This window comes from Pelophylax lessonae, assembly GCF_965119305.1.
Source record: "Pelophylax lessonae genome assembly, chromosome: 2".
Lineage (NCBI taxonomy): Eukaryota > Metazoa > Chordata > Amphibia > Anura > Ranidae > Pelophylax > Pelophylax lessonae.
Window position 1 is genome coordinate 6,519,464 of NC_138769.1, and position 144,179 is coordinate 6,663,642.

The 144,179-nt window shown below is 46.1% G+C and overlaps 2 protein-coding genes across 4 annotated transcripts; both read right to left on the minus strand.

Moving 5' to 3' along the window:
- Positions 1–5,421: 5,421 nt before the first annotated feature.
- AARS2 (alanyl-tRNA synthetase 2, mitochondrial) lies at positions 5,422–48,834 on the minus strand. Of its 3 annotated transcripts, XM_082247761.1 has the most exons (22): positions 48,604–48,834; positions 40,372–40,560; positions 38,346–38,491; positions 36,384–36,575; positions 33,270–33,414; positions 31,584–31,729; positions 29,660–29,768; positions 23,591–23,629; positions 20,984–21,095; positions 19,458–19,585; positions 18,487–18,634; positions 17,762–17,931; positions 17,107–17,220; positions 16,893–17,033; positions 14,481–14,618; positions 14,018–14,127; positions 12,866–12,974; positions 12,571–12,693; positions 12,236–12,346; positions 6,306–6,389; positions 5,719–5,829; positions 5,422–5,626 (listed from the first exon to the last, which is right to left on the minus strand). In XM_082247761.1, the coding sequence occupies exons 1-22, from the start codon at positions 48,808–48,810 to the stop codon at positions 5,423–5,425; spliced, it is 2,976 nt and encodes a 991-aa protein (XP_082103887.1). In that variant the 5' UTR covers positions 48,811–48,834; the 3' UTR covers position 5,422. The 3 variants fall into 3 exon arrangements, with proteins under 3 accessions (XP_082103887.1, XP_082103888.1, XP_082103889.1); XM_082247762.1 differs by lacking the exon at positions 36,384–36,575; XM_082247763.1 differs by lacking the exons at positions 17,762–17,931; positions 18,487–18,634; positions 19,458–19,585; positions 20,984–21,095.
- Positions 48,835–57,505: 8,671 nt separating this feature from the next.
- Positions 57,506–57,925, minus strand: LOC309547907 (profilin-1-like; the record flags this gene model as incomplete). Its single annotated transcript, XM_082247907.1, has 1 exon — positions 57,506–57,925. One exon carries the CDS (start codon positions 57,923–57,925, stop codon positions 57,506–57,508), a length of 420 nt encoding a protein of 139 aa, XP_082104033.1.
- Between the last annotated feature and the right edge of the window lie 86,254 nt (positions 57,926–144,179).

Below are 144,179 nucleotides of genomic sequence, written 5' to 3' on the forward strand. Positions count from 1 at the left end.
TATGGGGCAAATCAGTCTGGCACCCCCATAAAGCGGTCACACTGCTACCTGCCGGTACTGATGGGCACTAATAGGCTTCACTGATGGGCATTGATATGATGCACTGATGGCTACTAATCGGGCTGTACTGCTGAGGCTGCACTGATGGGCAGTAATGAGGTTGCACTGATGAGGCTGAACTTATTGGAACTGATGAGGCTGGACTGATGGGCACTGATAGACTGGTTGTGGTCTGTGGTTTACAGATGACAGGGCGGGTCATAAACAGGAAGGGGTGTGGTCTTTATAGGAAGAGGTGGTTCATATTTAAATTAGGGGGTGCACAAGTTTAGTCAGGCCTAGGGCAGCACAAAATCTAAATACACCACTGCCTACATTCTGTCCTTTCCTTGCACTCTCTTCTCTACCTGCATTCTGTCCTTGCCTTGCACTCTCTCCCCTTTCTGCACTCTCTTCTCATATTGCTCTCTTTCTTCTCCCTGCATTCTGCCCTTTCCTTGCACTCTCTTCTCTCCCTGCATTCTGTCCTTTCTCTGCACTCCTTCTCCTCTCCCTGCATTCTGTCCTTTCCTTGCACTCTCTCTCCTCTCCCTGCATTCTGTCCTTTCCTTGCACTCTCTCCTCTCTCTCTGCATTCTGTCCTTTCCTTGCACTCTCTCTGCATTCTGTCCTTTCCTTGCACTCTCTCTGCATTCTGTCCTTTCCTTACACTCCATCCTCTCTCTGCATTCTGTCCTTTCCTTGCACTCTCTCCTCTCCCTACATTCTGTCCTTTTCTTGCACTCTCTTCTCTCCCTGCATGCTGTCATTTCCTTGCACTCTCACTCCTCTCTCTTCTCTCCCTGTATTCTGTCCTGTCTTTGCACTTTCCTCTCCCCGCACTCTCTTTTCGCCCTGCATTCTGTCCTTTTCTTGCATTTCCTCTCCTCACTCTACATTCTGTCCTTTCCTTGCACTCTCTCCCCTTTCTGCACTCTCTTCTCATATTGCTTTCTTTCTTCTCCCTGCATTCGGTCCTTTCCTTGCGCTCTCTCCTCTCCCTGCACTCTTTTCTTCCTGCAATCTGTCCTTTCCCTGCACTCTCTCAGCACTCCTTCTCCTCTCCCTGCATTCTGTCCTTTTCTTGCACTCTCTTCTCTCCCTGCATTCTGTCCTTTCCTTGCACTCTCTCTTCACTCCCTGCACTCTCTCTACATTCTGTCCTTTCCTTCCACTTTCTCCTCTCTCTGCATTCTGTCCTTTCCTTGCACTCTCTCCTCTCTCTGCATTCTGTCCTTTCCTCGCACTCTCTCCTCTCTCTGCATTCTGTCCTTTCCTTGCACTCTCTCCTCTCTCTGCATTCTGTCCTTTCCTCGCACTCTCTCCTCTCTCTACATTCTGTCCTTTCCTTGCACTCTCTCCTCTCCCTGCATTCTGTCCTTTCCTTGCACTCTCTCCTCTCTCTGCATTCTGTCCTTTCCTCGCACTCTCTCCTCTCTCTACATTCTGTCCTTTCCTTGCACTCTCTCCTCTCTCTGCATTCTGTCCTTTCCTTGCACTCTCTCCTCTCCCTGCATTCTGTCCTTTCCTTGCACTCTCTCCTCTCCCTGCATTCTGTCCTTTCCTTGCACTCTCTCCTCTCTCTACATTCTGTCCTTTCCCTGCACTCTCTCCTCTCTCTACATTCTGTCCTCTCCCTGCATTCTGTCCTTTCCTTGCACTCTCTCTTCTCTCTGCATTCCGTCCTTTCCTTGCACTCTCTTCTCTCCCTGCACTATTTTCTTCCTGCATTCGGTCCTTTCTCTGCACTCTCTCTGCACTCCTTCTCCTCTCCCTGCATTCTGTCCTTTCCTTGCACTCTCTCCGTTCTCTCTGCACTCTCTTCTCATATCGCTCTCTTTCTTCTCCCTGCTCTCTCCTATATTTCCCACAGAATATGTTCTTACTAAATACTGTATGTATATATGACATAAAATGTATGCATGCTTCCTATATATTAGTTAGATAAAGTTAGATGCACAGAATGCAGAGGTTGCTGGTGGAGAATTGAGGACACTTAGTGGTGAGTGAAGAAATTACAGCCTAATCCAATCACACCCTGCAATGGGTAGTAAGAAGGTAGGTGCAGGCAGGAGTATCAGGAATCTCCTGAGGTCTCTGGTGAAGTACCTTCCCCTTCTATGGAATTAGGAGTCTGTCAGAGTTGCAGCCACAACTACGTCTGCTGTAGTTAGGAACAGGGAAGAGATGTCTGTGCTGTGGACTGTTGGAATAGGAGTTCTCACAACACCAAGTCTGCCAGATATCATAAACAAGGTGGAGGTGATGGTATTGATTGAGGTGGGGTCCCCGCAGGTGGAGGGGACGGTATTGGGTGGGGGTCTCCTCGGGTGGAGGGGACAGCGTTGAGCGAGGTGGGGGGTCTCCTCAGGCAGAGGGGACCGTGTCGGGCGAGGTGGGGTCTCCTCAGGCTGAGGGGGCGGTATTGGGTGAGGTGTAGTCTCCTCAGGTGAAGGGGACAGTATCAGGTGAGGTGGAGTATCCTCAGGTTGAGGGGACGGCATCAGGTGAGGTGAGGTCTGCTCAGGCAGGGAGGACGGTGTCAGATGAGGTAGGGTCTCCTCAGGTGATATTGGGTGAGATGGGGTCTTCTCAGGTGGAGGGGACGGCATTGGGTGAGGTGGGATCTCCTCAGGCTGGGGGGATTGCATCAGGTGAGGTGGGGTCTCCTCAGGCAGGGGGGACAGTATTGGGTGAGGTGGGGGTCTCCTCAGGCAGGGGGGGGGTATTGGGTGAAGGAGATGGTATTGGGTGAGGTGTGGTCTCAGGTGGAGGGGACAGCATTGGGGGAGATGGGGTCTCAGGCGTAAGGGAAAACATCGGGGAAGGTGGGGAATCCTCAGGTGGAAGGGACAATATCGGGGGAGGTGGGGTCTCCTCAGGCAGAACGGACAGCATAGGATGTGGTGGGGTCTCCTCAGGCAGAGGGCATGGCATTGGGTGAGGTGTTTTATCCTCAGGCAGAGAGAATGGTGTTGGGTGAGGTGGGGTCTCCTCAGGTGAAGGGGGCAGTATTGGGTGAAGTGGGGTCTCCTCGGGGGGAGGGGAAGGTGTTGGGTGAGGTCTCAGGCGGAGGGGACAGTGTTTGGTAAACTAAGGTCTCCTCAGGGGACGGTATAGGGTGAGGTAGGGTCTGCTCAGGCAGAGGGGACGGTGTTTGGTGAAGTAGGGTCTGCTAAGGCAGAGGGGACATTATCGGGTGAGGTGAAGTTTCCCTTAAGCAGAGGGGGAAGGCATCGGGTGAGGTGTGGTCTCCTCAGGTGGAGGGGACGGTATCGGGTGAGATGGGGCCTCCTCAGGCAGGGGGGACAGTATTGGGTGAGATGAGGCCTCCTCAGGCAGGGGGGACAGTATTGGGTGAGATTGGGCCTCCTCAGGCAGAGGGGACGGTATCGGGTGAGATGGGGTCTCCTCAGGCAGAGGTGATGGTATCGGGTGAGATGGGGCCTCCTCTGGCAGGGGGGACAGTATCGGGTAAGATGGGGCCTCCTCAGGCAGAGGGGACGGTAATCGGGTGAGATGGGGCCTCCTCAGGCAGAGGGGATGGTATCGGGTGAGATGGAGCCTCCGCAGGCAGAGGGGACGGTATCAGGTGAGATGGGGCCTCCTCAGGCAGAGGGGACGGTATCAGGTGAGATGGGGCCTCCTCAGGCAGAGGGGATGGTATCGGGTAAGATGGGGCCTCCTCAGGCAGGGGGGACAGTATTGGGTGAGATTGGGCCTCCTCAGGCAGAGGGGACGGTATCGGGTGAGATGGGGCCTCCTCAGGCAGAGGGGATGGTATCGGGTAAGATGGGGCCTCCTCAGGCAGGGGGGACAGTATCGGGTAAGATGGGGCCTCCTCAGGCAGAGGGGACGGTAATCGGGTGAGATGGGGCCTCCTCAGGCAGAGGGGATGGTATCGGGTGAGATGGAGCCTCCGCAGGCAGAGGGGACGGTATCAGGTGAGATGGGGCCTCCTCAGGCAGAGGGGATGGTATCGGGTGAGATGGGGCCTCCTCAGGCAGGGGGGACAGTATCAGGTGAGGCGTGGTCTCCTCAGGTGGAGGGGACAGTATCGGGTGAGATGGAGCCTCCTCAGGTGGAGGGAAAGGTATCGGGTGAGATGGAGCCTCCGCAGGCAGAGGGGACGGTGTCGGGTATGGTGGAGCCTCCTCAGGAGGAGGGGAAGGTATTGATTGTGCTGGCGATCTTCTCAGGTAGAGGGGACATTCCTGAGTGAGGTGAGGCTTGCTCAAGAGCAGGGGATGGCACCAGGAGAGGCAGAGTCTCCCACTGTTAAAACTGGTAATACACAGACATTGTAGACAATTGTGCTCCTTGCACCTTATGGTTCGGTAAGGACCCTTTTCTGTTCCCCCATGACAGTCCTCCAGAGATTTCCACCTGTACAGAATGTCAGAACACGGTCAAACTTTATCCCGAAATTCATCTTTTATTATAAAAATACACAGAGAAAAGGCGTCCCTCACCCAGGACACTACCACAAAACTAAGGCATACTGGGAGTAGGAGGGGCTATACGGGGCCCACAGTTTTTGTTTGCCAGTGTCCCATTCTTCCTGTAGGCGGCAGTATAACCTGCCAGTCTATGAATTATTGTGTCCCTCAAAGAAGAAGAAATAAATACAGATTTAGTTTTCCTAGACAGAGAGAATCTGATGGTAACCCACGGCAGCGTCATCAGAACAGTTGGGGCCCCCAGAGAGATACAGCGTACCAGCCGGGGGGGAACCATCTACAGCCAATGATTCCACCTGCTGCTAACGGGACACTGAAAGAAGACACAAAGTCACAAAGGGGCAGCTATGGTGTCAGCTCAATCAATATTACCCAGATGGCATCCTATCAAATCACTGGGATCTAGTCACTGGTGGACAGGAGAGGGGCCCCTAGTGCAGATCAGGGCCCTCCTCTTACACTTCACCCATGGACAGGTTCTCTTAGCTTCACTAATCCTCAGCAGTGCGGTCGGCTGTCCTTGTTATATATACAGAAAATATATATCTGGATAGGAAATACAGCCATGTGAAATATGGAACAGCAAAGCACATTATCAATGTGAAAGTCACACCCAACAGCCATAATGTAAATCTGAAATCCAATGGAGGGCCCAGAGTGGAAGGCCAGCCTCTGTCTTTGTCCACCCACAATGCACTGTGATCACCCCGTGTAAGGCTCCTCGTGTACTGATTGGCTGGATATAAATTGGGCCCCCAATATGGCGGCACTATACCCGGTTGAGGTGTTCAGGGACATGACTCCTCCCTATAACCCCATGTGCAACATCCAGAAACATGTATGATCTCCCCATGTGATGTCCACATCTGTCACATGAGCCTCTTGGATTCCACATAGTTTCACCAGTTGAACACCAGGGGGGGTCAGTGCTCTCCCGCCCACCGGGTGTCATGTCCGGTGTTGCTGAGTTTTGTCTGTGCGAATTTCACTGCCGCCTCCAGAACACCATCCAGGTTCTCACAGCTTCCATTTCCATTGGCAGAACCCTCCGAACCACCAGCCTTACCGCCCATTGCAGAGGAGACCGCCACCGCCCAATCCAGGGCAGACAGAACAGGGGAGGGGCCCTGAGAAGGAGGAGGAGAGAAGTCGCATGAGTGGAATTCTGAAATACACATGAATCAGACATAAAAAATAAAAAAAAAAACCCTCCCCTCACCTTGGGCACCTGACATGCACACAGCACCTTCCCGGAGCTCTGCCTGCTGAACAGCATCACCGCCGAGCCCGGGCACCGCTCACACAGCAGGAAGACCGTCTTCATCAGAACCTGCAGGGGGCACCACACACCACCATTAATAATGGGAATAGACCTTACAGGAGGTTCTCCAGCCTCTGATGACTTCACTCCCAGACCATTCACTGACACTCTATTGTCCTTTCCGTGCTCTTTCACCTCACTATCATCAGACGGCTCTCCTGAGACTGGATGGAAGCGTGCCTGAGGAGCACAGAGGAGGGGTTCCAGGGAAGAGGAGGGAGGAGGAGTTCCAGGGAGGCAGAGGGAGGAGGAGTTCCAGAGAAGAGGAGGGAGGGGGAGTTCCAGAGAAGAGGAGGGAGGAGTTCCAGGGAGGCAGAGGGAGGAGGAGTTCCAGGGAAGCGGAGGGAGGAGGAGTTCCAGGGAGGCAGAGGGAGGAGAGTTCCAGGGAGGCAGAGGGAGGAGAGTTCCAGGGAGGCAGAGGAAGGAGTGAAGTGATCTGAAGGAGGAGATCCTCTATACCAGGAGAGGAAATTGTGATATCTCACCGGAAGAGATTCCTCCTCCACAGAGTCCACGATGACGGGACACTGGCCGTGCCTTTCTAGCAGACTCGGGACTCTCTCTGCAGCCTGGGGGAGGGGAAAAGGAGCATTAGAATCTGATTGGTGGCAGGAGATCTCCCAGGACTGAAGTCTATTCCCCCCAATGAAGAGCTGTGAAGTCATCCAGCCACACAGTAAAAAATATATTTCCCCCTGTGCCTATCCCCAATGTGTAAAATAGCCCCGCCCCTCTTCACCTGTCTCCCTATCCCCATGTGTAAAATAGTCCCACCCCTCTTCACCTGTCTCCCTATCCCCCATGTGTAAGATAGCCCCAACCTATCCCACATGTGTAAGATAGCCCCACCCCTCCTTTACCTGTATCCCTATCCCCCATGTGTAAGATAGCCCCACCCCTCCTTTACCTGTATCCCTATCCCCCATGTGTAAGATAGCCCCACCCCTCCTTAACCTGTCTCCCTATCCCGCATGTGTAAGATAGCCCCAACCTATCCCCCATGTGTAAGATAGCCCCACCCCTCCTTTACCTGTCTCCCTATTCCCGCATGTGTAAGATAGCCCCATCCCTCCTTAACCTGTCTCCCTATTCCCGCAGGTGTAAGATAGTGTTATATTCTCCGTGTTGTGAGAGACACAGGACTCTGGTCTGGAACAACGGTTGTTTATTCAGGACTCACTGTACAGCATTACAGGACAGCTCTGCATATCAATACATCTCTACATGTGTCTAAAGATGGCCACTCTGCCCCTTGACCCTTGTCATCACTCCTGGGTGGAGCCAGCCTTAAAGTGACAGTACATGTGAAACCCTTCAGGTATAACACCTTCCATCCATACCTAAAAAAAAAAACAAAAAACAAAAAAAAAAACAACAAAACGAGAACAGGCATAAAACAGTAACTCATAATTGTCCAATACAGTCCTCCAACTCAGGAGATTTACATGGTTTCTTCCACGTCCGGATGTGAGAACAACTTCCAGGGAAGCTCCGGGGGGAAAATGGCAGCGGATCACTTTCGGCGGGCCCGTCGAAAGTCTCGTAACCGGTCTTGCATTTGAAACCGGTCAGGAGGGCGACAGTGTCGTTGAGGACGGGCACCCAGCGACTCGGGGCTGGAGGAAGCAGGGCTGGCCGGAATGGACACCGGCGGGGCCAAGAGGGGATTCCCTAGCTCAGAGGGTGAGCAGACCTCTGGACCAGGGCTGGAGGGCTCTGTTGGAGCTGAGTTCAAAAGTTCAGAGTCTCCCCAAGCATCAGTCTCAATGCCTCCTGATCCGGTAGGAGCAGATCCTTGAGACACTGGAGGTGCAGCCGATGTCAGGGATTCGGGCAGCTGAGAACGAGAACGCAATTGGTCCGCATGCCTTCTGCAAATGGAACCATCTTCCAGGCAGACCCGATACATTTTGGGTCCCAAAGTCTCTGCGACGATAGCAGGAAGCCAACGAGTGTTGGAAGCGCCATAAGATCGGGCCCATACCTTTTGCTGGGCTGTAAACCGGGGAATCTCGTCGTGTTCGACCCTCTTGTCTTGGGACTGCCGTACATGTTCCTGGACCGTTTGAGGGCGGAGCATATCCAAAACAGTCCATGGCTGCCGACCCAAAAGAAGTTCAGCTGGAGTTTTCCCAGTGGTTGCATGTGGTGTGGTTCTGTAAGCAGAAAGGAAGGAGTCCAGCTGCTGGGGTGACAGGGACTGTTGTTTACTTGTAGCCACAGTAGCTTTGAAATAGCGTTTGAAGGTCTGTACAAACCTTTCTGCTTGACCATTTGTAGCCGGGTGGTAAGGTGCGGTCAACTTGTGTTTGATGTTGTGGGCAGTCAGGAAACCCTGAAACTCCTGGCTTGTGAATTGTGCACCGTTGTCTGTGACAATTTCTCTGGGGTATCCAAACGTAGCAGCGAGATGTAACAGTATGGAAATCGTCGCCTTAGTCGTTGGCTGAGTAACAGGAACGACCTCAGGCCACTTTGAATGGGCATCAATAATGATCAAAAAGGTGTGTCCTCTGATCGGGCCTGCAAAGTCCAAGTGTAGGCGAAACCAGGGAACCGTGGGCCAAGTCCAGGGCTGGACGCACCCTCGAGGAGGGTCTCTCGCAGTTTGTGCACATCCAGCACACGCATTCACATATGTCGTGATATCGGAGTCGAGGTTTGGCCACCACACATAGCCTCGGGCCTTTTGTTTCATACGTGTGCCCCCGGGATGACCAGTATGTAGCAATTCCAGAATGTGTCTCCGGAGGGTCTGTGGAACGATCACTCGGTCTCCCCATAAAACACAGTTGCCAGACACAGTTAATTCCAGACGCCTACGGAAGTAAGGCTCATAATCCTGTGTGACAGTTGCAGGCCAACCGTACCGTACCCAGGAGAGTATTGTCTTAAGGAAGGTATCCTTGGCTGTATGGGCTGCTACTTCCCCGGAAGACAGAAAGGACAGGCTAGTGTAACGACAACTCTTGACAGGTGGAGAAGAGTCTGTTAATGTCCTTGTCAGACGGGACATGGCGTCTGCATTAGCGTTGGCATCATGGCTGCGATACTGGATTTTGTAGCTATATGCTCCCAAGAATAGGGCATAGCGTTGAAGACGGGCTGCAGTCGTCTGGGAGATGCCTTTGTCAGGGCTAAAGATCTGAAGGAGTGGTTTATGATCAGTCAGTATGGTGAATTCCCTACCATACAGGTAAAGATGAAACTTCTTAATTGCCCATATGAGCGCCAGAGCCTCTTTGTCAATGTGAGAGTAATTGCTTTCTGCTTTTGTCAAGGACCTGGAGGCGAATGCCACAGGTTTCTCTGACCCATCTGGTAAAACGTGAGATAGTACAGCCCCTAGACCATAGGGTGAGGCATCACAAGCCAAGGTGAGAGGCCTTTGGAGGTCATAGTGCACGAGCATGCGTGACGCCAACAGCTTTCGCTTAGAAACTTCAAAAGCACGTTGGCATGCAGCCGACCAGTTCCATCTGGAGTGTTTCTCCAAAAGCTTGTTTAATGGAAACAAAGTGTGTGCTAGATCCGGCAGGAATTTGTGGTAATAGTTCAGCAAGCCCAGGTATGATCGCAGCTGCTGGACGTTGGTCGGGGCTGGAGCTTTTACTAAAGCATCAACTTTGGCTTCCGTGGTGTGTATACCCTCTGCATCCACAAGGTGGCCACAAAACTCCAATTTAGGTACCATGAATTGGCATTTCGCTAAGTTCACTTTTAGACCCTGCTCTTGGAGTCTGGCCAACACAAGCTCCACGTTACGCTTGTGTTCCTGGTCCGTCAGGCCCGTGATGAGCATGTCATCTAACAGGCACTGTGTGAAAGGAATGTCCGCCAAAATCTCATCCATTTTGCGTTGCCAAATGGCTGGGGCGGAGGCTACCCCAAACACCATCCGATTGTATTCATACAGTCCCTTGTGAGTGTTGATTGTTAGAAACTTGCGGGACGAAGGGTGGACCTCAAACTGTAAATAAGCTTGCCTGAGATCAAGCTTGGTGAACTTTTGACCTCCTGCAAGAGAGGCAAAAATGTCATCTACTCTGGGTAGGGGATACTGGTCTATCTCCAGTTGAGAATTTAGTGCCATGCGGAAATCGCCACAAATGCGTAAGTCCCCATTCGCTTTCTTTACTGGTACAACTGGTGATGCCCACTCGCTGTGCTCTACCTTTGAGATGACACCTTGTTCCTCCAGCCGGCTTAGTTCAGCTTCCACACCTGCTCGGAGTGCGAAAGGTACCGTCCGAGCTTTGAAGAACCTAGGCTGGGCATTGGGTTTCAGCCTGAGTCTCACACAGTCATGCTTTATTTTTCCCAAATGGTTATCAAAGACTTGCGGGAATCGCTGTTTCAGGGACTTCACCCATCCCTCTTCATCCCCTGATGGGATGGTCACGGTGTTGCAGGGGTTAATGGCGATGTCTGGCATGCCAAAGTGAGCAATCCAGTCTCTCCCAAAAAGAGGGGGTCCCCCATGTTCTAGGATATATAATGGCATTCTCTTTGTCTGACCCTTGTAGGATACCTGTACTTTCACGTACCCCAGTGGGTGGAGTATCTGCTTTGAATATGTCTGCAGTTTGATTGGTGTTGGACGGACAGTTGTTCGGATCAGAAGTTTTCTCCATTGTTTCTGGGTGATAACTGAAACTGCTGCTCCTGTGTCTACATCCATCTTGAGTTTCTTTCCTTCCACGGTTACCTCTACAGTCATTGCTGAGGGTGCTGAATGCATATGATGTATGTCCAATCTGTGGAGCACTTCCTCATCCTCTGATTCAGATGACGATGTATATCTTCCCACCATATATGCCTTTGTCCTGGGGTTCAGAGGTTGTTTATTTCGCACCTTCTTACTACGGCAGACTCGTTTCAGATGGCCTGCCTTTCCACAATTATGACAGAGCTGATCCTTAAACCGGCAGACTTTGTGATCATGGTCTGTATTCCCACAACGGTAGCAAGCTGACGTCCTGGTTGGTGAGGTTCTATATTTACAGTTAGCTGCAGTTTGCTTGACTGCTGTTCTGAAAACTTCCTCTTTAACCTCTTCCCTTCTGCTCTGGGGGTTCAAAGCTTCTGTATCTTTCACAGCCATTTCCATCACTGAAGCTATCTCAATTGCCTTTGTAAGGGTAAGGTCTTTCTCTGTTAACAGTCTCTTTTGGCTAGACTCACTATTCAGTCCCATGACAAACTTATCCCTCAGTGCAGTTGGTAAATACTCCCCAAAAGAACAGGTTGAGGCTAGTCTGCGAAGGGCGAGCACATAAGCCTTAATATCTTCACCCGGCTGCTGCTGCCGCTGATAGAACCGGAATCTCTCTGCAATCTCTAGTGGTTTAGGCTGGAAGTGATTCCCTAACAGTGTCAGGAGCTCTGCCAAAGTCTTAGTTGCTGGTTTTTCAGGGAAAAGGAGATCCCTAAGAGTGTCATATGTCCTAGCACCAACCACTGTCAGAAACACTGCTACTTGCCTGTCGCCTGGGATGGCATTTGCACAGAAATATTGTTCTAATCTTTCAATCCAAGAAATCCACGTTGTCTGTTCGCCATCAAATTCACTTAATGTCCCGATCAATGACATTTTCCTGCTGGGCTCTGTGGGTGTTTGTATTCCTGACAATCCAGAGTTTTTTTTTCTTCCTTTCCTTTCTCACACGGATAGTAACCTTGTAAATCCCATCCTCGTCGCCACTGTTATATTCTCCGTGTTGTGAGAGACACAGGACTCTGGTCTGGAACAACGGTTGTTTATTCAGGACTCACTGTACAGCATTACAGGACAGCTCTGCATATCAATACATCTCTACATGTGTCTAAAGATGGCCACTCTGCCCCTTGACCCTTGTCATCACTCCTGGGTGGAGCCAGCCTTAAAGTGACAGTACATGTGAAACCCTTCAGGTATAACAGATAGCCCCACCTCTTTGTTACCTGTCTCCCTATCCCCCATGTGTAAGATAGCCCCACCCCTCCTTCACTTGGCTCCCTATTTTCCATGTGTAAGATAGCCCCACCCCTCCTTTACCTGTGTCCCTATCCCCTATGTGTAAGATAGCCCCGCCCCGCCTTTACTTGCCTCCCAATCCCCAAAGTGTAAGTTAGCCCCGCCTCACCTTTACCTGTCTCCCTATCCCCCATGTGTAAGATAGCCCCACCCCTCCTTTATTACCTGTCTCCCTATCCCCCATGTGTAAGATAGCCCCACCACTCCTTTACTTGGCTCCCTATTTTCCATGTGTAAGATAGCCCCGCCCCTCCTTTACCTGTGTCCCTATCCCCCATTTGTAAGATAGCCCCGCCCGCCTTTACTTGGCTCCCAATCCCCAAAGTGTAAGTTAGCCCCGCCTCTCCTTTACCTGTCTTTCTACACCCCATGTGTAGAATAGCCCCGCCCCTGCTTTACCTTTCTACCTATAGCCTTCCGAACAGCTGTGTTGGCTGATCGTTGCAAACCCTTGAGAGACGCCTGTAGTTCCTTCCTCTGCCACTGAGGCATGGGGGCGCTGTCCACACTCTGCAATGTAAAATGAACAATGACACGGTTATGCCGGCTTTGTTGGAGCTCCCCCCCCCCCCCACTGATGTAAAATTCCTTATATTTATTTTGGTGTCCATCGTTTTTTTTTCTATCAGTAGCCCTTTTATCTGGTCCACTTCGCACCTCTCTCCTTCTGTAGGAGAGCATCACTCGTTTCCTAATGCCCCCGTGTGAATCCTGACACCCCGATATCCACTCACATCTGTCAAAAGTCCGACCTCCTTGGACAACCTCTGAGCATCGTTCAGAGAATGGGTGGTCATCTTTATCCGCTCGGCGATGGATTCCACTTCCCTGTGCAGAGCCTTTCCCGTCTCCCGGGCCTGGAGAGAAGACCATACCAAAGGATGAAGAGGACCGTGGGAGGTCTTATTTTTATTATACAGGATGGAAGTGATGGTACATTTCATCATCAATAATTAAATGAATTATAAATAAATTGTATCATGCAGAAGATTGGATGAATGTGTGCTGGGGTGGCCTCAGATATCTGACCTCTCTGGCTTCTTCTCCGGTAACAGCAATAAGGCGGACAATCCCTTTCACCAGAGGTTTTTCGGAGATGACCACCAAGTCCTCAATGGCTCCCGTCTTCTGAAGGTGTCTGTATATAAACAGAAAATGTCAGGAGGAACTTCGAGATGGAGGGGGAAACCAGGAGTTCTCAGGAGGTTCAAAGGGGTTTACAGAGGAATATTAGGAGAAATCAGAGGGAATCCAGAACAATTCAGGAAGAATCAGAGGGGGATCCAGGGAAATCTCTGTAGGAATTACAAGGGGGGGGGGGGGGACCAGGAATTCTCAGAAGGAACTAGGAGGTTTAAGGGGTTTACGTAGGGAATCGAGAAAACTTCAGAAGGAATTGGGGAGAACCACAGTAGTAACTGAGAGCTGTGTGAGTGGGGGGGGGGGGGGGGAATCCGGGAATTCTCATGAGGAATCAGGAGGTTCAAGGGATTACAGGGGAATATCCACAAAATCTCAAGAGGAATCATGGGTGGTCATGAGAATTGGAGGGATTGGGGGGGGGGGGGGGGGCAGGAAACCTCCGGAAGAATCGGTGGGATGGGGGGGACAGAAGAGTCTCAGGAGATTGGGGGAATCCAGTGCAGCTCAGGAGGAACCAGGAAAGGGATCCCAGAGAATCTCAGAAGAAATCAAGGGAGGATCCAGGATAATCTAGGGGGGGGGGAATAGAGGGGTTCCAGGAGGGAGAGTTTGGGAGGGAGGGGCTGAAGAATCCAAGAGGATATTAAGGAACTGAGAGGGGGACATATAAAAATCTCAGGAAGAATCAGGATATAAAGAGAGAATCCAGAAAATCTCAGGAGGAATTGGGTGGGAAGGGGGCCAGGACACCTTAGGAGGAATCAGAAAAAAAGGGGGGGTGGAGCATGTTGGGGAATCTAGCAGAATCTTAGAAGGACTTAAAAGGTCATCCAGGAGAATCTCAGGGGAAATCTGGGAGGTAGAGAATCCAGAAAGTCTCAGGAGGAGCCAGGGGCAGGGGTATTCAGAAGAACCTCAGGAGGAACTGGGTAGGGGAAGAGGGTCCAGGAGAATCTCAGAAGGAATTAAAGTGGGATCCAGGAGAACCTCAGGAGGAACCTAAGAGATAAATCAAGCAAGGACAAACTCTTCTCTTACGTGCCGCAGCAAAGTTCCACCGACGTCAGTTGAGCGGCTCCGGAGGTCGGACTCAACATCTCTGGAACCGGAACGCCCACTGAGACCACACGTACCGGATCCGGGTACACCTGGGGGAGGAGAGAAATGAGGAGACCAGGGAAGGAGCAATACCAGGCCATGCCAATGTTATCCTGGGTGGAGGGAGTCATTGCTCTGGAAAGGGAGAAGGCATTTCTCTGAAGGGGTAGGAGACACTGCTATTAAGGGAGGAGTCGTTGTTCTCAAGGGCAAGGAGTTATTGCTCTAGAGAGGGGAGGAGTCACTGCTCTGGAAGCGGGGGTTAATGCTCTGAAGGGGAGGAGTTGCTGCTCTGGAGAAGTGGGAGGAGTTACTGCTCTGACTCTCAGTAGTGAAGGAACTGGTGAGTTCCCTCCTTGGGTGGATTACATGCGTTCAGGGTGTTGTAATATAAGTTACATACCTCGTCCACACTGCGAAGACCCGGGATATTTTTGGCGTCTGTGAGTGGGATCTCTGCAGTATAAACTTTCTGATTCTGCCCAATCAAGTCTTGGAGCTTCTTCTCAACGTCCTGCAGCTGCTGACTCCTCACCGGCCCCTAAAATATACAGACTGCATGAGATAATATAGGAGAGACAAAAAATCGGTCAGCATAAAATTCCTCAGAAGGGTGACATTCCCCGAGACCTCCTAGGAGGGGCTTTCTGAAAAAAATACCAACAGAGAGGCGCTATTTCCAGAGACTTCCTGGGAGGGTCTATCTCAGAATACCAACAGAGAGGGGTCATTCGAGACCTCCTGGGAGGGGCTTTCTGAAAATACCAACAGAGAGGCGTTATTCCCAGAGACCTCCTGGTAGTGGCTCTCTGAGCCTACCACTAATCAGGGAGGGGATAGAGTCCACCAATCCTACAACTACCCAGGGAGTAGTCCACCAATCCTACCACTAACCAAGGAGGATATGGAGTCCAACAATCCTGCCACTAACCAGGGGGGAGATGGAGTCCACCAATCCTACCACTAAATAGGGGGAAGATGGATTCCACCAATCCTACCACTAACCAGGGAGGGGATAGAGTCCACCAATCCTACCACTAACCAGGGAGTAGATAGAGTCCACCAATCCTACCACTAACCAGGGAGGAGATGGAGTCCACCAATCCTACCACTAACCAGGGAGGATATGGAGTCCACCAATCCTACCACTAACCAGGGAGGGGATAGAGTCCACCAATCCTACCACTAACCAGGGAGGAGATGGAGTCCACCAATCCTACCACTAACCAGGGAGTAGATAGAGTCCACCAATCCTACCACTAACCAGGGAGTAGATAGAGTCCACCAATCCTACCACTAACCAGAGAGTAGAGAGTCCACTAATCCTACAACTACCTAGGGAGTAGTCCACCAAGCCTACCACTAACCAGGGAGTAGATAGAGTCCACCAATCCTATCACTAACTAGGGAGTAGAGAGTCCACCAATCCTACCACTAACCAGGGAGTAGATAGATTCCACCAATCCTACCACTAACCAGGGAGTAGATGGAGTCCACCAATCCTACCACTAACCAGGGAGTAGATAGATTCCACCAATCCTACCACTAACCAGGGAGTAGATGGAGTCCACCAATCCTACCACTAACCAGGGAGTAGATAGAGTCCACCAATCCTATCACTAACTAGGGAGTAGAGAGTCCACCAATCCTATCACTAACTAGGGAGTAGAGAGTCCACCAATCCTACAACTACCCAGGGAGTAGTCCACCAATCCTACCACTACCAGGGAGGGGATAGAGTCCATCAATCCTACCACTAACCAGGGAGGAGAGGGAGTCCACCAATCCTACCACTAACCAGGGAGTAGATAGAGTCCACCAATCCTACCACTAACCAGGGAGTAGATAGAGTCCACCAATCCTACCACTAACCAGGGAGTTGATAGAGTCCACCAATCCTACAACTACCTAGGGAGTAGTCCACCAAGCCTACCACTAACCAGGGAGTAGATAGAGTCCACCAATCCTATCACTAACTAGGGAGTAGAGAGTCCACCAATCCTACCACTAACCAGGGAGTAGAGAGTCCACCAATCCTACCACTAACCAGGGAGTAGAGAGTCCACCAATCCTACAACTACCCAGGGAGTAGTCCACCAATCCTACCACTAACCAGGGAGTAGATAGATTCCACCAATCCTACCACTAACCAGGGAGTAGAGAGTCCACCAATCCTACAACTACCCAGGGAGTAGTCCACCAATCCTACAACTACCCAGGGAGTAGTCCACCAATCCTACCACTAACCAGGGAGTAGATGGAGTCCACCAATCCTACCACTAACCAGGGAGTAGATAGAGTCCACCAATCCTATCACTAACTAGGGAGTAGATAGAGTCCACCAATCCTACCACTAACCAGGGAGTAGATAGAGTCCACCAATCCTATCACTAACTAGGGAGTAGAGAGTCCACCAATCCTACAACTACCCAGGGAGTAGTCAACCAATCCTACTACTAACCAGGGAGGAGATGGAGTCCACCAATCCTACCACTAACCAGGGGGGAGATGGAGTCCACCAATCCTACCACTAACCAGGGGGGAGATGGAGTCCACCAATTCTACCACTAACCAGGAAAGAGTCCACTCTAACTGGGAAGTAGTGGGAGAAACACTTAGTAGAGGAGGATCTCTCTAGAATGAGAAGTTGGCCTTCTCTTGCTGCTCGGGGGTGTGAATTGGGGGGAGGAACAACTATTCCTTTAGTGTCCATCCTACTCAGAGCCATGCAATATACCCCAGAGATCTGCTCTCTTCAATTAACATATTTGCAGTTTTTCTACCCCCCCCCCCCCCGTGATATCCTGCTCCTTACCGTGACGTTGACATCAAACCGCAGTCGCTCGGCAGTGACATGTGACCCGCGCTGTGCCGCACTCTCCCCCAGAACCTGGCGCAGGGCAAAGTTTAGCAGATGAGTGGCAGTGTGCTTCTCCATACACGCGGTGCGCTGGGCCTGTGAGGAGACGGGAGGATGGTGAGATCACAGCCCAGCAGCTGAGGACAACCCCAGGACTTCCCACAGATACCTCATCCAGGAACAGCACCACACGATCTCCAACCTTCAGGGGTTCCGTGGCCATGACTTCGTGTAGGACATACCCTCCAGCCAGGTGCAGGGACTCCACTGGAAACAGGACGTCCTGTGTGGAGCACAGAGAAGGTGCATGGTCAGTAGAAGGATTTTTAAGGACTTAACACAGCTATCTAAAGGAGGAGAGGCAATCAGTACCATGAGGGATTCTTTACTGTAAGAGCTATGTATAGAGGAGAGGTGATCAGTACAAGGAGGGATTCTTTACTGTAAGGGCTGTGTATAGAGGAGCAGTGATTAGTAAAGGGAAGACTTATTTTCTGAAAGTGTTTTATATATATATATATGGAGGAGAGGCGATCAGTACAAGGAGGACATCTTTACGGTAAAAGATGTGCTTGGGGGAGTGGCGATCAGTAAAGGGAGAGCTTCTTTACTATAAGAGCTATATATAGAGAAGAGGTGATTAATACAGGGAGGGCTACTTAGCTGTAACCTGCAGCTGCTCTGGGGGAGGGGTTGTTCGCCCTTGAGGAAGGGGCTGTTGCTAGGGAGGGGCTGTTGGTGGCCCTCTGCTATCCCTTTGCATTAGTTCTCCATGTAATATAGACAGGACTGATCCATGTTACCTGTTGTAGGGAAGCCCTTACCTGTTCACCCTCACACACAAAGTATCCCAGATCTGAGCTCTGTCCCCCCTGCTCAGCATAATAACAGGTCCGGTCCAAGATGACCCCACAGCGCTGACCTTTGCTGACCGCACTGTGTAATGACTGGTCCTTGTACAGCATTAGGATGGTGGCCGGGCAGGGACTGAACACTGCAGATAGAGAGCACTGGTCACTTTCTAAATGTATCAAGTCACAGAACATATCAATACCTCTATCAATACCCCAATATCAGTACCTCAGTATCAATACTGTAATATCAGTACCTCAGTATCAATACTGTAATATCAGTACCTAGTATCAATACCCCAATATCAGTACCTAGTATCAATACCCCAATATCAGTACCTAGTATCAATACCCCAATATCAGTACATCAGTATCAATAACCCAATATCAGTACCTCAGTATCAATACTGTAATATCAGTACCTCAGTATCAATACTGCAATATCAGTACCTCAGTATTAATAACCCAATATCAGTACCTCGGTATCCATACCCCAATATCAGTACCCCAGTATCAATAACCCAATATCAGTACCTCCGTATCAATAACCCAATATCAGTACCCCAGTATCAATAACCTAATATCGGTACCATTGTTACTTAGATACACTCTGCCCATCCCAAGAGCCAGCATCCTGACCACAACCCTCCCCCTACAACACTACACTGACCAGGCTGGAGATGTAAGACTGAACTTACCGTATTTCCCATCATCCCCCAGGGTATAGGCATATTTCAGAGAGTCATCAGTGGCCGGGACCCCCCTGCGCTGTAGTTCTGCCAGTGAGTGGACATCCAGCCGCAGACCCCCTACAGCCCCCTCCACCTGCTGATTCCTCAACTTCCTCTGAGAACACAAATCTCAATTAGGATAAAAATACAAAGAGGGTTACAAGGCCTTATTTTACCATACCACCTACCCCTCACACCTAGTACGTCCTTGTCATCCTGCTTCTGTTCACACCAAGCACATCCTGGTAGATCATACCAAGTACCTCCTGGTCACACCAAGCACATCCTGATAGAACATACCAAGTACCTCCTGGTCACACCAAGCACATCCTGATAGAACATACCAAGTACCTCCTGGTCACACCAAGCACATCCTGGTAGAATATACCAGGCACCTTCTGGTCACACCAAGTATGTGCTGGTAGGAAACACCAAGTACATCCTTGCCACACCAAGTATGTGCTGGTAGAAAATACCAAGTACCACCTGGTCACACCAAGTACATCCTGGTCTGAATTTTGGCCTGTCCCCGTATATTTCACAAATCATGTGATATCTATGATCCAATCTGCACATGAATAAGTTGAAGAGAAGGAAGGGGGGGTTTTATCATTCTTTCATTGTGCTGTTTTTTGCACACCAGATCAGATTACAGGCTATACACAACATAACAGTAAAATGGTGGTAAGCTGACTCAACTGCATCCCCTGCTGGCTGTATGTAGTAAACGTGACACGTTCAGAAAAGTTTAATATTTCCCCGACTAAAAAGACATAACATGTAATCTTTAGCCCAGAGCATAATTAAGACAACATAGACAGAACACTATAGATCTATGAGCAGCACACAGAACTTTATCATGTATCTTCTATTATAAAAGAAGCATAGAACGATATATACATTGTATATAGAATGACAGACCCTATACGACCTCTGACCTTTTCCTCCTCCTCAGCGAGCTCCTCCAGGGCAGCCTTGTCCAGGGAAGAGCCCCGCTCCTCCAGTATCAAGCCAATGAGGTCCAGAGGAAAGCCCAGATTACGGAACAGTGACCACGCCACATCCGCTGCAAACAGAGACGAAACGCGTGAATCAGAGAGAATCCTCTGCTGGATGTGGGTGATGTTACATAAGTTTACTCCTCTTGTGGTATCTGTAGACCTGGCTATACTCCCTATAATGAAAACCTTTCCCAGGATCCAGGTTCTTCTTTCAGGTTTATTCACTACACCTAAGCTGAGCCTATGTCTCCATGAAGCCTCTGGTATGCTCTGCTGTTGTCTGGCCTGCTGCACTCCCCCATCGGTACCCTCTGCTGCCTCTCTATCCCATCGGTGCCCTCTGCTGCCTCTCTACCCTGTCGGTGCCCTCTGCTGCCTCTCTCCCCCATCGGTGCCCTCTGCTGCCTCTCTCCCTTATCGGTGCCCTCTGCTGCCTCTCTCCCTTATCGGTGCACTCTGCTGCCTCCCTACCCCGTCGGTGCCCTCTGCTGCCTCCCTTCCCCATCGGTGCCCTCTGCTGCCTCCCCACTCCATCTGTGCCCTCTGCTGCCTCTCTTCCCCATTGGTGCCCTCTGCTGCCTCTCTACTCTGTAGGTGCCCTCTGCTGCCTCTCTCCCCCATCGGTGCCCTCTGCTGCCTCTCTCCCCCATCGGTGCCCTCTGCTGCCTCTCTACCCTGTCGCTGCCCTCTGCTGCCTCTCTCCCCCATCAGTGCCCTCTGCTGCCTCTCTACCCCATCGGTGCCATCTGCTGCCTCTCTACCCTGTCGCTGCCCTCTGCAGCCTCTCTACCGCGTCGGTGCCCTCTGCTGCCTCTCTACCCCTTCGGTACCCTCTGCTGCCTCTCTACCCCATCGGTGCTCTCTGCTGCCTCTATACCCAGTCGGTGCCCTCTGCTGCCTCTCAAATACCTCTTCGTTATCCTCTGCTGCCTCTCCCCCCCATCGGTGCCCTCTGCTGCCTCTCTACCCCTTCGGTATCCTCTGCTGCCTCTCCACCCCGTCGGTGCCCTCTGCTGCCTCTCTAACCCCGTCGGTGCCCTCTGCTGCCTCTCTACCCTGTCCGTGCCCTCTGCTGCCTCTTTACCCCGTCCATGCCCTCTGCTGCCTCTTTACCCCGTCCGTGCCCTCTGCTGCCTCTCTACCCCGTTGGTGCCCTCTGCTGCCTCTCTGCCCCATGGTGCCCTCTGCTGCCTCTCTACCCTGTAGGTGCCCTCTGCTGCCTCTCTACCCTGTAGGTGCCCTCTGCTGCCTCTCTACCCTGTAGGTGCCCTCTGCTGCCTCTCTACCCCATTGGTGCCCTCTGCTGCTTCTCTACCCCATTGGTACCCTGTGCTGCCTCTCTACTCTCAGGTACTCTCCTGCACCCATCAGGACTATCCTTCGCTCCATGGATATAGATTTCCTGATATATATTTCAAATCCGCCTTGTATCATGACATCACAGGGTGGCTGCTGACACTTACCAGGGAATATTGTACCGGCACCTTCCTGCTGCAGAGTGCGCTCTATGATGCGGCGCCCCCGCTGGAGGGAAGTTAAAAATGCCTCCTCGTTTTCATCCAGGATTCTCATAATCTGAAATAAAACAAATCACCCCATTACTTAGCAGCTATCTCAAGTAGTTCAGCACACAGCCTCTGGGTGTCACTGCAGAGAGAGGAGCAGCTCTATGACCCACTCACAAGGATCAGGAAGCTCAGGTACTCCAGCACAAAGCCCCTCATCTATTCCCTCTCCTCCTGATCCATACTGATGTTGACCCACCTTTTACAGTTATTAGATTTCCCTGCCATCAATAATTTTTCTTCTCTTTGTCATGTGTGGTTGTGACCTTTAGGGATGGTGTCAGGCACTGTACTTGTGTTCCCATGAAAGAACACATCCAAAACATCCCTTTAGAAGTGCATGCTGGCCACTGGGTGCTGAAGTTACCTGTGCAATCTGCTGATTACTCTGTTACACTCTGTGTAATCAGGGAACTGAATGCACAGCTAAAACATGTAGCACCCAGTAGCTAGCAGGGGGGAACATGCACATTTAAAGGCATACTGGGGATGTGCTCTTTCATATAACGAGCAGTTGTCAGTCCACCCAGGAAGAGCAGCTACGGCCTCCTCTGATTGGATATAATTGTTGTGCTAACGTTCAGCAGGCATTAACTGCAAAGCAGGATGTAGACAAATAGATCTACCATGTTCAGTCTCTGAGGTTCCCTCTCCCTGTTTAGGAGAAAACAGAACCTAAGAGGGAAGGGGAGCTTTCTCTAGTTTCTGTCCTGTGGAGAATGGGGTGAGTATATAGCCAAGAGCCCCAAGTGATGAAAAATATAAATAAAAGCAAAGTAATCCAAGGAATTGGATTACTGTACTGTAACACATACAATTCTCCATATTTCATTTAACGCATGCAGAGGCTGTGGGGCTGGGTACTGAGGGGCTGGGTACAGAGAGGCTGGGTACCAGGTGGCTGGGTACTGAGAGGCTGGGTACCAGGAGACTGAGTACAGAGGGGCTGGGTACCAGGAGACTGGGTACTGAGGGGCTGGGTACTAGGAAACTGAGTACTAAGGGGCTGGGTACTGAAGGGCTGGGTACCAGGAGGATGGCTGCAGAGGGGCTGGGTACTGAGGGTCTGGGTACCAGGAGGCTGGGTACTGAGGGGCTGGGTACCAGGAGACTGGGTACAGAGGGGCTGTGTACCAGGAGACTGGGTACTGAGGGGCTGGGTACTAGGAGGCTGAGGACAGAGGGGCTGGGTACCAGGAGACTGAGTACTAAGGGGCTGGGTACTGAAGGGCTGGGTACCAGGAGGATGGCTGCAGAGGGGCTGGGTACTAGGAGGCTGGGTACTGAGGGGCTGGGTACCAGGAGACTGGGTACTGAGGGGCTGGGTACCAGGAGGCTGGGTGCAGAGGGGCTGGGTACCAGGAGACTGGGTACTGAGGGGCTGGGTACTAGGAGGCTGGGTGCTGAGGGGCTGGGTACTAGGAGGCTGGGTGCAGAGGGGCTGGGTACCAGGAGACTGGGTACTGAGGGGCTGAGTACCAGGAGGCTGGGTGCAGAGGGGCTGGGTACCAGGACACTGGGTACTGAGGGGCTGGGTACTAGGAGGCTGAGGACAGAAGGGCTGGGTACCAGGAGACTGAGTACTAAGGGGCTGGGTACTGAAGGGTTGGGTACCAGGAGGATGGCTGCAGAGGGGCTGGGTACTGATGGGCTGGGTACTAGGAGGCTGGGTACCAGGAGACTGGGTACTGAGGGGCTGGGTACCAGGAGGCTGGGTACCAGGAGACTGGGTACTGAGGGGCTGGGTACTAGGAGGCTGAGGACAGAGGGGCTGGGTACCAGGAGAATGGGTACAGAGGGGCTGTGTACCAGGAGACTGGGTACTGAGGGGCTGGGTACTAGGAGGCTGAGGACAGAGGGGCTGGGTACCAGGAGACTGAGTACTAAGGGGCTGGGTACTGAAGGGCTGGGTACCAGGAGGATGGCTGCAGAGGGGCTGGGTACTAGGAGGCTGGGTACTGAGGGGCTGGGTACCAGGAGACTGGGTACTGAGGGGCTGGGTACCAGGAGACTGGGTACTGAGGGGCTGGGTACCAGGAGGCTGGGTACGGAAAGGCTGGGTACCAGAAGACTGGGTACTGAAGGAATGGGCAGTTATGAGCTAGGTACTGAAGGCCTTTTTACTGAGGAATTGGGTACTGATGGTCTGGGTATGTAAGGGCTGGGCACTGATGGTCTGGATACTAATTAGTTAGGCACTGATTGGCTGGGTACTGAAGGATGGATATTTAGGGGCTGGGTGCTGAGATGCTGGGCACTGCGGGGCTAGGTAGAGAGGGAATGGGCACAGGGGGGCTGTATATTAAAAGGTTGGGTACTGATGGGCTGTGTTCTGTGGGGCAGAGTAGAGTTGATAACCTGTATACCTCTCCTATTTATACTGGGGGGGGGGGACTGACAGGCTGAACATAAACATTTACAATAAGAACACTGAGCCATGGTGTGCAGAGCATGCTGGGAAGATGGCCAATACCTATTAATTGATATCTCATTCCAGTGACTGACCTGTGACTTCTCTCTGTGCAGTTCAGGATAAGCATCACCCTGCAAAACACACAACACACCCACATTACTACAGAACACACCCACATTACTACAGAACACGCCCACATTACTACAGAACACACCCACATTACTACAGAACACGCCCCACATTACTACAGAACACGCCCCACATTACAATATAAGAGACCCACGTTACAATATCAGACATACAGTATCTCACAGATATAAATGAATCAGTTTTTCGTTCATTTTGTCACATATACGCGGTGCAAACAGTTCGGGCAAGAAACACATTCACCTTTTAATTTATCGTTTGTTCGGCAGAATTCTCCAAACTGTTCCTTAAATTTTTCAGCTCTGAAAAGATAAAACTGATTTTCTATTGGTGCCCATTAACTGGACGAAAAACCAACGAACCGACCAAATGACAGATATCCGAAGGATTTTTCGGCTAGTGTATGGTCTTGGCCACCGTGCTGCAGCTCAGTTTCGAAGTCTTGGCAATCTTCTTATAGCCTAGGCCATCTTTATGTAGAGCAACAATTCTTTTTTTCAGATCCTCAGAGAGTTCTTTGCCATGAGGTGCCATGTTGAACTTCCAGTGACCAGTATGAGAGAGTGAGAGCGATAACACCAAATGTAACACACCTGCCCCCCATTCACACCTGAGACCTTGTAACACTAACGAGTCACATGACACCGGGGAGGGAAAATGGCTAATTGGGCCCAATTTGGACATTGTCACTTAGGGGTGTACTCACTTTTGTTGCCAGCGGTTTAGACATTAATGGCTGTGTGTTGAGTTATTTTGAGGGGACAGTAAATTTACACTGTTATACAAGCTGTACACTCACTACTTTACATTGTAGCAAAGTGTCATTTCTTCAGTGTTGTCACATGAAAAGATAGAATAAAATATTTACAAAAATGCGAGGGGTGTACTTACTTCTGTGAGATACTGTATGTAGTTAGTCAGGTTGAAAAAAGACACAAGTCCATCTAGTTCAACCAAAAAAAAAAAACCCCAACCATACAATCCCCTATACACAATCCTATACCCACCCCAACCATACAATCCCCTATACACAATCCTATACCCACCCCAACCATACAATCCCCTATACACAATCCTATACCCGCCCCAACCATACATTCCCCTATACACAATCCTATACCCACCCCAACCATACAATCCCCTATACACAATCCTATACACGCCCCAACCATACAATCCCCTATACACAATCCTATACCCGCCCCAACCATACAATCCCCTATACACAATCCTATACCCGCCCCAACCATACAATCCCATATACACAATCCTATACTTGCCCCAACCATACAATCCTATATACACAATCTTATACCCACCTCAACCATACAATCCCCTATACACAATCCTATACCCGCCCCAACCATACAATCCCCTATACACAATCCTATACCCGCAGTTGATCCAGAGGAAGGGGAAAACACCAACAAAGCATAATCCAATTTATTACAGCAGGGGAAAATATTCCTTCCTGATCCCCCGAGAGGCAATCGGATATTCCCTGGATCACCTTTACCTATAAATATTATTACCCATTTATATTCTGTACACCCAGGAAACAATCCAGGACTTTCTACTGAGCTGGTCAGAACCACCTCTGGAGGCTTCTCAGGCTTTTGGCTAAGTGTAGTATCTTTTCTTATCAGTTGGTATGGACCGTTGGGTTGTATGGACCTGGAATGTTAGTATCGGCAGGGACTGAAGGAACCGGAGCGCCTGGGCGTAACTGGGGGCTGGGAGTAAGTCCTGTCAGAGAAAGCCATTTACTGTGTCTCTGTATTGTATAAAAGTGGGCCATTAAGCCTGGATTAACCACTTGCCGACCACCGTACGACTATTTACTGCAGCAGTCAGCCGCTCCTGGGCAAACCGGCGTAGTACTACGTCGCTCGCCCAGGAGCCTGCATGGGGCGAGTGCGCACCGCCGGAGGCGCGCTCCCGCCCCCGCTCGTTCGCAGTGATCCCCGCACGTGTGACCGGTGGCTCCGATGTCCGCCGGTCACTCGCGATCTCCCGCTGGAGAGGGAGAAAGGCAGGCGGATGATATAAACAAAGCCGCCTGTCATTCTCCCTGATGTAACTGCAGAGATCATACGATCCTGCTATGTAGGATCGTATGTCTCTGTGGTTACATCACAAGCCACGCCCCCCCCCCCCCCACAGTTAGAATCACGCCCCTAGGGATACATTAAACCCACTGATCACCAAAAGTTAACCCCTTCCCTGCCAGTGTCACTATTACAGTAACAGTGCATATTTATAGCACTGATTACTGTAGTAATGTCACTGGTACCCCCAAAAGTGTAAAAAATGTCAGTTAGGGGTCCGATCTGACCGCTGCAATGTCGCAGTCCCGCAAAAAAAAACGCAGATCGCCGCCATTACTAGTTAAAAAAAAAAACAATAAAAATGACATCAATCTTTCCTGTAGTTAGTAAACGCAATAACTTTTGCGCAAACCAATCTAAAAACACTTATTGGGATTTTTTTTACCAAAAATATGTAGCAAAAAACAAATTGGCCTAAAATGTTAAAAAATTTAGATTTTTACTTTTTTTTTGAGAATTTCATATAAAAAAATGTGAAAAATATAATTTTTTCAAAATTGTCGTTTTTTTTTTGTTTATAGCGTAAAAAATAAAAATCGCAGAGGTGATCAAATACCACCAAAAGAAAGCTCTGTTTGTGGGAAAAAAATGACATCAATTTTATTTGGGTACAGCGTCGCACGACCGCGCAATTGTCTGCTAAATTCACGCAGCGCCGAATCACAAAATAGGACCTGGTCTTTGAGCAGCCAAATCCTCCGGGGCTTAATTGGAAAGAGATTAATTTTACCCTTCATCAAGTCTAGGCTGATGTTTGGGGAACCGGGAGCTATAATCACTACCTCACTTGGGATTTGGGAGACTGATAACGGATATACTCAGCCGGAGTATTGGGGATCCGTTACATTGGTGGCAAGCCGTGGGATTCTTCTCCCGAATAGATCCCGAACCAGGAATGCAGTGAGGAGCCCAGCAGTGTCTCGGTCTAAAGGGGAACTCAGGAGCTGGAGCAAGCTAGCCCCCCGGGCAGTGTCCCCATATGAGGTGGAGTTCCAGTGGAGACTACAAGACATACTGGCACAGGAATAGAGCCTTAGGTCAGCCGAGGATGAGGTGTCCTGGAGGGAGTATGTAATGTGAGAACTCTGGCAGGAGTCCATGGAGGTAGCACAGCTTCGACGGAAAGAGAAGATTCAAAGTACAGCGCATCGCTGGCAGGAACAAGTGAGCCAACAGATGTTGATCCTGGGAGAGCAACCCTTGACGGAGTGGGTAAGGCATATGGAAAAAGTAGATTGGATAGCAGCACTCCGAAATAATCACTTTAATTGAAGTATAAAAAACATAGGATGAATGTACAGCAACGAGGATATCAGGAACAGCTTACTTCACTTGGGAGTGGGTAAGGCACCTTGAGTTCCTGGTCCAGAGAGAGATGATGCTGGACGACTCATACCGGGCACAATGGTGGTACGCAGTTCAGCGAGACACTTGGTTGGCAGATGGCATTCAGCCAGAGGGGGACAGCTATGATGGCCCTGGCTTGTTGTTGAAGGCCATGGAGGAGGATGATGATTTTGGCAGTCCTGTGGAGTCGCAGTTCTGGGCTAAATATTACTACAGGCAAAGGATACTGCTGTTCCCAGGAGCTATTGAGCTGGGACCAGACCGCACCCACCTAGTTGCCCTAGAGTGGGAGTTGGAACAGGACTACAAACACCTATAAGACTTGGTCTGGCAGCAGGCCCTTGATGCAGAGCAAGTTATTAGCTGGGTAACTCTTGGGGAGATTTTAGGTCCCTCATCCCAGCAGCAGCAAGCATCCCTGGGAGAGGAGATGGCCGGTCCCACTACCCAGCACCAGCTGGCGTTACCAGGAGTCGAGACAGTCAGTCTGACTCCCCAGCGGCAGCAGGATCTAAAGGGAGAAGAGACAACCAGTCTCTCTCTTCCCAGCAGCAGCCAGTGTTACTGGGAGAGGAGATTGTAGGTCCCTCACCCCAGCAGCAGCCAACAGTAATGGGAGTGGAGACGGTCGGTCCCACTACCCAGCCAGCCCCAGGAAGCATTCCTGGGAGTCTTAACAGTCGGTCTGACTCCCCAGCGGCAGCCAGCGTTCTAGGGAGAGGAGATTATAGGTCCCTCGTTCCAGCAGCAGCCAACAGTACTGGGAGTGGAGATGATCGGTCCCACTACCCTGCCCCAGGAAGCGTTACCAGAAGTCGAGACAGTCGGTCCGACTCCCCAGCGGCAGAAGGATCTAAAGGGAGAAGAGACAACCAGTCTCTCTCTCCCCAGCAGCAGCCAGCGTTACTGGGAGAGGAGATTGTAGGTCCCTCGTCCCAGCAGCAGCCAACAGTACTGGGAGTGGAGACGGTCGGTCCCACCACCCAGCCCCAGGAAGCGTTACCAGGAGTCGAGACAGTCAGTCCGACTCCCCAGCGGCAGAAGGATCTAAAGGGAGAAGAGACAACCAGTCTCTCTCTCCCCAGCAGCAGCCAGCGTTACTGGGAGAGGAGATTGTAGGTCCCTCATCCCAGAAGCAGCCAACAGTACTGGGAGTGGAGACGGTCGGTCCCACCACCCAGCCCCAGGAAGCGTTACCAGGAGTCGAGACAGTCAGTCCGACTCCCCAGCGGCAGAAGGATCTAAAGGGAGAAGAGACAACCAGTCTCTCTCTCCCCAGCAGCAGCCAGCGTTACTGGGAGAGGAGATTGTAGGTCCCTCGTTCAAGCAGCAGCCAACAGTACTGGGAGTGGAGACAGTCGGTCCCACTACCCAGCCCCAGGAAGCGTTGCCGGGAGTCGAGACAGTTGATCCGACTCCCCATCGGCAGCAGGATCTAAAGGGAGAAGAGAAAACCTGTCTCTCTCCCCAGCGGCAGCCAGCATTACCGGGAGAGGAGATTGTAGGTCCCTCATCCCAACAGCAGCAAGCATCCCTGGGAGAGGAGATGGCCGGTCCCACTACCCAGCACCAGCTGGCATTGCCAGGAGTCGAGACAGTTGGTCCGACTCCCCAGAGGAAGCAGGATCTAAAGGGAGAAGAGACAACCGGTCTCTCTCTCCCCAGCGGCAGCCAGCGTTACCGGGAGAGGAGATTGTAGGTCCTTCGTCCCAGCAGCAGCCAACAGTATTGGGAGTGGAGACTGTCGGTCCCACTACCCAGCCCCAGGAAGCATTACCGGGAGTCGAGACAGTCGGTCCAACTCCCCAGTGGCAGCCATCGTTACCGGGAGAGGAGATTGTAGTAGGTCTCTCATCCCAGCAGCAGCCAACCATACTGGGAATGGAGACAGTCGGTCCCTCTACCCAGCCCCAGGAAGTGTTACCAGAAGTCAAGACAGTCGGTCCGTCTCCCCAGCGGCAGCAGGATCTAAAGGGAGAAGAGACAACCGGTCTCTCTCCCCAGCGGAAGCTAGTGTTACCGGGAGAGAAGATTGTAGGTCCCTCGTCCCAGCAGCAGCCAACCGTACTGGGAGTGGAGACGGTCGGTCCCACCACCCAGCCCCAGGAAGCGTTACCGGGAGTCGAGACAGTTGATCCGACTCCCCAGCGGCAGCAGGACCTAAAGGGAGAAGAGACAATCGGTCTCTCTCCCCAGCAGCAGCCAGCGTTACCGGGAGATTGACAACAGATATACCCAGCCGGAGTATTGGGGATCCGTTACAAGCTCTGCATGGTTTGAGATTACCAGGTCCAGCAGAGCATCATTCCTAGTGGGGGCCTCAATAAACTGCACCATAAAATTGTCCTGTAATAGGTTTATACATTTTTGCCTTTTAACTGTCCCAGCAGTGCCATTACACCAGCCAATATCTGGGTAGTTACCATCCCCCATTATTATCACTGTCCCAGCCCTTGTAGCCCTTTCTGTCTGTGCAAGCTGCTGAGTCTCCACACTATAGACAACACTATTACTAGTAAAGGAATCCCATATATGAGGAATCAATGACACCACACTCACCAGGATCTCCACCACGCTGGGCACCAGGGAGGACAGGAAGCCAGGGGGGGCTCGGAGGATCTCAGAGGAGAAGCGGACGGCTCTGCGCAGGATGTGACGCAGTACCAGCCTGGACGGGGAGACGGAATGTCATCCTACTTATCATCACAGGATCATTACATCACAGGATCATCAAATCACAGGATCATTCCATCACAGGATCATTCCATCACAGGATCATTCCATCACAGGATCATTCCATCACCGGATCATTCCATCACAGGATCATTCCATCACAGGATCATTACATCACAGGATCATTACATCACAGGATCATTCCATCACCGGATCATTCCATCACAGGATCATTACATCACAGGATGATTACATCACAAGATCATTACATCACAGGATCATTCCATCACAGAATCATTCCATCACAGAATCATTACATCACAGAATCATTACATCACAGAATCATTACATCACAGGATCATTCCATCACAGGATCATTCCATCACAGGATCATTACATCACAGGATCATTACATCACAAGATCATTCCATCACAGGATCATTCCATCACAGAATCATTCCATCACAGGATCATTCCATCACAGGATCATTCCATCACAGGATCATTACATCAAAGGATCATTACATCAAAGGATCATTACATCACAAGATCATTCCATCACAGGATCATTACATCAAAGGATCATTCCATCACAGGATCATTCCATCACCCATCACAGGATCATTACATCACAGGATCATTACATCACAGGATCATTCCAGCACAGGATCATTCCAGCACAGGATCATTACATCACAGGATCATTCCAGCACAGGATCATTCCAGCACAGGATCATTCCATCAAAGGATCATTCCATCACAGGATCATTCCAGCACAGGATCATTCCATCACAGGATCATTACATCAAAGGATCATTACATCACAGGATCATTCCAGCACAGGATCATTCCATCACAGGATCATTACATCACAGGATCATTCCAGCACAGGATCATTACATCACAGGATCATTCCATCACAGGATCATTACATCAAAGGATCATTACATCACAGAATCATTACATCACAGAATCATTACATCACAGGATCATTACATCAAAGGATCATTACATCACAGGATCATTCCAGCACAGGATCATTCCATCACAGGATCATTACATCACAGGATCATTACATCACAGGATCATTCCAGCACAGGATCATTACATCACAGGATCATTCCATCACAGGATCATTACATCAAAGGATCATTACATCACCAGATCATTACATCACAGAATCATTACATCACAGGATCATTACATCAAAGGATCATTCCATCACAGAATCATTACATCACAGGATCATTACATCAAAGGATCATTCCATCACAGAATCATTACATCACCAGATCATTACATCACAGGATCATTCCATCACAGAATCATTACTTCACAAGATCATTCCAGCACAGGATCATTCCAGCACAGGATCATTCCAGCACAGGATCATTCCAGCACAGGATCATTCCATCAAAGGATCATTACATCAAAGGATCATTTCATCACAGGATCATTCCAGCACAGGATCATTCCAGCACAGGATCATTCCATCACAGGATCATTACATCACAGGATCATTCCAGCACAGGATCATTAAATCACAGGATCATTACATCACCAGATCATTCCATCACAGGATCATTACATCACAGGATCATTACAGCACAGGATCATTCCATCACAGACACTACTCATCATAGCATCTTATTCACATTATTGTGTTACAATTATCCATTATCATATCCTGATCCAATCACAGAGCTACAAACGAATTGATGTAATACATAAATGTTACAAATAAAAGTATCCATTACTATATCCCGTCCAATCACAGAGATACAAAGTAACAATCATTCGGGGTACTCACTCTGCTCCGGCCATACCCGGGTACACCCCATCAGCGATACACACAGAGAGGGTCCTGATGTGATCCGCCACCACCCGGTAAGCCATGTCCACGTGATTGGTGTCCTCTCTGCCCAGCCGGCCCCCATAGGGAGGAGCCTGCGAGCCCTGCCCAGGAATCACAGACATCAATGTCACCAGCACCCTCTACTACATCACATGTCTGACATTATAAAGAATAGAATGTTTATACAATAAAATCATTTTTTGAGGTCATTGATGGAGGTGGGCGGAGTCACTGGAAGTGTACAGCATTGGAAAAATACCACCAAACCCCCGTCCTCTCATAGAACTCAATGCAAGGGTCACCTCCAGGCCTCCAATCCACTGATAGAGACCGTATAAGGGTTACAGGGGCAAACCCGACACTGGGGTCACTGGAGGTGCTCAGGGTGCATTGGAGTCACAAAATGCTCTGGGGGTCACTAAAGACACTGGGGACATAGGAGCATCCCATCTCACACAGTGACCCCAGATCATCCCATCTCACACAGTGACCCCAGATCATCCCATCTCACACAGTGACCCCAGATCATCCCATCTCACACAGTGACCCCAGATCATCCCATCTCACACAGTGACCCCAGATCATCCCATCTCACACAGTGACCCCAGATCATCCCATCTCACACAGTGACCCCAGATCATCCTATCTCACACAGTGACCCCAGATCATCCTATCTCACACAGTGACCTCCAGATCATCCCATCTCACACAGTGACCCCCAGATCATCCCATCTCACACAGTGACCCCAGATCATCCCATCCCACACAGTGACCCCAGATCATCCCATCTCACACAGTGACCCCCAGATCATCCTATCCCACACAGTGACCCCCAGATCATCCCATCTCACACAGTGACCCCAGATCATCCCATCTCACACAGTGACCCCATATCGTCACACCATCACTAGGGGTATAGTCACCGGGAACACACAATGGTCACCGTCACACCATCACTAGGGGTATAGTCACCGGGAACACACAATGGTCACACCATCACTAGGGGTATAGTCACCGGGAACACACAATGGTCACACCATCACTAGGGGTATAGTCACAGGGAACACACAATGGTCACACCGTCACTAGGGGTATAGTCACAGGGAACACACAATGGTCACACCATCACTAGGGGTATAGTCACCGGGAACACACAATGGTCACACCATCACTAGGGGTATAGTGACCGGGAACACACACAATGGTCCCACCATCACTAGGGGTATAGTCACCGGGAACACACAATGGTCACACCATCACTAGGGGTATAGTCACAGGGAACACACAATGGTCACACCATCACTAGGGGTATAGTCACAGGGAACACACAATGGTCACACCGTCACTAGGGGTATAGTCACAGGGAACACACAATGGTCACACCATCACTAGGGGTATAGTCACCGGGAACACACAATGGTCACACCATCACTAGGGGTATAGTCACAGGGAACACACAATGGTCACACCGTCACTAGGGGTATAGTCACCGGGAACACACAATGGTCACACCATCACTAGGGGTATAGTCACAGGGAACACACAATGGTCACACCATCACTAGGGGTATAGTCACCGGGAACACACAATGGTCACACCATCACTAGGGGTATAGTCACAGGGAACACACACAATGCTCACCCTCTCGATCTCCTCCAGAATGGGGGTGAACAGGTCGGTGGCGTAGTTGGAGCGTTTCCCTTGAAGGATGGTCACTAACCTCTCCAGACCCATCCCCGTGTCCACATGGTGCTGGGGGAGCCGTCTCAGACTCCGGTCCGCCTCTCTGACCGAGGGAAAGAAAGAGTCAGTGTGACCACACCCACCATTACTGACATCAGACAGGAAATACACCGGCCCCGGAAGAATGTCCCCCTAAATCATAAACGTTCTCTATGAGCTCCTCATCCTCCATATGTAATACACCATGTCCCAATGTTCTCCACTATGAGGGCTAGAATGTGTGTAGGTGGAGGAATCTGGGCGGCTCCCGCCCTTTTCTTTCTAGTGAAATCTTTACTGATAGAGTCACCCAACACCAACAGATACTCTATATAGCCGAAGGTTTTGTGGACCTCTGACCATCACACCTATATCAGCTGGTTGGACATTCCACTCCAGAACCATGGCTATTAATGTGGAGTTGCCCCTTTCACATGGGCATTAATATGGAGTTGACACCTCCCCTCATGGCTATTAATATGGAGTTGACCCCTCCCCTCATGGCTAATAATATGGAGTTGACCCCTCCCCTCATGGCTAATAATATGGAGTTGACCCCTCCCCTATGGCCATTAAAATAGAGTTGATCCCCTCCCCTCATGGCTATTAATGTGGAGTTGCCCCTTGCCCCCCATGGCCATTAATATGGAGTTGACCCCTCTCCTCATGGCCATTAATATGGCGTTGACCATTTCCCTCATGGCCATTAATATGGAGTTGACCCCTCCCCTCATGGAAATTAATATGGCGTTGACCATTTCCCTCATGGCCATTAATATGGAGTTGACCCCTTCCATCATGGAAATTAATATGGAGTTGCCCCCTCCCCTCATGGCCATTAATATGGCCTTGACCCCTCCCCTCATGGCCGTTCATATAGAGTTGACCCCTCTCCTCATGGCCATTAAATTGGAGTTGACCCCTCTCCTCATGGTCATTAATATGGCGTTGACCATTTCCCTCATGGCCATTAATATGGAGTTGACCCCTCCCCTCATGGAAATTAATATGGAGTTGCCCCCTCTCCTCATGGCTATTAATATGGCATTGACCCCTCCCCTCATGGCCATTAATATGGCCTTGACCCTTCCCCTCATGGCCGTTCATATGGAGTTGACCCCTCCCCTCATGGCCATTAAATTGGAGTTGACCCCTCACCTCATGGCCATTAATATGGAGTTGACCCCTCTCCTCATGGCCATTAATATGGCATTGACCCCTCTCTTCATGGCCATTAATATGGCATTGACCCCTCCCCTCATGGCCATTAATATGGCCTTGACCCTTCCCTTCATGGCTATTCATATAGAGTTGACCCCTCCCCTCATGGCAATTAATATGGAGTTGCCCCCCTTTGTGAGTATGACCTCCTCCATTCCTGTCAAAGGAAAAAATCCATAAGCCGCACATCATGAAGCAGATCCATGTGCATGAAGTGAGATAAATTGCAGCCTCAGCCCGGACTCCAGCCAGACCAGGTCCACAACGCGTTTCACTTCACCTCCTTGGAGCTAAATCATGGGCATGGGAGTTCTGAGCATAAGGGGGTGTTTATAAGAGCATCATTGGCTGTCTTGTGATAGAAATGGATGACACACATTCTCCATTCCTCTGGAAAGGCTTTACACAATATTTTGGAGGATGTCTGTGGAAATCTGTAGCCATTTGTGAGGTCAGGTACTGATGTTGGACCAGAAGACCTGGCTCACACATCGGGCCTTACACATCGGACCAAAAAAAGGTACTCAGTGGGAAGGAGGTCAGGGCTCGATACAGGACATTAGAGTTCCTTCACACCAAACTGGTCACCACCAGTGTCTTTATAGAGTTGGCTTTGTACACGGGGGGGGGGGGGGGGGGGGGGCACAGTCATGGTGGAACAAAAAAGGGTCTTCACCACACTGTTACCACAAGGTCGGAAGAGCACAATATAGTTGGCCCATATAATGGGTATAATGGTCAGATGACCCCATACTTTGAGCCATATAATGGGTGTGAGGTTCAGGTGACCGCATACTTAAAGCCATATAATGGGTATGATGGTAAGATGACGGCATGCTTTCAGCCCTATAATGGGTGTGATGGTCAGATGACCGTATACTTTAGGCCATATAATAGACCCCCATACTTTCAGGCATATAATGGGAATGATGGTCAGATGACCCCATTTTTTAGGCCATATAATGGGAATGATGGTCAGATGACCCCATACTTTGGGCCATTTAATGGGTATGATGGTCAGATGACCCCATACTTTACATATAAAGGGTGTGATGGTCAGCGGACCCCATACTTTAGGTCATATAATGGGTCTGATGGTCAGATGACCCCATACTTTAGGCCATATAATAGGTATGATGGTCAGATGACTCTATACTTAAGGCCATATAATGGGAATGATGGTCAGATGACCCCATACTTTGGGCCATTGAATGGGTATGATGGTCAGATGACCCCATACTTTACATATAAAGGGTGTGATGGTCAGATGACCCCATACTTTAGGCCATATAATGGGTATGATGGTCAGATGACTGCATACTTTGGGCCATATAACGGATATAATGGTAAGATGACCCCATACTTTGAGTCGTATCATTGGTGTGATAGTCAGGTGACCACATAATTGAAGCCATATAATGGGTGTGATGGTCAGATGACCCCTTACTTTCGGCCATATAATGGGTGTGATGGTCAGGTGACCATATACTTTGGGCCATAAAATAGATATGATACTCAGATGACCCCATACCTTGAGCCATATATAATTGGTATGATAGTCAGATGACCCCATACTTTGAACCATATAATAGGTATGATGGTCAGATGACCCTATACTTTAGGCCATATAATATGTGTGATGGTCAGATGACCGCATGCTTTGGACCATATAGTGGTTGTTATGGTGAGGTAACCACATACTTTGGGGCTATCTAGTTATCGGTGACATCCTCAGTACTGGTCCCCAGTAAGATCAGTCTTTGATCACCCAGTGCTGACCTCCTGCACTGACATCCGGCTGTCACTACTGACCTGTTATACTGCATGAAGACCAGATTCCAGATCTCCACAACATCTGGACTGTCCTGGTTCACCAGAGCCGAGGCGTTCCGGCCACCCACGTGATCATAGTGAATCTCTGTACAGGGGCCACAGGGGCCCGTCTCCCCCATTTCCCAGAAGTTATCCTTCAGACCGAAGGGCAGCAGGCGTGACGGTGGAATACTGCGAGTGACAGAGAACAGATAACAGGTTGTGTGGACAGAGACGGATGTAAGAACACACACACAGAATAAACCAACCTATTCTCTTATCCTGTCTGGGCTCCACCCACAGGGCCAGCATTGCAGCCAATCAGGAGAAAGTTCCCCTAATTGCTGGTGACTTTAAATTGTGGCTCATGGCTTGGAGTGCAATTACCACACCTCTATGATTAATCTGTGCCCCAGTCCCCATTGTGTCACCCCATAACCCCAGAGCACCCCCGTGTCATCCAATGTGACCCCAGAGCATCCATTGTTACCCCTGTGACTCTAGAGTACCCCGAGTATCCTGTATCACCCTATTACCCCAGAGCACCCTGCATCATCTAGTGACCCCGAGATTCCAGAGCACCCCGAGTATCCTGTATCACCCTATTACCCCAGAGCACCCTGCATCATCTAGTGACCCCGAGATTCCAGAGCACCCCAAGTATCCTGTATCACCCTATTACCCCAGAGCACCCTACATCTAGTGACCCCCAGACTCCAGAGTACCCCAAGTATCCTGTATCACCCTATTACCCCAGAACACCCTATATCATCTAGTGACCCTGAGACTCCAGAGTACCCCAAGTATCCTGTATCACCCTATTACCCCAGAGCATCCTACATCATCTAGTGAGATCATGACTCCAGAGCACCCCAGCATCCTGTATCACCCTATTACCCCAGAACACCCTATATCATCTAGTGACCCCGAGACTCCAGAGTACCCCAAGCATCCTGTATCACCCTAATACCCCAGAACACCCTGCATCATCTAGTGACCCCCTGACTCCAGAGCGCCCCAAGTATCCTGTATCACCCTATTACCCCAGAGGACCCTACATCATCTAGTGACCCGAGACTCCACAGCACCCCAAGTATCCTGTATCACCCTATTAACCCAGAGCACCCTACATCTAGTGACCCCCAGACTCCAGAGCACCCTGTATCACCTTATTACCACACTAAACCCAGAGTATCCTGTATTAAACCTATTATCCCAGAGCACCTTGCATCATCTAGTGACCCCCAGACTCCAGAGCACCCAGGAGTATCCTGTATCACCCTATTACCCCAGAGCACCCTGCATCATCTAGTGACCCCCGAGACTCTAGAGCACCCCGAGTATCCTGTATCACCCTATTACCCCAGAGCACTCTGCATCATCTAGTGACCCCGAGACTCCAGTGCACCCTGTATTACCTTATTACCTCACTAACCCCAGAGTACCCCGAGTATCCTGTAATACCCTATTACCCCAGAGCACCCTGCATCATCTAGTGACCCTCTGTGACTGCAGAGCACCCTGAGTATCCTGTATCACCCTATTACCCCACTGATCCTAGAGCACCCTGTGTCATTCAGTGACCCCCCAGAGCACCATGCAACCCCAAAGCATTGTATGTCACCCTATTACCCCAGGATGCCTTCATGACACGTGTCTCTATGCAGTCCCAGGTACACTCAAATATATACATACACCATCAAGGAGAGGGAAGCGATAATTCTGTCAATCACACCACACCTCCAGTCCTCAGTGCACATGTAGGAGTACCGGGGATGCCTAATCTCACAGCTCACTGCCCCAGTCCATGTCCCTGACCGCACAGCTAGAAGCATGCTGGGGTTGCCTAATCTTACAGCTTTGCCCCCCGCTCCTTTCTCTGCTGCAGGAAGACCCAGTGTAGACAGTGTCCCTGTATGTGGCCTGTACTGCACACTGAGCGCCCACATTTTCTGTACTTACCCCAGGCTGAGCCAGATCTCTCTGGTCTCCTCGTCAGCGGAGAGGCCTAACCTCGGATCTCCACCAAAATACGTCACATAGAGGCGATCAGCTGGGATCTGGTACCCTTGAGTCAGCAGCTCCCACGCCATGTGGCACGCTTCCTCCTGAGGATGGAGAGAGGGGTGATGGGACAATAACGGTACTCTCATATGGAGAATGCAAACACACAATAGATAATGATATATTAGGTATGGGCTGCCTGATAAATAACCAGACATCAGATCACATGACTCAATAAAACCCACAGACATGGTAGGGAGGCTCATTTGTTGTCTTCCGGGATTCTCACATTCTCTGGAGATTCCACCTCCAAGCAATGGCGGATCTGAGGGTGTAGTCACCTTGTTATTGGGAGGAGTCAGAGGGAACGGGCCAGACGTCTCAAGGCAGAGGCCTGATAATGGCTCTTTACAGCATTGCTGTGCACAAAGCCATCCCGGACCACCTAGAGAAACCTTGAATGACTACAGCAGGAGACCCGGAGCAAGAGGTTCATCCACAACATGAGGCCAGAGGGGCCCCCTGATCACAGAAATAGAGGATTGGCTGCCCGCTCTGTGTCAGGGCCACTTTGGTGTGGGCTGTGTATTTATCGCTCTACAGCAATGTCTGGTGAGACACTGAAGCTCTTTGAGTGGGCAGGCCTCCTTCTTAAATCTGGGGTGGTCGGAGCTCTACAGCAATATCTGGGTGAGAGACTGAGGCTCTTTGGGTGGTGGGTCTCTGTGATTGTACTAACCGTCACTATGAGTAAAAAACAGATACTTTATGGTTTGGATTGCCTCAAATGGGGTCTGTATTTACAAGTGATGCTAATGTGTATTGTACTTCAATGTCAGCAATATCTTCATATAGAAATATGAAGATTTAATCCTTTTTTACACTGGGAGACTTAGACTGTTATAGACAATTGCCATGAAGACTGACTCCTAGATAATGTGTGTATTCCATGTCCCTGCATGCCAGACAGGCTTCCATATTGTGTATTGAAATGGAATGTGTATTGTGTTAAGGTTTGTCTCATTGTTAAATGACCTTTAATTAAATGTTAATGACCTCTAATGTCAGGGCCTGTTCTCAATAAGGTCCACCTGGGCGGTAACCTTGTGGGGGGAAAACTGTATAAAAGTCTGTTTCTTGTTCAATAAATTTGAGACATAGTTCACCCTCAATCTAGAGTTCTGTCTCTTATTGGGGGAATATGCTACAAGGGATTGCTATGGTCTTCCATACTCCCTTGGATAATCACTAAGCTCTTGTAAGAGCTTGTGTAAGAGCTTGTTCTGCTGCACTCTCTGGGGAAAGAGAGGTTCACCCACGGGAACCTGGGGCCTTGTCGTAGGTCCAGGGTGGGTAGGAGACGTCGAGACCCTAACCAAGCTGCAGCGGTTTGTGGGGTCTGAAGTGGTTACGGTGTCTGGTGGAGTGCTTGGAGCCCTCGGGAAGCACTAGGAGCATCTGTCAACGGAGGTGCCCGGTCGGGCTGCCGGTTGATCCGTTACAGTCTCCTTCCTGAATCTGGCTTGGTTAGTGCTCTACAGCAATGTCTGGTGAGAGACTGAAGCTCTGTGGGTTGGTCTCCTTCCTGAATCCAGGGTATTCGGTGCTCTACAGCAATGTCTGTTGAAAGACTGAAGCTCTCTGGGTGGGCCTCCTTCCTGAATCTGGGGTGGTCGGTGCTCTACAGCAATGTCTGGTGACAGCCTGAAGCTCTGTGGGTGGGTCTCTTTCCTGAATCTGGCTTGGTTAGAACTCTACAGCAATGTCTGGTCAGAGACTGAAGCTCTGTGGGTGGGTCTCCTTCCTGAATCTGGGGGGGGGTCGGTGCTCTACAGCAATGTCTGGGTGAAAGACTGAAGCTCTTTGGGTCGGTGGGTCTTCTTTCTGAATCTGGGGTGGTTGGGTGCTGTTGGAAAGTTGGGACCCCCCCATAGCAGAAACATGGAGGACAAGGCTCCAATGTGACCATAACTTATCTTCATACCTTGAAGTAATCCCCAAACGACCAGTTTCCCAGCATCTCGAAGAAGGTGTGATGGTAGACGTCTCGGCCTACGTCCTCCAGGTCGTTGTGCTTCCCTCCGGCCCGCACACACTTCTGGCTGTTCACCACCCTGCGGTACTGCGCCATCTCACTGCGAGGGTCCACTGTACCCAGGAAGACGGGCTTAAACTGAAAGAATTTAACACATTACAATAGGTGTTACCACCCCTGAGTCATGTAAAGAGACAATATTCAGTATGTATACAGTGCATGCCACCACCTGGACTTGTTCTAGAATGCTGAAGACCATTTGTAGCTTCTCCAAGCTTCTCCATTACCCGCATCTATACCCTGGTCATGGTTCCCTTATTATTTATTCCAAAGATGATCCCATTATGATGGAATCATCATTGAGTGTGTAGATATTAATAGCCCAAGAACAAAAAGGGAGGTGTGGAACCACCCTGTTCCAGTTACATCATCCCATCTTTGGTGTCAGTATGTCTGCATAGGTGTTAATCCTTCAATTCACATGGCTGAAGGTGTATATGGTTGTCAAATCCCTGGGGTAGAGATGGTAATACCGCATTACATATGGGAGACAAATGGTGTAGAAGGCCCCAGCCCCTGCTCAGTGATGGTTGTTCCAGTTTGATGTACAGTATCTCATGAAAGTGAGTACACCCCTCACATTTTTGTAAATATTTTATTCTATCTTTTCATGTGACAACACTGAAGAAATGACACTTTGCTACAATGTAAAGTAGTGAGTGTACAGCTTGTATAACAGTGTAAATTTACTGTCCCCTCAAAATAACTCCACACACAGCCATTAATGTCTAAACCGCTGGCAACAAAAGTGAGTACACCCCTAAGTGACAAAAGTCACCAAGTGTCTCCGAATTGGGCCCAAAGTGTCAATATTTTGTGTGGCCACCATTATTTTCCAGCACTGCCTTAACCCTCTTGGGCATGGAGTTCACCAGAGCTTCACAGGCTGTCACTGGAGTCCTCTTCCCCTCCTCCATGATGACATCACAGAGCTGGTGGATGTTAGAGACCTTGCGCTCCTCCACCTTCTGTTTGAGGATCCCCACAGATGCTCAATAGGGTTTAGGTCTGGAGACATGCTTGGCCAGTCCATCACCTTTACCCTCAGCTTCTTTAGTAAGTAAATGCCTATATCCTTTTAGTTTAATGTGAAGGAAGACCCCTGTACAATTCACCTTCTATGTTGGGGCATTGTTCTCTCTGTCCAAAATGTGCTGCTCATAACATCCTCAAGGTCAAGCAAAACATGGATCCATTGAAAAAAGGGGAGAAGCAGAACATAAGGAGTAATATATACACATCATGTAGCTGGAGTGTCAGAGAAACTCAGAAGGATCTTTAGGAAACATCTCATCCCTGTAACCTTCAAGACCGGAAATACACTGAGATAGAACCTTGGAGATCTAGAAGACCCAACACAAGTATGGAAGACACAGGTTTTCTTTTACCCCCCACCTCTACTCATGGATGGTTGCTCCGGTGTAATATAGATGGCCTCTTCCATGCCTCTTGTGAGACATTTGTCCTTTCTGTCCAAAGTGTGACTCACTGTCCTCAAAAGTACTCTATATCCTTTTTCCTTGAGATGTAGGAAGGCTGACCTGTAGAATTTGCCCTTCTATGTTTAGTCATTGGTTTGTAGAGAGGTTATTTTGTTTCCCCAATGTATAGGCCAATGCATTCCTTACTATACTGTACTCCATATACCAAGATACTTATCTTCTGTTTGGGTGTTGAGTCTTTTGGATATCCAAGGTTCAGTCATGGGCGTCCGCTAGGGATGCACCGAAATTATCGGCCGAAAATGAGCCTATCCCATTTCGGCCGATAATGGGTTAACATTGCCGAAATTAAATATGGCCGCCGTGAGGAAGGAGGAGGGCGCAGCGCAGGTTTTAAAAGTCCCACCTCTGACCGACCGCCCGCCTCTCAATGACGTCCCCACTACGATCTGTGCATGAATGGAGGTACATACCAGGCGGGAGGGTGGGGCGAGCGGCCGCTAATAGATAGAACTATGTGATCCTTCTCATTCACACACAGTTCCGCTGAGCTGACAGGGAAGGATCACATAGTTATATCTATAGCGGCCGCTCGCCCCACCCCCCCCCCCCGCCCGGTGTCAGGTCAGTTCTCATACACACAGTCCCGCTGAGCTGACGGGGAACTGACCTGACACGGGGCGGGGGGGGGGCGGGGCGAGCGGCCGCTGTAGATATAACTATGTGATCCATCCCTGTCAGCTCAGCGGGACTGTGTGACTGTGAATAAGAACTGGTCTTATGAAGTGGAAATACCACGGCAAGAGGGAGGGTCAGGCAGCAACAAAAAAAATCAACAAGAAAAAATCAGTGTCAAATTCTAAACCTAAAGGGCTGCCTTCCCTTCCCCAAATCAGATATCATGTATTTTTGGGGAGGTATGTGTCCTTTTATGTTTTTTTGCTAGAGCCTTTTTTATTTTGGGGCCTCGGTGTGCACTTGTTGCTGACAAGTTTACTGCACAAGTATGTAAAGAATTGCTGCAAAGTAGTGTGCTCAAAAGTACCACAAGTTTATCCCCACTATTGCTTTAGCTGCCAATAAACTTTGTCAATCTACTTTATTTTAAAAAAATGCCAGGCAGGTCCATAGTGGGAGGCAGAACTTCTACGCGCATAGATAGTGCAGGGTCAATTAAAAACCGGATCTTCACAAGGCACTTAGGCAAGGTTTACACATGTCCCCTCAGTATTCACTGCAAATTTCTAAAGCAGCTGTTCAGCTGTGATTTAAATGCGATTCAGATGCAAAATTTTGGAGCCAGCAGCCACCAGCGTCTTAATGGGGGGCTGAGGCAGCTTACCAATGGTATTTGTATTAAGCAGCATGAGGGGGTTAATGTATTGTCACTGCTGGTCACTCATCTATTAGTGACCGACCAGTGGCAGGTAATTAACCCCGTAATTAACACTGACACTGGTTGCACTAATGCAGCACAAAGGGGTTAATTACCTGCCACTGGTCGGTCACTAATAGATGAGTGACCAGCAGTGACAATACATTAACCCCCTCATGCTGCTTAATACAAATACCATTGGTAATTAAATTAACCTCTTACCAACCCAACACAGTACATATACTGTGACAGGGTGGCAGCGACAGGTGTACGTCGCTGCCTGTTTTTGGTGTATGCCCCTCTTCTATCTATTTTACATTTTTTTGGGGGGAAAAAGTCATTTTCGGTTTCGGTTTTCAAACCAAGGGCATCCTGCATTTTCGGTTTCGGCCCAGAATTTTCATTTCGGTGCATCCCTAGCGTCCGCAGAACTTTTTTCAAGGGGGGGGCATTATTTTAAGATCACCCATGCTACGTCCCTTTTCAACAATGTCATGAAGGGGAGGGACTTAGTCATTATACTTATTTTGAGCATTTATTTTTAAAGAGCAAACAGGAGCATTTATTTTTAAAGCATTTGTTAACCTAAAAAAAAAAAAAAAAAAAATTAATCCAGTTCCCTTAAAGCATGTGATACAGCACAGTGCTTTGCTGTGTAATTTGTCCCCTTCTATCACCTAAAATACCTGGCTGATCCTGCCTGGCTATGTCCTTCCCTCTGTAAACTGACCACGGTATATCATGGCCGCTGAGCCCTGACACTGTGGTCAGTTTACATGTCTCCATCATCTGCAGCCGTCCTCCTCTGTCCTCTCTCTGTATTTTTATTTAAAGTTTCATATCCTGTCTACAGTCTGTTTAATAATCTTGTGTGCCCAGGTGTCTGTGATTTATAAAAATAAGCCATTCTTTACAAGTTTTCAGAGCTCCACTCGCCCCTCACGTGACCCGCCACCTCTCTCCTCCTCCCCTCCCGAGTGACATCAGTGAGAAATCCTTTGCCCCACCAGGCAGCTGTCAGACAGGGAAAGGAGAGAGCTGATGGGTCACATGAGCGGCGCTCGGTCCTCTGAAAACTGGTAAAGAACGGCTTAATTTTTTAAAAACACATACACGGGCATGCAGGATTATAAAACAGACCAGACAGAATGGTATAAAGTGGGTTGACCACTTGAAAGGGGAAGTTGAGATTCCGGGGGGGGGGGGGGGGGAGCATTTGCCCCCCCCCCCTTGCCCCTACCTGCAGATGCCCAGGGGTTCAGTCTCAGTGTATTGCTGGGTTTGAAGGACACAGTGATGAGATGTTGGTTAAAGATCCTTCTGAGTTTTTACAACACACCAGCTACATACAGGATGACTATATTACTCTGTGTCTTCTGCTTCTCCCTCTGCTCAATGGGTTTGTTCCTGACCTTCTGGGTGTCGTGAGTTCGCATTTTGGACAAAGAGGACAACCGGATCACAAGAAACATGAAAGAGGCCATCTACATCAAATTATAATAACCATCCCTAAACAGAAGTGGAGGTCAAAGACATCCCATGTCTTCCATACTAGTGTTGGGTCTTCTGAATGTCCATCTTCTGTCTCAGTGTATTTCTGGTCTTGATAGACAGGGGGATGAGATGTTTGTTGAAGAATCTTCCGACACTCCAGCAACATTTGGGATGACTTTATCCTCCTTGTGTTCCGCTTCTCTCCTTTCAATGGTCCAGAGTTCTTTCCTGATCTTGTAGAAATTATGAGATCACACTTTGGACATAGAGGACAACTGGATTCCATTAGACGTGAAAGTGGTAATCTACGTCACACTGGAACACCTGTCCCGAAACTACCATCTGTTTTCAATCTTTACTGCTGTTTTAAAATCTGTACCCCGAGATGTGACAACAAGTCACACCTTCAGCCATGTGATTAGAAAGATCAACCAAGGACGGGACGATGTATGTAGATCACATCTCACATCCTGGTCTTGGGACAATCAGTATCTGCCTGGACACATTTCATTGGGTGATTGGGTGAAGGTCTCGGTGCTATCTGTGTGGATAGGTACACTGCTTCCATAGGTGACCCAGACTAATAAAAATAACATTGATATACAGTAATTTTTATATTATTATTATTATATCATTATAGTAATATTCAATTACAATAAATTATGAATGTATTATTAACAATAAGAACATTTACTAATAATATTATTAGTGTTATTTTTTTTATTATTTAAAAAAGTTATTTTTCATTTTTATTTTAATTTTTATTATTTAAAAAAAAAAAAAAACAATATCACAAATTTTAATTACCCCTTCAATACCGGGCACTTTCACCCCCTTCCTGCCCAGGCCAATTTTCAGCTTACAGCGCTGTCACACTTTGAATGACAATTGCGCCGTCATGCAGCACTGTACCCAGATGACATTCTTATCATTTTCGTTTACACAACTAGAGTTTTCTTTTGGTGGTATTTAATCACCACTGGACTGGAGGTTTTTTTTTTTTTTTTTTTTTGGTGCTACAAAACGAAAAAAGAACGAAAATACGGAAAAATAAAAAGTGTTTTTCTTTGTTTCTATTATAAAATTTTGCAAATAAATAATCTTTCTTCATTCATTTAGGGCCAAAATGTATTCTTACATTTCTTTGGTGAAAATAACTAGAAATGCGCCAAAATATATTGGCTGAAAATGGTTGTATTCACAATTATTTGTTACTTCTGATAAATGTTATTGTTGAAATTGTTAACTTAAAATTCCAATAAAAATTACTTAAAAAAAAAAAAAAAAAAAAATGGTTGTATTCTGCAATTTGTCGAAAATGGCACCAAAAATGCATGCAATTGGGTGAGTCTCCTTCCTGAATCTGAGGTGGTCGGTGCTCTACAGCAATGTCTGGTGAGAGACTGAAGCTCTGTGGGTGGGATTTTATGTGATAGACCGACGCAAACTGGCCATAATTGTGAAGTGGAAGGAAAAAGATAATGAGTGACCTCAGTATATACACTTCCTGGTATGGGGACACCTGGGGGGGGAGGGGAGGATATCACACAGAGAGGTGACCCCGGTATATACACTTCCTGGTATGGGGACACCTGGGGGGGGGGAGGGGAGGATATCACACAGAGAGGTGACCCCGGTATATACACTTCCTGGTATGGGGACACCTGGGGGGGGGGAGGGGAGGATATCACACAGAGAGGTGACCCCAGTATATACACTTCCTGGTATGGGGACACCTGGGGGGGGAGGGGAGGATATCACATAGAGAGGTGACCCCGGTATATACACTTCCTGGTATGGGGACACCTGGGGGGGGGAGGGGAGGATATCACACAGAGAGGTGACCCCGGTATATACACTTCCTGGTATGGGGACACCTGGGGGGGGAGGGGAGGATATCACACAGAGAGGTGACCCCAGTATATACACTTCCTGGTATGGGGACACCTGTGAGGGGAGGGGAGGATATCACACAGAGAGGTGACCCCGGTATATACATTTCCTGGTATGGAGACACCTGTGAGGGGAGGGGAGGATATCACACAGAGAGGTGACCCCAGTATATACACTTCCTGGTATGGGGACACCTGTGAGGGGAGGGGAGGATATCACACAGAGAGGTGACCCCGGTATATACACTTCCTGGTATGGGGACACATCACACAGAGAGGTGACCCCGGTATATACATTTCCTGGTATGGGGACACATCACACAGAGAGGTGACCCCGGTATATACATTTCCTGGTATGGGGACACATCACACAGAGAGGTGACCCCGGTATATACATTTCCTGGCATGGGGACACATCACACAGAGAGGTGACCCCGGTATATACATTTCCTGGTATGGGGACACATCACACAGAGAGGTGACCCCGGTATATACATTTCCTGGTATGGGGACACATCACACAGAGAGGTGACCCCGTTATATACACTTCCGGCTCCTCTACTTCTGAGTGAACGGGGTTTTTATATTATAAACACTGCCTGCAACTAAACTGTTTGATGATAGCAGGGTGGGTGGGGTTATGCCTGCAGGGACAGCCCCCATAGGCGTGGTTAAGTTTTTTCCTGCCTAGTGCCTATTCCTAGAAGGAGGAGCAATAACCCTATGAGTCATGAAGATGAAGAGCTGCGTCTGTCAATGAACTTTAGAGAAAATAATTTTACGGTAAGTTCTTACAAAAATCCAGGTTTTTTTTTAATATTATTATTTATTATTATTATTGATATTATGTATTTTTTATAATGCATTAGATTTTTTTTATATTATTTATTATTACTAATATTATTTATTTTTAATTACAAATTATTTTTTTAATTCTGTTTCGGTGTGTGATATCATCCTCCCAATTGTGCCAAGATAAGCAGATAAGGAGCTGCGTCTGTCGATGAACAATAGAGAAATCTAATTTATAACAAAAAATAGTAATATTATTAGTAATAATATATTTTTTAAAACTCAAATTTAAAATAAAAAAATATTAATAATATTATTAATAAGAAAAAATATATTTTTTTAAATTGAATTTATAATTAAAAAATAAATAATATTAGTAATAATAAATACAATTTTTAAAAAACAAAATGTATATAAAAAAAATAATAATAGCAATAATATCAAAAAATTCAAATTTAAAATGAAAAGTAAATATTAGTAATAATATTAAAAATTAATATAAATAATCTAATTTATAATAAATAATAATAATAATAATATTAGTAATAAAAAAAATCATATTTTGAATTTGATAATTAAAAAATAAATAATATTAGAAATAATAAATAACATTTTTAAAAGTCAAATTTATATAAAAAAATAATAATAGCAATAATATCAAAACATTTTAAGTTAAAATTAAAAGCAAATATTAGTAATAATAATAATAAATAATAATACAAATAGACTAATTTATAATAAAAAAAAATAATAATAATATTAGTAATAAGAAAAAAATCATATTTTCGAATTTGATAATTAAAAATAAATAATATTAGTAATCAGAAAAAAAATTATATATATATAAAGAAAAAAATGAGATTGATATAATAGTAGAAATCAGAGAGCAGTGACCCCGGTGTACACACTTTCCGGATTGGGGACACACAAAGCTCATATATAATTACAAGAATAATCATTATAATAAATAAAACATTACCCCGCCCCTTCTCTAGTTCCGCCCCCTCAGTGACCTCCCGTTTTCTTATTGGCCACTTTAGCTATCCAGCATACACAGCCCCCGCCCATCAGCTTCCCTTCACCATGCCAACCCTCCCGGACACGCCCCCCTGTCATGTGACGTCACCTGGTTCATGCCCGCGTTGACGAAGAGCAAGCTGGGGTCTCCCCGGGGTCGGACGGCGGAGGACGGGACGTGTCGGTGTCCGTGTGTCTCCTCGAAGTATCGGAGGAAGGTGCGGCGGATGGCGGCGGCGGAGCTCGGGGAGGACACACACCGGCGGAAGGACAGCCAGGCGGAGGAGACGCGGAGCAGCCGACAGGGAGCCGCCATCTTGGGATTGGCAAGGACGCCGCTTGAAAGCGCATGCGTAGAACGCTGGGTGGTGATTGGAAGAAGAGGATTTTGTACTTTATAACTTTATTGAAAATGTTGAAAAGTGTCAGGAGAGGATTGTACGGAGCGGGCTGACATGTCCCGTGTGTGTGTTCTACATGTGACTGAGGAGAGCCAATCATATTACAGCTTTCATTTCCAATGGTTAAAGTAAATACCACAGACATGAGAGAAATTCTCCCCCTAGTGGTATATATGGATGTTTTATTCTGATAAATTCTAGTGATGTCAGTGTGTGTCCATTCAGTGTGTGGCTCTTCCTCTGCTCCTCAGGGGAGGACACCATTTCTGTTAGCTTATGCCCCCCTTCATGCCTAGGCTGTTTCCTGACATTTCTTCTTTACAAGATACATTTTTTTTTTTTTTTTTTTCAGAATTGTCGCTCTTTTTTTTTTGTTTATAGCGCAAAAAATAAAAATCGCACAGGGGATCAAATACCACCAAAAGAAAGCTCTGTTTGTGGGACAAAAAGGACGTCAATTTTATTTGGGTACAGCTTTGCACGACCGCGCAATTGTCCGTTAAAGTAACGCAGTGCCGAATCGCAAAATAGGGCCTGGTCATTAACCACTTAAGCCCCAGAAGATTTTACCCCCTTCCTGACCAGGGTTTTTTTTGCGATTTTTTTTTTTTTTTTTTTTTTTTTTACTGTGTGACTTTAACAGACAATTGCGCGGTCGTGCGATGCTGTACCTAAACTAATTTGACGTCCTTTTTTCCCCACAAACAGAGATTTCTCTTGGTTGTATTTGATCACCTCTGCGATTTTTACTTTTTGCGATATTAATAAAAAAAGAGCGGAAATTTTGCAAAAATAACAATATTTTTTATATGAAATTCCCCCAAAAAAATGTAAAAATCAAAATTTTTTAACATTTTTGGCCAATTTGTTTTATGCTACATATGTTTGGTAAAAAAAAAAAATTGCAATAAGCGTATTTTGATTGGTTTGCCCAAAAGTTATCGCGTTTACTAACAAAGGGAAAGATTTTTGTCATTTTTGGTGTTTTTTTTTTTAACTATTAATGGCGGCGATCTGCGATTTTTTTTTTTTTTTTTTTTGCGGTACTATGACATTGCAGCAGACAGATCGGACCCTTGACTGACATTTTTGACACTTTTGGGGTTACCAGTGACATTACTACAGTAATCAGTGCTATATATATATGCACTGTTACTGTAAAAATACACTGGTAGTGAAGGGGTTAACTTTATTTGAGAGGGAGGGGTTAAGTGTGTCCCTAGGGGCGTGATTCTAACTGTGATTGGCTGTGGCTTGAGGTGTAAGAACAGTGATCAACGGTCCTACATAGTAGAACCGTATGATCACTATTCTTACACAGGGGAGAATGACAGGCGGCTGTGTTTACATCTGAGCCATCGATCTCAGAAACTTCTTTGGGTGTTTGCCCTGCCCCCCTAGAGTCGGCCATCACCTGTATTTTCCGCGAGGGAACCCGGAATTGGCCGTTCAGGACCCGCAGCCTACATCATCTGCCCCGCTCCATGGCCTATCCATCTGCAGCCACCCACTGCTTTTACCCGGCCATCAGCCCTCTAATCAGCTCGGGCTGCCTACCCGAACCCTCCTTGGAGGGGGCGTGGCTGGAAGCGGACGGAGCCAGTCGTGTGAGAGAGGAGCTCAGCTGACAATCCACTTAAAGCGGAATTCCGGCCTCAAATACCTTTTTTACCTAAAAATACCCCTATAATACGAATCCATCGCCCTTTACAGAACCGCTATTCTCATACTTACAAGGTGTACAGTATTGGATTTTAGTCAAAATCTTACTTTTAAAAAAATCTCTCTGGGCGCAGCCATCTTGGATGTGGGCATCTGAAGCCGCAGTGTAATCTGCTGTGTCCTTCTTCCTGATTCCAGGGAGTTTTCTGGGAGTTCTTCCTGATTCCAGGGAATGTTCTGGTAGTTTTTCCTGATTCCAGGGAGTGTTCTGGGAGTTCTTCCTGATTCCAGGGAGTGTTCTGGGAGTTCTTCCTGATTCCAGGGAGTGTTCTGGGAGTTCTTCCTGATTCCAGGGAGTGTTCTGGGAGTTCTTTCTGATTCCAGGGAGAGTTCTGGGAGTTCTTCCTGATTCCAGGGAGTGTTCTGGGAGTTCTTCCTGATTCCAGGGAGTGTTCTGGGAGTTCTTCCTGATTCCAGGGAGTATTCTGGGAGTTCTTCCTGATTACAGGGAGTGTTCTGGGAGTTCTTCCTGATTACAGGGAGTGTTCTGGGAGTTTTTCCTGATTCCAGGGAGAGTTCTGGGAGTTCTTCCTGATTCCAGGGAGTGTTCTGGGAGTTCTTCCTGATTCCAGGGAGTGTTCTGGGAGTTTTTCCTGATTCCAGGGAGAGTTCTGGGAGTTCTCCCTGATTCCAGGGAGTGTTCTGGGCATTCTTCCTGATTCCAGGGAGTGTTCTGGGAGTTCTTCCTGATTCCAGGGAGTGTTCTGGGAGTTCTTCCTGATTCCAGGGGGTGTTCTGGGAGTTCTTCCTGATTCCAGGGAGTGTTCTGGGAGTTCTTCCTGATTCCAGGGAGAGTTCTGGGAGTTCTTCCTGATTCCAGGGAATGTTCTGGGAGTTCTTCCTGATTCCAGGGAGTGTTCTGGGAGTTCTTCCTGATTCCAGGGAGTGTTCTGGGAGTTCTTCCTGATTCCAGGGAGTGTTCTGGGAGTTCTTCCTGATTCCAGGGAGTGTTCTGGGAGTTCTTCCTGATTCCAGGGAGTGTTCTGGGAGTTCTTCCTGATTCCAGGGAGTGTTCTGGGAGTTCTTCCTGATTCCAGGGAGTGTTCTGGGAGATCTTCCTGATTCCAGGGAGTGTTCTGGGAGTTCTTCCTGATTCCAGGGAGTGTTCTGGGAGTTCTTCCTGATTCCAGGGAGTGTTCTGGGAGTTCTTCCTGATTCCAGGGAGAGTTCTGGGAGTTCTTCCTGATTCCAGGGAGTGTTCTGGGAGATCTTCCTGATTCCAGGGAGTGTTCTGGGAGTTCTTCCTGATTCCAGGGAGTGTTCTGGGAGTTCTTCCTGATTCCAGGGAGTGTTCTGGGAGTTCTTCCTGATTCCAGGGAGAGTTCTGGGAGTTCTTCCTGATTCCAGGGAGTGTTCTGGGAGATCTTCCTGATTCCAGGGAGTGTTCTGGGAGATCTTCCTGATTCCAGGGAATGTTCTGGGAGTTCTTCCTGATTCCAGGGAGTGTTCTGGGAGTTCTTCCTGATTCCAGGGAGTGTTCTGGGAGTTCTTCCTGATTCCAGGGGGTGTTCTGGGAGTTGTCCCCGATTCTAGGGAGAGTTCTGGGAGTTCTTCCTGATTCCAGGGAGAGTTCTGGGAGTTCTTCCTGATTCCAGGGAGAGTTCTGGGAGTTCTTCCTGATTCCAGGGAGTGTTCTGGGAGTTCTTCCTGATTCCAGGGAGTGTTCTGGGAGTTGTCCCCGATTCTAGGGAGAGTTCTGGGAGTTCTTCCTGATTCCAGGGAGAGTTCTGGGAGTTCTTCCTGATTCCAGGGAGTGTTCTGGGAGCTCTTCCTGATTCCAGGGAGTGTTCTGGGAGTTCTTCCTGATTCCAGGGAGAGTTCTGGGAGTTCTTCCTGATTCCAGGGAGTGTTCTGGGAGTTCTTCCTGATTCCAGGGAGTGTTCTGGGAGTTCTTCCTGATTCCAGGGGGTGTTCTGGGAGTTGTCCCCGATTCTAGGGAGAGTTCTGGGAGTTCTTCCTGATTCCAGGGAGTGTTCTGGGAGTTCTTCCTGATTCCAGGGAGTGTTCTGGGAGTTGGTCCCGATTCTAGGGAGAGTTCTGGGAGTTCTTCCTGATTCCAGGGAGTGTTCTGGGAGTTCTTCTTGATTCCAGGGACTGTTCTGGGAGTTCTTCCTGATTCCAGGGAGTGTTCTGGGAGTTCTTCCTGATTCCAGGGAGAGTTCTGGGAGTTCTTCCTGATTCCAGGGAGAGTTCTGGGAGTTCTTCCTGATTCCAGGGAGAGTTCTGGGAGTTCTTCCTGATTCCAGGGAGAGTTCTGGAAGTTCTTCCTGATTCCAGGGAGTGTTCTGGGAGTTCTTCCTGATTCCAGGGAGTGTTCTGGGAGATCTTCCTGATTCCAGGGAGTGTTCTGGGAGTTCTTCCTGATTCCAGGGAGTGTTCTGGGAGTTCTTCTTGATTCTAGGGACTGTTCTGGGAGTTCTTCCTGATTCCAGGGAGTGTTCTGGGAGTTCTTCCTGATTCCAGGAGGTGTTCTGGGAGTTCTTCCTGATTCCAGGAGGTGTTCTGGGAGTTCTTCCTGATTCCAGGGAGTGTTCTGGGAGTTCTTCCTGATTCCAGGGAGTGTTCTGGGAGTTCTTCCTGATTCCAGGGAGTGTTCTGGGAGTTTTTCCTGATTCCAGGGAGAGTTCTGGGAGTTCTTCCTGATTCCAGGGAGTGTTCTGGGAGTTCTTCCTGATTACAGGGAGTGTTCTGGGAGTTCTTCCTGATTCCAGGGAGTATTCTGGGAGTTCTTCCTGATTCCAGGGAGTATTCTGGGAGTTCTTCCTGATTACAGGGAGTGTTCTGGGAGTTCTTCCTGATTCCAGGGGGTGTTCTGGGAGTTGTCCCCGATTCTAGGGAGAGTTCTGGGAGTTCTTCCTGATTCCAGGGAGAGTTCTGGGAGTTCTTCCTGATTCCAGGGAGAGTTCTGGGAGTTCTTCCTGATTCCAGGGAGTGTTCTGGGAGTTCTTCCTGATTCCAGGGGGTGTTCTGGGAGTTGTCCCCGATTCTAGGGAGAGTTCTGGGAGTTCTTCCTGATTCCAGGGAGAGTTCTGGGAGTTCTTCCTGATTCCAGGGAGTGTTCTGGGAGCTCTTCCTGATTCCAGGGAGTGTTCTGGGAGTTCTTCCTGATTCCAGGGAGAGTTCTGGGAGTTCTTCCTGATTCCAGGGAGTGTTCTGGGAGTTCTTCCTGATTCCAGGGAGTGTTCTGGGAGTTCTTCCTGATTCCAGGGGGTGTTCTGGGAGTTGTCCCCGATTCTAGGGAGAGTTCTGGGAGTTCTTCCTGATTCCAGGGAGTGTTCTGGGAGTTCTTCCTGATTCCAGGGAGTGTTCTGGGAGTTGGTCCCGATTCTAGGGAGAGTTCTGGGAGTTCTTCCTGATTCCAGGGAGTGTTCTGGGAGTTCTTCTTGATTCCAGGGACTGTTCTGGGAGTTCTTCCTGATTCCAGGGAGTGTTCTGGGAGTTCTTCCTGATTCCAGGGAGAGTTCTGGGAGTTCTTCCTGATTCCAGGGAGAGTTCTGGGAGTTCTTCCTGATTCCAGGGAGAGTTCTGGGAGTTCTTCCTGATTCCAGGGAGAGTTCTGGAAGTTCTTCCTGATTCCAGGGAGTGTTCTGGGAGTTCTTCCTGATTCCAGGGAGTGTTCTGGGAGATCTTCCTGATTCCAGGGAGTGTTCTGGGAGTTCTTCCTGATTCCAGGGAGTGTTCTGGGAGTTCTTCTTGATTCTAGGGACTGTTCTGGGAGTTCTTCCTGATTCCAGGGAGTGTTCTGGGAGTTCTTCCTGATTCCAGGAGGTGTTCTGGGAGTTCTTCCTGATTCCAGGAGGTGTTCTGGGAGTTCTTCCTGATTCCAGGGAGTGTTCTGGGAGTTCTTCCTGATTCCAGGGAGTGTTCTGGGAGTTCTTCCTGATTCCAGGGAGTGTTCTGGGAGTATTTCCTGATTCCAGGGAGTGTTCTGGGAGTTCTTCCTGATTCCAGGGAGAGTTCTGGGAGTTCTTCCTGATTCCAGGGAGAGTTCTGGGAGTTCTTCCTGATTCCAGGGAGTGTTCTGGGAGTTCTTCCTGATTCCAGGGAGTGTTCTGGGAGTTCTTCCTGATTCCAGGGAGTGTTCTGGGAGTTCTTCCTGATTCCAGGGAGTGTTCTGGGAGTTCTTCCTGATTCCAGGGAGTGTTCTGGGAGTTCTTCTTGATTCTAGGGACTGTTCTGGGAGTTCTTCCTGATTCCAGGGAGTGTTCTGGGAGTTCTTCCTGATTCCAGGAGGTGTTCTGGGAGTTCTTCCTGATTCCAGGAGGTGTTCTGGGAGTTCTTCCTGATTCCAGGGAGTGTTCTGGGAGTTCTTCCTGATTCCAGGGAGTGTTCTGGGAGTTCTTCCTGATTCCAGGGAGTGTTCTGGGAGTATTTCCTGATTCCAGGGAGTGTTCTGGGAGTTCTTCCTGATTCCAGGGAGAGTTCTGGGAGTTCTTCCTGATTCCAGGGAGAGTTCTGGGAGTTCTTCCTGATTCCAGGGAGTGTTCTGGGAGTTCTTCCTGATTCCAGGGAGTGTTCTGGGAGTTCTTCCTGATTCCAGGGAGTGTTCTGGGAGTTCTTCCTGATTCCAGGGAGTGTTCTGGGAGTTCTTCCTGATTCCAGGGAGTGTTCTGGGAGTTCTTCCTGATTCCAGGGAGTGTTCTGGGAGCTCTTCCTGATTCCACCCTCCTGGGAGTGATGACAAACAGCTCCCAGGATGCAATGCAAAGGCGGAAGTAATGTTGGTGCCCGTGGCCACAGAGGGGGGAGAAGGAGGAAGTACAATCAAAAATGCCCTGAAAATAAAGCCTCGTACACACGCACCGATTGTTGGCCGTGAATTTTCGGCCACCGCCCGATTGTCGGCTTGTTAGTATGATGATTCCGACAACCGACTGCGACTTTTCGGCCGAACAAAATCTGGTGTGCAGGCTATAAAATTTTTGTTGGCCGTTAGCAGAACGGCCGATTGTTCCTCAGTCAGTACAGATTTCAGCAGACAAAAATGTGATGATCAAGACTGGGCATGCTCAGAGAAGAAAAAACACATGGAAAGTAAACCATCACATGACATCACTTCTGCAGTTGGTTGTTGTTGGCCGACAAAATTTGTGTGCAGTCTAGAGCACATTTCAACCAACGCAACAACACTGGACAAAAGACGGCCGAGCGGTCGGCCAACAATCGGTGCGTGTGTACGGGGCTTTAGGTAAGGGACCCCCGAAAAAAATTGAAAATGCCCAATTGTTGATCAGCATAGCGAGCACTCCAGGAATCACTAAAGTTGCAAAATAGGCCGGAACTCCACTTTAAATCGGCTCTCAAATCCTCCCCTGGACGACCAAAAAGGGCAGATACCAGTGGCCTGAGATCCTTGAAACCGATATTCCCATGATTGGGACAAAAGACGCTCCGCGGCGAGGTTCACAAGACTGAGGCCTACTCGGCCAGGAAGCCGCGGCCTTTCCTACGGCAGTAACCCGCTCGCCTTGGAGGATCCGATAAGCGCTGCTTCCCACACTCTGCAAACCATCCGTCATAAGACTGTAATGATTCGCAAACCTCAATCAGGCTCAAAATAGATTTCTGCTGCTGGATCTAATTAAATAATTAGGTAATTGTAGTGCATGCACGAGGAGATCACACTGACACACGTTGTTCAGGTAAATGATACTTCCTGTGTATTTCTAGAGCATATTTTTTTTATTCTTAACCACTTTACCACCGGAGGATTTTGCTGTCTTACGTCTGGGCCACTGTTTGCGATTCGGCGCTGTGCGACTTTAACTAACAATTGCGCGGTCGTGCGATGCCGTACCCAAACAAAATTGACGTTCTTTTTTTCCCACAAACAGAGCTTTCTTTTGGTGGTATTTGATCACCTGTGCGATTTTTACTTTTTGCGCTATAAACAAAAAAAGAGAGTTTATTTTGAAAAAATAAAAATATTTTTAACATTTTTTTAGATGAAATTCCCCCCAAAAAAATGTAAAAATCTAATTTTAAATTTTTGTCCAATTTGTTTTCTGCTACCTATGTTTGGTAAAAAAAATCGCAATAAGCGTATTTTGATTGGTTTGCGCAAAAGTTATTGTGTTTACTAACAAAGGGAAAGATTTTTGTCATTTTTGGTGTTTTTTTTTTTAACGAGTAATGGCGGCGATCTGCGATTTTTTTTTTTTTTTGCGGGACTGCGACATTGCGGCGGACAGATCGGACCCTTGACTGACATTTTTTTACACTTTTGGGGGTACCAGTGACATTACTGCAGTAATCAGTGCTATACATATGCACTGTTACTGTAAAAATTACACTGGCAGGGAAGGGGTTAATTTTATTGGAGAGGGAGGGGTTAATGTATGCCTGGTGCTTACTGACGTGTGGGGGGGGGAGGTGACTGAGTGACACAGGGACAGATCGGATGTTGAGCTATGCTGAACCCTGCAATCTGACCCTGCCTGTCACTTAGGAGATCCGCCCGCTCTGTTTACACAAGCAGGCGGATCTCCACACTCGATTCCCCGACGATCGGGGAAGAGCAGCGGCGATCGCCACCGCTCCTCCCCTGGCCCGACTCCCGCTGTGACTGAAAACAGCGGGAGCGTGCCCCCGGCGGTGCGCGAGCGCCACCTACAGGGGGAGGAGTCCAGCGAGGTAGTACTACGTCGCTGGACGATAACGAGCCACATTGCCGCAGTAGCAGCACAGTGAGCAGACCTAAAGTGGTTAAATCAGATATCAATTTTTTTTTCTTGGAAAAAATTCTGTTCATTCTGGTGTTTTGGGGCAGAAAAAAAACAAAACGATAAAAAAAATTGAGGGGCAGAAGGGGGGGGGGTTGGTGGGTGACGAATCAGGTGGTTGGTCCAAAGTTGGCAGCTGGAACAGGCAACTGAACAGGCAGCAGCATCAATAGCTTACACTCCTCAGGTACTTTATGGTTTCATGACATTTTTGGGTCAACTGTCCACCGTGAATGCCGTTCCCTCCTTTGAGGAGGAGGATTGCTTGACATGTTTTGACAATGTGCATGTTGAATGTTGTTCCTCCGTCTGAGCTTTTTGTCCTTGCATCTAGGCACTGTTGTGATTTGTCAAACCAGAGGTCCCTGAGCACGCTGCATTTCACCCCTCCAATCACTATGCCATTGATAAATAATTGGCTTCGATCTTTGGCAATGATAGCAGCCAATTCTTGTGACGTGACAGAACCAAAGCCCCCTCCGGGGTAGGCGTCCCACGCGCTGTGCGGAAGAGCCAAGGTGTAGATGGCGCAGTCCGTGCACACGGTGCCGTCCACCATGGTGTTGACGTAGTCTATCCAAGACATGGCGGACGGGTGTTCTTCGGGCGGGTGTGAGAGGAGACGGGAGAGACGCCTCGTGCTCTTTGGAGGGGTGCGCGCACAGCTCCTGTTTATTTCTAATGTACAGCAAGGTAAATAGTTAGTAGGCGGAGTCATATGTTAGTACGTCCTAAGCATAATATTAGCATAATACTGATTATTTGCAGCTTTCTGATTAGTCATGTCCATTATAAGGAAGTCCCCTTCCAGTTTATGAATGTTATCTTCTCTTGAAGGCTCAATGCCAAAAGCGCCATCTTTCACATACATTCCATTCTCGGTGGAGGGGGTATCTAGTGATGGCCATTTTGAGAAAGGAAGACAGAGAAATGATATGTACATGTACAGAGACACAGACATAGAAAAATAGACATTTTGCTTAATTCACAAGTGATTATTACATTCCTTCACAACAGTGGCGTAGCGTGGGTTGTCAGCGCCCTGGGCAAGGCAAGTAATTTGCGCCCCCTAACCTGCAGACTTTTAGCACTCCCTGAGTCCCTTCCTACAATAGTACTGACCAGCCTGATTCCTATACTGACCTACCTGTCCACTACGCTAACATACCTGATTCCTGTACTGGCCAATACACTGACCTCTACACTGACCTACCTGTCCACGACACTGCACTGCCCACTACACTACACTGCCCACTACTCTACACTGTCCACTATACTACCCACTAAACGACATTGTCCACTACACTACCCACTACCCTACACTGTCCACTACACTAACCATTACACTACACTACCCACTACACTACACTACCAACTACACTACACTGACCACTACGCTACACTAACCACTACACTGTCCACTACATTACACTGTCCACTACACTACCCACTACACTACATTGTCCACTACACTACCCACTACACATCACTGTCCACTACACTACACTGTCCACTACACTACCCACTACACTACATTGTCCACTACACTACCCACTACACGTCACTGTCCACTACACTACCCACTACACTACACTGTCCACTACATTACACTACACTGTCCACTACACTACGCTGTCCACTACCCACTAAACTACACTACACTGTCCACTACACTACACTACACTGTCCACTACACTACACTGTCCACTACACTACACTACCCACTACACTACACTGTCCACTACACTACACTGTTCACTACACTACACACTACACTACACTGTCCACTACACTGTCCACCACACTACGCTGTCCACTACCCACTAAACTACACTACACTGTCCACTACACTACACTGTCCACTACACTACACTACCCACTACACTACACTGTCCACTACACTGTCCACTACACTACACTGTCCACTACACTACACTGTCCACTACACTACGCTGTCCACTACCCACTAAACTACACTACACTGTCCACTACACTACACTGTCCACTACACTACACTACCCACTACACTACACTGTCCACTACACTACACTACCCACTACACTACACTACCCACTACACTACACTGTCCACTACACTACCCTGTCCACCACACTACACTGTCCACTACACTACACTGTCCACTACACTAAACTACCCACTACACTACACTACACTACCCACTACACTACACTGTCCACTACACTACACTACCCACTACACTACACTGTCCACTACACTACACTACACTACACTACACTGTCCACTACACTACCCACTACACTACCCACTACACTACACTACCCACTACACTACACTGTTAACTATGCCTCATCCCCAGGCTGTGTCTTGTCCTGCAGCCAGCAAAATGACTTACCTGTTTTCATGATCCATCCGCTCTGCCACATGGTGAAGACGAGCCCTTACAGGGGGCGGGTCGGGGAGGATTGTGAGAGCTTAGAGGAGGCAGGATGGAGGCACATGCAGAGCTGACTTAGAAGACAGCGAGGCGGGCTCCAGAAGCAAGGCGGGGCACTGCCACTGGCCAGCCCCACTGCCGCACATGACAATGTTGGCCCAATCACAGGGCGCTGGCCGGCCATCGTTTAGCCTGAAGATGGCGGCGGCTGGAGTGACACGCTAGGAAGAATTTTTATAGTTTGCTAGAGTGACACTGGTGCGGGATGCGCCCCCCCCAAATGTTGCGCCCGGTGCGGCCGGCCCCCCCTGCACCCCCCACGCTACGCCACTGCTTCACAAGACTCCCTCAGGCCATCCTACCTTTATTATCAGCACTCACTCAATCCAGTAAATCGATATAATTTACACTTGATTAAAGCCTCGTACACACGCAACGAATTTCCGCTGACCGGTCGTACGTCTTTTGTCCAGAGTGGTGTCTGTTGGTTGGAATGTGCCTAGACTGCACATGAATTTTCCCGCACGACAGAATTCTACTTCAGAAGTGATGTCATGTGTTGGATTGCTTTGTATGTGTTCTTTCATCTCTAAGCATGCTCATAAGATTTTTCCCCATCGAAATCTGTACTGACTGCACGAAAATCGGACGTGTTTTGACGGAGGACAAAAATTTTATAGCCTGCACACCAGGATTTTTTCGGCCAAAAAGTCGGAGTCGGTTGTCGAGAGCACCATACTAACAAGCCGAAAATCGGCAGATCGGTCGTCGGACGAAAATTCTCGGCCGAATTTCCACTCGTGTGTACGGGCCTTTGCTCACATAATCCACCCATCTTGAGAGCATGCAGTGACATTTTTTTTATTTTTTTACACAGACAAAGAATCCTCCTCATCTCTCCATGGGTTAGCACAAACTCCCCACAGAACTCTCCCTGCTGTTAAGGCCCGTACACACGATAAGAAAATCTGAAGGGAAATTTCGTCCGACGACCGCAGGCTATAAAGTTTTTGTTGTCCATAATACAACGTCCGATTTTCGTCTCATTAGTACAGATTTCGACGGAAAAAAATCTTAAGAGCAAGACTAGGCTTGCTCAGAGAGGAAAGAACACATACAAAGCAATCCAACACATGACATCACTTCTGAAGTAGAATTCTGTCGTACGGGAAAATTCGTATGAAAATAATCTCTTCACTTTCCACATCAGACTAGCATGCCACAAAAAACGGATGACAGATCTTTCGATAATCTGATCGTGTGTACGGGGCTTTACTCTCCTGTGTGTTGCATTCCAGAATTAGTGAACTTGATTAGCCAAGTCGTTTTGGTGCTAAACTCACACAGTATTTCAGGCCACCGTGACTTTGAATCGCATCAACTCTAATAACTTGATTTTATCTGCTCATTTTGGTTTCCACGGAGGATGAACACTTAATCCTAGTGCTTGACCACACGGCACCTCTTTTGCCCTCTCACGGACATCATTATTGCTAGCAAGCATGGGCAAATCGGATCATAACAATTCGGGGACACGTTCCCGATCCCCCTAGGGATCCAGATACATCAACAGAGAGGCACATCCCAGACATGTTTCGGCCACGCTTGAGAGACTCACCAACAGCAGTTGCACGGGCCTCAGGTGATAGCAGGGCTGCCAGTAGAAGCCCACCAAGGGGACAGGAGAAAAGTAACTCAGATTCCCCCTTCAAACAGGCTTCTCCACCTGTATGTTTAGATGATTTAAAAGCTGTTGCTGCTGATATAAAAGCCTCATTCAATGCGGCAATTATGGATTCACGTAGAGACATGCAAAATATCACCACAAGGGTGGAAGATGTTGAAGATACCCCAGACAGACATGACTCTGATATCACAGATGCACAAAGAGCCCTTAACTCACAAACATCACAAAATAAAAGATATGCACAGACACATAGAAGACTTGGAGAATAGAGGAAGGAGACACAATATCAGGATAAGAGGGCTTCCGGGAATCAATTGAACCCCCAAATATCAATCAAGCGGTTTTAGCGATTTTCAACAACTTGCTGGAGAGACCACTTGATAACATTATTGAGTTGCCGGGGGCGTGATGACAGGCTGTTAGTTCTCATTAACAGCCTGTCATCACGCCCCCGGCAACTCTTCGCTACCTTTAACTCTCTACTCCGTCCTCCACTACCCCCTCCCACTGACTCACTCACTGCCCAGGAGATCGCCAACCACTTCAAACAGAAGATTGATACAATTCGTAAGGAGATCGTTGCTGTTCAGATGCCTTATGCTTCATGCCCACAGGTGCGATCTTTACTTCCCTCATTCAACCCTGCCACTACAGATGAGGTTGCTAAACTACTTGCTAACGTCCACTTAACCACCTGCCCTCTGGATCCTGTTCCCTCGCAAATGCTACGTTCACCTTCTGGCCCTATTCTATGCTCTCTAACCCACATCTTCAATCTCTCCCTCTCTTCTGGCATCTTCCCCAACTCTCTAAAACATGCACTAGTCAGCCCCATACTTAAAAAACCCTCACTGGACCCAACCGATCTGAACAACCTACGTCCTATTTTCTTGCTCCCCTTTTCATTCAAACTCCTCGAACGCCTAGTCTACAACCGATTGTGCGACCACCTTGCCGAGAATAGCCTCCTGGATCCCCTTCAGTCTGGATTTCGGCCTTAACACTCCACTGAAAGTGCTCTCCTAAAACTGACAAACGATCTACTAACGGCCAAAACCAATGGACACTATTCTGTACTCCTACTTCTGGACCTTTCTGCTGCCTTTGATAGGGTTGACCATCCCCTCCTCCTCAAAAAACTCCATGCCTTTGGTCTCCGTGACTCTACTCTTCACTGGTTCTCTTCCTACTTATCCAACCGCACCTTTAGCGTTGTGTACAATTCTACTTCCTCCTCTCCTCTTCCCTTCTCTGTTGGGGTCTCCCAAGGCTCTGTTCTTGGACCCCTCCTATTTTCAATCTACACCTCCTCTCTGGGTCAGTTGATAGCCTCCCACGGCTTCCAATACCATCTCTACGCTGACGATACCCAAATCTATCTATCCACCCCTCAGCTCTCTCCCTCAGTCTCCTCACGTATAACTAATTTACTATCAGCTTATAATTTTTCCGCCACCATGTGCCCCTTCCCCTGATTTCTCTGTCAATATCGATGGCATTACTATCAGCCCATCCCCGCATGCCAAGGTCTTAGGTGTTGTCCTGGACTCTGAACTCTCCTTCAAACCCCACATCCAATAGCTGTCCAAATCTTGCCGCCTCAGCCTCCGCAACATCTCCAGAATACGCCCCTTTCTAACCAAAGACACAACAAAGCTCTTAGTTCACTCCCTGGTCATCTCGCGCCTCGACTACTGCAATTCCCTTCTCCTTGGCATACCTCTAAACAGGCTATCCCCCCTTCAATCCATCATGAATGCTGCTGCCAGACTCATCCACCTCACCAATCCCTCAGTGTCCGCTGCTCCTCTCTGTCAAGCCCTCCATTGGCTTCCGCTCACCCAACAAATTAAATTCAAAATACTTACAACATCTTACAAAGCAATCCACAGCTTAGCCCCTAGCTACATCACCAGCCTCGTCTCAAAATACCAACCTAATCACTCTCTTCGTTCCTCTCAAAACCTCCTGCTCTCTAGCCCCCTCGTCACCTCCTCCCATGCTCGCCTCCAGGACTTTTCCAGAGCCTCTCCAATCCTATGGAACTCCTTACCCTTATCTGTGCGATTATCTCCCACTCTATTAGCTTTTAGGCGATCTCTGAAAACCCTCCTTTTCAAAGAAGCCTATCCTACCAGCCCCTAATAAACGTACCTCCATTTTCTCCATCAACCCCTCCCCCACGGTTATTGCCTTTTGTTTCACTTTACCCTCCCTTCTAGATTGTAAGCTCTAACGAGCAGGGCCCTCTAGTTCCTCCTGTTCTGAACTGTATTGTAACTGTATTGACTTCCCTCAAATTGTAAAGCGCTGCGCAAACTGTTGGCGCTATATAAATCCTGTATAATAATAATTATTGAGATGGAAAGACTACATCGGGCGCTCAGAACCAAAGGTAGGGATACTGATCCACCGAGAGATATCATAGGATGTCTAGTTAATTTCCAGCTCAAGGAGGAAATCCTCAACAAAGCCAGACTGAGAGGTAGAATTTTATACCAAGGCACTGAAATCAAATTGTTTCAGGATCTATCTCAAATCACCTTACAAAAAAGAAAGTCACTTCGCCCTCTCCTTGATCTCCTTAGGGAAAGAGATATACCATATAAATGGAAGTTTCCTTTTTGCCTCTCAGCCGGAACCAGAGGTCGCTCAGCCCAACTGAGATTCCCAGAGGATATTATCCCCTTCTGTGAAACCCTAAATATCCCACAGATCCCAATATTACTGATTGGAACTTCTTCTACCCTACGCCACAAAGACCATGGCGAGAAGAAGGCATGGAAATTCCTGATGACGCATCTCCTGGTCCCTCCAGAAGGAGGAGACTCTCTCAACCCAACTCACCACCACCTCCGAATCATCGCGTTCCAGGGGGGAATAGTCTCCCTCCATCACCTGTTCACAGGAAACCCAGAAGAGACTGACGACTACATCCAATTTGTACAATAAGAAGCAAAACCACTGAGTATAATTTTTCTATCCTTCCCTATCTTTCCTCTTTTTGCAGGCTAAGATGGGCAATCCTTTTATTTCGCATCTAAAGGTACATAGCCGTCAGTTGCTTTCACCCTACTCTTGAAACTAATAACATTAATAAGACTGTGTGTCTGATGTTGCAGAAATTTTGCTTGTCAAATTTTAGTTAACTTGATACTCGCCGTCCTAATTTACCAGATATGTAAACTGGGATAGAGAATCTGATATATATATATATATATATATATATATATATATAGCCCTTGTTGAGTTTTATATACTTCTAGATTGTAAGCTCTAACAAGCAGGGCCCTCCAAATCCTCCTGTATTGAATTGTATTGTAACTGTATTGTCTTCCCTTATATTGTAAAGCGCTGTGCAAACTGTTGGTGCTATATAAATCCTGTATAATAATAATATACTATATGTTCTCTTACCCCGGAGGACTAAATAACACTAATATGCTATAGAATGCACTTTACTTGAAGGGGATCTTATTTTGTCTCCTATTACTATTAGGGACATCCTATTACTATTAGGGACAAGCCGTGTTGACGTCACTTCCGGTCTTTGGCCGAGACCGGAAGCCTCGAAGCTCACTGCATCGGCGGTTGTATTGGAGACTTCCTGCATTGTATTATCTTCATTTGTGTAAGTAGTTCGCAACTTTGATTCAATAAATGTATACCCTATGTACTGCACCATGAGAGCCTCTCTTGTTTAAGAGCTAGACAGATGGATTGAGAGAGACCTGCGTGGACCCATTCTGAATCACTTAGCCTATAACAGCTGAAGGGCAATAAGCGTATGTCCGAAGAGTGTGAGGAGCTTGGATAACAGTACTTAACGCTCTTTTTGAGTGTTGTGGAGGTGAGCGGCCACTGCACTCAGTGTTGGATTGCGAGCTCACCGGGACACATCCACTTTGCTGTGTTTGGAAGTGTGACCTCACCTGTTGATTGCAATGGAATAGATCACTCAATTTTGTGGCACTCTGCACTTTAATTATCGCATTGGACTGATATAAGCTAAATAGCTAGCTATTGTGTGGACATTTATGCACCTTAAAGCGGAGTTCCAGCCATTTCACTCACCTGTCCAACGGTCCAGCGATGCGGCCGCCCGAAGCCTCGATCCTCTCCCTCGGCGCCGGCATCACTGCTGTGGGCACCTGGCTGTGACAGTTTGCGGCTTCACAGCCGGGTACGCACTGTGCATGCGGGAGTTGCGCTACGCGCCGTTATTGGCCAGCAATCTTCTGGGACCTTTGACATGTCCCAGAAGATTGCAGGGAGGGAGGGGAAGAGGAGAACTTCCGCTCAGGGCACCGCGGCGCTCCGAGCGGAAGTGGGAGCGGGCACCTGTCAAAACTAGGTACCCGCTCCCCCCCCAAAAAAATGACATGCCAAATGTGGCATGTCAGGGGGTTAGGACCACCTAAAGCGGAAGTTCCACTTTTGGGTGGAACTCCGCTTTAAGTTTGGCACTGCTGCACTTTTTGAGATTCAGTCCGTTTGGTGTACTTTATACGTATATGTTTTTGTATTAACATCATCACCGATTGCTGCTATTCGCACATGTATTTTTTGTTCATTGTTTACCATCATTTTAGTGAGTAGACACTATTCACACATGATTTGTTCTTCACTGCCAGTCACTTTTGTTTTTGAAGAAGCACATAGATTCGGACTAAGCAGACTGTTGATTGTGGGATTATCACTTGAGAATATTTATTTTTACTTTTTTATCATCACTTTGATCTTCTTTATTATTACATTGAATTCTAGATATTCACTAACACATTTTTATATATTCATTTATCATTGGATCCCTGTGTTATCTACAGCCTTTAAGACCATTGAGTATTGATTGCTGCAGGCAGATAGAGTGGTCCTCCTCATTTAGAGTCTAGCACTGATTTCTTTACTTATATTACATCCTATTACTATTGTCTGAATACATGCTAAATGAGTTTATATCTTTCTTCTTCCATAAGGCTCTATTAATTCCTATTGCTTAAAGCGGAGTTCCACCCTGGGAAAGTTTTTTTAAATAAAAATACCCCCGGGACAGTTAGGGCTAGTGCATTCCACAATGGCTAGCCTCTGTACTATCCCGGGTCGCACTTACCTTTTAGAAGAAATACTTACCTTGAAAATGTATTGTCCAGCGCTGCCATCTCAGGTGTGGGCAGCTTGAAGTCATCGCGATCCTCTTCTGTGTCCTCTTCCATCTTCTTCGGTCCCACGATGCACTGCACCGGCCCCGCCGTCCCTTCCGGTGCCCCAGCGTCATCCCTGCACAGCTTCTGGGCATGCCCAAAAGCTGTTTAGCAAGGTATGACGGTGCCTGCACCGGAACTGACGTCGGGGCCGGTGCAGGCGCATTGATTCCTGGGAGCGATAACGTTCAGCTCCCAGGAATCATTGCAAGCCAGGAAGTGACGAATCGCCGTGGCCGCCGAGGGGAGGAATAGGAAGTAAGGTGAGTATATTTTCTTCTAAACCAGGTAAGTAAAAAAAAAATTGTCAGTATCCATTTGTTTTTCAGGTGACCCCAGGCATGAAGATGGAGGTAAGTATAATTTAAGGGTGGAACTCCGCTTTAAATTACTAACAACCTCCTATGTTTTTCCCCATGGATTATAGCTATAACTTGTTTCTCTGACATTATTAAATCACAGCACTAGATGGCGCCATAGGACTGCAAGAGTTCATCTTTCTATACTACTTGTGGATGCAACAAGGTATGATCTCTTTCAAGCATGTTATCTTCAGTCTCTATTAGGACATTTGTTGGATTTATTGGTCCCACACTTCTAGACTCTTTGGTCTATAAAACCTGGGATTCGGGAGGTGTCTGGGCGAAAATGTGGATGTAGAGAAGCTGTTCGCAGCTTATGTTTTCTTTTGTTCTTTTGCTCTCCTGCATTTTTCATATATAGATGTACATCTAATTATATCAGTTTAATATTTAGATTGATCTGATGAGTAACAATTTTCTTATACGGCCATTAAGGCCCTCCCATACTCATCATTATACACTTCTCGTTACATTCAAGGAGAGAAGGAAAATAAAAAAGAGATAAACATAAAAAAAAAGGGGGGGAGCAAGGGAAGAAAGGAGATAACTTGGGCATTTATAAATATATGATACTTCCCAAACACATCTGATTAATGGTACTATTGAAACCGTGAGACTAACACAGATTTCTTAATATCCTTACTTTATAGAGGTGCTGTGTGCATCGCGAACACTATTTCTAGGTACTTACTCAGACATATTATTGTTCCTGTTCCTTCAGGACTTCTTCCTCGCCCTGACACAGTTCGGTAGGTGACACAGTCCTCCTCTGAACTACCTTTACCAACGAATGAAGTGCTCTAGCTGGTCTAATCGCACAGTTGGACTTTCCCCCTCCTCTCTCCATTTTTCCCCTTCCTTTAACCGCTTGCCGACCGCCGCAAGTAGATATACTGCAGCGGTCAGCCCCTCACAGGCAAAGTGACGTATATATACGTCACTAACCTGTGAGGCTATGGGGAGCGAGCGCGCGGTCACGGACCCCCCCCCGCGCGTGTGACCGGCGGACCCGATGTCCGCCGGTCACTCTGCGATCGTCAGGGGAGAGGGAGAAAGGCAGGCATCTTGTGTAAACAAGCCGCTTGTCATTCTCCCCTGTGTAGAAACACTGATCATACAGTTCTACTATGTAGGACCGTTGATCAGTGTTCCTACAGCTCAAGCCACAGCCAATCACAGTTAGAATCACGCCCCTAGGGACACACACAGCCCCTCCCTCTCAAATAAAGTTAACCCCTTCACAACCAGTGTATTTTTACAGTAACAGTGCATATTTATAGCACTGATTACTGTAGAAATGTCACTGGTAACCCCAAAAGTGTCAAAAATGTCAGTCAAGGGTCCGATCTGTCCGCCGCAATGTCGCAGTACCGCAAAAAAATCGCAGATCGCCGCCATTACGCGTTAAAAAAAAAACAACAAAAATGACAAAAATCTTTCCCTTTGTTAGTAAACGCGATAACTTTTGCGCAAACCAATCAAAATACGCTTTTTGCGATTTTTTTTTTTTTTTTTTTACCAAACATAGGTAGCATAAAACAAATTGGCCGAAAATGTTAAAAAATTTTGATTTTTACTTTTTTTGGGGGGGAATTTCATATAAAAAAAATGTGAAAAATATTGTTATTTTTGCAAAATTGAGGCTCTTTTTTGTTTATAGCGCGTGATCAAAAAATACCACCAAAAGAAATCTCTGTTTGTGGGAAAAAAAGGACGTCAAATTAGTTTAGGTACAACGTCGCACGACCGCGCAATTGTCTGTTAAAGTCACGCAGTGCCGAATCGCAAAATACCCCCGGTCTTTTAGCAGCCAAATCCTCTGGGGCTTAAGTGGTTAACTCCCCTCCTTCAATCCCAGCAAGCGTTACATACATACGACACCAACACCCCATCCTCTTCTTCCTCCCCTCCTAGAGAAAGGGAAGGTAAGCTTGGTACTGTGACAGAGCAAACTCCACTTCTGCTATAATGACGCCAGTACAAACTCACTTGGCAGATTCTCAAGAACACATTAACGAAAGAGCATCTCTGAAATTGCTCTCCCTTAATGTGAAAGGATTGAATTTGCCAGAGAAGAGGTCCCAACTCCTACAGTACATGAAAAAACTGAAGTCTGATCAGATAAAATTCCTAAATGTACTTCTAGAGATTATCCTACTATGTTTCATTCAACTAATTCTATAGCCAAAACTAAAGGAGAATCCATTTTAATCTCTAAAAATTTGCCATTTCTAATTTCTGACTCTATCCTGGATCCGGAGGGCAGATATATATTACTCAAGGGCTATATCTGGAATAAACCCATCACAATAGCCAACATATATTGCCCCAACAAGGGGCAGGTGTCTTTTTTCGGGGACATATCTGCCACTCTTGCATCCTTTCAAGAGGGAATTGTAATTCTTGGAGTTGACTTTAATGTTCCATTAAACCCTCTAGAAGACACCTCTACTGGGACCTCTTCCACCACTTACTCAGCTCTACTGAGAATTAAAATACATTTACAAGACCTCACACTACATGATACCTGGAAGACTATTGGCACTTTTCCACTGCAAGTACCGGTGTTCCGTGAAAAAACCATACCCGTGAGAAAACCATACCCTCGTCACTTCCGGAGGGTATGGATTTCTCACGGCAGTGTGTTTAACGTTATACTTGCCGCCGTTACATTAAAACATTTCCTCTGCACTATGAGTGATCTCCGCTCCTCTCCCTGTCACTTCCCTGATCTGGGGTAATAAATATAAAAGCGGATCACGGAGCCGACATTTACATCTCATACACCCGCCGCCACTTTCATATTTATTAGCCCACATCAGGAAAGTTACAAGGATAGGAGCGGAGATGCCTCATAGTGCAGCCGCGCTGTTTTATGTAACCGCCGCAAGTTTAACATTACCTTCACTACCGTAATTATTTCATACCTTCTGAGCATGCGCACTTGTCATCTTCTCTGCTCTTCCATTATGTTTTCGGCTCTCTGAGCATGCGCACTCCTTCGCTGCTCAGCTGTTTCTCACGGGAAGTGACGAGGGTATGGTTTCTTCACGGGGTATGGTTTTTTAACGTTACACCGGCTCAGCTCTACTCGGCCCTGCCTGGCCCGGTTTGCTTTTCCACTGCTGGTACCGCATGGTACGGTGTTGGAACGGTTCGGTACGGTTTGGTATGGTTTGCTTTTCCATTAAAGTAGTACTAAAGTTAAGTGGGTGGGATAACAACGATTCTCTGACCAATCAGTGGCTAGTAGTGACTGCATGCAAAGGATTGTGGGATATGGTACCGGTATGGAAAAAAGGGATTGTATACCAGCGCTATGGAGTTTTCTGTGTACTGAATCAGGCTTAAAAGGTGGTGTAAGCTGCCTCCAACCTACCTCTGAGGTAGTAAAATAGAAAAAGTTGCAAAAATGTTGGGACCGGCGCTACCACTTTAAATCGTGCATGTGCAAATAGAAAAGTGCATATAGTGCTAAAGGTGCACGCAATAAGATATAATATATAAAGTGCTACGTGCTGTTTATGGGCTGTGCTTAGTGTACCATACTGTAAACATCATATGTTATACATATAAAGTGCCGAGTGCTGATAATGCCAAAAACCACGTGTAGTGATTAAGAAATCAAACAAAGTATGGCGTCGGTAGATGATCCATCAAAAACACCGCTGCTTACCACACTCTTTCGGCCGATGCCTTGACACTTCTCGGTCACTAAAATAAAGGATAAGCCTCCATTGCGTAGCATATGTTATGTCAAAACAAATTAACGTAGCATCCACTCACAGTTAGGGAGTTCACTATCAGCTTTGAGAGGTGTTCGCCGGACAGCTTCCGCGTTCCACCGGCTCAAACCACCGTTCCCGGAAGTGACGTATTGACGTACGTGAACCACGCCCTACGCGTTTCGTCATACGACGTCATCTGGAGCTCATTACTCGTTTAAAAAAAAAAAAGCCGCCATTACTCGTTTAAAAAAAAAAAACACCAAAAATGACAGAAATCTTTCCCTTAGTTAGTAAACGCAATAACTTTTGCGCAAACCAATCAAAATACACTTATTGTGATTTTTTTTTTTTTACCAAACATGTAGCAGAAAACAAATTTGCCAAAAATGTTAAAAAATTTTGATTTTTACATTTCTTTTTGGGAATTTCATATTAAAAAATGTGAAAAATATTGTTATTTTTTCAAAATTTACGCTCTTTTTTTGTTTATAGCGCAAAAAGTCAAAATCGCAGAGGTGATCAAATACCACCACAAGAAAGCTCTGTTTGTGGGGAAAAAGGGACGTCAATTTCATTTGGGTACAGCGTCGCACGACCGTGCAATTGTCCGTTAAATATCACGCAGTGCCGAATCGCAAAATAGGGCCTGGTCAGGAAGGGAGTAAAATCTTCTGGGGCTTAAGTGGTTAATATCCACCACTACCTGACCAAAAGCAAATTACCTGGATTTTTCCTTTCTCTTGATGCTGAGAAGGCTTTTGACAGGTTGGACTGGGACTACCTTAAAGCGGTGTTATCATCATTGGGCCTAGGCGACAATATGATCAGATATATAATGGCTTTATACCTTAACCCGTCAGCCAAAGTTAGGGTCAATAGCCTCCTGTTGAAAGCCTTCCACATCTCAAATGGCACTCGCCAAGGGTGGCCATTGTCCCCAATTCTCTTTATACTAACTCTGGAGCCCCTACTCCGCTATATACGCTCCAATGTTAACATTCAAGGAATTGAAATTGGACTACAAACATATAAAATAGCTGCATTTGCTGACGATGTGCTACTTTTTCTAAAAAAAATCCCCACATTACCCTGCCACATCCTTTTAAAACACTCAACTTTTATAACCAGATCTCAAATCTAAAAGTTAACTACTCTAAATCCAAAGCTCTTAACATAACTCTTCCCACCATGTTGATAAACCTGTGCAAAGCAAACTTCCCCTTTCAATGGACGTCGGATGCAATCACATATTTAGGTATTCAACTCCCTTCCAAACTTATCTCTATCATTGACCTCAACTTTACCCCGCTTCTCAAAAAAATAGAGCAAGACTTACGAGATTGGCAAAAAGCCCATTTCTCCTGGTTTGGAAGGGCGGCAATATTTAAAACTAATGTGTTACCTAGACTATTATACCTATTTCAGACAATACCTGTACACATTCCATTATCGGTATTCCGGACCATTCGGACTCTGTGTAGACCTTTATTTGGGCTCGAAAATCTTCCAGAATCAAACTTGAACAAATCACGAAACCCAAAATGAAAGGAGGAATCGGTTTGCCAGATATGTATAAATATTATCAAGCGTGTTACCTACAGAGAGTGGTTGAATGGCACACAAATGCCGATTCCAAAGGTTGGGTTATGTTGGAGAACACCCATTTCTGTATTACCATGGCTTAAACCAAAAAATATCCCACCAGAAATATCAAGTCACCCACTAATTGGAGCTACCCTCAGATGTTTTTTAAAATATCCTCGATTCCGGGTCTCTTGTCGCCCATACTAAATAACCTTGACTTTTTACCAGGCCTTAAGGACCAATACCTTTACCAATCTATTCATACCAAATCCTTGAGAATTTCCTAATTTATTGATCGGGGTAAACTGCTATCTTATGAAACTTTGAAAGCACTCCCACACACTTCACGCATCTCCATTTAATAAACTGAGAAGTTTTCCCTCAGTTCACTTCTCGGCAGTTCTCAGAGAAAAATTATCTCCTCTGGCACCCAGTTTAGAAGGCGGAGAACTTCACTTCTCACAGGGTGATCAGAGGAGAAGTTTTTCCTCTGAAAACGGCCGAGATCTGTGTATAACTGGGTGGACTGCCTGTAATCTCACCAGATATTGTGAGATTACAGTGCTGCCAGGTATAAAAAGTGAAACCAAAGTTTAAAAGAACTCGTAATGACATGTTCTGACACATGAAAACATATCTATACACACACACATGCACAGTATATATACATAAAATATCTATACACACACACACACATGCACAGTATATATATATACACACACACACACATATATATACACACACACATGCACAGTATATATATATACATATATACAGTATATATACATACAGTATATATATATATATATATATATATATGCACACACACGTATACATATACACACACACATACATATATATATATATATATATGCACACACACGTATACATATACACACACACATACATATATATATATATATATATATATATATATATATATATATATACACACACATAGATATACAGTATATATACATACAGTATATATATATACACACACACATATACATATATATATATATATATACAGTAAAACCTTGGATTGCGAGCATAATTCGTTCCGGAAGCATGCTTGTAATCCAAAGCACTCTTATATCAAAGCAAATTTCCCCATAAGAAATAATGGAAACTCAGATGATTTGTTCCACAACCATTTATTCATAAGTCCTTCAGTTTATAGTCCATATAAAAAGATTATAGCATTGCGATAGGTTATATAACCATAAAATGTCCATCCACAAATAGCCGCTTCCACAAGGGGATTAGAAGCAAAATCCAGTAGGAGCTACAGAGTATAAAAGAGAAGAGAGGAGCCTCTAAGTGTAGCAATATGGTTCCATTTAATGAAGGTACAACATTTAGCAACTCACATGGTTAATGAATAAAACAGGCACATCTAAGTATGCAGGCATCCGGGGTAAAGCTTTCCACATGGACTATCTTCTGCACCACCGGCTGCCAGTCTGTAATCCTGACCGGGAAGACCACCCTGCAGTAAAGGGATCTGAAAGCGAGGGGCAGCATGGAAGGGATGACGTAGATGGCGGTGCGGAGGATGGTCTATGTGGACAGCTTTAGCCTGGATGCCTGCATACTTAGATGTGTCTGTTCCAATCATCAACCATGTGAGTTGTTAAATGTTTTACCTTCATTAAATTTAACCATATTGCTACACTTAGAGGCGCCTCTCTTCTCTTTTATACTCAGCTGTGACTTGAGGCTACTTGTATATCAAGACATCGCTTGTAAACCAAGTCAAAATTTATTTGAAAATTTTGCTTGTCTTGCAAAGCGCTCTTAAACCAAGTTACTCTCAAACCAAGGTTTTACTGTATATATATACACACACCAGTACATACAGTATATATATATATATATACCAGTACATACAGCATATATACACCAATACATACAGCATATATATATATATATATACACACACACACACATACATACATACATACACACACACACACACACCTGTATGTGTATGTATATATATATATATATATATATATATATATATTCATAAATACACCCACAAACATACATACAATATACTGTATACATATATATTTTTATTTATTTTTTTTATTCATTTTGAACCCACTGGTGCTGATATATAGGAAGAAATAAGTCTTCTTCCTCTAATCACACAGCTTCTCTCCCTGATTCTCCACCTCTGAGCTGGAGAATCTGGAATGGAGATATACGGCTGTGAGAACTTCAGATCTCACTTTTCTAAACTGGCCGTTTGTGACAGAACTGTCATCATGTACTATGATGAGAAGAGCCATGTACTATGATGAGAAGAGCCATGTACTATGATGAGAAGAGCCATGTACTATGATGAGAAGAGCCATGTACTATGATGAGAAGAGCCATGTACTATGATGAGAAGAGAAGAACATGTTCTCTACTCTTCATCTCAGCTACCTAAACCGGTGCACACCAGAGATCAGTCGTGATCCTGAGGATCACGGCTTTTCTCTGTTTATTAAAAGTACACCTACGTTCAGATTCGTCATTTTATCACATCCTTCATTAACCACTTGCCTACAGTGCACTTTCACCCCCTTCCTGCCCAGACCGATTTTCAGCTTTCAGCGCTCTCACATTTTGACTGAGAATTACTCAGTCATGCAACACTGTACCCATACAAAAATTGTGTCCTTTTTTTCACACAAATAGAGCTTTCTTTTGATGGTATTTGATCAATACTGGGTTTTTTATTTTTTGTGCTATAAATAAAAAAAGACTGAAAATATCGTGAAAAAACGCATTTTTCTTTGTTTCTGTCATAAAATTTTGCAAATTAGTCATTTTTCTTCACAAATTTTGGCCAAAATTTATACTGCTACTTATCTTTGGTAAAAATAACCCAAGTAAGTGTATATTATTTGGTCTTTGTGAAAGTTATAGAGTCCACAAGCTATGGTGCGAATCATTGAAAATTGATCACACTTGATCACACCTGATGTACTGAAGGCCTATCTCATTTCTTGAGACACTAAAAAGTCAGGAAAGTACAAATACCCCCCAAATGACCCCTTTTTGGAAAGTAGACATTCCAAGGTATTTAATAAGGGGCATGGTGAGTTTTTTGAAGTTGTAATTTTTTCCCACAATGCTTTGCAAAATGAAGATTTTTTTTTTTTTTTTTACAAATTGCCGTATTAACAGGTTATTTCTCTCACACAGCACATGTATACTTGCAACTACACCCCAAAACACATTCTACTACTCCTGGCGATACCTCACATGTATGGTTTGAACACCGTTTACATATGTGGGCGGGACTTGCGTATGCGTTTGCTTCTGCGCACGAGCTAACGGGGACAGGGCGCTTTAATTTTTTTTTTTTTTTTTCCTATTTATTTTATTTATTATTTTTTTATTTTTACACAGTTTAAAAAAAAAAATGTTTTGATCATTTTTATTCCTATTACAAGGAATGTAAACATCCCTTGTAATAGAAATAGGCATGACAGGTCCTCTTTATTGTGAGATCTGGGGTCAAAAAGACCTCACACCTCACAACTACACTAAAAAATTGTTGAAAGAGGAAAAAAAAAAAAAGAAAAAAAAAAAGCGGCCCTTTAAACCGGTTGCTAGGCAACATCTTTTGACGTAGCTCCGGTCCTCCAAGACCATAGAGTTGAGTGAGGGCCATCTTGCCCTCACTCGACTTCCTGTCTCTGAGGATCCGGGACCGGATAGTTTTCCCTGCTGCCGGCGGGTCCGGTAAGCTGGGAAAACGTCTGGGACGCGGCAGGAGGGGGGGGGGCACCTCTTCCCCTGCACCGTAAGGGTAATTCCGCGGCGAATCCGCCACTGGGACCACCCTTATCTGAAAGCCGACCGCCCGCCGTTTCAAAAAATACCGGAGTTATGGGGGCTATCTGCTGCCATAACCCCAGTATTTAGCTTTTAATGGCCGACGCATATAGTCGTTAGGCGGTCAGTAAGTGATTGCATGTATATGGCAAACAGGTGACGATGACTGATGGGGTGACAGGTGACGATGACTGATGGGGTGACAGGTGACGATGACTGATGGGGTGACAGGTGACGATGACTGATGGGGTGACAGGTGACGATGATTGATGAGGTGACATGTGACGATGATTGATGGGGTGACAGATGACAATCACTGACGGGGTGACATGTGACGATGATTGATGGGGTGACAAGTGACGATGACTGATGGGGTGTCAAGTGACGATGATTGATAGGGTGACAGATGACGATGATTGATAGGGTGACAGATGACGATGACTGATGGGGTGACAGGTGACGGTGATTGATGGGGTGACGGGCGATGGTCACTGAGGGGTGACAGGTGACGGGCGATAATGCACGGCGGTACTGATGGCAGTCTCTGGTGACCGGTGAACTTTAGGCTATGTCCACATGTGAGCGTAGCGATCGCGGGCAGAATCACTGCGATTCCGCCCGTGATCCAGAAATCATTGCAAATGCCTGTGCGTTGCCCGTGATTTGCAATAGCATCCCAAACGCTGTGCGATGTTGCTGCGATTTCCGCCTGCCGAATCGCGGTAACATCACGCAAACAATGCATGACGCCCCAAAGAAGCTCTTGTACCTTTTTTGGGCATCATGCGTTGTTTGCGCGATATTACCGCAATTCGGCAGGCGGAAATCGCAGCAACATCGCACAGCGTTTGGGGTGCTATTGCAAAAAACGGGCAACGCGCAGGCGTCCCGCAATTTGCAATGATTTCCGGATTGCGGGCAGAATCGCGGTGATTCTGCCCGCGATCGCTGCGCTCACATGTGAACGTTATGGGTGTCAATTTCTGGGCACTGATGAGGTGACTGTTGGGTGACAGGTGACATTGGGGGGGGCTGAGGACTGTGTGGGGACCTTTATTGGTGTGATTTTACTTTTGCAGGTGTACAGAGCAGTAACTCACGGTTTCTAGCTCTTCTCCCCTCATACTGGAAACTGTATGAGGAGAGAAGAGCTAGTAACACTGAGTTACTGCTCTGTGTTTACATTTTCTGATCGGCTGTGAATGGATTCACAGCCGATCACTTAGTAAACAGTCACTATCAGTGACTATTTACTACTGCCGGTGACAGCTGTGTTCCTACGGAACACAGTGCCACCGACATGACCGCGCTGCGCGCTCCTGATCGCGCATGCGCGGTCATCTCCCGGCCGCCTCCATTGTGATCGGCTGTGTCATTGGAACACAGCCGATCACGTGGGAAACAGCCACGCCCAGTGGCTGTTTCCCCCCCTGCCGGTGACGGGGGGTGTCCCGGGGACACCCCGACACCGGCAGTGCACGGCGGCGCGCCCGCCGTGCATTTCCTGTGTCAAGTCATATGACGTGTGCCCAGGATAATAGCCGCACCGTCCTGCCGTCATATGACGGCGGGCGGGCGGTAAGTGGTTAAGGACAATAGTAATTTGTTTGAAATAACTCAATTTGACAAATTATGTCTTGATGCTAACCCTGAATCACACCCGATTTCAAAACTATACTCACTGCTCTGGGGTAATGTCAAAGACGATGATAGTCTCTTTTGCTCCATTTGGGAAACAGACTTACAGACGGACCTTACCACAGAGCAGTGGCAGACGATATTTCACATAGTCCATAAGGGGTCCATTAATGTCACCACGCAAGAAAAATATTATAAGCTGATATCCCGCTGGTATTGTACTCCCTACCTCTTACATAAAGCAAATCTCATCGCAGATGACAAATGCTGGAGATGTAAACAATCTGGAGGAGACTTGCTACATATATGGTGGTCCTGCCCGGTCATTGCTAAATTCTGGACAAACATCCACACATTACTTTATCAGATCACAAACACATCTGTTGCTTTTTCACCAAATACATTTATCCTGACCCTACATCACCAACACAATCCTTCATCTTATAAGTCAATAACCATCAGTTGCGTACCAACAGGGGTGCGGGGGGCGGGCCGCCCCGGGTGCCGCACACTGGGGGGGTGTCAAGCCGATACTGGCGCCGCTCATCTCCTCCTGTGAAGGCAGCTGCTCCCTCCGTCCTCGGTCTGTGCTGCGCTGCGCAGCTGGCGGGGTCGGGAAGAAGGTGATTGCCAGAGGATTGAGCAGCCTCCTGTGTGTGACTGGATAGGAGGAGCGGTGGGGCGGCTTCATATAGAGGAATTTATCTTTTTATATTCCTCCTGCACCCGCCGAATGCCTGATTCTCCTCCTCCTCTCCCTCCTGCAGGCATTCGGTGACTGCAGGAGGAATTTGGAAAGATCAATTCCTCTATATGCAGCCGCCCCTCCTATACAACTTATTTTTTCTTTTGCTGGGCCCCCCCCCTCTCCAGCCCTGCCAGTGCTCTTCAGTCCCCCTCCAGCCCCCCAGTGCTCTTCAGCCCCCCCTCTCCAGCCCCCCTCAGTGCTCTTCAGCCTCCCCCAGCCCCTCTGTGCTCTTCAGCCCCCCTCTCCAGCCCCCCAGTGCTCTTCAGGCCCCCTCTCCAGCCCCCCCCAGTGCTCCTCAGCCCCCCCTCTCCAGTCCCCCCAGTGCTCTTCAGCCCCCCTCTCCAGTCCCCCCAGTGCTCTTCAGCTCCCCCCTCTCCAGCCCCCCCAGTGCTCTTCAGCCCCCCCATGCTCTCTAGCTCCCTGGCTCTCCCCTCAGTGATCTCCAGTCCCCCCCCCAGTGCTCTCTGGCTCCCCCTATGCTCTCTGCCCCCTCCCCCCATGCTCTCTGCCCCCTCCACTCCATGTTCTCCGTCCCCCTAGTCACCCTGCCCCCCCAGTGCGCTCCACCCCCGCACTCTCCAACCCCCTACAATGCTTCCCAGAACCCCCCCCCATTCCCCCCTAATGCTCTCCAGCCCCCCCCCCCGCCCTTCAGTTCCTCCAGTGCTCTCTGCTTTCCCTGTGCTCTCTGGCCCCCATAGTGCTCTTCTATCATGTCTGCAGTCTCTGACCATCTCTTGTATCTTGTCCGAAGACTCTGTCCATCTCTTGTATCTTGTCCACAGTCTCTGACCATCTCTTTTATCTTGTCCACAGTCTCTGACCATCTCTTGTACCATGTCTGCAGTCTCTGACCATTTCTTGTATGATGTCCGCAGTCTCTGACCATCTCTTGTATGATATCCGCAGTCTCTGACCATCTCTTGTATGATATCCGCAGTCTCTGACCATCTCTTGTATCATGTCCGCAGTCTCTGGCCCTCTCTTGTATCATGTCTGCAGTCTCTGACCATCTCTTGTATCATGTCCGCAGTCTCTGGCCCTCTCTTGTATCATGTCTGCAGTCTCTGACCATTTCTTGTATGATGTCCGCAGTCTCTGACCATCTCTTGTATGATATCCGCAGTCTCTGACCATCTCTTGTATGATATCCGCAGTCTCTGACCATCTCTTGTATCATGTCCGCAGTCTCTGGCCCTCTCTTGTATCATGTCCGCAGTCTCTGACCATCTCTTGTATCATGTCCGCAGTCTCTGGCCCTCTCTTGTATCATGTCTGCAGTCTCTGGCCCTCTCTTGTATCATGTCTGCAGTCTCTGACTATCTCTTGTATCATGTCTGCAGTCTCTGACCATCTCTTGTATCATGTCTACAGTCTCTGACCATCTCTTGTATCATGTCTACAGTCTCTGACCATCTCTTGTATCATGTCCGCAGTCTCTGACCATCTCTTGTATCATGTCTGCAGTCTCTGACCATCTCTTGTATCATGTCCGCAGTCTCTGACCATCTCTTGTATCATGTCTGCAGTCTCTGACCATCTCTTGTATCATGTCTACAGTCTCTGACCATCTCTTGTATCATGTCCGCAGTCTCTGACCATCTCTTGTATCATGTCTGCAGTCTCTGATCATCTCTTGTATCATGTCTGCAGTCTCTGATCATCTCTTGTATCATGTTTGCAGTCACTGACCATCTCTTGTATCATGTCCAACGTCCCTGACCATCTCTTGTATCATGTGTGCAGTCTCTAACCATCTCTTGTATCATGTCTCCAATCTCTTACTCAATCTTAATCACATTGCTAATAGTATTTGCTATCTGTTTATGCTGAAGGTAGGACTGTGCAGGGGAGGCAGAGAGTGTAAAAGGGGGAACTGTGATTAGAGAGACAGGGGGGGGGAGACTGCAAGGGGCAGTATGATGGAGGGGGGGGCTGTGAAACTGTGCAATAAATATTCTTGAAAACATTACAAATTTTGGTGGGTTGGGGGGGGGGGGGGTGCCAGATATAGGATCCGCTCCGGGTGCCAAATGCTCTAGGTACGCCCCCGCTAACTTTATTCTTAATTAACGCTGCTAGACTATGCATCCCCAGACATTGGGGAACTGCCTCTATCCCCTCCACTATCGACTGGTTTAAACAAATTGAGAAACTGTATGAGATGGAAGAGCTTATTGCAATTGCCCACGACACTCCATCCAAATTTGCGAAGCTCTGGCACCCCTTGTTAACATTCAAAAGTACAATAACTTGTACTTACTTACAATAATGCTCTCCAGCCCCCCCCCCCCCCGCCCTTCAGTTCCTCCAGTGCTCTCTGCTTCCCCTGTGCTCTCCGCCCCCATAGTGCTCTTCTATCATGTCTGCAGTCTCTGACCATCTCTTGTATCTTGTCGGCAGACTCTGTCCATCTCTTGTATCTTGTCCACAGTCTCTGAGGATCTCTTGTACCATGTCTGCAGTCTCTGACCATTTCTTGTATGATATCCGCAGTCTCTGACCATCTCCTGTATGATATCCGCAGTCTCTGACCATCTCTTCTATGATATCCACAGTCTCTGACCATCTCTTGTATCATGTCCACAGTCTCTGGCCCTCTCTTGTATCATGTCTGCAGTCTCTGACCCTCTTTTGTATCATGTCTGCAGTCTCTGACCATCTCTTGTATCATGCATGCAGTCTCTGATCATCTCTTGTATCATGTCTGCTGTCTCTGACCATCTCTTGTATCATGTCTGCAGTCTCTGACCATCTCTTGTATCATGTCTGCAGTCTCTGACCATCTCTTGTATCATGTCTACAGTCTCTGACCATCTCTTGTATCATGTCCATAGTCTCTGCCCATCTCTTGTATCATGCATGCAGTCTCTGATCATCTCTTGTATCATGTCTGCAGTCTCTGACCATCTCCTGTACTATGTCTGCAGTCTCTGACTATCTCTTGTATCATGTCCGCAGTCTCTCACTATCTCTTGTATCATGTCTGCAGTCTCTGACCCTCTCTTGTATCATGTCTACAGTCTCTGACCATCTCTTGTATCATGTCCATAGTCTCTGCCCATCTCTTGTATCATGCATGCAGTCTCTGATCATCTCTTGTATCATGTCTGCAGTCTCTGACCATCTCTTGTATCATGTCTGCAGTCTCTGACTATCTCTTGTATCATGTCTGCAGTCTCTGACCATCTCTTGTATCATGCATGCAGTCTCTGACCATCTCTTGTATTATGTCCGCAGTCTCTCACTATCTCTTGTATCATGTCTGCAGTTTTTGACCATCTCTTGTATCATGTCTACAGTCTCTGACCATCTCTTGTATCATGTCCATAGTCTCTGACCATCTCTTGTATCATGTCTGCAGTCTCTGACCATCTCTTGTATCATGCATGCAGTCTCTGATCATCTCTTGTATCATGTCTGCAGTCCCTGACCATCTCTTGTATCATGTCTGCAGTCTCTGATCATCTCGTGTATCATGTTTGCAGTCACTGACCATCTCTTGTATCATGTCTGCAGTCTCTGATCATCTCGTGTATCATGTTTGCAGTCTCTGACCATCTCTTGTATCATGTCCAACATCTTTGACCATCTCTTGTATCATGTCCGCAGTCTCTGACCATCTCTTGTATCATGTCTGCAGTCTCTGATCATCTCTTGTATCATGTCTGCAGTCTCTGATCATCTCTTGTATCATGTCCGCAGTCTCTGACCATCTCTTGTATCATGTCCGCAGTCACTGACCATCTCTTGTATCATGTCTGCAGTCTCTGGCCCTCTCTTGTATCATGTCCGCAGTCTCTGACCATCTCTTGTATCATGTCCGCAGTCTCTGACCATCTCTTGTATCATGTCCGCAGTCACTGACCATCTCTTGTATCAAGTGATGTAGGGCCGATATCCACGGACCCATTCGTCGCTACTCAGAGCGAGGCTTGAGCCAAGTACAGAGGGGAAGACGCCGACGGATGACTGTAGAAGCCGGAGGGGTCTTGCCACCGCATATGGAGGTATGAACTTTATTCCTACATAGCCCACATTTACAACGGTGCATACCGCCTCTCCTCAGCCCAGTACGGAGGACTTCATTACTGTTCATCCCCGCACACCACATGGTCTGTTAGTGCATCACCCAGGGGACAGGTGATATCTCATGCACCAGACCCGACGGCTGCCATTGGAGAGAAGTGCACTGTTTTTCTGGGCTGCCAGCATTTTCAGCGATATCACCATTCACTGCAAGTCAACATCATCCCTGTTTAAATCCTTGCTTGTCCATCATGCCACAGTGATATAGTCCATGACCGGACAATCCTGCATTTTTGAATATTGATTTTGGACTTTTCCCAGAGGATTTCACTCTACTCCATTGGGTAGTTGACACAGCGCTACAGCCCCACCATTCCTATTTCCTAGGATTATCTTCCGCTGTGCAAACATCCCCATAATAGCCGAGTTTATCTATGTTGTTTCATTCAACAGGTGATTTCACTACATGCTGTGCATTATTATACTTCATTAATGTTTTTGGGTACAGTTGCTGCATATCCATTGTTTTTATGTGGTTTTAATTGATTTTATCATGTTCTGTTTTCACATATGTTATGTGTTCCTTCACCAGGCACAAGTGCCTAAATAAACATTGTTCTATTTTTCACCAATTCAAACACCTCGGTTATTATTATTTTCAATGTATCATTGGCACCTATTTTTGATCACCTCTTTCTGGTGAATTGGTTTTGAATCCTCATCTTTTGGATCCATCCAATCCACATCCCCTAGTTTGTTACAGATCTCTTGTATCATGTCTGCAGTCTCTGATCATCTCGTGTATCATGTTTGCAGTCATTGACCATCTCTTGTATCATGTCTGCAGTCTCTAACCATCTCTTGTATCATGTCTGCAGTCTCTAACCATCTCTTGTATCATGTCTCCAATCTCTTACTCAAACTTAATCACATTGCTAATAGTATTTGCTATCTGTTTATGCTGAAGGTAGGACTGTGCAGGGGAGGCAGAGAGTGTAAAAGGGGGCACTGTGATTAGAGAGATGGGGGGGGGGGGGGGACTGCAAGGGGCAGTATGATGGGGGGGGGGGGCTGTGAAACTGTGCAATAAATATTCTTGAAAACATTTCAAATTTTGGTGGGTTGGGGGGGGGGGGTGCCAGATATAGGATCCGCCCCGGGTGCCAAATGCTCTAGGTACGCCCCCGCTAACTTTATTCTTAATTAACGCTGCTAGACTATGCATCCCCAGACATTGGGGAACTGCCTCTATCCCCTCCACTATCGACTGGTTTAAACAAATTGAGAAACTGTATGAGATGGAAGAGCTTATTGCAATTGCCCACGATACTCCATCCAAATTTGCGAAGCTCTGGCACCCCTGGTTAACATTTAAAAGTACAATAAGTTTATTCCCAGACAATGGATCCTTTTCTTGTCTCTATGCCCCCTCCTTCTCCTCTTAACCCCCCCCCCTCCTCCAGGGAATAGGCAGGCATATTCCCCCAAACCATTTCCTTTGTATCTGGATAATACCTATTCGGTGAAACATTTTGGAATCTTACCTAATACAGAGCATCCTTAAATAATTTCCACTTTGAATTGATATGGATGATAATTACACTGTAACTATGGATGTCCTTTATTGTTACCATATTGTAATACCCATGGAATCTGCGTTTCAACTCCTTTATTAGTACATTGTCATGTGACATTATTAAATCTCTTGATTGTTACCCATTTAGTTCCAATTGGATCACCGAGAATGTTGATCGGAACAATCCAACTGTTGTATTATCTCTTTTATGCGCACGTTGTCTAATAAAGCTTTTTGGAAAAAAATAAATAAATACAATTTAAAAAAAAAAACCTTCAGGTCCAGAAGTGGTTAATAGCTATATAATTTTTTTTTTTTTTTCAAATATAATTTTATTGAAGTTTTTCGGGTGAGATAACATATTCCAGCAAAAGAAGAAAACATAAGAACATCAAAGCAATTTGAACAGCATATCCCTTAAACACTTAGTTCCTACATCTTCTATTTATTCTACAACTAATTCCAGCAATACTCCTCCCACCCTTCCTTCTTTATTCTATAACTCAAATCAACCCCCCCAAAAAAAAAAACAAACCCAAAGATAAAAACCTAAAACAAACCAAAAATAAAAAATTATAAATTCCCTCCTCCCTTCCCTTCCATGTTACCTTTTTATTTATTTATTATGTTCCTCAAGAATTTAATATGTCCTCCTCCAGCCTATCTATCCCCTGATTCGGTACTAGAAACCTGTTCCAAGCTCCCCATGTTTCTATATATTTTTCCCTTTTATGTTGGCCTGTCAGGACCAGATCCTCCATTCTATTTATTTCTTCTATTTTACATATCCAACAGTTGATTGTTGGGGGTTCCTGTTTTTTCCATTTAAGAGGGATACCGGCTCTGGCTGCATTTGCCATATGGCATAATAAGGATCTCCTATATTTCTTCCCTGGTATCCCGCTCAATTGTAAAAGGAAGAACCCCGGATCTTCTGGGATATCAAATTCTGAGAATTTTTGCATTATCTCTCTGACTTTTCCCCAGTAGTCTGATAATTTAGGGCACGACCAAAAAATGTGTATTAAAGCGGAGTTCCGGGCACAAAAACAATATTTTTTTTTTGTGCCCCTCCGCTAGTTCGACATTACCTGAAAAGGAATTGGATAGTTATTTTTTTTTTTTGTTTGCTCACCTTTTAATTGAAGATCGTAAATACTCACCTCAGAGTACTTCCTCCCTCGGCGCCGCGGCTCACCCCGTCACTTCCTGTCTCGCTATGATTCCTGGGAGCTGAACGTCATCGCTCCCAGGAATCAATGCGACGGCACCGGCCCCGCTCGTCACTTCCGGGCGACAGAAGCTGTGGAGGAATGCAGCGCCGCAACGAAAGTGACGAGAGGGGCCGGTGCAGGCGCATTCTGGGACAAGAAGACGCGGAAGAAGACACAGAAGAGGACCGCGCCGACTTCAGCTGCCCACAAGAGAAATGGAAACGCTGTGGAAGAAATTTAAAAGTAAGTATTTCTTCTAAAAGGTAAGTGCGAACCGGGACAGATCAGAGTTCACTGAGTTTTTTTTATGCACATTCTCCATCTCATGTAAGGATATAAATAATGTTTCTATTTTTTTCGCCCTCTCCTTTTTTACCCTTGACCCATGTTTGATCAATACACCCCGGATCACAACTTTATGAGCCTCCCACAGAACACCTATATCTCCCCCCGGGATTTCATTTCTTTGGAAATACAATTTTAATTCCTCTGTTACATCCCTGAGGATCTCCAGGTGTCTGTAAGAGGCTCTCGTTCAGTCTCCAAAACCTCCCCCCAAGGGCCAGGGATTCAGAGAGTGAATACTGTAAAATCACTGGTGCGTGGTCTGACCATGTAATATTCCCGATCTCAATTTTTTTAATTGCTTGTAATTGTCTATGGGGAATAAAAAAAATAATCTATTCTTGTGTATAATCTATGTACCGGTGAGTAATAAGTATAATCTTTTTCCCCGGGGTGTATAAGGCGCCATGCGTCCACCAGTTGATGTTTATATAATTCTTGACTTACTCGTTTACCGCTACATGGGGAGGCTGAAGAGCGTCCTGACGAAGTGTCCATCAAGGGGTTTAAAGGAATATTTATATCTCCTCCCAATATCAATTGTCCCTCCATAAATTCTGACAATTTATTCAAAACCCTTGTGAGAAAACTCACCTGTTTATGATTGGGGGCGTATATATTTGCCAACGTTACCTTCACCTCTCCTATTGTTCCCTTAATAAAGATGAACCTCCCCTCTATATCTGTCTGTGTTTCTTGTAAAGACCATGGCATTCTCTTGGCTATGAGTATCGATACCCCTTTTGATTTAGCCTCTTTATTTGTCGAGGGATATCCCCATGGTAAGTTTTTATTTCTAAGTATAGGTACTTTGGTTTCTTTAACCACTTTACCGCTGAGTACTGTAATAGTACTGCGGCAAAGTGGCACGATCCCGTCTGACGACGTAGACCTACGTCGCCAGACTCCTCCCCTATAGGTGACGCGCTCCCGCTGTTTTCATTCACAGCGGGAGTCGGGCCAGGGGAGGAGCAGCGGCGATCGCCGCTGCTCTGCCCCGATCGTCGGGGATCTAGTGTGGAGATCCGCCCGCCTGTGTAAACACAAGCGGGCGGATCTCCTCAGTGACAGGGAGTGACAGATCGGAGTGTTCAGCATAGCTGGACATCCGATCTGTCCCTGTCTCACACAGTCACCTCCCCCCCCCCCCCACACGTCAGTAAGCACCAGGCATACATTAACCCCTCCCTCTCCAATAAAATTAACCCCTTCCCTGCCAGTGTCATTTTTACAGTAACAGTGCATATGTATAGCACTGATTACTGCAGTAATGTCACTGGTACCCCCAAAAGTGTCAAAAATGTCAGTCAAGGGTCCGATCTGTCCGCCGCAATGTCGCAGTCCCGCAATAAAAAACGCAGATCGCCGCCATTGCGCGTTAAAAAAAACCCACCAAAAATGACATAAATCTTTCCCTTTGTTAGTAAACGCAATAACTTTTGCACAAACCAATCAAAATACGCTTATTGCGATTTTTTTTACCAAACATAGGTAGCAGAAAACAAATTGGCCAAAAATTTAAAAAAAAATTGGTTTTTACATCTTTTTTGGGGGGAATTTCATATAAAAAAATTTTAAAAATATTGTTATTTTTTCAAAATAAATGCTCTTTTTTTGTTTATAGCGCAAAAAGTAAAAATCGCACAGGTGATCAAATACCACCAAAAGAAAGCTCTGTTTGTGGGAAAAAAAGGACGTCAATTTCGTTTGGGTACGGCATCGCACGACCGCGCAATTGTCAGTTAAAGTCGCACAGCACCGAATCGCAAAAAGTGGCCCAGACGTAAGACAGCAAAATGCTCCGGTGGTAAAGTGGTTAAAATGTGTCTCCTGTATTAATGCTATATCTATTTGGGACCTTTTCAAATCATTTAATAGCATATGTCTTTTCTCGGGTGTATTCAGGCCTCTTACATTTAATGTTATACTCTTTATAGCTGCCATTTAATTTCATTTAAATCCGACAATAGGAGGAGGAGGTAAAACCAGGAGTGGGGAGGAGGGAGAAGAGAAAAAAAAAAAAGAAAAAGGAACACCCCAAAATCACAACCCAAAACCCAAACACCCGCCAACCCCACCCTCCCTTCTACTTAACACCTTGTTGTTTAAACGCACACTACGCTCTCAAGCGTGCCGAGCGTTCACATAATTAGGTCCGTGATTGAGACAATCTACAGAGCAAGGTACAGCCTACTACCCCCCTGTGTCCGGCCGGATCTAGATTTCTAACATTATTTGTCAACACATAACACCTTTACCAATGTAAATAGTATGGAAATACCTCCATATTAATAAGCATCCTCTTACCCCAATTATTTTCCTATACAATATGTCTTCTTTCCTCCCTCTCTCCATCCCGCCTCTCCCTCCACTCCCCCTCCCCTCAATACAATAATAAAATCATTTTTAACTCGTATAGACCACTTAATGCAAACAAGAAAAAAAAAAAGGTGGAGGAGAAAAAAAAAAAAGGAACCCCCATACCAACCAACCACTCCAAGCTAGTATGCAAAAATAAAAAAAGTAAACATAATCAAAACCAAACCACACCTAAATAAATAAATGTGAAAATACATTCCCTTTGATTAAAAAAAAAAAAAAAATAAAATTAAAAAAGAGAAGAAAAAAGGTGTCCAAAAAAGAAAAAAGGAATCTTCAAGTGTAAGAGGGTGCTCCTTCCTGCCCCCTTAAGAGGAAGAGAAGAGGACATCCATACCGTGTTAATATAGTGCTTTTGTGACGGCATAAAAAAAAAAAAAACACAAAAAAAAAAATAAAGGGCCAAACGGCCTAAGTGTATTTAGCAATTGTGTATATTCATGTGTATCCATGTGTTTAATCTTTGTGTCTCCTCTCACCTTCTAATTAATCGATCCCCCAACAAAACAAAAAGGGAAGGGAGGATGTCTGGAGGGATAGAGGGGGTCAGAGGATAGAGGGGGTCAGAGGATAGAGGGGGTCAGAGGATAGAGGGGGACCTCCCGAGCCGCATCGGTCGTTACTGCCGGAAAGCCCATCACCGGCTCTAAAAAATGGTACTTGGTTGATGCCTCTAGCTAGAGGCATCACCCCGGTACAACCATTTAATGCAGCCGACGTACAGCTGTCCCATGATCCAGCAATGCGGCCGCCTGAAGCCTTGCTCCTCTCCCTCTCCTCTCCCTGGAATCATTAGTGTGGGCACCCGGCTGTGACAGCTTGCGGCTTCACAGCCGGGTGCCCACTGCGCATGTGTGAGTTGTGCTATGCGTCTTGATTGGCTGGCAATCTTCTGGGACCTGTGACTTGTCTCAGAAGATTGCAGGGAGGGAGGGGGAGAGGAGAGCTGCGGAAGTGGGAGCGTGTACCTATCAAAACTAGGTACCCGCTCCCCCCCAAAAAAACGACAAATGTGGCATGTCAGGGGGTCAGGAGTACTTAAAGCCAAAGTTCCACTTTTGGGTGTATTTTTTTTTTTCCAAAACTGCTGTGCAAACACCACGTGAAATAAAAAATGGTAACACCCACTATTTTATTCTCTAGGGCCTCTGCTTAAAAAATAGTTTTCTAGCAAAACAAATTGCTTATTTTTACATGTAGGAGAGGAATGTCAGAATTTGCCTGGTGGTTAAGAGGTTAAAAAGAGAAAATACCAATATTTGCTGCAGAGAAGGTTAAGCAGCTGGCAAAAATAAGTGTATACAGAGACACACATACAATGTCAGATAAATGTCTCTCACAAGATGAGGGCAAAGCCTTGCAAATCTACAAATCCAGCACAGAAGATGTTTCAGTTCCGGTCATTATAGTAAGTTGGTTCCATTTCCATCTCCACCTGATCCCTTCTCCTCATACTCCTCTCACTCCGATTCCTCTCATTCTTCATCTTCCTCCGGTCATTGACTATAAAGATGAGGAGCACAGTGTAGAGGACAAAGACCGCACCGGATGACAGGAAGTGACCCCAACCTGACCCCATCCCAGTCTGACTTTCTTCTAATTGGAGATAAAAAAAATAGAGGTTAGAAAGCAAAATGGCAAACAGTTAAATTTATTTAGCATGGCAGTGGGAGGAGCAAAGTACAGAGACTCTAAGCAACCAATCAGGTGTCAGGTTATTGTAGTTCGATCAGTGATATGTAACATCTGATTTGTTTCTATGAGTTTGTATGACAAATAATAAAGCATAGTAGACATGTGCATGACGAAAACATTTGTTTCTTTTCATTTAGATTAGTTAATCTAGTTATTTTGTTTCGTTAACCACTTGCCGACCGGGCCAGAGGTGAATGGCGGCTACAGCGCGGTCGGCTAATTCTGGGGCTGAAGTGTCCGTGCTGGGGCCAGTGACAGCGGCCCTTTACCACGTGATCGCTCTGTCCAATGACGGAGTGATCACCTGTCAACAAACCGGCACATGTCCGGTTCATTTCTCTCCTCGCACGCTGTACACAAAGATCGGTACAGCGTGTGAGGAGAGGAGAGAAACTGCAGCTGCACCCACCATCTGCCTCCTCCCATACCTCAAATATGCCCATCCGTGCCTTATCCATGCCTATTCTGTGCCACACCCATGCCTCATCCATGCCACATCCATGCCTCATTCGTGCCTCATCCATGCCACAAAAGTGCTTATTTGTGCCACATTGTAACGCTCCTGCGTTTTCTGTATAATGTGGATTTGCAGCTGCAGAAATATTCCACTCAGCAGTCATGTAGAGAAACGCTGAGATACCAATCCCAACTCCCAAGACTCATCATATGTGGATAGTCTCAATTCAGCATACAAATATACACACTCAATAAGATGTTCCTGGAGTGATCTATGTATATAGTAGTATAGTAGTGATAGGCTGAAGAGACAGGTTTGAGTAGAGATGGTAGATGACAGACACTTGAGAGGAATGTTCTTGAGAATGAGATAGTAACAGGTGGGATGCAGATAGGTTAGCAATCATGTATGGTAGTAGATGATAGGATAGCAGATGACATACAGGAGAGACTAACCCAGTGCAAGAGCAGATGATAGTAGGCTCAAGAGCTAGCAATCTAGATAGTGCAGATGTAGTAACAGTCCTTAGTATGCAGAGCTAGATAGTGTAAGCTTTAGTATGAATGTTATGGAGGATTCCCCTGTGGGGTACTTATCACTAGTAGCAAGTAGCAGAGGAGAGGTTCGGTATGAGCGGGTGATCCGGTAGCGGGATACAGGGATCAGCAGCGAGGTTCCGACAGCGAGGTATGCTTGCAAGCATGTGAGCTTCAAGGCAGGTTATGCGGCGTTGAACGAACAATGCTAGTGAGACCGCCGGCGGTTGAAATAGCCGCTCCTGCAGCGCTCGATGATGACCGCATCGGTCTTAAAGGTGTATGCGCACCTTGCCAAAAGAGAATGGTGGGGTGCATACACTTAAGGAAAGTGGAATTAGGGTACCAAAGGTACCAGAACATTACAGTACCCCCCCCCCCAAGGCCGGCTCCTGAAGGCCTCTGGAGCTGTTTTTTCCAGGTATTTCGCGTGAAAATTGCGAATTAATCTAGGGGCATGTATGTCAGAGGTATTTAGCCAGGTGTCGTCTTGGGGCCCATAGTTCTTCCATCGGACTAGATATTGAAGTCTTCTTCTGTGGATACGAGAATCCAGAATCTCTTTTATCTCATATTCTTCTCCACCTTCAACTTGTACAGGAGGTGGAGGTGGGATAGTAGGCCTTATTCCTTGGTCAGGAACATGGGGCTTCAGTAGCGACACATGGAAGATGGGATGTATTTTGAGGTCTGTTGGTAATGTGAGCTGTACTGCAGCTTTTCCAATAAGTTTCCTGATTGGGAAAGGTCCCAAGAACAGAGGACCAAGCTTTTTGCTAGGGATTCTTAATCTTAAGTTTTTTGTTGAGAGCCAAACGAGGTCCCCAATAGCATACTGAGGAGAAGGTCTTCTACGAAGATCATAGTACTTCTTTTGTTGACTATGAGCGTGTGCGATGGTAGTATTAAGTAAACCCAGAGAGTCCTTTATTTGGGTAAGATAGTCTGAGGCTACTGGGTTATTTGAAGGAAGGATGCGTGGTGGAAGAATAGTGGGATGAAACCCATAGTTCAAGTAAAACGGACTCTGTTTGGTCGTACTGTGGGTTGCGTTGTTGTAGGCAAATTCTGCCAGAGGGAGAAGATCCACCCAATCATCCTGTTGGTATGAAGTGTAACAACGTAAATATTGCTCGATGCATTGGTTGACTCTTTCAGTCTGTCCGTTGGTCTGAGGATGGTAGGGGGAAGTGAGCTTCCGCTCAATTCGTAGTATGTGACATAGTTCTTGCCAGAACTTGGAGATAAATTGTGATCCACGGTCAGACAGAAGAGTTTTCGGGATACCATGTAACTTAAAGACAGGTTTCATCAGTAGTTCCGCTGTTTGTTTGGACGAAGGTAGTCTGCGAATAGCAATGAATTGTGCCATTTTTGTCAGATGGTCCACTGACACCAAGATGGTATTAAATCCTTTGGAAGGAGGTAGTTCTACTATAAAGTCCAAGGACACAACTTCCCATGGAGTTTGGGGTATTGGTAGACTGCATAGTAGACCGGATGGTCTCGTAGTGTCAATTTTGGACCTGGCACAGACATTGCATGAAGAGACGAATTTCTGTATAGATGTCTTCATGTCAGGCCACCAGAACTGCCTGGTAAGCAAATTAAGAGTCTTTGTCATACCCATATGTCCTGCCATAGGCACATCATGAGATAATTCCAAGATCTTGGTGCGTAGGGTAGGTGGTATGTAAAGTTTGTCGTTGTAGTAGAGGAAGCCTTCTGCATCAGTATTTAGTTGTGGTGGGGGTGAATCCAAACTTATACTGTGCAGAACCTCTTCCTTCAAGGAACGGACAACTCCAATAATACGCTTGTAAGGTATTATAGGAACGGAAGGGATTTCGAAGTAATTTTCTTCAGTTAGTCGTGATAGTGCATCCGCTTTTTTATTCTTATCTGCAGGTGTGTAGGTCACTAGGAAGTTAAACCTTAGGAAGAATAGTGACCATCGTACCTGCCGGTGGGAGAGAGTTTTGTTAGTCTGAAGATATTGAAGATTTTTATGATCTGTGTATATGAGTATTGGTAATCGGGTGCCTTCGAGTAGATGTCGCCAATTCTCCAGAGCCAGTTTTATAGCAAGCAGTTCCTTTTCACCCACTGGGTAATTTACCTCTGGACTGCTTAAGGATTTAGAAAAGAAGGCGACTGGATGAAGTGGTGAAGTGTGAGTTGGTCATTGGGAGAGTATTGCTCCTACTGCCATGTTTGACGCATCTACTTCCAGAATGTATTGGAGGGATGGGTCTGGATGGCGTAGTATGGGAGCAGAAGTAAACCTTGTCTTTAACAGGTGAAAAGCTTCATTTGCTTCATCTGACCATTTGAATGGTTTCTTAATGCTCGTGAGCTGTGTGAGGGGTCTCACAATGGCAGAGAAGTTCTTGATGAACTTCCTATAGAAATTTGAAAATCCCAGGAATCGCTGTAGCGCCTTGCGTGTGGTTGGTGTAGGCCAATCCTGAATGCAGGATATCTTACTCATATCCATCTTGATTCCTGTTTTGGATATGATGTATCCTAGAAATAGTACTTCTTCTTTATGAAACAAGCATTTTTTCAGTTTCACGTATAGGTTGTGTGCAAGCAATCTCGATAACACAAGTCTTACGTGTTTTATATGTTCAGACAAGGATCGTGAATAAATAAGTATATCGTCCAGATATACCACAACACAGACATCCAGTAAGTCTCTAAAGATATAGTTTATAAATCGTTGGAAGGCTGCGGGGGCGTTGCATAGCCCGAATGGCATTACAAGATATTCGAACAATCCGTATCTGGTTCTGAATGCAGTCTTCCACTCGTGTCCATCACGGATTCGAATGAGATTGTATGCCCCTTTCAGGTCCAATTTTGAAAAATAGGTAGCTCCACGCACCTGTTCAATGAGCTCAGGGATAAGCGGTAGGGGATAGCGATCTTTTATTGTAATAGCATTCAATTGCCTATAGTCGATGATAGGCCTGAGACTTGAGTCCTTATTGCGGACAAAAAAGAGTCCTGCTGCTGTGGAAGAAGTGGAAGGTCTAATAAAACCTTTTTTCAAATTCTCATCCAAATATTCTTTGAGATGGGAAAGTTCATCCTGCGAAAGAGGATAAACATGACCGAACGGCAATTTGCTATTTGGGAGTAGATCAATAGTACAATCGTAGTCCCTATGGGGAGGTAGTACTTGAGCATTTTTCTCAAGAAAAACCTCAGACAGATCCTGATAGCATAGGTGTGCAATCTCATCTGTCACCACAGACAGGATCTTTCCATAAGACGGGAGGTTACACGTACCCTCGCAATAGCACGAGAGGAAGGCCAGGGTCCGTTCCTTCCAATCTATGGTTGGTTGATGTGTGTGTAACCAGGGAAGTCCCAAAACAATGGGAAAGTGGGGTGAAGGTATTAGGTCGAAGGTGGTGGTCTCCATATGAGACTCGTTAGTGGTGACTAGGAGTGCTTGTGTCTGATCAGTGATCGGACCAGAAGATAAAGGAACACCGTTAATAAGACTCACTGAGACAGGTTTAGGTTTAGAAATAATAGGAACTTTATTTAAAGCAGCAAAACGTATGTCAATATAATTTCCACAAGATCCTGTGTCAATCATGGCCTTAGTAGTAATCCTGGTCTGGTCCCACTGCAATGTCAAGCGAACAAAAAGGTAAGGGTTAGTAATTGAAGTTGTCAATCCCCCTAGGAGGACATGTGAACACTCACCCTTTTTTTTGTAGACAAGGGGACAGACGTTTATCATGTGATCCGGGGATGCACAGTACAAGCAGAGATTACTAGATCGTCTCCTGGCTCTTTCCGTAGTTGATAGAGGTGGGCGTATGGTTCCTACCTCCATAGGAGTAGGGTCAACGGCCGACATCCGAGAAGAACTGGATAATGGCATTCCCATTTTTTCAGCCTTTCTTTCTCGTAGCCTTCTATCTATGGTGATACTGAGTTGTATCAATGCATCCAGGGTTTTCGGCAAATCCGCTCGGGCGAGCTCGTCTTTAACGGCCTCTGATAGGCCAAGCCTAAATTGAGTTTTCAGAGATGCATCATTCCACTCTGAATCAAGGGTCCATCTCTTGAACTCTGCCACAAAGTCTTCCACAGGTCTCCTACCTTGTTTTAAGGACCTCAATTGAAGATCGGCAGTACTCTGCCTATTGGGGTCATCATATAGGCTAGTAAGTTCTGCTAGAAATAAAGCGTAGGAGTTGAGAAGCTGATCGTTTTTCTCAAAGAGAGAGTCTGCCCAGGCCCGTGGATCGCCTGTTAGGTAAGAAATAATAGTGCAAACCTTGATATGATCAGTAAGGTAGGTACGGGGTTTTAGCAAGAAAAGTAACTCACATGCGTTTTTGAATTCACAAAATTTTTTGCGATCGCCTGTAAATACTAGAGGAGGATTTATTTTGGGTTCAGGGGACTGAGCAGCGGTAAGTTGTGTCAGTCTGGCCACCTGCTGCGTCAGAGCCTGATTGTCTTCTTTTAATTCAGTAAGTGCGTGTATTAACGCAGTTACTTGTTGTTTTAATTGTGTCACCTGAGTGGTTATTTCTGCTGAATCCATTTTAAGGTTCGTTCAATCTGTAACGCTCCTGCGTTTTATGTATAATGTGGATTTGCAGCTGCAGAAATATTCCACTCAGCAGTCATGTAGAGAAACGCTGAGATACCAATGCCAACTCCCAAGACTCATCATATGTGGATAGTCTCAATTCAGCATACAAATATACACACTCAATAAGATGTTCCTGGAGTGATCTATGTAGTATAGTAGTGATAGGCTGAAGAGACAGGTTTGAGTAGAGATGATAGGTGACAGACACTTGAGAGGAATGTTCTTGAGAATGAGATAGTAGCAGGTGGGATGCAGATAGGTTAGCAATCATGTATGGTAGTAGATGATAGGATAGCAGATGACATACAGGAGAGACTAACCCAGTGCAAGAGCAGATGATAGTAGGCTCAAGAGCTAGCAATCTAGATAGTGCAGATGTAGTAACAGTCCTTAGTATGCAGAGCTAGATAGTGTAAGCTTTAGTATGAAGGTTATGGAGGATTCCCCTGTGGGGTACTTATCACTAGTAGCAAGTAGCAGAGGAGAGGATCGGTAAGAGCGGGTGATCCGGTAGCGGGATACAGGGATCAGCAGCGAGGTTCCGACAGCGAGGTATGCTTGCAAGCATGTGAGCTTCAAGGCAGGTTATGCAGCGTTGAACGAACAATGCTAGTGAGACCGCCGACGGTTGAAATAGCCGCTCCTGCGGCTCTCGATGATGACAGCATCGGTCTTAAAGGTGTATGCGCACCTTACCAAAAGAGAATGGTGGGGCGCATACACTTAAGGAAAGTGGAATTAGGGTATCAAAGGTACCAGAACATTACACACATCAGTGCAACTACAGTGCTTATCAGTGCCCTACAGTGCCTCACAAAATTGTAATGGGAAGTCAGGAAATGAAGGTGCTCCCTGCATGTTGGGCCCCTGTATGTGGTCAGGCTGTGGAAAAGTCTCACACATTTGGTATCGCCATACTCAGGAGGAGTAGCAGAATGTATTTTGGGGTGTCATTTTTGCTATGTATGCTATGTGTTAGCATATATCTTATACAGTGCCTTGCAAAAGTATTCGGCCCCCTTGAACTTTGCGACCTTTTGCCACATTTCAGGCTTCAAACATAAAGATATAAAACTGTAATTTTTTGTGAAGAATCAACAACAAGTGGGACACAATCATGAAGTGGAACAAAATTTATTGGATATTTCAAACTTTGTTAAGAAATAAAAAACTGAAAAATTAGGCGTGCAAAATTATTCAGCCCCTTTACTTTCAGTGCAGCAAACTCTCTCCAGAAGTTCAGTGAGGATCTCTGAATGATCCAATGTTGACCTAAATGACTAATGATGATAAATAGAATCCACCTGTGTGTAATCAAGTCTCCGTATAAATACGCCTGCACTGTGATAGTCTCAGAGGTCAGTTTAAAGTGCAGAGAGCATCATGAAGAACAAGGAACACACCAGGCAGGTCCGAGATACTGTTGTGGAGAAATTTAAAGCCAGATTTGGATACAAAAAGATTTCCCAAGCTTTAAACATCCCAAGGAGCACTGTGCAAGCGATAATATTGAAATGGAAGGAGTATCAGACCACTGCAAATCTACAAAGACCTGGCCGTCCCTCTAAACTTTCAGCTCATACAAGGAGAAGACTGATCAGAGATGCAGCCAAGAGGCCCATGATCACTCTGGATGAACTGCAGAGATCTACAGCTGAGGTGGGAGACTCTGTCCATAGGACAACAATCAGTCGTATACTGCACAAATCTGGCCTTTATGGAAGAGTGGCAAGAAGAAAGCCATTTCTTAAAGATATCCATAAAAAGTGTCGTTTAAAGTTTGCCACAAGCCACCTGGGAGACACCAAACATGTGGAAGAAGGTGCTCTGGTCAGATGAAACCAAAATCAAATGTTTTGGCAACAATGGAAAACGTTATGTTTGGCGTAAAAGAAACACAGCTCATCACCCTGAACACACCATCCCCACTGTCATACATGGTGGTGGCAGCATCATGGTTTGGGCCTGCTTTTCTTCAGCAGGTACAGGGAAGATGGTTAAAATTGGTGGGAAGATGGATGGAGCCAAATACAGGACCATTCTGGAAAAAAACCTGATGGAGTCTGCAAAAGACCTGAGACTGGGACAGAATTTGTCCTCCAACAAGACAATGATCCAAAACATAAAGCAAAATCTACAATAGAATGGTTCACAAATAAACATATCCAGGTGTTAGAAGTCAAAGTCCAGACCTGAATCCAATCGAGAATCTGTGGAAAGAACTGAAAACTGCTGTTCACAAACGCTCTCCATCCAACCTCACTGAGCTCGAGCTGTTTTGCAAGGAGTAATGGGCAAAAATTTCAGTCTCTCGATGTGCAAAACTGATAGAGACACACCCCAAGCGACTTACAGCTGTAATCGCAGCAAAAGGTGGCGCTACAAAGTATTAACTTAAGGGTGCTGAATAATTTTGCACGCCCAATTTTTCAGTTTTTTATTTGTTAAAAAAGTTTGAAATATCCAATAAATTTTGTTCCACTTCATGATTGTGTCCCACTTGTTGTTGATTCTTCACAAAAATTACAGTTTTATATCTTTATGTTTGAAGCCTGAAATGTGGCAAAAGGTCGCAAAGTTCAAGGGGGCTGAATACTTTCGCAAGGCACTGTAAATGGACAACTTTGTGTAAAAAGAAAAATGCATTTTCATTTTCTTTCCACATTTTTCAAAAACTTGTGGAAAAAAAATTACATGTTCAAAAGACGCATTGTACCTCCTAGATTATGTGTTGGAGTGTTTGCTTTCCAAAATGGGGTCATTTTGTGCGTGACATTGTCCTGGTGCTCCAGGACCTTCAAAAGTGTGATAGGTTTTCTTCTCTTTCTCTCTTTTTTCCCCTCTCTCCTTTTTCTCTTCCTCCCTCTGCTTACTCTCTATAAATTTATTTTTTTTTTCTTTCTTACAGACTTTTTCAATTGATGCCTGACAGTTTTTCATCTCTCTTGTTTTCTCTTTATTATTTTTTTTTATTCTTTCTTATGAGGGATAGCCAAAAGCTTTTTCTGATACAACGTGTTTCTTTAACTCTGTATTTGTTTGCCTCCAGTGTTCCCATTTATTTTTATATGAAACTGTCTTTGTTGAACTCTAATAATGCTTCCCGATGTTGGATTTTATCTGTTTTCAAATTTTGGATCCTATACACTTGAATTGTCTGGAATATTTGACTTACTTATTGATATAACTTTTCTACATTAATAAAAACATTTTCACCTCTAAAAAAAAAAAAAGTGTGATAGGTTGTCAGGAAATTATATTTTTAGAATATTTGCTCCTGGAACACCTGAAGGTGCTCCTTGGATGTTGGGCCTCTGTATGTGGCCAGGCTGTGGAAAAATCTCACACATGTGATATCGCCATACTCAGGAGGAGTAGCAGAATGTATTTTGGGGTGTAGTTGCAAGTATGCCTATACAGTGTGTGAGAAATAATTTGGTAATATGACCATCTTATAGTTACATAGTTACATAGTTAGTGAGGTTGAAATCTCACATCAGTCCATCCAGTTCAACCTATGATGTGTGTGTATGTTTCCTGCTAACCGTACATTGTATACCCCTGTATGTTGTGGTCTTTAAGGTGCCCATCTAATAGTTTTTTGAAACTATCGATGCTCCCTGCTGATACGACTGTTTGTGGAAGAGAATTCCACATCCTTACTGCTCTTACAGTGAATAACCCCCTACGTATTTTAAGGTTAAACCGCCTTTCCTCTAGTTTTAGTGAGTGGCCACGTGTCTTATTGTATTCCCTTTCTCTGAATAGTTTGTTCCTTATGCTAGGGTCACCAGTACAGTATTTGTACATTGATATCATATCCCCCCTCAATCGTCTCTTCTCCAGAGAGAATAAGTTCAGTGCTTGTAGTCTTTCCTCATAGCTGATGTCCTCCATTCCCCTAATTATTTTTGTTGCCCTTCTCTGGACTCATTCCAGTTCCAGCACATCCTTCCTGGGGACCGGTGCCCAGAACTGGACAGCATACTCCAGATGTGGCCGGACCAGAGTCTTGTAGAGTGGGAGAATAATCTCTTTATCTCTGGAGTGAATCCCTTTTTTTATACATCCCAGTATTCTGTTGGGTTTGCTTGCAGCGGCTTGGCATTGCATGCCACTGCCAAGCCTGTTGTCTACCAGTACCCCCAGGTCCTTCTCCATCCTAGACTCACCCAGAGGTCCCCCCCCCCTAGTGAGTAGTTTGCTTTCTGGTTTCTGGCACCCAAGTGCATTACTTTACATTTTTACTATTATCTTATGAAAAAAAAAAATCTTAATTTTGCAAAGAATTATGGAGAAAAAAATTACAACTTCAAAAAACTCACCATACCTCTTATTAAATATCTTGGAATGTCTACTTTCCAAAAAGGGATAATTTGGGGGGTATTTGTACTTTCCTGACTTGTAAAGCCCCATACACACGATCAGATTATCGAATGATCTGTCGTCCGTTTTTTGTGGCATGCTAGTCTGATGTGGAAAGTGAAGAGGTTTTTTTCATACGAATTTTCCCGTATGACAGAATTCTACTTCAGAAGTGATGTCATGTGTTGGATTGTTTTGTATGCGTTCTTTCGTCTCTGAGCATGCTTAGTCTTGCACTTTCCGTCGAAATCTGTACTAATGAGACGAAAATCGGACGTTGTATTACGGACAACAAAAATTTTATAGCCTGCACATCAGGATTTTGTCAGCCGAAAAGTCGGAGTCGGCTGTCGAAAGCACCATACTAACAATCCGAAAATCGGCAGACGAAATTTCCCTTCCGAATTTCTTATCATGTGTACGGGGCTTTTTTCTCTCAAGAAATGAGATTGGCCGTCAGTACATCAAGTGTGATCAATTTTCAATGATTGGCACCATAGCTAGTGGACTCTATGACCTTCACACAGACCAAAAAATGTATACTTATTTTGGGTTATTTTTACTAAAGATATGTAGCAGTAAAAAGGTTTGTCCAAAATTTATGAAGAAAAATTACTAAATTTGCAAAATTTTAAAACCAAAACGAAGGAAATTTCATTTTTTTTACAAAATTTTCGGTCTTTTTTCATTTATAGCGCAAAAAATAAAAAACCCAATTATGATTAAAGAGGAAGTAAACCCTCCTCTGCAAGTTGTACCTATAGGTAAGCCTATGATAAGACTTACCTATAGGTACTGTAAATATCTCCTAAACATGTATCGTTTAGGAGATATTTACCTTACATGCAGCCAGTGACATCACTGGTGCATGCGCTCTGAAGGAACGGCCGCTGGTGCCGTTCCTTCAGAGCCCTGTGCCGTGAGCGTCAGATGGCCAGATGCCGCGATCCCGGAAGACGGGTGACACGGCGGCGGCGGCACGGCGGGGGCTCGTTCTAAGTATTTCATAATGAGCTAATATGCGATGCATACTAGCTCATTATGTGTTTCTCTTTCAGGGTGAAAAAAAAAATGTGGGTTTACAACCTCTTTAAATAGCACCAAAAGAAAGCTCTGTTTGTGTGAAAAAAAGGACGAAGATTTCATATGGGTGCAGTGTTGCATGATTGAGTAATTGTCATTCAAAATGTGAGAGCGCTGAAAGCTGAAAATTGGTCTGGTTAGGAAGAGGGTGTAAGTGCCCAGTGGGTAAGTGGTTAAAATCAGTTGATTCTTTCAATTCGTAGTCGGAATTTGTTTTATGTCTTTTTCAAATTTTCTTTGCATTTACAGATTTTTTTCTATTTGAAACATTCGAATCGATAAATTTTGAATTGGTCGAATCAAAAACTTTAGATTTTTTTTTTTTTCGATTCAAATGTGGCAAAGTGAACAAACAAAATAAAAAATCTTCATCAAATGATTACAATGACTCTTTAACCTCTTGCCGACCACCCGCTGCAGATATACTGCGGTGAAGGTGGCTCGGCTACGCAAATCGCCATACCCATACGTCGCTCCTCGCAGGCTGATTTACTAGAGGGGAAGCTGATCTGCGGGGGCCAGCGGCCGCGATTGCCACCGGGCACCCGCGGTCGCTCCCCGGGAAGACAGAACACGACAGACCGTTTTTCTGTCATTGTAAACACGGCAGACCGCTTTGCTGTCAGCAATCAACATAGAAGCTCCTCTTACTTAGGAACACAGGTCCCCCACACAGTTAGAAAGCACCCCCTAGGGACACATTTAACCCTTTTATCGTCCCTGGTGTTAACCCCTTCGCTGCCAGTGTCATTATTACAGTAACAGTGCATATCTTTAGCACTGATTACTGTAGTAATGTCACTGGTCCCCCCAAAACTGTAAAAAAATGTCAGTAAGGGGTCCGATCTGTCCACCACAATGTCACAGTCACGCTAAAAATTGCAGATCACCGCCATTACTAGTAAAAAAAAAAAAAAAAGAAATACAAATTACATAAATCTTTCCCGTAGTTTGTAGACGCGATAATTTTTGCCAATCAAAATACGCTGATTAGGATTTTTTTTACCAAAAATATGTAGTAAAATGCAAATTGGCTTAAAATGATGAAAAAATTTGATTTTTAAAAAATTTTTTATTGGGAATGTTATATAGCACAAAGTGAAAAATCTTGTTTTTTTTATTTAAAAATTGTTGCAATTCTTTTGTTTAATGCGCAAAAAATAAAAATCACAGAGGTGATCAAATACCACCAAAAGAAAGCTCTATTTGTAGGAAAAAAAGGACGTCAATTTTATTTGGGGACAGCGTCACACGATCGCGCAATTGTCAGTTAAAATAAAGCAAGGCCGAATCGCAGAAAAATGGCCTGGTCATTAAGGGGGCAAATCCTTCCGGTCCAGAAGTGGTTAATATCTATACATTGTTTTTTTATTGACGTTCTTATAGAACACTCACGGTCACCTTACAAAGATAACAACAAAGAAAAAAAGTAAATAAAATAAAATACATTACATAACCGATCCTTACGTGGCTTACGGCCAGGAATTTAATATTAAACCCTTTATTTCTTGTACCACTAGGTATGTTGTATACCTTATTAGGTGCCCATGCGGACTAGACTATGTTGGCCGCACAATCCGGGAGCTATACGTTAGGCTCAAGGAGCATGTGGCCAACATAGTCAAAGGTTACCCAAAACACAGTGTATCACGTCATTATGAACAATGCCATCAAAGGGACCCCAGTGGTACTGTGTTTTTGGGCATAGACAAGTTTTCTGGCCATTGGAGACCAACTGGATCTACAAGATCAAGTCCCATACTCCATTGGGGTTGAATATAGACTGGGACATAAATGCATTTATCAATAACTCCTAATCTCACTTTAGTATCTGATTTGCTGCAAACCTATGATCTATCGGTTTTTTTATATCACAGTTTTATCTGTCTCATTTTAAGGATTTGTGATTTTTAATTCTGTTATTTAATGTTTTCCATATTTGTATATTATTGATATTATCAATGCTGTAGAGTGATATTGGTAGTGTGGGGCTCCATTGTTGTTATCCGCCTTGTGGACACTAGATGGCGCCGGTCTCTGGTAGCCAAATACTTTTTTTGCCATATATGGTTTAAATAACATTAGTTTTACCAATTTGGGTTGTGGCCTGTTATGGTCTAATTCACAATATGGTAAGTGTATCATAATTGTTAGGGAGATAGTGGCCGTTTTTCTGAATAAGATGTTGGTTACTGTCTCCGTGTATTCATTTCCGGTCGCTGGAACGCATCTTCCAATGTTCGGCTTCCGGGATGAGATTGATGCTCCGCCCGTCTCCACTGCTATAAATATAGCGGCGTCGCCGTGTGACCACACCTCTTGACAACGTCAGCCTATGACGAAACGCGTCGGGAAGAGCCTACGGCGACGCTAGCCACCACGAGGAGACGCGGCAGCCATCTTGTTGGTGGTATACACAGACGCAGACCGCAGCTTATTAAAAAAGAATAGCGCGCAAATGCAAAAGAAATAACTACCAAATCTGAAGACAATCCATAAATAAAAATGGGGGTTTGGTCCCACCATATGGCCATATCGTGCTCAAGCCCACTACTGCGTCAAAGTACCCCATTATCAGTGGGTCCTACACTATCCATGAAAAAGAGATGAATCCAGCCTTTCTAACCCTTGGAGATAATACTCCTTGCTGGGAAGGATGTGCAAATGCACTACAGGGGACTCCTCCTATATCCACTTGATGGTGGACACTGATTGAGTACAGGTGTGTGTGGGGGGTGGGGAGGGCTGCTCAACCTCGATAGTCTGGTCAGACCGAATACATAATAAACAGGCAAAAAATTTTTGGGGGAGCATACCCATGTATTTCTAAAGCTGCTGCAGCTATGAACCAAAAGACATGTATATTAAAAAAGAATAGCACGCAAATGCAAAAGAAATAACTACCAAATCTGAAGAGAGTCCATAAATAAAAATGGGGGTTTGGTCCCACCATCAAGTGGATATAGGAGGAGTCCCCTGTAGTGCATTTGCACATCCTTCCCAGCAAGGAGTATTATCTCCAAGGGTTAGAAAGGCTGGATTCATCTCTTTTTCATGGATAGTGTAGGACCCACTGATAATGGGGTACTTTGACGCAGTAGTGGGCTTGAGCACGATATGGCCATATGGTGGGACCAAACCCCCATTTTTATTTATGGATTGTCTTCAGATTTGGTAGTTATTTCTTTTGCATTTGCGCGCTATTCTTTTTTAATATACATGTCTTTTGGTTCATAGCTGCAGCAGCAGACCGCAGCTTACAGGGGACTTCCATTCTGCCTTGAAAACTCGGCCATCATGTAAGCAGTATGATTTTTTTGCGTGCAATAAACATCTATTTACATAATACACTATGAGGATACTTTTGTTTTGTCTTACCTGGGCACTTGTTTCCACGGAGGGGATCGCACCTATTATCCTGGGAGGAGTGCTGATGTGATCGTACATGTGAATGCTGGACATGATCTTTGTAATGAGGGTCCATGTCATCTGGTAAGTGGAGGTGTGTCTTCTAGCTTGGTGGTGGTTGTGGACCTTTCACTTTTGCACAATTTTGTGTGGAGTGGACACTTCTAGTTTGTGGACTTTCCCCTATATGTGGACTTGTACTTTACCATTTTGATTAGCGCTACACTTTTATTATATATGCTTTATTGATCTATGTCTAGAATTGAGATCTGTGGTGGCTGTTTATGATATTCTATTTGCCTAAAGCGCAGCAATACTCTTCATTTTCAATGTTTTTTATTGAAAAATTTTATTGGTTTTTATTGACGCTCCTGGCACAAAAGATGCTATCCTAGCCGGCACCATATACCAGTGTAGCAGTACCTTATAATTAGCTTCTATGATTGAGGTGTTGATCAATGACTTGGAGGCCCCCTGAGCCACAGCATGCCAATCCGCCAAGTCCAAAGTGTCCTGGACATCAGTTTCCCAACGGTCCATATAAGGAAGTTTCACAGGCCAGTCAGATAACACGTTATAAATCATGGAAATATAACCCTGCAACTTATCATATTTGCGGCACAAATATTCCATAGACATCATGGATATATTCATGGTGTTGAGAGCCCTTCATGATGACCATGGGCATTCGGGGCCAGACAGACTTTTAAGCTAGTTAGAGACCGTTTTTACTGGCCATCCATGAAAGCTTAAATTGAAAGTTATTGCCGCTCTTGTATCCGGTAACGCCAAGGGCCGATGGAACTGGTGTGCATTGATTTTTTGCGTCTGGAACCCGACTGGAGTGGGCGAAGTAATGTCCTAGTTGTGACAGATCATTTGTGACCACTGTACCTGTTCAAGTACCATTGTGGGATGTTTATGCTTTTAATAATGCGTGATGTACTTTGTACCCAGGGTTGTGGGCTTACTGTCTGGACGGGCACTGAGTCACCAAGGTGGCTAGTTGCTTAATTAGCTTAATGTTTATATTTAAGTTAGCTGTTCCCATAATGTGCTAATGATATTTCTATTTACAGTTAGTATTGTTAGGATAATGTGATCAGGCCACCTGAGCTTGTGTGGTATATAAACTCTGTGTTTTCAATAAAGTGAGTTCAAGTTTGCATCTAAGCTATTGTCGCCTAGTCTTGGGTGCAATATTCAGCTACACTATATTACTAAAAGTATCGGGATGTCTGCCTTTACACATACATGAACTTTAACCACTTGCCGTCTGCTCACTAGAGCTGTACTGCGGCAAAGTGGCTCTTGTAGGTCTGACGACGTAGACCTACGTCGGCAGACACTCCCCCTTCTCGGCGGCGCGCGCGCCGCCGGAGGCTCGCTCCCTCTGTATTCAGTCACAGCGGGAGTCGGGCCAGGGGAGGAGCAGCGGCGATCGTCGCTGCTCTTCCCCGATCGTCGGGGAATTGAGTCTGGAGATCCGCCCTCTTGTGTAAATACAAGCGGGCGGATCTCCTAAGTGACAGGCAGGGTCAGATTGCAGGGTTCAGCTTAGCTGAACCTGCGATCTGTCCTTGTGTCACTCAGTCACCTCCCCCCACGCACGTCAGTAAGCACCAGGCATACATTAACCCCTCCCTCTCCAATAAAATTAACCCCTTCCCTGCCAGTGTCATTTTTACAGTAACAGTGCATATATATAGCACTGATTACTGTAGTAATGTCACTGGTACCCCCAAAAGTGTCAAAAATGTCAGTTAGGGGTCCGATCTGTCCGCCGCAATGTCGCAGTCCCGCAAAAAAAAAAAAAAATCGCAGATCGCCGCCATTACTCGTTAAAAAAAAAACACCAAAAACGACAAATCTTTCCCTTTGTTAGTAAACGCAATAACTTTTGCGCAAACCAATCAAAATACGCTTATTGCAATTTTTTTACCAAAAATATGTAGCAGAAAACAAATTGGCCTAAAATTATAAAAAAATTAGATTTTTACATTTTGGGGGGGGGGGGGGATTTCATATACAAAAATGTGAAAAATATTGTTATTTTTTCAAAATTGACGCTCTTTTTTTGTTTATAGCGCAAAAAGTAAAAATCGCACAGGTGATCAAATACCACCAAAAGAAAGCTCTGTTTGTGGGAACAAAAGGACGTAAATTTCGTTTGGGTACGGCGTTGCATGACCGCACAATTGTCAGTTAAATTCGCTCAGTGCCGAATCGCAAAAAGTGGCCCAGACGTAAGACAGCAAAATCCTCCGGTGGTAAAGTGGTTAATGGTATCCCGGTCTTAGTCCATATTGGTCCATAGGGTTCAATATGGAGTTGACCCACCCTTTGCCGCTATAACAGCTTCAACTCTCAATAAAGGTCCATAAAGACATGGATGAGCGAGTTTGGGGTGGAGGAACTTGACTGACTTGCACCTCAACTCGATAGAACACCTTTGGGATAAATTAGAGCAGAGACTGCAAGCCAGGCCTTCTCATCCAACATCAGTGCCTGACCTCATAAATGCGCTTCTGGAAGAATGGTGAAACATTCCCATAGACACACTTCTAAACCTTGTGGACAGCCTTCCAAGAAGAGTTAAAACTGTTATAGCTGCAAAGGGTGGAGCCAACTCAATATTGAACCCTACGGACTAAGACTGGGATGCCAATAAAGTTCATGTGTGTCTAAAGGCAGGCTTCCCAATGCTTCTGGATGGTTCTGTCTCATTTGGTTGGCAGCGGTGGGATCTGTTTCCTCCTAGACGAGCAGTCCAAACCACCAATGGGACCCAGTGTCGGGTACTATTGAAAAAGTGTTCCAGGAGCCGGTCGCCATGGAAGGAGTTCCAGTGGCAAAAAAACAAAAGATGTATATAGAGGAAACTGTATATACTCTATTGTATCTGTGATTAGTAGTCAGGAAAGGTGTCAGTGAGTATTAAGAGTGATATTTGCTTTATAGACAACACTGGCCGCCTGCTGGGACTCACCTGGAAAATAGGAGAATGTTATAGATGCATTCTTCTTACACACTTCATTATCTACAAAGCAAGTCAGAGTCACATTCTCATTGGGTCCGGACACTTTGTATGACATTCCCTTGTGTGTGAATCTTGAATTTTTCTGCCATTCATAGGTGACATCCAAAGAGGAAGACTCACAGAACAGAACAAGCTCCTTTTCCATACTGATAGAGAGTATGGGATCAGCAGGACAATCTGAAAGAATAGAATATCACAAATTAAAAAAAGAAGAGCTTTTTTTCCCAATGAGCTTTATTTTATTGTCCCCCCCCCCCCGGTCATTTCATATAATGGCCGGGCGGTGGCTTGCTGGATTCGGAATGGCATATATAATGCCTCCCACTCCCACTGCTTGCGTGTGCCTTGTGATCGCTCTGTCCAGTGGACCACTTCTTAATGCATCAGCTTAGATGCTAACGCCTTAAGAGTTCCCTTCACTGGAACTAAGGGGCCAAGCCCAACCCCTGAAAAACAACCCCACACTAGACATGTGCAGAACGGAAAAATTTGTTTACTTTCTGATAGATTTGTTACGTTACTAATTTCCCTTCGTTATGGAATTCGTTTCGTTTGGTTTCGGAATTTGTTTCGTTTTCATTAAATTTCGTTTCAATTTGCATTAAAATTTGTTCCATTTATTTATTTTCTAATGAATTCCAACCTTTCAGAACAATTAGAATTCGGATCGGTTGAAAAACGATCGACCAATTCGAATTCTGTGTGAAGAAATAGCTGGTTGTTAAGCAGCGGGCCGGGAAACTGGCCACCCACGTCCTTAACAACCATGAGTTATCATCTGTTAGCGGGCTTAAAAAAAATTAAGAATGCAGACAATTGTCCGGCAAAAGAAAAAAAAAATGGTCCCCCACCTCGAGTCCATACCGGGACCTTTGTGTTGGTATGGATTTTAAAGGGAACCCCCACGCCACATTTTTAAAAAAATGGTGTGGGGTCCTCCCCAAAATCCATACCCTTATCTGAGCATTCAGCCTGGCAGGCCAGGAAAAAGGGCGGGGCGAGCGAGCGCTCCCCCCCCTGAACCATACCAGGCCACATGCTCTCAACATGGGCGGGTGGGTGCTTTGGGGCAGGAGGGCTCTGGGCACCCCCAAAGCACTTGCCCCCATGTTGATGGGACAAGGACCTCTTCCCGACAACCCTGGGCTGTGGTTGTGGGGTCTGTGAGTGGGGGGCTTATCAGAATCTGGAAGCCCCCTTTAACAAGGGGGCCCCCAGATCCTGCCCCCCCAATGTGAATGGATATTGGGTACATTGTACCCCTACCCATTCACCAATAAATTGTAAGAAAGTAAAAACCACAGGAAAAAGTTTGACAAGTCCTTGATTAAAAAGAAAAAAAAAATAGTGTCCCTCGATGTAAATCCATCGTCCATCACGATGCCCGCCGACTCGAAAAATAGAAAAATTGCAAAAAATGCTTCGCCTTCTAAAAGGGTAACCGCCATATGCCCGCTCTTCGGCTTTGGCAGTTCTTTTATAGGCAAGGGGCGGGGCCACCCTGTTACGTTGCCCCGGAGCACCGCCCCCTTCTGATGTCACATGATGTCACATTTTTCTATTGTTGGGCAGTTGCCAGGATTCTTAATTTTTTTTAACAGCATTCTTTATCTCTACATTTATCTGTCAATGAGGAAGCCCGCTGACAGATGAGGACTCTGGTTGTTAAGGATGCGGGGCGGCCGGCTTCCCGGCCCGCTGCTTAAACAACCAGCTATTTCTTCACACAGAATTCGAATCGGTCGATCGTTTTTCAACCGATCCGAATTCTGACCGTTCTGAAAAGTTGGAATTTGTTAGAAAATTAAAAAACAAAACTAATTTTAACGGATTTCAACTAAATTCATTAATATTTCATTCAGAGATTCGGATACATCCGAATAACCAAAAAGTCAGCCGAATTTGTATTCGGACCAGAACGAATTCCACATGTCTACCAAACACCATAATCCCCCCTCCACCAAAAATATAGACCAAAATCATTATTAGCTGACACAAACACAAAATAACTTACAAAATGCCTGCTAAATCTAAAAATAATTTTTAACATTTTTTTTTTCACAACCCTGTCGAAAAGGCAGGAGTTGGGCTTTGGTGAAATATCAGGGGTTTAATCACTTGCCTTCCGGGCACTTTCACCCCCTTCCTGCCCAGGCCAATTTTCAGCTTTCAGCGCTCTCATGCTTTGAATGACAATTGCGCGGTCATGCTACACTGTACCCATATGAAATTTTTATCATTTTTTTCACACAAATAGAGCTTTCTTTTGGGGGTATTTAATCATCTCTGGGTTTTTCATTTCTTACAAAAAAAAAAGAAAAAAGACAGAAAATTTTGAAAATAAAAAGTTTTTCTTATTTTCTGCGAGTAAATTTTGAAAATAAATAATTTTTTCTCCTTCACTGATGTGAGCTGATGAGGCTGCACTGATGGGCATTGATAGGCTGCACTTATGGGCACTGAGGAGGTGGCACTGATGAGGAGGTACTAATATGCCGCACTGATGAGCACTGATAGGCGGCACTGATGAGCACTGATAGGTGGCACTGCGGGGCACTGAGAGGTGGCACTGCTGGGAACTGAGAGGCGGCACTGACGGGTGGCACTGATGGGCGGCACTGCTGGACACTGATGGGTGGCACTGATGGACACTGACAGGTGGCAAAGATGGACACTGACGGGTGGCACTGATGAGCACTTATGGGCAGCACCATCAGTGCCCACACTCAGTGCCCATAGGGCTGCTAGTCAGTGCCCATCAGTGCCAAGATGAGCAGGCACTGATGAGCACTGACTGGCAGCACTATGGGCACTGATTGTGGGCACTGATGGGGGGCACTGATGGCGGGCACTGTGGGAACTGATTGTGGGCACTTATTGTATTTTATTTACCTTTTGGGTAATCAGGGCACTGGTGATCAGTGCCCTGATTACATTCCTCTGTGTCCCCTTACCGCTGATCGGCTCTGCTCCTTCCTCACACTGCAGTCTCTGAGTGAGGAAGAGAGCTGGCGATGAGAGATGATCTCATATGTTTACATTTGAGATCATCTCTCATTGGATGGTCCGATCACGTGGTAAATGGCCGCTGTGATTGGCCATTCACCACGATCTGTGATTGGCTGTGTCCAAGGGACACGGCCGACACAGATTTCCCCCGATTGCACGCTTGTGGGAGCGCGCGGGGAGCCTGTTACTGGGAGGCCGTTTAAAGACGGCCTCCCGGAAATTAGAGCCCGCGCTGTAGCCGTCTTTCAGCTATAGCGCGGGCCGGAAGAAGTTAAACAGACCCCTGATGTCTCACTTTTAGGACAGAGACCACCAATCCTTTTTCTGCAGTCTCAGCTGCAGTGCAGATAAATGAAGAGGAGGTGCCCTATACACAGGCTCCTTTTCATTCACAAACTGTGGCACAGTTTACTATGCTTTAGTTATGAATGAACACAGTGAGTGATCGGTACCAATCACTCACTGTGTTCATTCAGGTAAGGAAGAGGCTGGTAAATATGACCTATTTACCAGCCCCCCCACTCTCCATCCTGAAATGATCTCCCTGTGTGCCTGCAATGGATGACAGCCAGTAGGAAGGGAGAGGAGGAAAACCTGGCAGCTGTGGGAAGGGAGAGTGGGGGGAGGCAGTGGTTGGATCCTGGACAAGGAGGTTGGGCAGTGTGGTGGGGGTGGCAATTTCTGAAATGAATCCGCCTATGCTCCCTCCACAGCAGCTGAAAGCTGGCTTAAAAGAGAGGAGAAGCCAGCTATGCTGCACGGGGGAGCCACAGGGGGATCAGTTTCAGGGATTGACCCCCACCGATTAATGATCTCAATTCATTTCAATGCTTTCTATGGAGATAAATAAAAAATAATAATAATAAAAAAAATCATCATTGTTTTAGGTAAGGGAACGGGACTGACCTTGAGTTGATCATGTAATTGGACTAGTGGGGAGATTCAATAAGGAACTTGATGATGTTAGATTTAACCAGTTACCCACTGGGCACTTAAACCCCCTTCCTTACCAGATCAATTTTCAGCTTTCAGTGCTCTCACAATTTGAATCACAATTACTCATGCAACACTGTACCCATATGAAAATTTCCATCCTTTTTTTTTATTACACAAACAGAGCTTTCGTTTGGTGGTATTTGATCATAATTGGGTTTTTTATTTTTTGCGCTATAAATGAAAAAAGATCAAAAAATTTGTAAAGAAAAAAAAAAAAAATTCTTTGTTTCGGTTTTAAAATTTTGCAAATTTAGTAATTTTTCTTCATAAATTTTGGCCAAACCTTTTTACTGCTACATATCTTTAGTAAAAAAACAAATAAATATACATTTTTTGGTCTTTGTGAAGGTCAGAGTCTACAAGCTATGGTGCCAATCATTGAAAATTAATCACACCCAATGTACTGACGGCCGATCTCATTTCTTGAGACCCTAACAAGCCAGTAAAGTACAAATACCCCCCAAATGACCCCTTTTTGGAAAGTAGACATTCCAATGTATTTATTAAGAGGCATGGTGAGTTTTTTGAAGTTGTAATTTTTTTTTCCACAATTCTAAGCAAAATTAAGATTTTTTTTTTCAGAAAATGGTAATTTTACAAAGTTATTTCTCACACACTGTATAGGCATACTTGCAACTACCCCCAAAATACATTCTGCTACTCCTCCTGAGTATGGCGATACCACATGTGTGAGACTTTTACACAGCCTTGCCACATACAGAGGCCCAACATCCAAGGAGCACCTCCAGGCGTTCTAGGAGCATAATTTACACATATCATTTCCTGACAACCTATCGCACTTTTGAAGGTCCTGGAGTGCCAGGACAATGGAAACCCCCACAAAATGACCCCATTTTGGAAAGCAAACACTCCAACACATAATCTAAGAGGTATAATGAGTCTTTTGAACATGTCATTTTTTTCCACAAGTTTTTGGAAAATAAGGAAAGAAAATAAAAACACATTTTTTTTTTTTTTACACAAAGTTGTCCATTTATAAGATATTTCTAACACACAGCATGTGCGTAGAAAATATTATACCCCAAAATACATTCTGCTACTCCTCCCGAGTATGGCGATACCACGTATGTGAAACTTTATACAGAAGCCCAACATGCAGGGATCATCGTCATTTCCTGACTTCCCATTAGAATTTTGTGAGGCACTGATGTGGCACGGATAAGCAATCATGTGCCATGGATGTGGCACAGACGTGGCATGGATGTAGCACAGACGTGGCATGGATGTAGCACAGTTGTGGCATGGATGTGGCAGGGATGAGCACTGACGTGGCATGGATGTGGCAAAAATGAGCACTGACGTGGCATGGATGTGGCACGAATGAGCACTAACGTGGCATGGATGTGGCACGTATGAGCACTAATTTGGTACTGATCAGCACTGATGTGGCACGGATGAGCACTGACGTGGCATGGATGTGGCACGGATGAGCACTGATGTGGCATGGATGTGGCATGAATGAGCACTGACGTGGAATGGATGTGGCACGGATGAGCACTGACGTGGCATGAATGAGGAACAGATGACCACTGACGTGGCATGGATGTGGTACCAATGACCACTGACATGGCATGGATGTGGCACGGATGAGCACTGACGTGGCATGGATGTGGCATGGATGAGCACTGATGTGGCATGGATGAGGCATGGATGAGCACTGACGTGGCATTGATGAGCACTGAGGTTGCATGGATGAGCACTGGCGTGGCATGGATGAGGACTGGTGTGGCATGGATGAGGACTGGTGTGGCATGGATGAGGACTGACATGGCATGGATGAGGACTGACATGGCATGGATGAGGACTGACGTGGCATGGATGAGGACTGACGTGGCATGGATGAGGACTGACGTGGCATGGATGTGGTATGGATGAGCACTTGTGTGGCATGTATGAGCACTGATGTGGCATGTATGAATCATGGATGAGCACTGAGGTGGCATGGGTGGGCACAGATGTGGCATGGATGGGGCACAGATGGGCATGGGTTAACAATTTGTTTTCCCACCAAGGAAAAAACCTCTACCCCCAAAATTTTTCCTCCAAGTACACATCACCCCTGCACTCCACATGGCCCCCTCCTAGTACAAATTACTCCCCAATCCCCCCTCCTAGCACAAATCTTCTTCCCCCTTAACCCCAACCCCCCCCCCCCCCTCCAACACAAATCCCCCTAAATCACAGCTCTTAGCACACACACACATTTTCCCTTCCAGAATAATACTTACCCCCTGCCACCCCTGAATTCCCCCTTCCAGCACAACCCCCCCCCCCTCAATCTCATTGTGACACCCCACATGTTACCACAGTGCCCAGGGCAGCCACCCCCTCCTGCCCACCTCTTGTCCTGGCCCTGGATACAGGAAAGATGTAGCAGTATATTCCAATGGGAATGTAGCTGGTTGGCTACGACTGTGTCAGGGAGACAGTCTCCCCCAACATCAGGGTCTCCAGAGTCCCCCCCCAACATCAGGGTCTCCAGAGTCCCCCCCCCCAACATCAGGGTTCCTAGAGTCACTCCCTTTATGTTAGGGTCCCCAGAGCCCCTCTTCCTTCCAACAGGGTCCCCAGAGTCACTCCCATAAATCAGGGTCCCCAGAGTCCCCTCCTTACATCAGGGTCTCCCCTCCTTACATCAGGGCCTCAGAGGCCCCCCTTACATCAGGGTCCCCAGAGCCCCTTTTCTTTCATTAGGGTATCCAGAGCCCCTTCCTTACATCAGGATCCAAAGAGTTACCCCTTCTTTCATCAAGGTCCCGAAAGTCACCCCTCCTTTCATCAGGTTCCCCAGAGACACCCCCACCTTACATCAGGGACCCCCCCTCCTTACATCAGGGACCCCCCCCCCCCTTACACCAGGTTCACCAGAGCCCTCCCCTGAACATCAGGAGCCTGTGACAAGTTGGAGATTTTGTAGCTCATTGATATTGCAAGCAGTGAGTTTACTCCAAGCCAGGCGTTTGTTTTAGCGCTTTTCCAGCCCACTTTGATTGAAAACAGAAGAACAGTGCACACAAGAACAGCTAACCCATGCAGGGGTTTCCACCGTCAAACAAACAGTAATCAGCCTCCTGGCTCTCTTTATAGCTTTGGCTTCATGCCTTGGTCCACCAGACCATCTAACACACTTCCCAGTGCTCATACACGAACACTGTACCTCTTTCAGCTCTGTGTCTTTTCCCTGCTGCTCCATCTTTCATAGACTCTCTCTCAGACCTGGGCCTTGGCCTGAACTGTCCAGAAAAGCACAGTGCAGACATGCACCTCTCTGCTCTCTTACAACACACTGACCCCTCAGGAGAGTGGGACCCCGACCTCCACTGCTAATTCCAATATAAAGCCAGCACACACCTGTACCATTAGTGCACCAGTTTTCTAGAAAACCTGGCCCCAGTGACACGGCCTGCCACCATCCCTAGAGTCACTCCTCTTATAGTATCTCACAAAAGTAAGTACAACCCTCACATTTATGTAAATATTTTATTTTATCTTTTCCTGTGACAACACTGAAGAAATGAGACTTTGCTACAATGTAAAGTAGTGAGTGTACAGCTTGTATAACAGTGTAAATTTGCTGTCCCCTCAAAATAACTCAACACACAGCCATTAATGTCTAAACTGCTGGCAACAAAAGTGAGTACACCCCTAAGTGACAATGTCCAAATTGGGCTCAAAGTGTGAATATTTTGTGTGGCCACCATTATTTTCCAGCACTGCCTTAACCCTCTTGGGTATGGAGTTCACCAGAGCTTCACAGGTTTCCACTGGAGTCCTCTTCCCCTCCTCCATGATGACATCACAGAGCTGGTGGATATTAGAGACCTTGCATTCCTCCACCTTCCGTTTGAGGATGCCTCACAAATGCTCAATTGGGTTTAAGTTTGGAGTCCCAGTTGACGACTCCTAAGTGGAAACGCGTCGGAGGGGGCTAGCTGCGACATTCCACGCCACGGACCGTTCTGCAGGCGGCTGTGCATGCTCTTGAGCTTGTTTTGCATTTGTTTGTCCTGATTGATGTAAGTAGCCATCTTTTTTTCTGAATAAAAGTATTGAAGGTAATGCACTATCAGTCCCTTTTCTTTTCATTGGGCACCTGATCTGTGGAACCTGCTCCTACATTGCTGGAATTTCACTACTGCAAAGCGGACCAGCTTCCAGGCTTCCTTGCGGAATTCCCTGCTCTATGGCAGTCCATGCTCAAGTCTCCCTGATTTCTGGTAAGCACCCATCTTTACCATAAAGTGTCATTTCACCAACGTCATAGAAAGTCCATTACTTGGAAGCTTTCCTTAAAAGGTTTTCTGCGGTAAGGGGCCACCTTGACCAATATTAAGGATCTTATTTGGGAGCACGTTCATCTTTATAGAGTGGCACATTGAGTTGGCACAGAACACTGTTTCAGTTTTGAAGTTTTTTTCGCACTTCACAGCTTTTGAGAGACTCATGTTTTTTTCATTATCGTTTAATTGATCCACATGGACTTATTCACCACAATTTATAAGTTTTGCACCTATTTTGATATGTGTTAATCGTTAAATGGTATGTTTAATGATTTTCATTCATACATCAGGTTAGCGCACTATTCACTTTTCTCTTGTACCATTAGTGTGCCTGTTTTCTAGAAAACCTGGCCCAGACGGCCACAGTCCCCAGTGACACGGCCTCACCCTCCCACCATCACTAGAGTCACTCCTCTTATAGTATCTCACAAAAGTAAGTACACCCCTCACATTTATGTAAATATTTTATTTTATCTTTTCATGTGACAACACTGAAGAAATGAGACTTTGCTACAATGTAAAGTAGTGAGTGTACAGCTTGTATAACAGTGTAAATTTACTGTCCCCTCAAAATAACTCAACACACAGCCATTAATGTCTAAACCGCTGGCAACAAAAGTGAGTACACCCCTAAGTCAAAATGTCCAAATCCGGCCCAAATTGTCAATATTTTGTGTGACCACCATTATTTTCCAACACTGCTTTAACCCTCTTGGGCTTGGAGTTCACCAGAGCTTCACAGGTTTCCACTGGAGTCCTCTTCCCCTCCTCCATGATGACATCACAGAGCTGGTGGATGTTAGAGACCTTGCATTCCTTCACCTTCCGTTTGAGGATGCCCCACAGACGCTCAATAGGATTTAAGTCTGGAGACATGCTTGGCCAGTCCATCACCTTTACCCTCAGCTTCTTTAGCAAGGCAGTGGTCATCTTGGAGGTGTTTGGGGTCGTTATGTTGGAACACTGCCCTGCGGAACAGTCTCTGAAGGGAGGGGATCATGCTCTGCTTCAGTATGTCACAGTACATGTTGGCATTCATGGTTCCCTCAATGAACTGTAGCTCCCCAGTACTGGCAGCACTCATGCAGCCCCAGACCATGACACTCCCACCACCATGCTTGACTGTATGCAAGACACACTTGTCTTTGTACTCCTCACCTGGTTGCCGCCACACAAACTTGACACCATCCAAACTAAATACATTTATCTTGGTCTCATCAGACCACAGGAGATGGTTCCAGTAATCCATGTCCTTAGTCTGTTTGTCTTCAACTGTTTGCGGGCTTTCTTGTGCATCATCTTTAGAAGAGGCTTCCTTCTGGGATGACAGCCATGCAGATCAAATTGATGCAGTGTGCGGCGTATGGTCTGAGCACTGACAGGCTGACCCCCCGCAGCAATGCTGGCAGCACTCATATGTCTATTTCCCAAAGACAACCTCTGGATATGACGCTGAGCATGTGCACTCAACTTCTTTGGTTGACCATGGTGAGGCCTGTTCTGAGTGGAACCTGTCCTGTTAAACCTCTGTATGGTCTTGGCCACCGTGCTTCAGCTCAGTTTCAGGGTCTTGGCAATCTTCTTATAGCCTAGGCCATCTTAGTGTAGAGCAACAATTCTTTTTTTCAGATCCTCAGAGAGTTCTTAGCCATGAGGAGCCATGTTGAACTTCCAGTGACCAGTATGAGAGAGTGAGAGCGATAACATTAAATTTAACACACCTGCTCCCCATTCACACCTGAGACCTTCAACCTCTGCAGCAATGCTGGCAGCACTCATACGTCTTATTTCCCAAAGACAACCTCTGGATATGACGCTGAGCACGTGCGCTTAACTTCTTTGTTAAACCATGACGAGGCCTGTTCTGAGTGGAACCTGTCATGTTACACCACTGTATGGTCTTGGCCACCATGCTACAGCTCAGTTTCAGGGTCTTGGCAATCTTCTTATAGCCTAGGCCATCTTCATGTAGAGCAACAATTTTTTTTTCAGATCCTCAGAGAGTTCTCTGCCATGAGGGGCCATGTTGAACTTCCAGTGACCAGTATGAGAGAGTGAGAGCGATAACACCAAATTTGACACACCTGCTCCCCATTCACACCTGAGACCTTGTAACACTAACGAGTCACATGACACTGGAGAGGGAAAATGGCTTATTGGGCCCAATTTGGACACCTTCCCTTAGGAGTGTACTCACTTTTGTTGCCAGTGGTTTAGACATTAATGGCTGTGTGTTGAGTTATTTTGAGGGGACAGCAAATTTACACTGTTATACAAGCTGTACACTCACTACTTTACATTGTAGCAAAGTCTCATTTCTTCAGTGTTGTCACATGAAAAGATATAATAAAATATTTACAAAAATTTGAGGGGTGTACTCACTTTTGTGAGATAATGTAAATCAGGTTCCCCGGAGCCACACCCACCTTGCATCAGGGACCCCCCCCCTTACATTATGGTCCCCATAGCCCTCCCTTTTCTACATCAGGGTTCCCAGGGCCCCCCTTTCTTACATCAGGATCTCCAGAGTCACCCCTCCTTAAACCAGGGTCCCCAGAGCCCCCCCTCCTTACATCAGGGCCCCAAGACCCCCCTCCTTACATTAGTGCCCCTAGACCTCTTTCATAAAATAGGGTTGCTAGAGCCCCTCTTTCTTACATTATGGTCCCCAGAGCCCCCCTTCCTCCATCATGGTCTTCAGAGCCTCCTTCCTTACATCAGGGTCCCCGGAGCCACCTCTTAACATCAGGGTCCGCAGAATCTCATTAGGGTCCCCAGAGCTACCCTCCCCTCACCCAATATGAATCAGGGTCCCTCTTTCTTTTTGCATCTCCCCAGTCCCCTCCATTTCAACACAGTTCAGCTGGGGAACACCGAGAGGTGGGGCACTTTCAGAAGGTCCAGAGAAAGAAGTTCTGTTTTCCTCCTCTGAATGCTGGCGGGCAGAGCAAGCATGTGGATTGGCTGCTAGGACAGAGGACAGTCCTAGCAACCAACCAAAGTTTTTTTTGTATTTTCAAATTGATGTAGTTAGCGCTGTAGTGCTGACAGCGATGGGGAGTGGTGGTGGGTGGAACCTGCGCTTCAGAGTGAAGACATGGGATATTCCTTTGGGGGGGAAAAACTGAAATGTGGGGGGCACAACTGAAATCTTGGGGGTGCAGCCCATCCCAGCACCCCCTGTAAATCTGGCCATGCAGAGAACCTGAACAAGGAAAGTCAGACGGAGCACAGCTAACATCAGCCTCACTGCGAGAGAATGACAGGAGGAATGAAGTGTAATTTAGTAGCTGCAAATGTACTTGCTGGCTGCCTGGGCCCCCCTGATGAACTCATGGGGCCCCAGCCCTCTACAGGATGACTGATGGTACCCCCTTATCAGCAGCCCTGCATGTAGGCACCTTATGAACTGAAGGTGAATCTTCTGTCTAATACTGGTGGTACCTACCTATCAGTTGCTAGCATATATTTCAACACATGCTTCATACTGTATTTATTTCATATAGAAACTACTTTTACAGTCTATTACCTCATCGGGCAAATTCATCCATATTCACGTGGCATACAGTGTGCTTTTTTTAGGAGCTGGTTTCAACGTGACTTTACTTTCCCATGAGCCCAGGTCCTGTCACAATTAGGAGACAGTATCCTATTTGCCATCATTGGCCTGTGGAAATATGTTGGGACATTGAAGAAGGGGTACATGGTTAGTACATAAGGTTTAAGCCATCACCTTGTCCTTCCAATCACACAGTATACCATCATATTTGCATTTGCTTTAGTTTTGACCAATACACTATAAAATAATTAGATTTCTGCATTTTAATGACAATTTATTGTGCCCTCCCCAAAGTAATCTCGAATACGACAATATTAATAAAATTAGGCCACTTCAATTTTTTTTCTTCCTAAATTTCTAAAATTTAAACTCCCAACCAGGGCCGGTGCTAGACTATTCTACGCCCTAGGCAAGACCAGCTACTTGCGCCCCCCCCCCCCCAAAAAAAAAAAAAGGAAGGGGTTAAAAACTCCTCTATGTCATACCCAGTGATCCTGATCCGATGGTTCCTCCATGTTATGCTATCATACCCAGTGACCCCCCATATTCCCCCATGGCACATCCAGGGACCCCAATTCCTCATGGCACACCTGGTGACCCCGAACTCCTGTTACACCCGGTGACCCCTATCCTCCATGTCACACCTGGTGACTCTGATTCCCCATGGCACACATGGTGACCCCGATTCCCTTTCATACCAGGGATGCTTTATGTAACACCCAGGGACCCCGATACCCTGTTCTGGGGACACTAACTGGGCGGTATGAAGAGAGTGGCCCCCACTCTGCCCTCCTTCACAGTGATCCTGCTGATTCCTTCTCCCAGGACGCTCCTCTCCTGGACCACAGTCAGAGAGCTCCGCATGTCCTTCATCACCAACTTCCTCAGACCATTCCGGTGCCTCATTGCTTCTGCCCCAGTAAAGGTTCCGCCCTCCAGTGCCGAGCTCCAGCTCAGGTTCAGCTCTCCTCCGCTCCCTGCTTAATACCAACCCAGGGAAATGAACGGCTGCCTACTAACTCAGTGCAGAGAGTCACTTCCTGCCTGGGGTTAAGGCCGTTCAGCTCCAGCTGAAGAGGATCATCATGTAGGCAGCATTCTGGTGGGCTCCATTCCTGCCTCTTGGGGCCCCTCCAACAGTGGTGGAAAGCCAGGGCCTGATAGTTTCGCCACTGCCCAAGACACCTGGCATCTTTCTCTGTCCCTTCTTCCTCCCCTACCGCCACCTCTCCCCTCAGCTCACAATAATCATTCATGATGGAGAGAGAGTGCCGACTCCTGGCTGCGCCCCTAGGTGGCAATGTGCCCTAGGCGGCTGCCTAGTTTGCCTAGTGGAAGCACCGGCCCTGCTCCCAACAAACATATCTGTATTGCTGTGTCAATGATACATTTTACAGGCAGGCTGAGCATCAAACAATATCTCCCCAGTAAATGTGCCAGATACGGGTGAACTTATATAGATTTTGTGAGAGAGCCACAGGGTACACAGGTGACTTACACCTTTACAAAGGGAGAGATAGCCACCTGGATACCCAACTTATATGGGAAGCAGCAGAAAAATAGTGTGAGATCTAATGTCACCCTTATTCCATCAGGGATACCAACTGTGGACCATTTCCATACCAGCCTGCCAATTTTCTGACTCCTTTATCTGAAGTTAACTGTATGTTGTGGTACAGTGTGTCTGTGACAGACCCAACCGGGACAGGGGCTTTTGGAGGAGACTATGAGCAAGCCTTCTACCCATTAATTAGGTGCCATTGATGAGACGGGGGATTTTGTCTGCTTCTCCTGGTCAGAACATGGAGGAGAGCCGGGTCCTGAAACCCTGTGACTGGCTGGGAGAGTATCTATGGAGATTATGCGGCCAGGAAGTCCGCAGAACAGTGGTGCGGAAACATTGTGTCTGACAGATCGCACAGATGCAACTTCACCAGCCAGGGATATGGAACTCTTCTTGAGGATATTTCTTATCTTGCCCCCTCTGGTCCTCAAGGGCTGCATAATGCAGCATTTGCCCATTTTGCTCCAGCTACTATCACCTTTATATGATTAGCTTCTTATATTTTTTCTGCCAAAGATGTGCCACTTGGTAACCTAGATCCGAGCTGGATCTGGGGTGGGACATTTAGAAACGAGTGGTGTAATGTCTTTATGCATCCGGGGCTGTGGAACTGTTTCTGGGCATCCTGGTGGGTACACCCTGGCTAATCAAGACTTAAGCCTAGAAGACGCGGGCCGAATATGGGGCGGCATAGGCACGTGTGTATGGCAACTGGTCCGACAGAAGCCAGTCATTCAGCTGGCTTCTTTGAAGGGCTATGACCGAAAAACGTCCACTGATAGGCTCCCTGATCGCGCTTTCAGCCAATTGCTGACCAGTGTGTTCTGGTAGAAAAGGAGTTGTCCACCTGTCAAAATACAATAGCAAATCAGAGGAGATCCCGATACTAACATGTTAGTACAGCGGCTCCTCTAGGGCTCTTCAGTTTTATTTTTCATTCAGCCTGCTATGTTTAATGAAAAAAACTACTAGTGTGTACAAGGGTTTATTGTGGACATGTTTTCCAGCACATAGACAAGAGGGGAAGGGTGCAGAAATTCTGTGACTATACTGATAAGACTTGTTTAGGTGCCTTTGCTGTTATTAGATTCATGTTTAAGGTTGCATTGTCTGTGATAAAGTGATGAGCTCTTACCTTATGGTTTTCTGTATAATGTCAGGGTGTTTCTCTAATAAAGCAGTTCTTGTTTACTCCAAAAACTGGTGTTGCCTAGTTCTTTGGGTTAGCTACAGCTATAATTACTTGCCTCATGTTCTAGAGCTTGGGAAGCCGCTTCTTGGTGGAGATACCCAGTTGGGGTGTATGGAGTCCGTCACAGTGACCAAATTGCAAGGGCTTTCTACAGAGAATGGTCACCACAAAGCTAAAAAGGGGGAGTGAGCAAGTTCACACAATGAAGAACTGTTGGCTCTTAAATAGAAGAATAAGCAGGATGTCTATGTCCTTTCTTCCATCCACCAAGACACCTCAGTGGAAATTCGGGGAAGGCACAGTCTGGTGCAAAAACCTCTTTGCATCTATATGATGAACATGATCTAAAGATGTGAGATGTAGATTTCAAGGGCCAAATGATGAAGCCCCACCTGGCAACCAGAAGATCTGTTTACTGATATCAAAGAGTGTCCATCTGCCTATTCCAACTGCCATTTACAACTCTTAGGTCATCCACAAGTCTACAGGAAGATCTGGCTCCTTCCTAAGTAACCAATCACTTTTCTGCCTACTGCCTGGACCGACCCATAGCCTGCTTACTGACCACGCCTCTGTCTGCTGCCTGAACTGACACTGCAAAAACTTCAGTGTGACCCTGCGCCTTTAAGGAGGGATGGGCTCCCTCCAGTCACCTGTCCTCCATCTATCCATTAGAATACATGTGCTCTCATTGTGGAGACTCTTTAAATGGTAAAGTTAGGGTCTGCAGATATCAGGGTGCCTTGCCGTGGCCTTCAGCTTACACATGTAAATGCAAATGCAAATGTATGCAATTAAACCCCTGTTTTTAACGCATACTGTTAGGCAGGTTAATTCGGTTTGTTGCAGGCTGGTTGGTAAGTTGTGAGTGGAAACCACCCTGGCTTTTTTTAACTGAACTGACACTGGCCTGGTAATTGACCATGTTTCTTCCTGCCAGCCACCTGCGCTGATCTTCTGCCTACATACTGACCATATAAAAAGGTGTTCTGTACAGTGTACAGAACTGAAGATGGTTAGATGGTCAGTACAAATTTAGGGATACAAAGTGTCTGAGTTTAAATAATAGCAAATTTATTGTGGGTAAATTACATATATATAACCGTACAGATATAAAACACTATTGGTGTATCAGTTAAACAAGAAACAAGACAAAACAACATAAAACAATACATATAAACAAAGTACCGGCCGGTGCAAAAAATGTTACATTCACAGGGATAATGTGAAAAAATCTGATATATGTGGTAAGTACCACTAAATAGTCTTTCCTGTGACACGTGTCTGTGGATGGGCGGGATCCTGTGTAGAGATGTTGTGAACAGAAAAAGTTTTAAATATGTGGGGATCCTGGATAGCAAGTTATTGTCGGGATGGATTTATTGTAATTTATAATTAACATCTACTGAGTGAAATTCCAGGGTATTGAAGTTGTTTTGTAATCCGGGATATGTATAATCATTCACTCCGGTGGTAATTGCCTTTACTTCATCTATTCCCTTTCTCAGATATGTGATGCTAGTTGGGGATGACTTTCAGCGGTCTCGAGGGTAGGGTAAGATGTTGTGGTACTGCGGCGGTATAGAGGAGTGTCAGGGGTGTATTTATGTGTGCATACAAATATGCAAGTCTTGGCGCTTCCTGTGGGGACTATGCAGAGTGTTTCGTTTGGCTATCCTGGTGTCTTGCCTGAATAAGGCTGTTAGTGCCGTTTCCTCACTCTGTCAGACGAAGCTACGCCACCAGGAAGCGAAACGCGTTGACGTCATCATCACCGCCGGCACACACACGAGTGTCTCAGACGTGGACGGCGGATAGAGCGCATGGAAGCATGAAGATCGGGACCGGCAATCGCTACTAACAGCGGAGGATAGGTATTGGAGCGTGCGGCTATAGAAAGGAGGTCAGGTAAGTGAAGATACTACACAGCATCCAAGGCAGCAGGGGTGAAGCATCGGCTACATAGCTGACAGAGTGAGGAAACGGCACTAACAGCCTTATTCAGGCAAGACACCAGGATAGCCAAACGAAACACTCTGCGTAGTCCCCACAGGAAGCGCCAAGACTTGCATATTTGTATGCACACATAAATACACCCCTGACACTCCTCTATACCGCCGCAGTACCACAACATCTTACCCTACCCTTGAGACCGCTGAAAGTCATCCCCAACTAGCATCACATATCTGAGAAAGGGAATAGATGAAGTAAAGGCAATTACCACCGGAGTGAATGATTATACATATCCCGGATTACAAAACTACTTCAATACCCTGGAATTTCACTCAGTAGATGTTAATTATAAATTACAATAAATCCATCCCGACAATAACTTGCTATCCAGGATCCCCACATATTTAAAACTTTTTCTGTTCACAACATCTCTACACAGGATCCCGCCCATCCACAGACACGTGTCACAGGAAAGACTATTTAGTGGTACTTACCACATATATCAGATTTTTTCACATTATCCCTGTGAATGTAACATTTTTTGCACCGGCCGGTACTTTGTTTATATGTATTGTTTTATGTTGTTTTGTCTTGTTTCTTGTTTAACTGATACACCAATAGTGTTTTATATCTGTACGGTTATATATATGTAATTTACCCACAATAAATTTGCTATTATTTAAACTCAGACACTTTGTATCCCTAAATTTGTACTGACCATCTACAGTTCTGTACACTGTACAGAACACCTTTTTATATGCATGCTAAGGTTAGGCCAGACATGTATTATTTAAATACAGGGACATAATATAGCATATTTTGCAATAAGCTCCACTAAATAACCTTGTATTACATACTGACCATGTCTGACCATGTCTCTGCTTGCCACCTGCACTGATCTTCTGCCTACATACTGACCATGTCTGACCATGTCTCTGCTTGCCACCTGCACTGATCTTCTGCCTACATACTGACCATGTCTGACCATGTCTCTGCTTGCCATCTGCACTGATCTTCTGCCTACATACTGACCATGTCTCTGCTTGCCACCTGCACTGATCTTCTGCCTACGTACTGACCATGTCTGACCATGTCTCTGCTTGCCATCTGCACTGATCTTCTGCCTAAATACTGACCATGCCTCTGCTTGCAATCTGCACTGATCTTCTGCCTACATACTGACCATATCTGACCATGTCTCTGCTTGCCACCTGCACTGATCTTCTGCCTACGTACTGACCATGTCTGACCATGTCTCTGCTTGCCATCTGCACTGATCTTCTGCCTACGTACTGACCATGTCTGACCATGTCTCTGCTTGCCATCTGCACTGATCTTCTGCCTAAATACTGACCATGCCTCTGCTTGCAATCTGCACTGATCTTCTGCCTACATACTGACCATATCTGACCATGTCTCTGCTTGCCACCTGCACTGATCTTCTGCCTATGTACTGACCATGTCTGACCATGTCTCTGCTTGCCATCTGCACTGATCTTCTGCCTACGTACTGACCATGTCTGACCATGTCTCTGCTTGCCATCTGCACTGATCTTCTGCCTAAATACTGACCATGCCTCTGCTTGCAATCTGCACTGATCTTCTGCCTACATACTGACCATATCTGACCATGTCTCTGCTTGCCACCTGCACTGATCTTCTGCCTACGTACTGACCATGTCTGACCATGTCTCTGCTTGCCATCTGCACTGATCTTCTGCCTACGTACTGACCATGTCTGACCATGTCTCTGCTTGCCATCTGCACTGATCTTCTGCCTAAATACTGACCATGCCTCTGCTTGCAATCTGCACTGATCTTCTGCCTACATACTGACCATATCTGACCATGTCTCTGCTTGCCACCTGCACTGATCTTCTGCCTACGTACTGACCATGTCTGACCATGTCTCTGCTTGCCACCTGCACTGATCTTCTGCCTACATACTGACCATGTCTGACCATGTCTCTGCTTGCCACCTGCACTGATCTTCTGCCTACATACTGACCATGTCTGACCATGTCTCTGCTTGCCACCTGCACTGATCTTCTGCCTACATACTGACCATGTCTGACCATGTCTCTGCTTGCCACCTGCACTGATCTTCTGCCTACATACTGACCATGTCTGACCATGTCTCTGCTTGCCATCTGCACTGATCTTCTGCCTACATACTGACCATGTCTCTGCTTGCCACCTGCACTGATCTTCTGCCTACGTACTGACCATGTCTGACCATGTCTCTGCTTGCCATCTGCACTGATCTTCTGCCTAAATACTGACCATGCCTCTGCTTGCAATCTGCACTGATCTTCTGCCTACATACTGACCATATCTGACCATGTCTCTGCTTGCCACCTGCACTGATCTTCTGCCTACGTACTGACCATGTCTGACCATGTCTCTGCTTGCCATCTGCACTGATCTTCTGCCTACGTACTGACCATGTCTGACCATGTCTCTGCTTGCCATCTGCACTGATCTTCTGCCTAAATACTGACCATGCCTCTGCTTGCAATCTGCACTGATCTTCTGCCTACATACTGACCATATCTGACCATGTCTCTGCTTGCCACCTGCACTGATCTTCTGCCTACATACTGACCATATCTGACCATGTCTCTGCTTGCCACCTGTGCTGATCTTCTGCCTGCATACTGACCATGTCTGACCAGGTCTCAGCTTGCCATCTGCACTAACTGTTACTTGACGACCTTGGATTTTGGGCCCCTCTATGTGGCCAGGCTGTGAAATAGTCTCACACATGTGGTATCTCCATACTCGGGAGGAGTAGCAGAATGCATTTTGGGGTGTAACTCTAAGTGTGCCCATGCTTTGTTTGAGAAATAAAATTACAACCTTGTAAAAAAAAAAGTTACTTACTTTCATAATTTTCTAAAGAATTTTTGTCAAAAAAATAACAAACTTCAAAAAACTCACCATGCCTGGTACTAAATACCTTGGACTGTCTTATTTCCAAAAAGGGGTGATTTGGGGAGTATTTGTACTGTCCTGGCATTTTTGGGCCTCAAGACATTAAATCGGCCGTCAGTAAATCAGGATTGAGTGATTTTCTCTATAAAACTTCTATGAATTTAATTTGGGTTATTTTCACCAAAGAAATGTAGCAAAATGCATTTTGACCCAAATTCACGAAGAAAGATTATTTGCTAAATTTTATAACAGAAACGTAGAAAATGTTTTCTTTTTTTCCCCAAAGTTCTTGGTCCTTTTTTGTTTATTTAGCACAAAAATTAAAAACTTAGCGGTGATTAAATTCCACCAAAAATCTGTCTGAAAGAATGATAAAGATTTCATTTGGGTACAATGTAGCATGACTGGGTAATTGTCAAGGTTTGGCAGCAGTGAAAGCTGAAAATGGCTTGGATTTGAGGGGGTTAAACATGTTGGTCTTCATATGGTTAATGCAATGCTGAAAACAATGTTGACCAAAGGGCTCACTTACACTTGCCCTCGTCACCCCTCTAAAAAGTGATCTGTGGTGTCTCATTTTTCAGAGGACGGTAGATCAGAGGGTGCCAGGCATTCAGGAGGCAATAATCCCACCTCTTTTCATACCAGAAGAATAAACATTTTATTTCTAAATAGCGCACCGCACCCATGATCCAAGCACACTTGTTGCTGTTGGGGGTGGTACTGCCTGCTAAATACAACAGAGGGGTATGATTTTTGTGGCCACCGTGAAGCTAAACATCACAGCATTAGGTGGGAGGGTGGCCAGGAGACAATAAACCTCCTTTGTACTGCCCAACCCCCTGGCTGCTTGTGTGAATGATGACTATGTGAGAAAAAACAAGAAGATATTAAATATTAATGGTTAGAAAAAGAAAACAAGATTTGGGTGGCATAATGAGTTGATTAGGATTTATTAAGGGGAAATAAGATATTAGATATGAATACATTTCACAAAAAGCAAGGCTCCTTTAACTGACATCATTTGGAGCCTGAAGCTCATCCCTTTCCTTTACAGATGAACAATGTTTATAAACAATGTTACTTTGTATCTCTCTTTCTCCCGTCTGATCAATGTTTATAAACAATGTTACTTTGTATCTCTCTATCTCCTGTCTGATCAATGTTTATAAACAATGTTACTTTGTATCTCTCTATCTCCTGTCTGATCAATGTTTATAAACAATGTTACTTTGTATCTCTTAGCCCCCGTTCACACTGGGGCGACCTGTGAGGCGACCTGGTCGCCTCACAGGTCGCCGCAGGTCGCCTCCCATAGGGAAGCTGCGGACCCGTTCTGATAGGAGTGACACAAGTCGCTCCGACTCAGAAAAAGGGTCCGGAGCTTCTTTGGGGCGACCAGGAGGCGACCGCCATAGACTTCAATGTTACGAAGTCCGTGGCGGCCGCTCCGAGGTAGCGGCGCGCTGCTCGCACCGCAACCTCGGAGGTCGCGGTGCGAAGTAGCGTCGCCCCAGTGTGAATGGGGGCTCTATCTCCCGTCTGATCAATGTTTATAAACAATGTTACTTTGTATCTCTCTATCTCCCGTCTGATCAATGTTTATAAACAATGTTACTTTGTATCTCTCTATCTCCCGTCTGATCAATGTTTATAAACAATGTTACTTTGTATCTCTCTATCTCCCTTCTGATCAATGTTTATAAACAATGTTACTTTGTATCTCTCTATCTCCCATCTGATCAATGTTTATAAACAATGTTACTTTGTATCTCTCCATCTCCTGTCTGATCAATGTTTATAAACAATGTTACTTTGTATCTCTCATCTCCTGTCTGATCAATGTTTATAAACAATGTTACTTTGTATCTCTCTATCTCCCGTCTGATCAATGTTTATAAACAATGTTACTTTGTATATCTCTATCTCCTGTCTGATCAATGTTTATAAACAATGTTACTTTGTATCTCTCTACCTCCCGTCTGAACAATGTTTATAAACAATGTTATGTTGTATCTCTCTATTTCCTGTCTGAACAATGTTTATAAACAAAGTTACTTTGTTCAGATGGTAGAGAGAAATTAAGTAATATTGTTTAGACACATTGTTCAGAAAAGGACTGGAAACGGGCAGTAATATCCCCAGGGGAATGGAGGATCTTCCCATCCGCTGCTCTAATCCCACTGATATGAACAGGAGGGGTAAAAACCCACGCCAGCCATGCCAGGAGCTTACCATTTTTATTGTCATATTCATAAACACGGTGGGCCTTAGACAGCATAGATTTGCGAGTCATCTCAACCCGTATCAGGTGGACCTCCCTGAGAGCGCACCATAGGTAGTCGAGGAGGGGTTCGCCACGTAGGCCTCCTCCCTCACCCGCGCCTCCTCTTCCCGTTCCCCCAGAGATCTCTCAGAGGCCCTGCGTACCTCAGCTATTCGTGTCCTGTATTCACCCCGAAGCCAAGCCTTAAAAGAGTCCCAAAGGATGGTCAGGTCAGCAGAGGCCTCATTAGTCTGCCAATAATGGCCAATCTCCTCCTGGACTCGCTCCTGAACCTCCTCGTGCATAAAGAAGCGGTGGAAGTGTGTGCGTGTGCAGAGGAAGAAGAAGTGGTGGAAGTGTGTGCATGTGCAGAGGAGGAAGAAGCGGTGGAAGTGTGTGCATGTGCAGAGGAGGAAGAAGCGGTGGAAGTGTGTGCATGTGCAGAGGAGGAAGAAGCGGTGGAAGTGTGTGCATGTGCAGAGGAGGAAGGAGTGGAAGTGTGTGCATGTGCAGAGGAGGAAGGAGCAGTGGAAGTGTGTGCATGTGCAGAGGAGGAAGAAGCGGTGGAAGTGTGTGCATGTGCAGAATAGGAAGAAGCGGTGGAAGTGTGTGCATGTGCAGAGGAGGAAGAAGCGGTGGAGAAAGTGTGTGCATGTGCAGAGGAGGAAGAAGCGGTGGAAGTGTGTGCATGTGCAGAGGAGGAAGAAGCGGTGGAGGAAGTGTGTGCATGTGAAGAGGAGGAAGAAGCGGTGGAAGTGTGTGCATGTGCAGAGGAGGAAGAAGCGGTGGAAGTGTGTGCATGTGCAGAGGAGGAAGAAGCGGTGGAAGTGTGTGCATGTGCAGAGGAGGAAGGAGTGGAAGTGTGTGCATGTGCAGAGGAGGATGGAGCAGTGGAAGTGTGTGCATGTGCAGAGGAGGAAGAAGCGGTGGAAGTGTGTGCATGTGCAGAGGAGGAAGAAGCGGTGGAAGTGTGAGCATGTGCAGAGGAGGAAGAAGTGGTGGAAGTGTGTGCATGTGCAGAGGAGGAAGAAGTAGTGGAAGTGTGTGCATGTGCAGAGGAGGAAGAAGCGGAGGAAGTGTGTGCATGTGCAGAGGAGGAAGAAGTGGTGGAAGTGTGTGCATGTGCAGAGGAGGAAGAAGCGGTGGAGAAAGTGTGTGCATGTGCAGAGGAGGAAGAAGCGGTGGAGGAAGTGTGTGCATGTGCAGAGGAGGAAGAAGCGGGGGAAGTGTGTGCATGTGCAGAGGAGGAAGAAGCGGTGGAAGTGTGTGCATGTGCAGAGGAGGAAGAAGCGGTGGAAGTGTGTGCATTTGCAGAGGAAGAAGGAGTGGAAGTGTGTGAATGGGCAGAGGAGCAAGGAGCAGTGGAAGTGTGTGCATGTGCAGAGGAGGAAGAAGCGGTGGAAGTGTGTGCATGTGCAGAGGAGGAAGAAGCGGTGGAAGTGTGAGCATGTGCAGAGGAGGAAGAAGCGGTGGAAGTGTGTGCATGTGCAGAGGAGGAAGAAGCAGAGGAAGTGTGTGCATGTGCAGAGGAGGAAGAAGCGGAGGAAGTGTGTGCATGTGCAGAGGAGGAAGAAGCGGTGGAAGTGTGTGCATGTGCAGAGGAGGAAGAAGCGGTGGAAGTGTGTGCATGTGCAGAGGAGGAAGAAGCGGTGGAAGTGTGTGCATGTGCAGAGGAGGAAGGAGTGGAAGTGTGTGCATGTGCAGAGGAGGAAGGAGCAGTGGAAGTGTGTGCATGTGCAGAGGAGGAAGAAGCGGTGGAAGCGTGTGCATGTGCAGAGGAGGAAGAAGCGGTGGAAGTGTGAGCATGTGCAGAGGAGGAAGAAGTGGTGGAAGTGTGAGCATGTGCAGAGGAGGAAGAAGTGGTGGAAGTGTGTGCATGTGCAGAGGAGGAAGAAGTAGTGGAAGTGTGTGCATGTGCAGAGGAGGAAGAAGCGGTGGAGAAAGTGTGTGCATGTGCAGAGGAGGAAGAAGCGGTGGAGGAAGTGTGTACATGTGCAGAGGAGGAAGAAGCGGTGGAAGTGTGTGCATGTGCAGAGGAGGAAGAAGCGGTGGAAGTGTGAGCATGTGCAGAGGAGGAAGAAGCGGTGGAAGTGTGAGCATGTGCAGAGGAGGAAGAAGCGGTGGAAGTGTGAGCATGTGCAGAGGAGGAAGAAGCGGTGGAGCAGAGGGATGAGATATACCACACCCTGTGTACTTCTATGAATTTTTTCGTAAAGACTTACCGAGTACAGTGAGCTTTATCTCTGTGATCTGAAGAACATTATTCACCAGCGCCTCCGCTGTGTAGACCCCGGAGTCCTCTATAGTCAGGTTCTTTATGGTCAAAAATCCATTGGTAACACTGATAGACGCTTTGTCCTGTAGACGGTAAAAGTGAACGTCCACCTTGGGCTTCAGCTCCATGTCCACCAGTTTATTACTATCTATCTTCCAGTTTATCTCTGAGGGATCTCCGGTATATTGCGGCACCAGAGTGACATTATCTCCCACCTTGTGCTTTAATGTTTGTTGAGCTGTAAAGAGACGAGGAAAGAGTTAAAATTGTGTACAAAACACAGGAGAGGAGCATGTACTGTTTTTTATTGGTTGAGCCAGATGGACTTTTTTCAACCTAACTATGTAACTATATATGGGGGAACCTGCTAGCATTGCAGCACTGGGGTCTGAGCTCAGTGTATGTTCTCCCTGTGTGTATGGAAGACACCGGAGAACCTATACTCCCCCCCAATCCGCACTGCTGGGGACTACCCCCCTATACTCCCCCCCAATCCCCACTACTCGGTACTATCCCCCCGTCCCCTATACTCCCCCCAATCCGCACTGCTGGGTACTATCCCCCCTATACTCCCCCAATCCACACTGCTGGGTACTATCCCCCCTATACTCCTCCCCCAATCCCCACTGCTGGGTACTATCCCCCCTATACTCCTCCCCCAATCCCCACTGCTGGGTACTATCCCCCCTATACCACCCTATCCCCACTGCTGGGTACTATCCCCCCTATACTCCCCCCAATCCCCACTGCTGGGTGCTATCCCCCCTATACTCCCCACTGCTGGGTACTATCCCCCCCCAAACTCCCCCCCAATCCCCACTGCTGGGGAGTACTATCCCCCCTATACTCCCCCCCCCCAATCCCCACTGCTGGGTACTATCCCCCTATACCCCCCCATCCCCACTGCTGGGTACTATCCCCCCTATACCACCCCAATCCTCACTGCTGGGTACTATCCCCCCTATACTCTGCCCCCAATCCCCACTGCTGGGTACTATCCCCCCTATACTCCCCTCAATCCGCACTGCTGGGTACTATCCCCCCTATACTCTCCACTGCTGGTTATTATCCCCCCTATACCACCCCGATCCTCACTGCTGGGTACTATCCCTCCTAGGCAAGTGGCTAGGATGCATGTCATCCTAGCCACTGCTGGGTACTATCCCCCCTATACTCCCCCCTCCCAATCCCCACTGCTGGGTACTATCCCCCCTATCCCTCCAATCCCCACTGCTGGGTACTATCCCCCCTATACCCCCCCCTCCCCACTGCTGGGTACTATCCCCCCTATACCCCCCTCCCCAATCCCCACTGCTGGGTACTATCCCCCATGTAAAAATAAAAAATAATAAATAAAATAAATAGTAAAAAAAAAAAATGTAAAGCGCCCTGTCCCCGTGAGCTCGCGCGCAGAAGGGAACACATATTGCAATACAATCCCCAAAATATTGCAATAATCTCCATTTTATTCTCTAGGGTCTCTGTTAAAAATATATATAATGTTTGGGGGTTCTAAATAGTTTTCTAGCAAAAACAACTGATTTTAGCTTGTAAACACCAAATGTCAAAAATAGGCCTAGGCAAGTGGCTAGGATGCATGTCATCCTAGCCACTGCTGGGTACTATCCCCCCTATACTCCCCCCTCCCAATCCCCACTGCTGGGTACTATCCCCCCTATACCCCCATCCCCACTGCTGGGTACTATCCCTCCTATACCCCCCCCCCCAATCCCCACTGCTGGGTACTATCCCCCCTATACTCCCCCCAATACACACTGCTGGGTACTATCCTCCCTATACTCCCCCCAATCCACACTGCTGGGTACTATCCCCCCTATACTCCCCCCAATCCACACTGCTGGGTACTATTCCCCCTATACTCCCCACTGCTGGGTACTATCCCCCCTATACCCCCCCAATCCGCACTGCTGGGTACTATCCCCCCTATACTCCCCCCTCCCAATCCCCACTGCTGGGTACTATCCCCCCTATACCCCCCCTCCCCACTGCTGGGTACTATCCCCCCTATACCCCCCTCCCCAATCCCCACTGCTGGGTACTATCCCCCATGTAAAAATAAAAAATAATAAATAAAATAAATAGTAAAAAAAAAAAAAAAAATGTAAAGCGCCCTGTCCCCGTGAGCTCGCGCGCAGAAGGGAACACATACGGAAACCCCGCCCACATATGTAAACGGTGTTCAAACCACACATGTGAGGTATCGCCGCGATTGTTAGAGCAAGAGGAATAATTTGAGCCCTAGACCTCCTCTGTAACTCTAAGATGGCAACCTCTAGAAATTTTTAAATTGTCGCCTATGGGGATTTTTAAGTACCAAAGTTTGTCGCCATTCCGTGAGCGTGCGCAATTTTGAAGCATGACATGTTGGATATTGGGCTAACTTTACTGGTTTTTTAATTGAAAAAAGTGAATTTTTCCCCAAAAAATTGCGTTTGGAAGACCACTGCGCAAATATGGTGTGATAAAAAATATTGCAATAATCTCCATTTTATTCTCTAGGGTCGCTGCTAAAAATATATATAATGTTTGGGGGTTCTAAGTAGTTTTCTAGCAAAAACAACAGATTTTAGCTTGTAAACACCAAATGTCAAAAATAGGCCTAGGCAAGTGGCTAGGATGCATGATGTTGCTCCTTGGATGTTGGGCCCCTCTATATGGCTAGGCTGTGAAAAAGTCTCACACATGTGGTATTGCCATACTCAGGAGGAGTGGCAGAATGTATTTTGGGGTGTCATTTTTGCTGTGTACATGCTATGTGTTAGGAATATCCTATAAATTGACAACTTTGTGTAAAAAAAAAAGTTTTCATTTTTTCCCACATTTTCCAAAAACTTGTGGAAAAAAATGACACATTCAAACGACCCATAATGCCTCATAGAATATATGTTGGAGTGTTTGCTTTCCAAAATGGGGTAATTTTGTGGGCTTTTCCATTGTATTGGTGCTATAGGGCCTTCAAAAGTGTGATAGGTAGTAAGAAAGTTTTATGTGTATTTATGCTCCTTGAACGCCTGAAGGGGATACTTGGATGTGGAGTCTCTTTTTGTGGCCAGGCTGTGTAAAAGTCTCACACATGTGGTATCACCATACTCAGAAGGAGTAGCAGAATGTTTTTTGGGATGTCATTTTTGCTATGTACATGCTGTGTGTTAGAAATAGTTTATAAATTGACAACTTTGTGGGAAAAAAAAGAAAAAAACATTTTTTTCTTCATTTTCCCAAGAATTGTGGGAAAAAATTATAACTTCAAAAAACTTACCATGCCTCTTACTTCTTACTAAATAGCTTGGACTGTCTACTTTACAAAAAGGGGTCATTTGGGGGGTATTTGTACTGTCCTGACATTTCAGGGCCTCAAGAAAGGAGATAGGCCGTCAGTACATCTGGTGTGATCAATTTTCACACAGACTAAATAATATACACAAATTTGGGTTAATTTTACCAGAGATATGTAGCAGTATAAATTTTGGCCCAAATGTATGAAGAAAAATTTATTTTTTTGCAAAATTTTATAATAGAAACTAAAAAAAGTGTTTTTTTCCCCAAATTTTTGCTCTTTTTTTGCTTATATCACGAAAAAAAAAACCCAGTTGTGATCAAATACCACCAAAAGAAAGCTCTATTTGTGTGAAAAAAATGATAAAAATGTTGTTTGGTTACAGTGTAGCATGACTGAGCAATTGTCATTCAAAGTGTAAGAGTGCTGAAAGCTGAAAATTGGTCTGGGCAGGAAGGGGGTCTAACTGCTCTGTATGGAAGTGGTTAAACCAAAGAAATCACCAAAAGCATTTATAATCCTCATTGCCTCATCCAGTGTACTCTGAGAATCATACATATACAATATCACCCGCATATAACCCAATATGTTCCATCCTCCCTCCTATCATTATTCCTTTATATCTCTTAGATTGTCTAAATCCCAGGGCCCTTATCTCTATTGCTATAGCAAACAGGTGTGGGGGAACAGCAGACATCTCGATCCACCTAATAAAGTTTTCCCCAAATCCATATTTATTCATCGCCACCCTTAGAAACAGCCACTCAATAGAGTCGAATTCTCTTGCTGTATATTTATTGATGTTGATTTCCCAGGCATAAATCCTGTCTGATCATTATGGATTATAGTTGGAATAACTGTATTTAATCTTTTCGCCAAACTTTTTGCTAGTATTTTGTAATCTATATTCAACAATAAAATGGGTCTATAAGAAGAGCATTCTCTCATATCTTTATCAGGTTTAGGTATAACTGTAGCCTCATACATAGATTCAGACAGTAACCCTTGCTTAAAAATATTTATATATAGCTTAGTGAGGGCTGGAACCATGATATCTATATGTTGTATATAAACTTCTAGCGGTATCCCATCAGGGCCCGGAGCTTTGCCCTTTATCATTGGTAAAATGGCCATCCTCACCTCTTCCTCCCTGATCTGCTCCTCCATTCTCAATCTATTCTCCATAGCAAGCTCAGGGATAACTAAGTCACTTAAGTATCTTTCTATATCTTCCTCACTATATGACATTGTGGATGTGTACATTGAAACATAATAATCATAAAAAGTTTTACTTATTTCTTCCATTAAATATACCTCTTCTCCAATTTTATCTCAAATTTTTGGGATTACTAATGCGGTTTTCTGATTTATCAAAAAAGGTTGGCAGTTTACCTATTTGATCTCCATGTTCATATTTCTTTTGTCTTTGGAAGAATAATCTTTGCTTAGAATTGGCTATAATATAAATCTAATGTCTGTGGCAAAGATTTTCCCATTTTTGTTGATTATGATCTGTACTATCTTCTATAAAATCTACTTCTGCCTGCATACATGCTTGTGCCAACTCCTCTTCTCTTCGGTTTGTCTTTTTTAAATATGCTGATGTAGATTTTAAGGTTCCTCGTAAATATGCCTTAAATGTATCCCATATAACTCCATCCATTTGGGAGTTCTCATGAGCCTCCCAGAACATTTTTAACTGATCTATTACTCTATCGTTTGTGCCTATCTGAGACAGCCAATATGGGTGTACTATCCATCCAGGGCATCTTTCCTTAGGGCCTATTGTTAAACAGGAGACCAATGGTGAATGATTGGACACACTTCGTGGTAGATACTTGACTGAGTCCACCAAAGGTATTGTTTTTCGCATTAACGAGTATCAAGTCTATCCTAGACATGATCTTCTTACTGGGTACCGAGCAAGAATATGCTCTAGTATGGGGAAAATTTGACCTCCAAATATCCACCCAGCCTACCTCCCGTGCAAACTTTTTTAATATACCTATTCCCCCCACTCGGTCCCGTATGCTTTTCCCATTTTTATCTAATGTGGGGTCCATTAACATATTAAAGTCTCCCATACATATAACATATGCATCTGGGTATTGGTTCATAAATATAAGAGCTTCCTTTTATATTTTCATATTAGCTGGGGGGGGGGGATTATAAAGCCCTATTACTATGAAAGGTAATGAGAACATCATAGCATATACAAATATATATCTTCCTTCTGAGTCTTTTTTAACTTGAATACATTCCCAAGATACAGACCGATGTACCATCAGTGTAACACCTCTTGAATAGGTTGTGTGACACGTATGGCACACCCACTGAGCCCATACTTTCTTTAAACATTCCAAACGTTCTTTTGTCTTATGTGTTTCTTGCACGCAAATAATTTTGGCCCTAGTTTTATGAATAATTGAAAAAAAACTTGATTTCGTTTTTCTGCTGTTCTAAGGCCCCTTACATTCCATGTTAGAAAGCCACATTGCTCAACCATTCTGATCTATTCCAATATGTAACTTATAATATAATTCCATCCACATATATTCCCCATTTCTCATCATCCCTTATCTTTAAGTGACTCCCAGCACCCATCCCTATATACACCAATCTCTTTTCCTCTATCTGCATAAAACCCATTCTTAATCATCCACTCTACTACATTCATACCCCATCCAAGAAATACATATAGCCAAATAATAATAAAAATAAAAAAATGAATAGGGCATTGCCACCATAAAGCATTTGCTTATATTTAGCCAATATAGATTAAGCTCAGCCCATCCGGCTCTGGGGACTAGTATTCTTTTCTTCCTTTCGGCTTTATTTCTAATCCTATAAAAGGACCAAAGAAATTTATTTTACACCCTCACAAAAAAAAAAAAAAAAAAAAACTTACTTTCAAACTGTATGAGTCCTTTCTGTCTCGCCTTCCACAACACTTGATCTCAATCCTTGCAGTTTAGTAGGCATGCTATTATTGGTCTTACAGTGCACCTGGTTATAGGAATCTTGTTGGAACTCAATGAGCTCTCTCTACTGCAAATGCAGTGGAAAACTCTACCTCAGAAAAAAAAAAATTTCCACAAATACACCGTGTTCTGCCCTTCAGCTCTTTCAGGCATCCCCACAATCCTAATATTATTCCACCATATGCGGTTCTCCAAATCATCCATTTTCTGTTGCCACCAAACAGTTTGCTTTGCCATGTCTGCTACTTTTTTAGATATCGGAGGAATTGTATCCTCTATAGCTGACACTGTTTTCTACTTCAGCCATCCTTTCCCGAATGTTCTCAATATCATGCCTAAGCAGTCCTATATCTTCCTTTAGCTCCTCCATTTTACCTGTTAAGGTGCTGCTGCTTACTTTTATTGCTGCTAGAAGCTGTATATTCATTTGCTCCAGAGTAAGCCTCGGTTGCCGGTCAGTTTGCTCAGACTGAGCGGTGCTCACTTTGTGTCTACACGTTTGACTACTCTACGTCAGAGGCGGGCTCCGTCCGCCCTCCTGCTTCTCTGTCTTGGCATATTCTCGGAGCCGCTTTGCGGGCGCATGTCGGTCCTTGCTCATTCTGTCGCTGTATTCACCGGTGTTCCGTGAGAATTACCTACCCGTGAGAAAAACCTACCCGTCGTCACTTCCGGTTGCACGGCACTGTGTTTAATGCGGCGGTTTCATTAAAACAGCTGGCCTGCAATATGAGTCATCTCCGCTCCTCTCCCTGTCACTTCCCTGATCTCAGCTAATAAATATAAAAGCGGCGGCGGCTGTATGAAAAGATAAATCACGGAGCCGAGAGCCGCTTTTATATTTACTTGCCGAGAGCAGGGAAGTGACAGGGAGAGGAGCGGAGATGACTCATAGTGCAGCACAGCTGTTTTAATTTAACCGCCGCGTCAGTAGGTTTTTATCACGGACACCGTGATAATTTTATACTAGTGCGCATGCGCACTAGTCTGATCCTCAGCTGCTCCATTACGTATCGGGGGCTGTGAGCATGCGCACTGCGGCGCTGCTCAGCTGTTTCTGGCCGGAAGTGACGAGGGTAGGTTTTTCTCACGGGGTAGGTAATTCTCACGTTACACCGGATCAAAAACCCCCCTTATGGGTCCTCAGAGCCGCGGATACATTACAGGATTCTGATGGAGACCAGAGGCTGAGCATGGAGCTTACGCTGACCACGCTCCTCTAACCACTTCCGTGCATGGTAGTGGAAGTCACGCCCCCCTGCTGGGTAGTATCCCCCCCTATACTCACTCAGATCGCCACTACTGGGTACTATCCCCCCTCTACTCCCCCCAATCCATACTACTGGGTACTATCCCCCCTATACTCCCCCAAATCCGTACTGCTGGGTACTTCCCCCCACCCCTTTACTCCCCCAAATCCCCACTGCTGGGTACTATCCACTCTATACTCCCCCCCAATCCCCACTGTTGGGTTTGTTCCCCCTATACACCCCCGATCCCCACTGCTGGGTTCTATCTCCCCTATACTCTCCCCCAATCCCCACTGCTGGGTACTATTACCCCGATCCCCACTGCTGGGTACTATCCCCCCTATACTGCCCCCCCACTCCTCACTGCTGGGTGCTATCCCCCCCTATACTCACCCCAATCCCCACTGCTAGGTGCTATCTGTGACGGTACTCACCATCACTGGGAGTGAAAGACAGGTACTTAATGGACGCTGAGAATGTGGTTGCATTACTTCAAATGGGACAGTAATATTTATCAACTGTCTACATCTCAATAGACATATGAAGACTGCTTCACACAGTCAGACTCATAGCAGATGCTAATATCAGCTCAAACACCTGTCTTTCTACTGTCTGTATTGCGGTGTGATGTGGATTCTGTTAAGCCTGTCTGTCCCATTGTTAAATGTTAATGAACTCACATATTGTATCTGTCCAGATGGCCAGATAATCAGTTCAGGTTAATTCTATTTCTGTATACAGTTTCATCTGTATATGATAATGTATTCAGGCAACCCCTGACCTGATGGGGTAATTTTATCGGGAGGGGGATGTCCATGCTGTATATAAACTGTGTGAGAATGGTCAAATAAAGAAGAAGAGTAGGTTCCAGTACATATGGAAGAAATTGACTGGATGGCAGCACTCCAAAAAATGAGTCCTTTATTGAAGAAAACAAAAATGCAGAATATACATGAAGGATAATCATACCACAGTGGAGATGATGACACTGGCAGCTAACACATTTTGCACCCATTCTAACTAGGCTCACCTGCACATGTCCAATTAGGCAAAATTTGACAACGCATTAACTATTAGCAACAGGAAATGGCCATAGACAATAAACAGTAAAGGCCATAATCCTGAAACAAATCGAAAGAAAATAAAACCTAAATCAATAAAATGCCAAAAAAGTTACTTTGTGACACCGAAGTCTCATCAATAAAGTAAAATTGTCACACAACACATGTTTATAAATATAGACACATATAAACCATCATCAACACAGAGGGATACCTTCAGATAGGGGAACAAAAAGTTCCACAGCTGTCGGTCCAATTTAAGACTATATATATTTGTCTTAAATCAAACTAGAATTGTAGTGTGACCAATGATGACAATGGCATACAAATACAGTATATCAAGTCAAATACAGCAATACAAATACAGCAATCTTACAGAGTACTAGCAGCATCAAATATAATGAAACATAATATATTGGAACAAAGAAAATGGGAGAGTAGAGAGAAAGCAAGCAAACAAGAATGAAGAAAAAAAAAACACAGAAAAATGCTAATAAAAAGATCAAGAAAATTGAGAAAATGAGCAAGATGAAGAGAAAAGAGGGAGGGGATAAGAATAGGAAAGACAAATGAAGGAGAGCAATCACTCATAAAAATGTGTAACATCCCATTCAAAATTAAGTCCAAGAGGAATTTAGTGTTGAGAATAAAAATCCAAAACGCTTCCTTTTTACAGAACATCATGAACTTATCCCCGCCTCTCTTGGGAAGCACTACTTTCTCTATTCCCTGTATGCGCAAACCACTGACATCTCCGTTATGACACTCATTCCAGTGTTTAGCGACGTTGGTAGGGAAATTCTTGTGTATATCATATAAATGATCATGAAGGCGATCCCTTAGCCTACGTGTTTTTGCGACCCACGTATTGGATGGAACATAATTCACATGTAAACATAAATTAGATACCTAGTATTACAATTAATTAATTTACGGATTTTATGTTGCAGTGGCTTGAACTAACTCCCCTCTCTTGATGTGTGAACAACAAGGACAAGCGTTCGCACCACACTGAAAGGATCCTTTAAATTGTAACCAATGGGCACAATGTTGTTTGCTCGTGTATAGACTAGGGCACAGTGTTCTGCCTAAGGTGAGAGCCCTACGAGAAACTGTCTTGATACCTTTAGATAATATCTGAGCATAAGTGGAGTCATTGTACAAAACTGGAAGATATTTTCTAAAAATGTTCTCAATTTTGCTGAATTCTATACTAAAAGAGGTGGAAAATGTGGAAATGTCATGGGATCCAAAGGATTTCCTATCGAAGTGATGCTTACTCATGTTCCTCTTATCCTTAAACAAGTTGTCCCTTGTTGTATTATTGGCAACATGAATAGCCCGATCCAAGAAAGGATCCAGGTAACCCCTATCCTTAAACCGTCTCTTCATGCTCAAAGCTTCTGCCTGGAAGTCTAAATCACCACTACATATATGTTTAAGTCTAAGAAACTGTCCAACCGGGATGCCCCTGATAGTATGTTTGGGATGTCCAGAATCCGCTCTCAAGAGGGCATTACCGGATGATGGCTTCCTGTAAAGTTTGGAGATGACCGTGTCATTGGCAAGGTTACGTCCAAAAAACTGCATCACAGCATCATAATGAATTTTTGATTTTGGATTGACATTTAAATAAGAAATTGGATAGACTAGAGAGGGATGTTATGATATTGCAAAAAGGACAAGATGGCCAGAGATCATATCGATTATGATAGCAATGTATATGTCTGGAAGAAACCATTGTTTCCATATCGCTCACGGAAGTATTCCGCCAAGAAACATGTTAACTTTTCAGATACAGAGAATGAATCCACTAATGATACTCTGGCCATTACCGCATCCGATTCCTCCCCTGATAGTGCATGTCGATCTATTGCTGGCAAATCTTCTGGTAATGTATCGGGTTTAAACAAAACCCTTTGATCCAACAAAAAGAAAAAGAGCAGCATAAGAAAACATGGAGGGGGAGGAAGGAGACACAAACGAGGAGGAAGCTGCTCGGTATCAGCTACAGGGATGGTGCTATGGACTTGCAATAGTTTGGCAAGCTTACCTGTCCCATCATGTCTGTATTAGAGGTCAGACTGCACTTTTGGTTCCTTTTTATCACCTCTCCTTCCTGTTCCTGCCCCACCCAGGTCATCACAGGAAGTCTATATTAATCAGTGCACTGCAGGTCTGCTTTGCTGTTCAACAGTGTTTGTTTCCTGTTTGCCCTGTGCTTGAACTACTCTTCTGTGTACCAACTTTGGCTTGTCTCTGACTATTTCTGTTTGCCTGTTACCCTGACCTTTGGCCTGTCCCTTGACTACCCTTGTCTGCCTGTTACCCCGACCTCAGCTTACCATCACAATTCTGTGTGTCCTGAGTGGCTGCTTCCCTTCTCTCCCTACGGAGCGTGACCTGGGGGACCCCAGGGGCCGCGACCTGGGCCCAGCTGCAGCCAAGTCCATCCTCACCACTAGAGGCTCTGGTGAACACCTGCTGGGTCTTAGACTCCGCGCCCTGGGGAATCTTGGGCTCACGTTCCGGACCATCCGCAGCAGTCTGCTATTGGGTTCACTACCTTGCGCTGTGCCCCTGCCTCCAACAGGGTGCAGTTGTCACCTGGCCACAGGTGACCTGACAGACGGACACAGAAGTGATCAGTAGTGTCCTTAATTTGTCACAACAAACTTTAAATGATTCTGAGATTTCTTGTCTAAAGGTCTTAATTTTTGTCCTAGTCGCCATTTTGATTTAACACTATTCTGGATGTCAATAAATTTGTGCGCACACTAACTCTAAAGAAGCCCTACTTTCAAGTGCCTGATATTGTGGCTCATGATAACTCAGGTAACACTAATCCTGCAAGTGAGTCTTCAAACTCTCTACTTCTATTTGCCGATCTATGTGCATTATGTGTCCATGAGGTTTTGACATCCGAATCTAATCCTTACCTGGCAGTTTTGTCAGGTGGCCACACACTTATAGCATTCAGACTACGATCTGACTTTCATCCTGTTAATTCTTGGGGTAAGGATATGGATTCATTTCAAAAACTTGTGGAGAAGGATTTTACTCTCCTTGCTAGGAATTGTTCAGAGGGTACTATATCTAGCAATCTGACCATTCTTGAGACCAGAGCTCTTTAAAATCTAAGTAAGGATAGTAATATTGTGATCAGGAATGCTAATAAGGGGGGGGGGGTCTGTAGTGGTTCTTGATACTGATGTATATAAAAATGAGGCCTTATGTCAACTCTCAGATCAAAATACTTATTCAAGACTTAGGGGGGCCCTACATGCAACTTTAAGCAAGATCTACTGCTCTTATTAAATAGAGCGGTGTCTGCTGGTATTTTCACTCCAGAGAAAGGGACATGTTTATCCCGGAGGCCCCCCATTATGCCCATCTTCCATCATTTACCCAAGGTTCACATGGGACTGAACCCACTGAACCCATAGTAGTTGGGATTGGGTCCCTTAATGAACGGTTGGGTCAGTGAATTGATCATCAACTGCAGCCCCTTGTCCTGAGCCTGCCTGGTTATCTCAGGGACACCAAACAATTGTTAACTAAGATTCAAGACATTAGATGGAATGTGGATTATGTCTGGATTACTTGTGATGTAACCAGTTTGTATTCCTCCATCCCTCATACCCTTGCTATTCAAGCCGTATCGTACTTTTTGAAACATTTTTCTGACTTTTCTCTTATTCATCAAGAATTCCATTTTGCTCAGTTTTGAATATTTACTGACTCATAATTTTTTTTATGTTCAATACTACTACTACTACTCCAGAAGTGAGGGGCCTCCATGGGGGCAAAGTTTTCGCCCTCCTTGGCCAACCTATATATGGGTTGGTGGGAGAGGTCCCACATTTTTTGGGGCTGGCTGTCCCTATTGTCCATATATTAAGTTCTTTCGTCGCTACATTGACGATTTACTCTTTATTTGCACTAAAGACGTGGGAACTTTGGATGATTGGCTCTTATATTTCAATAATAACAATTTGAATCTACATTTTACGGGGGTTATGGACCACCAATCGGTTGCTTTTTTGGACGTAACCTTGCCAGGTGACAATGACAAGTCGTCATCCGGTAATGCCCTGTTGAGAGCGGATTCTGGACATCCCAAAACATACTATCAGGGGCATCCCGGTTGGACAGTTTTAGACTTAAACGTATATGTATAGATGATTTAGACTTCCAGGCAGAAGCTTTGAGCATGAAGAGATGGTTTAAGGATAGGGGTTACCCA

What these genes read in the sequence shown, in the direction of transcription:
- AARS2 (XM_082247761.1), bottom strand. Translation starts at nt 48,810, where the DNA reads ATGGCGGCTCCCTGTCGGCTGCTCCGCGTCTCCTCCGCCTGGCTGTCC. An exon ending in TGCACAGAGAGAAGTCACAG is followed by an intron (nt 21,096 to 23,590) that starts GTCAGTCACTGG and finishes GTTTTATTTCAG; the next exon opens with ATTATGAGAATCCTGGATGA. An exon ending in TGCCGGTACAATATTCCCTG is followed by an intron (nt 19,586 to 20,983) that starts GTAAGTGTCAGC and finishes CTCTGTTTGCAG; the next exon opens with CGGATGTGGCGTGGTCACTG.